We start from the raw sequence: 140,452 nt of genomic DNA on the forward strand, positions 1-140,452 counted from the left end.
TTAAGGGGGAGTGTTGAAATTTATAATGCGAACTTCTAGAAGGTTCTATAAAAATAAGGATAAACCATGGCGTAATTTTGTTCACCATGACAAGGTTCTAGAATGTTCCACAAAAATCATAAGAAGACAAGAAGCTTGGATATTTTCTTGCCATGGTAAAATTTAGAATTTTCTAGAATTAGATATTTGTAGGGAACTTAGATATTTGTAGGGAACCTCCTAAAGTGTGACATGTGTCACTCATCCAAGAGGGTATGAGTGCCTATATAAGGAGGGTGCCACCCCTTGCCATGCCATACTACTCCACTCCATCCCACACACATCCAAGGGCATGGTAGAAGTGAGCATAGGTAGAGTGTGCTAGGTGTGTGTTCCTTTGTTGCTTCAATAAGGTAAGCATCTTATAAGTGTTAGTCTCCCGGTTAAATTTAAGTACTTAGCGTATAAGTTGTGATCCATCGAAGGTTGGCTCTGCCACCCGGGATCACAAAAGGGTCTGGGCTTCATCGAAGGTTGGCTCTGCCACCCGGAAGCCAGCTTCATCTGTTGGTAGGCTCTGCCTCCCGGAAGCAAAAGGCGGCTCTGCCGTCAAAAGGACCCGGTACACTAAGTAACTAGAAGCTGACCGACTCTGAAGTGAGTTGGTGTAGATCCTTAACTTAGTAGGGCCACCTCAAATTCCAACAATCACTAAAATAAAACTTATGTTGCAATTAAACTAGTAACATAAAATAATACTAACGTTATATGAGGTGTTACATAACTACTAGGTAAACTATTTTATACTCTTGCCTTGCATTAGTACATTCGTTCCCTCCAGTAACCAGCATACGCATGCTTGCACCCACGACAAAAATCATCTCGTCTCTTTCCATAAAAGCCTCTCAAGTCACCGTACCATGCCATAATTCCCAGACAATCATGACAGCGCCTACCTCCTTTGCCATAACTTCATCATTCCCTGGAAGCCATAGAGTACCCACACCATTGACCTTGAAAAGACCCGTCATGGCAGCACCCACCTCGCTAAAAAAATCGGGGTCGCCACGAACAGTGCCGGCCGAGATCTTTTTTCCGCCGAACCGCCTCACCCGCTCGCCCTCGCTCGCGCACGCGCGACACGCCGGCCCCACGACGGGACCGCGCACTGCCGCCGGCACCATGCGGTGCCGCCCACCCCCACGTCCCCACCTCGCCCACGCCGCTGCAGCGCCCTTGCCGGCTTTGCCGCCTCGGCGCTCGCGCCTTCAGTGCTGCCACTGTTCGCGTTGACGGCGAGCTACCGCAGCCCACGCCGTCGCCGTCCTTGCGCGACGCCGCTGCTGCTCTCCTCGCCTATAAAAGGAGCAAGGCCGTGACGAGCCCCGCCACCAGCCCAAGCGCACCGAGCCACTTCGCTCCGCTAGCTAAACCACTCTTCCCGAGCCCAGCTCACTCACGAGACGAAGCTCCAACAATTGATCCTCTTCCTCGAGCTGTTCCGCGCCAAGGTGAGATGGCAGGCAGCTCCCCCGACCATTAACTCCACTAATAAAGGCCCAAAACTCCCACCAGGCCGTGAGCACTTAATCCAAATCATTCTACCAATCAATACTGTAAACTCAATATCTCCTTCATATCAACTCCTTTTCACGAAACTCTTTTTCCTAAACTCTCCTCAAATCATATATTATCTATTCCTCCTATTTTCGTCTCCATTTGAGCTTATTGCTTGCTTGTGTTTGTTTGCCGGTTGTGCCGTTTTCGCCCGTAGATCACGGAGTGACCGAGGAGAAGCCTACCAAGGAGCCAGAAGACCCGTACCACGAGCAGGAAGCCACCGCCGACGACGCGTACGCAAGCGAAGGCAAGTTTCATCGACCCCTACGTGAGCGGTTGCATCCATGTGAGGACGTTTAGCTGTAGCCTGGGTCTAGGATCGATTACGTATACCAGTACTTGAGTGATTGAGTGTGCTCATGCATGCATCTGAGTAGTCATGCATATCCAGAGCTGAGAATAGGATAAGAAGGGATCTGGCTGAGACCAGGGCAGCTGGGTATGCTGGAGCCGGCGCTACCGTGGTGGTAGACTGGCAGGTGAGTGCTACCGTGGTGGTAGGCTCGAGTTGACATGTTGAGGGATGGTTGCTGCCCTGGTGAACCATAAGGACCGAGTTGTTTTGACATCTCACCTAGCTTACTTTCAGTACGACCACATGAGTTTGTATGGGCAAACCTTAGCCTAATCCCACTGGCTAACCTAGTAGTCGTCCGAGGTGGATATGTTTTGGGGAGAGACCTGGAATGGTCCAGACCCGAGGGTTTGGGGGCGACTAGTCGGGGTTGAGCCACGGCTGGGTGTCGGCTATGACGGAGCCGTCTCTGGACGGTGAAGTGCGTGTGGGTAAAGCGTACAACCTCTGCAGAGTGTATAATCCATTCGAATGGTCCGTGTCCACGGTATGGACAGGCTACGGTGTGGTCCTGACAACTAGTGAGCTACCTACTGTGTGTTGTGTCGGAAAGAGTTGCATACCATTAGCTGCATTATTAGTAGAATGTGCCTATTATGCGTCGTGCATGTCATTTCCCCTCCCGTAGGGTGAGGTGGAGCTTGCTGAGTACTTTTGTACTCACCCTTGTTGATTTTTCTCCAGAGGATCCTGACTTTGTGCCAGAAGACTACGAGTAGATCGTGTCCGCACCCAAGCTGATCGAGTGGAGCCGTGATGGATGAAGAGCTAGTCCTGCATGTCGCTATGCTAGTTGTTATCCTATGGTTGTTCTGTGTAGCTTTGTGTTGTCACTTTACTCCTCATGTACGTGTTAAATAAAGCTCTGTATGACTCTGGACTCCACTTGATGTAACATGTATTATGCCGGAGACCTTATTCGGTAATTAATACATGGTTTAGCCTTGACCTTCGGGTCGGGGCGCTTCAGGTGGTATCAGAGCCATGCTTGGCTGTAGGACGCGAACCGGTAGTAAACGATGACCGTAGGAGCCCTAGGATGGTCAATCCATGAAAATATATTACCCCTTAAACTTTATCCTTGTTATGCTAACCCTACCCTTGAAAATCAGATGGCGGATGACTGGACCACCACCTACTGCATCAACGAAGATGGATTCCCCAGGATGCTTTATGCTGCCACGGTGCGACTTGGTATTCCAGAACGACCGGAGTACGTGGGTCGCGAGTTCGTGGAGCATGGCACTGAAAGTTGTGAGGTCACTATCCATATTGGTGCCAGTGATAAGTACTTGGAGATGCACCCCTGGAGCGTCACCGCCACTGGAGCCCGTATGCCTGACACCATCCAACTTGCAGCTCGCAAGGCGCTGCGGTACCTGTGCCAGATGTTTGAATGGCACTTGGGTTCCACTCCCATGAAGTACTTTCCACCGCTAGACCGTAGCCGTCCTGCTTGGGCGGCGAGGATCCGCAACCTGGAGAGCCCCGCAGGGACAGAGAAGAACCCCACAGTTGTCGCTATGTCTGGCTATTTGCTTAGCCTCGACGATTTGTGCGACCAACTGCATCAGCGTGTGAGAGATTTAATCCAGCGTGCTGAGGAAGCGGAGTCCCGTTGGCGTAAGGCTAAACTGGCCGTAGCCCAGGCAGAAGCCCGAGCAGCCGAAGCTGAAAGCCGCCTTGCCATGGCCGAAGAGAACCTTAGGGAGCAGGCAGATCGCCACAGTCAGCTCCTTAGGGGTGTCTACCTAGTGGACCGTACCAAGCGCAAGGAACGCCATCCCAGGACTGCCGCGGAGCTGCCAATCCTAGAGGGAATTCCGCTATGTTCCTCGTCCCAACCACGCAGGAGGATTTGTGAATCAGTGCTGCCCACGCCTCCCGCATCTCCCCGAGATCCCGGAAACAGTGACCCCGAAGACCCTGTTGTAGGGTTCAGTAGTCGAGTCGTCCCGGCCGACCCTTAAAAGTCGAGCCGCGTTATTGTAATCTGTCGTGTCATGTATCCCTGCTTGTTTGAATGAATGCTTGTGTGGTGCTTGAATGATTTGTTTGTGTGCATTGTGCGGTACAAAATATTTTATATATACAAATATACCCCAGCATTATACTAGGGGAGTCACCTAATCTTGCCCTCCTTGACCGTAGATGTCTCGCCGTTCGAGCCGAGTCCAGGGACTCCATGCTCAGGAAGACGGTGACGAGATCAACCCGAGAAACCAAGCCCCTCTGAATGTAGCCCCAGAAGCGCCAGAAAATGGACACATACCACCGCTACCTCCCCGTGCCCCGGCACCCATTGATCTGGCAGCCATACTGCAGCAGCAGAACCAACTCCTTCAAGTTCTTGTGACCACTCTCACAGCTCAAGCTCAAGGCAATCTTGGCAACAATAGACCTGCAATGCAACATAATGGCAATGGCAGCAGAATTGCAGATTTCAACCGCCTGCAGCCACCTAAGTTTGGAGGATCTGATAACCCTATTGAGGCAGATGATTGGCTGCGAGAAATTGAAATGAAGCTTGAAGTGGTCCATGCAGATGATAGAGACAAGGTTTTGCTCGCAGTACAGCAGTTAAAGGGACCAGCCCTTGCTTGGTGGCAGAGTTACCGGGAAATAAATGAAAATGCTAACGAGATGGTATGGACTGACTTTGTCAAGATCTTCAGAGAACATCACATTCCCAGCAGTGTTATGAACCTCAAGAGGGATGAGTTCAGAAAGCTTCGTCAAGGTGGTATGACTGTGACAGAGTATCTTCATAAGTTCACAGAGTTGTCTCGTTATGCACCAGAGGATATCAATGATGACGGGAAGAAGCAAGAAGCCTTTCTTGGTGGGCTTAACCCTGAAATCAGGACCTTGGTTGAAGTCACCACCCACAGTGACTTTAATGCTATGGTCAACAGGGCCATCACCATTGAAAGAAACAGGAAGGCAGAGCTCTGTGAGCGCAAACGTCGGTTTGAAAGCAAGAAGCCCCAGCAGTTGGAGAAGTTCCAGAGGACCCAGTATCCGGCTCACTCAGGCCCAAGGAGCCAGGGTGCCTTTTCATTCAAAGCGCAGCCCGGTTCTTTCCAGAAGCCCACTCAGTCAGCTCCTGTTATGAAGACCCAGAATACCCTCCGTAACCAACCGTCTGGTGGAAGTCAAGTGACCGATGCGAAGACCTGTTTCCACTGCCGCGAAGCCGGACACTACAAGGCCAACTGTCCGTATCTTAATCAGCCCGCCCCTTCTGTTTTCTCCAACTCTGTTCAAGGACCAAAGCAGCCGACTGGAGCCAACCGTGCAACACCAGCTAAGAGCCAGCAACAGTCCTTCGGCAAGGCAAAAGTGAATCATGTGAATGCTGAAGAAGCAGAGGATGCACCAGGAGTGATTCTCGGTGAGTTTCTGGTCCAATCAGCTCTAGCCTCAGTGCTTTTTGATTCTGGAGCATCGCATTCCTTTATATCCTCCCACTTTGTGGAAAAGCATGATATACCTACTATAGCCCTTAAGAGGCCACTAATAACCCGTTCCCCTGGAGGTCATATACCTTGCCACTTAGGTGTCTTAGATATCCCGATAAACCTAAGTGGGGTAGTATTCCTTGCCGACCTAGTAGTCCTTACTTCCAAAGGGATAGATGTCATACTCGGTATGGACTGGCTCACCAAGCACCGCGGAAACATAGCCTGTGCTGAGAGAGCAGTGACAGTCACCAACCGCCAAGGGTTAACAGTCACATGCCAAATCCAGCCTAACCTGTCAGACTCCATGGTGAACCACATCCAAGCAGAATCCCCTGAAGATGTGCCAGTAGTTCGGGAGTTCGCAGATGTGTTCCCAGATGAATTACCCGGTATGCCTCCAGAAAGAGATGTAGAGTTCACTATTGACTTAGTCCCTGGAACCAAGCCTATAGCAAAGAATGCCTAACGGTTAGCAGCCCCAGAGCTTGCCGAGTTGAAGAAGCAGCTTGAAGAGCTTCAACAAAAGGGATTTATTAGACCTGCTGCTTCTCCGTGGGGAGCCCCAGTGCTCTTCGTGAAGAAGAAAGATGGAAGCATGAGACTTTGTGTGGACTACCGTGACCTGAATGCAGTCACCATCAAGAACAAGTACCCTTTGCCTCGGATTGATGACCTGTTTGATCAGCTGAAGGGAGCTAAGTTCTTCTCCAAGATAGATCTAAGGTCAGGTTATCATCAGCTCAGAGTGCGACAAGAGGACATCTCCAAGACAGCCTTCGGGACCCGTTATGGCCAGTATGAGTTCACAGTGATGCCTTTTGGTCTGACCAATGCCCCTGCCTTTTTCATGACCCTCATGAATAAGGTGTTTATGGAGGAGTTAGATCGGTTTGTCGTGGTATTCATAGATGACATACTGGTCTACTCTAAGAGTGCTGAGGAGCATGGACAACATCTCAGAGTTGTGCTGGGAAAGCTCAGAAAACACCAGTTGTATGCCAAGTTTAGCAAGTGTGAATTCTGGTTGCAGAGAGTCAGTTTTCTGGGTCATGTCTTAACAGCTGAAGGTGTTGAAGTGGACCCAGAAAAGGTCAAGGCAGTATCAGAATGGAAGCAACCAACATCAGCCTCGGAGATCAGGAGTTTCTTGGGATTAGCCGGCTATTACCGGAGATTCATCGAAGGTTTCTCTAAGATAGCCCGGCCTATGACCGAGTTGCTCCGAAAGGACACGAAGTTTGTCTGGTCTGAAGCTTGCGAGAGAAGCTTTCAAGAGTTGAAGAGGCGACTAACTTCTGCCCCAGTGCTAGTCTTGTCAGATAATCAGAAGAGCTTTGTCGTTTATTGCGACGCTTCCCGACAAGGATTGGGTTGTGTGCTTATGCAAGAAGGAAGAGTTGTAGCTTATGCCTCAAGACAGTTGAGAACACATGAGCAGAACTACCCCACCCATGACTTGGAATTAGCCGCAGTTGTGCATGCCCTCAAGATTTGGAGACATTATCTGATCGGGAACAAGTGTGAAATCTACACGGATCACAAGAGCTTGAAGTACATTTTCACCCAGTCAGACCTCAACCTTAGACAGAGAAGATGGTTGGAGTTGATCAAAGACTATGATTTGGAAATCCATTACCACCCTGGAAAGGCTAATGTGGTGGCTGATGCGCTCAGTCGTAAAGCATATTGCCATCACCTAGTCACACAAGCCCCCAGAGCTGAGTGAAGAAATGAGGAAGTTGAACCTAAGGGTTGTACGCCGCTCTTGCAACTATAACCTTAGTGTCCATCCCGTCCTGGATGACCAGATAAAGGAGGCTCAGATGGAGGATAAAAGATTGGTATGGATTAAAGATCGCAACAGTGAAGGCAAAGCCCCAGATTTCAGAGTAGATAAAGATGGAGTCTTGTGGTTCAAGAAGAGATTATGTGTGCCTAAGCAAGGTCATTTCCGCAGGACCATCTTGGATGAAGCCCATAACTCAGCCTATTCCATTCACCCTGGCACTACAAAAATGTACCTAGACCTTAAGGAGAAGTATTGGTGGAATGGTATGAAGGGAGATATCGCTCGATTCGTCGCTCATTGTGATGTGTGCAAAAGAGTCAAGGCATAGCATCAGAAGCCTAGTGGATTACTCCAGCCGTTGCCGATCCCAGTATGAAAGTGGGATGAAGTTAGTATGGATTTTATCACCGGTCTACCAAGAACCCAGAGCGGTCATGACTCAGTTTGGGTAATTGTTGATCGACTCACTAAAGTGGCTCACTTCATCCCAGTGCGTACCACTTATGGAGGTGATAGATTAGCCAAATTATATATTGAGCGTATTGTGAAGCTGCATGGAGTACCTAAGAGGATTGTGTCAGATAGAGGCACCCAGTTCACTTCGAGATTCTGGAGCAGGTTACATGAAGCACTTGGTACAAAGTTGGACTTCAGTTCAGCCTATCATCCTCAGACTGATGGCCAGACCGAAAGAGTTAATCAGATCCTTGAAGACATGCTAAGAGCCTGTATTCTTACTTATGGCAAAAATTGGGAAGATAGTTTGCCATATGCAGAGTTCTCTTACAACAACAGCTTCCAGTCAAGCTTAAAGATGTCGCCGTTTGAAGCCCTCTACGGGAGGAAGTGTCGCACACCTCTCGTGTGGACCGAAGTCGGTGACCGCATTATTGAGGGCCCAGATTTTATTAAAGAAGCAGAAGACAAGATAGCAGAAATCAGAGAGAATCTAAAGGCAGCTCAATCCCGCCAGAAAAGTTATGCCGATAAAAGAAGACGTACTCTCAGCTTCGAAGTTGGAGACTATGTGTACCTTAAAGTTTCCCCAATTTGCGGCACACGCAGATTCCAGGTACGAGGAAAGTTGGCCCCACGTTACATTGGACCTTTCCCAATTATCAAGAAAGTGGGAGCGGTAGCCTATAAACTTCAGTTGCCAGCAGAGATGTCAGATGTACACGATGTATTCCATGTGTCCCAACTCAGAAAGTGCCTGCGAGTACCAGAAGAACAAGTGGCCCCAGAGACAATCGACCTGCAGGATGATCTCAGATATCAAGAGGTACCAGTAAAAATTCTAGACACTGTGACGCGAAGGACCCGCAACTCAGAAGTCAGGATTTGTCGAGTTCAGTGGAGCAGGCATTCGGAAGCAGAAGCAACCTGGGAGAGAGAAGACGCGCTCCGAGCTGAGTTTCCCAGTCTCTTTAGTGGTGAAGCTGAATCTCGGGGACGAGATTCAACCTAAGTGGGGTAGGTTTGTAACATCCCAGTTTTCATCATGATTAAGGGGGAGTGTTGAAATTTATAATGCGAACTTCTAGAAGGTTCTATAAAAATAAGGATAAACCATGGCGTAATTTTGTTCACCATGACAAGATTCTAGAATGTTCCACAAAAATCATAAGAAGACAAGAAGCTTGGATATTTTCTTGCCATGGTAAAATTTAGAATTTTCTAGAATTAGATATTTGTAGGGAACTTAGATATTTGTAGGGGACCTCCTAGAGTGTGACATGTGTCACTCATCCAAGAGGGTATGAGTGCCTATATAAGGAGGGTGCCACCCCTTGCCATGCCATACTACTCCACTCCATCCCACACACATCCAAGGGCATGGTAGAAGTGAGCATAGGTAGAGTGTGCTAGGTGTGTGTTCCTTTGTTACTTCAATAAGGTAAGCATCTTATAAGTGTTAGTCTCCCGGTTAAATTTAAGTACTTAGCGTATAAGTTGTGATCCATCGAAGGTTGGCTCTGCCACCCGGGATCACAAAAGGGTCTGGGCTTCATCGAAGGTTGGCTCTGCCACCCGGAAGCCAGCTTCATCTGTTGGTAGGCTCTGCCTCCCGGAAGCAAAAGGCGGCTCTGCCGTCAAAAGGACCCGGTACACTAAGTAACTAGAAGCTGACCGACTCTGAAGTGAGTTGGTGTAGATCCTTAACTTAGTAGGGCCACCTCAAATTCCAACAATCACTAAAATAAAACTTATGTTGCAATTAAACTAGTAACGTAAAATAATACTAACGTTATATGAGGTGTTACATAACTACTAGGTAAACTATTTTATACTCTTGCCTTGCATTAGTACATTCGTTCCCTCCAGTAACCAGCATACGCATGCTTGCACCCACGACAAAAATCATCTCGTCTCTTTCCATAAAAGCCTCTCAAGTCACCGTACCATGCCATAATTCCCAGACAATCATGACAGCGCCTACCTCCTTTGCCATAACTTCATCATTCCCTGGAAGCCATAGAGTACCCACACCATTGACCTTGAAAAGACCCGTCATGGCAGCACCCACCTCGCTAAAAAAATCGGGGTCGCCACGAACAGTGCCGGCCGAGATCTTTTTTCCGCCGAACCGCCTCACCCGCTCGCCCTCGCTCGCGCACGCGCGACACGCCGGCCCCACGACGGGACCGCGCACTGCCGCCGGCACCATGCGGTGCCGCCCACCCCCACGTCCCCACCTCGCCCACGCCGCTGCAGCGCCCTTGCCGGCTTTGCCGCCTCGGCGCTCGCGCCTTCAGTGCTGCCACTGTTCGCGTTGACGGCGAGCTACCGCAGCCCACGCCGTCGCCGTCCTTGCGCGACGCCGCTGCTGCTCTCCTCGCCTATAAAAGGAGCAAGGCCGTGACGAGCCCCGCCACCAGCCCAAGCGCACCGAGCCACTTTGCTCCGCTAGCTAAACCACTCTTCCCGAGCCCAGCTCACTCACGAGACGAAGCTCCAACAATTGATCCTCTTCCTCGAGCTGTTCCGCGCCAAGGTGAGATGGCAGGCAGCTCCCCCGACCATTAACTCCACTAATAAAGGCCCAAAACTCCCACCAGGCCGTGAGCACTTAATCCAAATCATTCTACCAATCAATACTGTAAACTCAATATCTCCTTCATATCAACTCCTTTTCACGAAACTCTTTTTCCTAAACTCTCCTCAAATCATATATTATCTATTCCTCCTATTTTCGTCTCCATTTGAGCTTATTGCTTGCTTGTGTTTGTTTGCCGGTTGTGCCGTTTTCGCCCGTAGATCACGGAGTGACCGAGGAGAAGCCTACCAAGGAGCCAGAAGACCCGTACCACGAGCAGGAAGCCACCGCCGACGACGCGTACGCAAGCGAAGGCAAGTTTCATCGACCCCTACGTGAGCGGTTGCATCCATGTGAGGACGTTTAGCTGTAGCCTGGGTCTAGGATCGATTACGTATACCAGTACTTGAGTGATTGAGTGTGCTCATGCATGCATCTGAGTAGTCATGCATATCCAGAGCTGAGAATAGGATAAGAAGGGATCTGGCTGAGACCAGGGCAGCTGGGTATGCTGGAGCCGGCGCTACCGTGGTGGTAGACTGGCAGGTGAGTGCTACCGTGGTGGTAGGCTCGAGTTGACATGTTGAGGGATGGTTGCTGCCCTGGTGAACCATAAGGACCGAGTTGTTTTGACATCTCACCTAGCTTACTTTCAGTACGACCACATGAGTTTGTATGGGCAAACCTTAGCCTAATCCCACTGGCTAACCTGGTAGTCGTCCGAGGTGGATATGTTTTGGGGAGAGACCTGGAATGGTCCAGACCCGAGGGTTTGGGGGCGACTAGTCGGGGTTGAGCCACGGCTGGGTGTCGGCTATGACGGAGCCGTCTCTGGACGGTGAAGTGCGTGTGGGTAAAGCGTACAACCTCTGCAGAGTGTATAATCCATTCGAATGGTCCGTGTCCACGGTATGGACAGGCTACGGTGTGGTCCTGACAACTAGTGAGCTACCTACTGTGTGTTGTGTCGGAAAGAGTTGCATACCATTAGCTGCATTATTAGTAGAATGTGCCTATTATGCGTCGTGCATGTCATTTCCCCTCCCGTAGGGTGAGGTGGAGCTTGCTGAGTACTTTTGTACTCACCCTTGTTGATTTTTCTCCAGAGGATCCTGACTTTGTGCCAGAAGACTACGAGTAGATCGTGTCCGCACCCAAGCTGATCGAGTGGAGCCGTGATGGATGAAGAGCTAGTCCTGCATGTCGCTATGCTAGTTGTTATCCTATGGTTGTTCTGTGTAGCTTTGTGTTGTCACTTTACTCCTCATGTACGTGTTAAATAAAGCTCTGTATGACTCTGGACTCCACTTGATGTAACATGTATTATGCCGGAGACCTTATTCGGTAATTAATACATGGTTTAGCCTTGACCTTCGGGTCGGGGCGCTTTAGTGACATACTATGATGTTGTATAATGATGATTATGATGATATGTTGTGGTTGGCTCCGCCCGAGTCACTTAAACCCCGTCCGTTGGGCGCCTGTTGATCGGCATCTTTTTCTGCTAGTGTGCATAGTCGGTCACGTGGGGGCCGACGGAAGCCTTACCTATTGCTTATCCGAAGAACAGGGGTCCGATCCTACCTCGCTAGGTGGAAGGAGTTGTCCTGGGGGCGCTTGGTCTCACAGGGTCCGACCCGGCAAGGCTGAGGTACCGCCTGTGGGGGCTAATCCCAGGGGCGAGGCGGGAGCGTCTCTAACTTGGGATAAGATGGGTGGAGGTTGATATATGTGGACGTAGAAGCATATACACACGGTATATGGGGACACCGAAGCATATATCGTGCATATTAGGACATTCCCGGGAATTAAAATCGATCATGATCGCTGATGCTTGCCAGTTGCCAAGCATGCCGTGTCTCTGACGTTCAACGTAGTAACAATTTGAACATTGCTTATTACATGTTTTTATATACCACATGCTTGTTCTTATATGATTTACTTTCAGCTTGTACTTACTTTATTTACATTCCTACTTGTACAATATTTAACATTGCTAAAACTTGGCCAATGATCAATTACTAGCAAGCAAAATGCTTAGTGTCAGCTAGTCCACAAAAAGCTTGCATCCATCCTTGAGAGTCGGGCTAATAAGTCCATACCGGGTAAGTCCTACGAGTACGTTTCTTGTACTCAGGGTGTGTTTGACCCATTTTTGCAGGTTTTGAGCATTTCGCGGGAAGCACCAGTGGGCTCGGTGTTCGTCCCTTCGCGCATTAATTTACTTATATGGCTGTCCCAAATATTATATTTCCGCTGCGAGATTATATTGTATTCACTTATAAAAATATTCACATGTTGTATATTACTTGTGACTCATTTTTGTAACAAGCTAAACTATGTTTGTACGAGATGATGTGTTGTTGTAATCTTTGTGGCTCATTCGTGGGCTTAATGTGTTTGATTGTCAGTTTCCTGGGATGAAGGTGACATCGAGCATCTCCTGGGGTGACTCGACGGACTACCGAACTTAGTCTTTTTCAAGTGCTTTGCGAGTCAATGGTGACAGAGGCACTTGAACGGGATTTAAGTTGGGCGGTTCCGCCACATGGGTGTGTTTGCATCCGGGTGTTGTGTAACCGATTTTGATAGTTCGGGGAACTAGTATATCTGCTTTTTGTGGTTTACTAGGTCTATGCCCGTGCGTTGCAATGGGGGACACTTGAGCACGCCCGAGCGATATTTTCAAGTGATGTTACTGAGAATGAACTCAACAAGTTAACTCCATTCAAGTGTATGATGGAGCTTTTGTTGCACCATCATTTAAACACAGATATATATAGATCATTGATGCCATCTTTAAAAGTATTTTGAACCATTTGGCATCGATCAAATAAGTGTGATTATAACGTTGGAATTTGTTCTATTTCACATTAGCAAAAGGTAGTGGACAATACACATGAATCACAAATAGTGAAATATTGACATTGATACTTCTATTGTTGAAAAAGATGAGCTGGCCTTGCACAACAATGTAGTACAATTTTAAGATAGCAAGTGTACTTGCTTGTGAGCTTTGGAACCTAACTAAATACACGCATGTTCACTATCATAACAGCAGCAGAAAAGACAACACTTGCAATTCCTCCCTTAGAAAAAGAAAAGAGGTGTCTTGAGATTAAAAAAAAAACAAATGTCCATATTATCATTCAGTTGGAATCACAAATAAACTATCATACCATTGGCATCAAGTGCTAGTATACCATCGGCAAAAATAGAAGATACTCCTAATGAACCAAAAAAAGTTACTTCAGACTTCAGGATCATCAAACACGAAATGCAACCACTAAACATATCGATCACTTGATAATGCACATTCTCATAACATGCAGTGAAACAACTCATAAAAGTATCCAGGAAACACAACAAAAAAACCTTAAAACAGAGCCACTACTATAAATGTCTTTCTCAGCACTAGCTGCAGGGATCCAAAACTGACGTCCACATGGCTTATCTGAAGACTGAACATTTCAGCAAGCTAGCCGGTCCTACAATTTTCAGGATGCACATCAGCCACCAAGCAGTATATGCTTAGATAAGGGTTGTGGTTCTATGGTTTCATCATAATCGCAATTCATGTGTATTCACAGTAGAACAATGCTAATGAGCTCAAGTTAACTAAGTTAATAAAGGTAGCTTTGACTATCAGAACAAAATGAGTACTATGGTTGCTAAACTCATGCATGGGGGCTAGGGAAAAGGACAGGGCTTACTGTACTGAGATCTCAGCATGATATGTATAGTTGTAGACTGGAAACATGACTCCATTTTACTCTAACTTAAACGGTCTAAGCTGTAATTACAGTTGACAAATAACAACTATCAATCTGACAGTAGTCACATCATTAGTACTAAGTAGAGTATACTGCTGAAACTTATCTGAAACTAAAAGCAATGCGAAATTGACTTCTCTGATTAGAAAATTTGCTGATACATCATTAAACTTCTAAGTTGTGCCTCATCCAAAACCAATATAGAGGCTTTGGTTTATGAATCAGTGCACCAACCACCGCAAAATGAAGGATTTTACTTTTCAGTGCGGAAAAATAATTGGCTGAGTCAGACTCTAAAATTATAATGCTTATCCTAAAATCATTCGCTAGAGAAAAAAAGATTTTGGTATGCTTCAGTTTCCGATTTTTTAATTCAGCAAAGCATATTTGATACAAAGATTACCTTAGGGTTAACTTCAGTTTTCATGTGGCACAAATCAACATATATTCCAGTAATATTAGCCGGGATGGCCCGCAACGCTGGTGATGTCGAGTCATGAGAGCTCATCAAAGGACAATACCAAAATATTAGTGAACGACCACTTAATCACCACCATGCAAGTTTCAAGGCTTGATCGCTCCACCTGCTGCATATGTTCACATCAGTGGACAATAATAGTGATATGAACAATAAAAAACACACTACCACTTATGGAAAACTGAAAATCTGCACAAGATAAATGTAGACATGCTATGCTCGCGATTTGTGCATGGTCTAATGTATACGTACTGAAGCTGTGTTGAATCGTATACGACAGTCCTCTAGACTTGTTCATTCAAATCGTTAGATAAGAATATCAACGAACATTATCTGCACGAGATGGATAGACAGATGAATGACAGTTCAATTGAGGATGGCCTCAACACTGACCGTCCGCAAGCACAGACACATCGGGCACACCAGGTGACGTCCAGCGGTGAAGGCGCAGTGGGAGAGGTGCAGGTTGCGAAGCACCACGGAGGCCGATCTGAGGCAGCAGCTGAGGCACGTATGGTCCAACGACAGCCCTGAGCGGAGAGCGTTCGGTGAGGAGGGCAGGGATCGACGGCTCGATGATGGCGTCCCGGCGGGGAGGCAGCACGACGGCTCGATTGTTCAATGGCACAATTTTCAGTTAATCATGAGGTGAGATTAGAGGCACTGACATTCGTCTACCAATCTAACAGCGCTAGGCAGTCTTATGGTTCACCTTTTTTACTGAAGACATTATTTCATTTTATTTATTTTGGTACCAATATGATCCCACTATTACATAAATATTTATGAAAATAGACCCAATTGGAGTCTTGTCGTCTTACTAACGCTAAATAAGCAAATAAAACCTAGAATGCACAAGAAATAAATTGTTAGCCATTAGCTCTTGATTTATTCAAAAGAATCCTGTGTGCAAGCTTATCAACTTGGGATAATGCTGGTAACAGGTTGCAACTTTGCCACAAGTATGGAAATCAGATCAGAAGTGCATATGAGAAGTGCCTGACCAAATGATATATTTGGACTTGGTCTTTGGCAAAAGTTACCAAGCAGATAATTTTTTATAGATGGTAACTGTGGATTGTAGATGTTTCTCGAATCTAGTGTAATTTTCAACCAACTTTCCATAGAAATATAACAATAGCATCACAAGATACATGGAGAAGACAAGCAATAAAGTTGCCTATGATAGAACAGTCAGTTTAAACAAGAAACACAAGACATGATGCACATACCTTACTCGAATATCCATTGTTACAATATGAAAACAAAAGCCTCAATGGTGCTTAGCAATCTACTTGTCCCTTGATTGTTTGGTTCCTGTCAGAATTGGGCAACAGTTAAGTAAATAATCAAATTCTCACTTTTAGAAGAAGAAAAACAGCCAACTTGAGAAAACTTTAAACGTGCTTAAATACACAAGCAACATAATTTCTATAAGTTTAGCCATATTTAGTCAAGGCATTAATCGCCCTCATTTCAAATTTCTAAAGAAGGAAATGCATAGACGGATATCATTAGACTATGCTGCTTTAGAAATTCAACAGTCTAAACCTTGTGCCCTCCAAATGGATCCAAATCTTGAACGATCGTCGAGTACATAACAATCAACTCATAAATATGTAGAACAATATAATATCAGTCACCTGCATCCCACAATAATTAATTTACCAGGGGAAATTACGAAAAGAACAAGGGATAAGTTATAGGATACAATATACATGAGTACAGTGCAGACATTATACCTTGACAAGCCTGGGAAGAAGACGACTACTTGCAAATTTGCCACCTTGCTTGTACCTGTACTAAAATTTTCAGAGTGTGTACTAAAAATCTACTACACATAATAAAAAATCTTCTCTGAACTTGGAGAACACAATCAGGTACCCGACTATTTACATGAAAACCGGTAGAAGAGCCCATGCAGCTATTATGGCTTTCAGTATTTCTTAAGCCAATGGGCATGCAATTGGGGGAAAAAAAACATAGTTTACAAGCCCTCCAACTTGGACTCTGGTTGTACAGTAGGGCAATGACTGTGAATCAAACGACAGGGAAGGCTCAGTCATACAAGTAATCGATCAAAAGGAATATCTAAATACCTATAATTAGCTAATCAAGGGGTCAGGACTCAGGAGTGAACTAATTTTGAGATTCTAGGAAAGATTGTTTCTGATGATGACAATAAAAAAAAAAGCAACCAACCGAAATTTCTGAAGCAGAATCAGAATTCTACACACGATCTAACAACCCCCCAAGAACTACCAGTAGCAGCACTGAACAAATCTGATCTTAGAGTTCACCCGAGGAATCGATCCGATGGAGCCTGGACACCAAGAGAGCTAGAGATAGCATGTACATACATGCCTCCGGCAAAAACCGATCTACCGCGAGCACAGGATTTGCAATTACCTGCAATGGTGGCATTGTCCCACCCCTGCAGCAGGTTGCCGATGGAGGCGGCGATTGCGACGAGAACTGCCCCCAGACATGTTGGGCTCGCTCCCTCGAACCCTGCAACCGCGAGAGCGAGACCCAACTCGAAGTCTCGAACTGAATGAAAACAGTGAAACAAGCGCAGCAGGGGATGGATACCACAATTCTTTTCTTAACGCCAAGCCTAGGCACACCTTTTTAATTCAAGAACAACCAATTGGAAGAAAAATAATCTGGAGGTTTGACCTCAGGCTAGGAGCGGTTGGGCATGCGGGCGATGGGCAAGGGGATCGGCGAGGAGGCGATTGGGATCGATGAGTCGGCGGTGGGTGAGACTCCTAGAGCGGTGACAGATAGGATGATAGGAGAGGAGGCCGACGGTTTCTGGAGAGAGGACGGGGGCGCGCGGGCCGCCAAGCGGCGTAGGCGGCGTGCGCGGCGAACGAGGACGTGAGCGGCCGTCTGTTTTCTGGGGAGAGGACGTGGACGCCTGGTGGTGGAGAGGAGGCAAAGGAGGCGGTGACGGAGGAGCCCCGAGGCTGTAGCGGAGGAGGCGGCGGCACGCCCAGTCGCGGAGGCGGCGGCGCCCGAGGCGGCAAGGCGGAGGCGTCGGCGCTGGCGTCCGAGGCGGTGGCACAGGAGGAGGCGGTGACTGTGCCCAGCTCAACGCAACCTAGCCCAGCCCAGCCCATGTCGACCGCCCCTGCCCCTCTGCCTCCCAACCGCGCCGCCGCCGCCCCTTCATCCTTGCGTCGTGTCGCTCCTCGTTCCCCCTCCCCCAGATCCGCATCTAGATCTAGGCCGACCCTCCCATCCCATCCCATCCACGGCAGCGGAGCGTTCATGGCTGACAAGCCCCTTCCCCTCCTTCTGAGAGGCTTCGAGGAGCCCCTTGGCCTCGACCTCAAAGCTGACCTCAAACACGGCGACGCCGCCGCCAAGGCCAAGGCAATGAAGCACGCCATCGTGCTCCTAATCGATGGAGACGGAGGTATGGACGACTTCCGGGACCTCCCCGGAATCATATTAAGCTACGTCCTCCCCTGCGAGGACGTTAAAGTGCAGATGCTGGTCCTCCTGTACCTGGAGATCCTCTACAAGAAGGGAGAGGGTGATCTGCTGCTGCTGCTGCGGCTGCCTAGTCTAGACGACGTCGCCACCACCACCACCACCACCGCGACGACCCTCGTCCGCGACCAGCTCCGCAAGAACCTGTATAGTCGCAACAAGCACATCTGCGCCGCCACGCTGCGCCTCATCAGCCGCCTCCAAGACCCGGACCTGCTCCAGCCTCCGCTCGCGGAAATCGTCTTCACCAACCTCTTCAGCCGACGCCGCTTCGTCCGCCGGTACGCGTCTCCCGCCTTCACGGCCTTGTACCTGCTGCGCCCGCCCGACGGCAGGGTTTTCCTTACCGGTAAGGAAAAAAAACCGGAGGTTAGCGAGAAACGTGTTTATCGGATTTCTCGGAAAATTATCGGATTTGCCATTTTGATTTCGGATGAAATTTAGAAAAAAATTCTCAATTTATGCAGGAAGTAACCTAGATTATTTCCAAACAATCTAATAGTATAAACAAGATACAACAATGCATATAAATATGACTTTCTTGCCACAACTAATAGTCTGTTTAATATGGTCACCGCTATCGCCATGGCTTCCTATGAAGTCGTGGAGGGACCGAGAGAGATGGGGAATGGAATATGAATAAGATTTAGTGTTAGGAGGCAGCGAGGTGGCTTGATATTTGGCTGCACCAATTTGGTTTGGGCGGATATTCAAAAGGGCCGAAAATTTCGGGCGATAAGTAAAAAAACCGGACCCCGCCGAGAAACAGGATTTTCGGTTTTCTCGGAAAATTCTCGCCGAGAAATTTTTCCTTGCCCGACGGTCGCCAGATCGTCGACGACCCCGAGGGCGCGATCCGCTGCGTCGTGGAGGTCCTCCTCGACACCGAGCGGGACCCGGAGGCCCTCAGGAACGCCTTCCTCATGCTGTGCGCATGCGCGCCCAGGCGGGCGGTCGACTACCTGCTCGCCAACGCCGACCGCGTCGCCCACAGCTGGCCTGTCATCGTACAGACGGAGGTCATCAACTTCATCCTCGGTCTCTGCGACGATGAGCGAGATTCCAGGTTAATCGGGATCCTCATGTCCCTCCTCTGCTCCGCTTCCTCAAAGTCCCTCCTCAACGAGGGTGCCGCGTGCCGGTGTCGTCGCCTGCCTCTCATCTGATCCAGAAGCAGCACAAATGGTGTGCACCGCAGCGGCCGCCTACGTGGGCCTGCTGCTTTCTCCGCACACTGACGACAACGTCAGGAGCATTGTCCTCGGCCGTCTGCTCGAGCTTACTCTCCGCTTCTGCGTCTCCATGCACCACAACCACAACTCTTCTTCTTCTTCAAACACAAACGGAGAACCTTGTTCCCTAGCCAGCAGCGAACCTTCTTCCCAAGGCAGCAACGAGTAGCATCGGAGACAGTCTCAGCTCGACGGCGACCACATATCATACAAGAAGACTTTATTTTGCTTCAGCAGCGTTGGGTCCTACTTTTTCAGAAATTTAGGACTATGTTCAATATTACTATTACTTACCGTATTCTATAATTCTTTCTTTGGGTAGCATTGCATTGTATTGCATTTTGGACTGACTGGGTTTTGATTGGGAGAAGAGGATATGGCTATGGCCATGGCCTGGGATATATATGATTCTCTTGATGATAGATGCATGGGTTGGTTTTCAGTGAAGTACAACCAAAGCTCGTTCAGGTAAAGAGAGAAAATTTGGGTATGGATTAGTATAGGATTATTATTCTTTTAAGTTAAAGCCTCCTGGAACTGGAATGGAGGAAAACTAGAGGATTCAATCCCTATATATGAATGTTCCCTACGAGAGTCTTTCGAACCAAGGATTGAATCCTAATTTTAGACCTCCTTTGTAACACATGATCCTCAAACACAAGCAGGAATAGGATAAACCTAGGATTGAAGGGCACATGCAGTTAGAATCCTACATGAATTTATAACAAAGGAAAGTTACAAGAATCCAAACTTTCAGCCTGGTTTGAGGCGAGGAATGGGAATCACAGGAATCCAAAGACACGAAGGAACGGAAAACATGAGGTTGGACCTCATGCTTCCCTGCGCTCCTGTCCTGCAGGCTACTCGATCTCATCCACCGTCGTCTACTCTGGCGGCTCCGCTCCGCTGCCAAACAATTGCTATCAGTATTCAGTTGTAAACAAAGCTGCTGTGCTAAGATTCTAAGAAGAAGAAGAAGACGTGCATCAGCAAGCATGCATCTACATATTATAAGCAATGCAAGATCTTGGTCATCAGATGATGCAGGCCTGATTCCAGCGCGAGCTGGCTCCACCCCCACTAGCTGCTCCCTGGTGCCCTGCAGTTCATCAGGTGGTCTTCGTTCGCTCAGCCAGATAGGGGTATCGTTCGTATTCATCGATCCACGCACGCCAGCCCATCCAATCCAATCCATGGCTGGGATCAGCAGCAACTGCACTGCTGCCAACAGTCTGCCATTTGTGGACGCCAGGTGAATGCTGTACGGTCATTAACGAACGATTCAGAGTTCTTCAGTGTTCACTGCATGCAGGGGCAGGCATCCCTCCCACTCTCCCTCCTGTTGCAACTCCAATATTGCCCGTCGCCAAACCCCATGGTTTATTTACAGGGGGCCCACAATGAATGTGATCAAATGAGCGGACTACTGCTAAAAAGCTACGTACCTCTGCTGGATCAAAATCCAAGAGCGACCGTGGCACCTAATCTTAACTGAATTTGTCTGACAACGTATGTATTACTCTACTCATCAGTTTATATGTATAGCATGTCTTTATCAAGGTTCTGATTGACGTCTAACACCAACCTATCAATTGAGTTGCAGAGTTGATGTTCCATGCATGCGCGCACCTGACTAACCTGACCAGACATGAGTGACAAACTGGCTGCTAGCAACAAACAGTAATGTTAATTCTCTCTATCAACGGGCACATATTCTCCATAAAACACACATTTATATGAATTCAGGCAAAAGGTAGTAGTCTTGCAAACAAAGCAGCAATCATCAAGTGCCAAAGCAACTTAACAAGGTTTACTAATACACCAGCTATTTCTTGACACCAGAATTGGCAACCTGAAGGCTGCGGCAAGGTCGGGCTTGGTCACATCAGGCCTGAAGTAGTTGACGCCAACCTGCACAACAAACAAAATGCAAATTAGGAATCAAATCCAGATCATAGCAAATTACCACCCGATTCAGTTCAGCAGGGACCCCCGAACACAAAATGCAACCAATTACCCTCCCACACCACCCCAATTTCGCCGACGCTTTACTCCCGAACCAAATTGCAACCAGTTACCCTATCACAAACAGCAAATTCCCATGTTCCGAAAACCAAAATCCATTCAGCGCATCCCAATTCTGCTGCAACATTCGTACTACTCCAGGATTGGCAAATAACACAGGCACATGCAGTCCCAGGGAAAAGATGACAACTAAAGAACAACGAGAAGGGATAGAACCAGTTGAAAAAAGAAAAAAAAAGGTGCGTGAACTTCAGTTGATACAAGTCCCCAAAAGAGCCCTCAGGCCATAGAAATCTTCAGTCTGCAAACTGTGAACATAAAAAGTGAAATACATCCACATGGGGGCGCCCAAGGCTTGGATACAAAGAGCAGTCCAAGTGACTATACCTCATCATCAGAACTATCCAATGTACTCCTCCCACCAGCCCTTGGGTAGACAATGGGCAAAATAGTAATGGCGGCGGATGTCTGCACAAGTGCGCGCCACGGTAGAGCATACTTCACACTCGTACGGGATGCCATGGTGGGAATGGAATGTCTTCAAATGGTCTTTAATCTGTATTATAAATGGAAATCAAATACAAAGGTAAGTAAATAATATAGCTGAGTTTTTACACGAAAATTACATCTATATGTTCAGGCATCACCCATGGCAAGTAAAAATTTTCTCCACTGAAATTTTACGCTTACATCTTTTATCATCACTGGTCTATCGTGCATGCCTTCAAAGGAGCAAACATGACAGATTGTCCAGTCTTCTTTTTTTTTGTTTCTCCATTCCTTCAGCAGCTTCACAATGGTGTGCAAACAGACAAATCTCACCCAGTGGTACTTGATTTCCCAACACAGTCTGTGACATAGTTCAAGCATGAAACATCAATACATAGCATATATGATGCAGAAGTATGAACCGGTTCTGCAGTATGTATAAAAAGCAATTTAAATAATAAGGAAGAATTATTACATGCTCAGGAGGCAACGATTTCCTTGATCCCATTAATGATGCAGACCTGCATATCCCGCCGGATCCATACATCACCGATGGTTTGATTGTAAAAGATGCAGCTGTTGGTTATGCAAAAACACAGTACTGTTAGAACAATATTTCATATTTCTAACTTCACCCTCATATAGACACATTTAGATAAAACTTTTATTATATTATTCTCAAGATTTCTAATAACATTTAGAAGCGATCCCAATTTCAGACCCATAGTTTACTTGGATTCGTGGAATTGTTGCCATGCATACATCCTTGTTCTATTTTCTTGATGGGACAACCGGTACGCGCAGAAAGCTCATCAATGTGCACGGTGCACCCCATCTGTTGTAAACAAATTACTCCATCGGTATGCCTTAGAGCCCCTATCTCAGATGCAAAAGGAACATGTGGCACGGTTCAGGTTGGAAGAACAGCGTGATATGTACCGGAAACAACGTGCTCACGTGGAGTGGCTTAGGCATGGTGATCGCAACACAAGTTTTTTCCATGCATGAGCAACACAAAGGAGGAAGGCCAACAGAATGAAGAGGCTGCAACAAGAAGATGGGAGTTGGGTTGAGGAGGGAGCGCTCCGGCAATTCATTCAGGCACAATACCATGAACTTTTTAGTTCTCAGGGGGATGTGCCAACTGCCAATGAAAGAGGTCATAGAGCGGGTGCAACCGAAGGTGACTGAAACAATGTATGAAGTTCTGCAAGCCTAGCATACAGAGGAGATTGTGGATGCGCTTAATAGTATTGGTGATCTGAAAGCACCGGGCCCGGATGGTATGCCATCAGTTTTTCACAAGAATTTTTGGAGCTTAGTCGGTGATCAGGTGAAGCAGGAAGTACTAGCGGTGTTAAATGCTGGTCAAATTCCAAGTGGCTGGAACTACACAAATATTGTGCTAATTCCAAAGGTGAAGGAGCCCCAGCGATTGAAGGTCTTGCGCCCAATAAGCCTTTGCAATGTTCTCCACAAGCTGTGTCAAAGGTTATTGCTAACCGGCTGAAATTGCTTCTAGATGAGATCACTTCTCCCGATCAAAGTGCTTTCGTACCCAGGAGATTGATTACGGACAATGTGCTAGTGCTGCTGACTAGATACAGGGCATCAGAATATGTGAAGGTGCACCGAGTGTTTCAGATCTCCTCTTCGCAGATGATTCTCTAGTGCAAATGCTGTGCAACTCAGCAATATTCTTGAAGTTTACGAGCAATGTTCAGGTCAGAGAGTCAACAAGGATAAATCATCTATTCTTTTCAGTAAAAACACAGCTGCTACATGCCGAGAGGAAATTTAAATTATTCTTGACCTGCAACGGGAGACGATAAATGAGAAATTTCTGGGACTCCCTATCTACATCGGCCAATCGAGGATGAAGGCTTTCCAGTACATCAAAGATCGCATTTGGAAGCGGATTCAGAGAAGCTTCTGTCCAAGGTCGGCAGAGAGATTCTAATCAAGGCTGTAGCACAAGCAATCCCAACATATTCTAATCAAGGCTGCGCGAGCTCGTGCTCCGCGTCGGTTGGGGAAAGCCACGGCGAGAGCGTTGATGCGGAAACGACGACGGGAGGCCGAAGAGTTCTTGGGCCAGAACGAGAGAAGGGAAAGGAAGGGGGTTTTGCTTGGGATTTTTTGGAATGTTTGTAGAATATTTGTGGGGTATTTTGCTTGGGAACTTTTGGGAAATGTTTGTAGAATATTTTGGAGATAACTTTGGGGCAAGCTTTTGGATAAATATTTATAGAATATTTTGGTGGAGATTTTTGAGAAAGTTTTTTGAAACATTTTTTTGGAGAATAATTTGGGGAGTTTTTGGAGAGCGTTGACCTTGGAATTTTGTTGAGCACAAACTTTTGAAATCATTTTAAAATTCATTTTGAATTGAATTTGGGGACAAATTTTAGGAAAAATTATTAGAGTGAATTTTGAGGTGATACCTCCCATTAAGCATATCCGGGGGTGAAGCAATCATCCGACACACGTTTTTATATCGGGTAAAATCCTCCGATATCCGTGTATCGGGTACATATTGCCATCTCTAAATGTTGTGCTTCGATTTCCCTCGCCGTCGCTGCTCCCGTACAGGTCGAATGCCTCGGGCACCGTATGGCCCCACCTTGCCCTGGCCGGTTGTCGTCGACTGCCCCAGACTTGGGCCTCGCTCTCGCCTCCGCGCCCGAAAAGAGAGATGGAATAGATGCATGGGAAGAGAAGATGAGCGTGACCCTACTGAACAGTCACCACGTCGGACTTGCACATAGGACGGGTTGTGATACCTCCGGTATCTCAAGGGCTGTCAACAACCTAACACTAGTTAAAGGAGCCAAAAAATGAGGGGAACAAAAACTTTTTGAGCAAAAACCGTTGCAATTGAAATCATGTGATGACTAACTCGAAACTCTATGATGAACCAAACAAAACTTGTGTACGAGGATGGTAGAAGATAATATTAACTTTCGTGTCATGTATAAAACCTTCTCTGGACACGCCTTGGTTTCCAAACAAAAGTGAAGTGATAATGCTAACTTTAATAGACCCTTCGATTTACATGACCGTTACACATGGATACAAAACTTTTCTGGAGAAACATTATATAGCAAAGTCATAGAGTATAAAATTGCCCACCCTTTATGTTTAATACTCCAGATAGAAAAATTTATGGTTGTCAAGCTAAAGGAAGATTTACAAACAATTGCTCACTGGCCAAACCTAGGTCAAACCAGTTTTCTAATATTTTCCAACTCAACTGAAACTAAATGCTTCAGTTCAAACAATTTCCAAACTGATTCATGCAAAATTTTGTATACCAAACCTGTAGATAATATCATGTGCAGTACTCTTTCTGTAGAGTATTTTCTCTAAATATGTTTTGGTTGGGAGCTATAAAATATTTAAGGTGTAGGTATGTTTTTAGGAAAGCTGACCTCTCTCCAGTAAATTTAAATTTCACTATATACGTTTAATCTCCTCTGCTAAAACTTTGTATATAAAGAGTGTGTATAATTTTATAAGGAACAACTTTCGTATACATGGTTTGCTCTGCATGTCAAGGGTTTTCAAACTATAAGTGAATTAAGGCCAAACCTGTAAAACCTGAAATATACTGGCTGTAGCAAATTTTCGAATTTAAGACATTAAATTGAAGTCAACTGAGGAAACTTTATATATAAAAATAATATATCATGAAAAACTAAACAAGCTTACTATTTTGACTTTTTCATGAAAACGCCCAGAAATTAGACTTTAAGAATTTACAATGTTCGAAGGCTGGTTGGTCAAACAGGAGAGGCTGAGAGTAAATTCAAATTTAAGACCAATATTTGATCTAAAACACTGAGAGATGTCTACATTAAAGTTGTAGATAATTTAATTTTGGACGTTTCTTGTATTTTGAGTTTTGTCCAGATCGGCTTTATTCACGCTCAAATACGCAGCTCAAGTGATGGGTTAAATCTGGTCAAAGGGGGGTGTCAGTACCCTGCGACCGGGGTACCCACTCCTACTGTGTCTAGGCAAAGACACGCGTGGTTATCTGTAACTACGCTTTTAAGAGCTGAGCAACTAGGCCCAAGGGTCCAGTCCCAACCGACGGGGCAAACGGCCCCGGACCTGCTCCCCACCTGGGGACGGGTCCGGCGTCGCCACGTGTCCCTAGGGAGAAATGCTCAGCACCAGCAGCCGGAGGCCCGGACCCCCAAGGCGGGTCCGGGACCTCCACATGCCCATCCGGACCACCAAGTGCGCGGAGCCAGCACTCCGCCCAGGAGGGGTCCGGGGCCGCCACGTGTCCCGCAGACGCGGGCGCGGGCACAAGCCTTCCACTGGAAACTTGCCCACCTACCGCATTAAATGCGGTGGTTGAGGCGTGCTCTTCTGCCGCGGAACGCGGGGCAGCTTTTGACAGACCGCACTGTAGGACGCATATTACCGAGGTGAGCTCGAATGACCGCACAATGGATCGCGAGTTACCGAGGTGCACAGTGTAGCCGCAGGCACCGCGCGCGCAGCGCACGTCTGCCGCATTAAATGGAGACGACGGCACGGCTCCTTTCATCATGCCGCCTACACCGCAAACTACGCGGCCAGTTCGGCATGCACGGCGCAGCCTACCCTGCCAGCTACAGGCACCACGCCGACAAGACAGGGCAAGGCCACGTCGGTCGGAAGATCCATGACAGTCAGAGCACCCGCGCAGATGAGGCAGGAAAATCCTGGGATGAGATCCCCGTCGACTGTAGCGCCATAATGCTATTGGTAGTATGTTATTTAATACAACATCACTGGGGCCCACCTATCGGGGACCCAACGGCCATGTATGTGCCTCCCTTGGGATATAAAAGGGAGGCACACGCAAAGTAGAAACTAAGTCTTAGACAATACAAGTCCACACAAGTTGAAACATCCTCCAGCACAGGCAATACAACATACAAGTGGACGTAGGGTATTACGCTCCGGTGGCCCAAACCACTCTAAACCCTCTTGTGTTCTTACTTTCCTCAAGCAAACCTCTAGCTACCCCTGAGTTTCTCACCCTCAGGGTTAGGAGGGTGCATTCCGCCACCCAGCTGGAGTTTACCTCTGACATCTGGCACGCCAGGTAGGGGGCCCTTTAGCTAGGTTTAGTTTGATCTTCTACCTGACTCCATGGTTCACATGGTCGAGCACACCCTCCGCGACGACGACGTGGAGATGAGGGAGGGTGTGGCGTCATCGGCGCCGCACGCCTCTCACCACCCAGCGCCAGGGGCAACAGTGCCCGTTGCGCGGCAACACGCGGCAGTAGTGCCCGCTGCACGTCAGCGTGAGTCGGGGCGCCCATCCAGGGCTCCCTCACAGGCTGCGTCGAGCGGGGTGCTGGTAGTGGCTAGGGAGTTGCTCCGCAACCCTCCGGCCGCTGCAGCCTCGCCCGACACCCTGAGGCAGTGGAGGGACGATGTCGACCGTCTCCTCCACCTGGCTCAGGCCACTCCCTGTTCGGCAAGAACTGGGCCACGGCCTCCGCCCGGCAATGCGGTGGTACCCCACCCCCGGCGCCAGGGCGGCACGTCAGCATCTGTGCACTCCCCACGATGAGGAGTGCACGGACTGAAGACCTGCGGGCAGAGCTTAACCGCAGGCGTGCGGGCAAGGATGCCCGTGTCTCCATGGAGAGGGTGGCAACAGTGGCCCATGCCCTGTCCACCCTAATGCTCGCCATAGCACCGCAGCCGCGAGATCCAGAAGCTCACGAAGCGTGTCAACGGAAGGCATGAGCAGGCCTCCAAGGACGGCTCACCCCATCCTCCTTGTCAGCGGCCTGGCAAGGAGAAGGCCTCTGACAGTGAGGCTGCCGTCGTGGAGAAGGAGTTGGGGTATCAACCCCCCCAATCGGGAGCTAAAGAATGTCTTCAGCCATGCCGACGCTGACTCCGACTCCAGCAATGGCGAGCGCCGCAAGAAGCTGTACGTAATGTACGGCCGAAGTTGAGAGCTCGCCTCCCGGAGGGATGTCAAGACCCTTCATCGAGAGGTTCTCTCGATGAAGCCTGGGGTACCAAAAGCGGCGCCCCACCAACGGTGGAAGAGCACCACCGTCTCCTTCGGGCCATCCGACTACTCGGAGAACATGACGGGGGGCTAGCGTACTGCCAATCATCACCGCACCGGTTGTAGCCAACATAAGGCTAACCACGTGCTGATTGATGGCGGGGCCGGCCTCAACATCATCAGCTATGCAGCATTCAAGTAGCTGCAGATCCCGGAGTCCAAGCTGGCTCCCTCACGCCCATTCTCCGGAGTAGGCCCACAGCCGGTGTTCCCTCTGGGGAGCATCACCTTGCCGGTCACGTTCGGGACTGAGGAAAACTTTTGCACAGAGAATGTCCAGTTCGATGTTGCGGAGGTTAACCTCCTGTTCAATGCCATTATTGGCAAGCCGGCCCTATACCGCTTCATGGCCATTGCCACTACATGTATTTGGTCTTGAAGATGCCCTCCCCCGCGCGGTGTCCTCACTGTGCGGGGTGATCACACCGCTGTCGTTGCTGCAGTCGAAAAGCTGCATGCTCTGGTGGCAGAAGCTACACGCACCGAGGGAGAGGATCCCTCGACCTCGCGAGCTAAGGTGTCTGCAAGGGCACCTAAGGTTCAACCGTCTGATCCGGACGACATTCCCGTGAAGACCATCCAGGGTGGAGCGGAGCCCTCCTAGACTACCCACATCGCGAGGAGCCTGGGAGACAAATAGGAAGACACGCTCGTCGCTTTCCTCCAAGCAAATGTGGATGTGTTCGTCTGGGAACCGTCACAAATGCCCGGGATCCCTAGGGAAGTAATCGAGCACCATCTGAAGATCTACCCTGACGTCAAGCCGGTGCGCTAAAAGCCTCAGAAGTAGTCCGTGGAGCGGTAGAACTTCATCCGTTAAGAGGTCCGCAAGCTGCTGCACGCTGGCTTCATCGAGGAGGTCCACCACCCCGAGTGGTTGGCCAATCCGGTTGTCGTCCACGAGGCCAACGGGAAGCTTCGGATGTGCATCGACTACACCAGCTTCAATAAGGCATGTACTAGAGACCCCTACCCACTACCACGTATCGATCAGATCATGGACTCCACCTCCGGGTGCGATCTTTTGTCTTTCTTAGATGCTTACTCTGGTTTCCATCAGATTCGAATGTCTAGGGAAGATAGCAAACATACTGCTTTTGTAACTGTGGATGGGCTTTATTGTTATGTTGTAATGCCTTATGGTCTGAGGAATGCCTTGCCTATGTTCGTGCGTGCCATGAACAAAACTTTTGGTGATTTAATTAGAAACATAGTAGAGGTTTATGTCGATGACATCGTGGTCAAGACCAAGGAAGGGTCAACCCTAGTAGAAGATTTGACTCTAGTCTTCGACTGACTGCGCACCACGCGCATGAAGCTGAATCTCAAGAAGTGCGTCTTCGGTGTCTCAGCTGGGAAGTTGCTCGGTTTCCTGGTCTCACACCGGGGCATCGAGGCAAACCCAGCCAAGATCAGGGCAATCAAGGCAATGAGGCCTCCTGTCCGCATCAAGGATGTACAGAAGCTCACGGGGTCCTTGGCTACCCTTAGCCGCTTCATTTCGAGGCTGGCAGAGAGGGTACTTCCTTTCTTCAAGCTATTGAGGAGGTCCGGTCCTTTTTCTTGGACTGAAGAGGCTGAGCAAGCCTTCCAGGAGCTAAAGTAGCACCTCACCTCCCTGCAAGTATTGGTGGCTCCAGAGCCAGGTGAGACGTTGTTTTTGTATCTTGCAGCGTCTGCGAAAGCGGTCAGCATGGTGCTGGTGGCCGAGAGGACGGAGCAAGCCCGCCAGGGGGACACCGGGGTCCCCCCGGCGGAGGATGATGGTCCAACCATCATGGAGGCTGCGGGCGATCCTGTGTCTGGAGGTCCGGACCCTGGGCACAGGGGTCCGGAGGAACCTCGACCCTCCGGACCCTCGACCCAGCAGAGAGCCAGAGGCGCTGGGGGCCAAGGGACCTGCAGCTCCGGAACCTGGCATGGTGGAGAAAGGCGAACTGGGCCCAGCTGCTAGGGTCCGGACCATCCAGAAGCCAGTCTACTACGTCAATGAAGTCCTCCACTAGGCAAAGGCCAGGTACCTTGAGACGCATAAGCTTATTTATGCCATTCTTATTGCATCCAGGAAACTGCGCCATTATTTCTAGGCACATAGGGTTGTTGTGGTGATCTCTTACCCATTAAGAGCTATCCTACACAACTCAAACGCCATGGGCAATATTGCCAAGTGGGCAGCCAAACTAGCTGACTTCCAGCTAGACTTTCAACCCCACCATGCGGTCAAGAGCCAGATCCTGGCTGACTTCATAGTGGAGTGGACTCCTTCCCCTAGCAATCCTGGGGGTCCGGATCCTGATGCAGGTCCCCCAGAACCGGAAGCCAGGACTCCAGTCTTCACCGAGCCCCACTGGACACTCTTCTTCAACGGGTCTGTCCGCAAGAAACGGGCCGGAGCTGGAGTGGTCCTCATCGACCCAAGCGGAGATCAAGTGAAGTACGTGGTGCACCTCGAGTTCGAGGCCACCAAACAACATGGCTGAGTACGAGGCTCTGATCTTTAGCCTAGCGGTAGCCCTGTCCCTAGGGGTCCGGCAGCTCTTGGTGAAGGGAGATTCCCAGCTGATCATCAAGCAGGTCCGAGGGGAATGCAGTTGCAACAATCCTCAGCTCGCGGCATACCTCATTCATGTGAGGAAGCTCGAGAAGGACTTCGACGCCTTGAACTGCAACATGTTCCTCGCGAATTCAACTCAGCAGCAGATGATCTCTCCACGAGGGCATCAACTTGGGCACCCGTGCCCGAGGTCGTCTTTGAAAGACGATTGCTGAAACCCACCGCCCAGCCTGCCGAACTGGGCGAAGGGGGTCAGGCTAGCACCTTGAAGCTAGCGGTCCCAGCGGCAATCCATCCGTGGAGCCCGCCAAGGGTTGTGTGCACTACTGAGGATCCTGGAGACCTCATGGAGCCACTCCCAGTTGCTCAGGGAAGTTCCGATGCATGGATCTCCGAGATCCGGGACTACCTGAAGGACAACATCCTTCCCGAAGACCATGTGTCTGCTGAGCGCATAGTGCGATTGGCTAAACGATACGCGGTGGTAGAGGGGGATCTCTACCGCCGTGGCGCCAATGGTATCCTCATGCGGTGCATTTTTTTGGGAAGAGGGCCGCGAGCTGCTCGCGGAGATCCATGGAGGCGAGTGTGGAAGTCATTCCTCATCCCGCACGCTAGTCGGTAAGGCCTTTCGGCATGACTTTTACTGGCCGATAGCACTCTAGGATGCAGCTGAGCTGGTAAAGTCTTGCAAAGCATGCCAGTTCCATGCAAAGAAAATACACACACCGGCTCAGGCTCTGCAGTTGATTCCACCCTCGTGGTCATTCGCTGTATGGGGAGTGGATATCCTGGGCCCGTTCTCCAGGGCCGTCGGCAGGTACCAGTTCATCTACGTCGCCATCGACAAATTCACAAAGTGGCCAGAAGTTACCCCTGTGGTGAACATCACCAAGGGAACTGCAGTAGCATTCCTCAAATCCATTGTGTGCAGGTTTGGTGTCCCAAACCGCATCATCGCGGATAATGGGACCCAGTTCAAAAGCCGGCTCTTTCAGGGGTACTGCGAAGATGTTGGCATCCAGCTTTGCTTCGCGTCTGTAGCGCACCCCGAAGCAATGGTCAAGTTGAGAGAGCGAATGCAGAGATCCTTAGAAGGCTCAAAACTCGCACCTACAACTGCTTAAAGAAGCATGGTGCGAAGTGGGTCGAGGAGCTTCCGAGCGTGCTGTGGGGCAACCGGACCACACCCAGCCGAGCGACCTGGGAGACCCCGTTCTTCCTGATCTACAGGGCAGAAGCATGCCTTCCCCCAGAAATCCACTTGGGCTCTCTGCGAGTCCAAGCCTTTGATGAATCTATGCAGGAACAGCTGCGACGCGAAGATGTGGACCTCGTTGACGAACGAAGGTGGCGAGCGGCGCTACAACCAGGCGCTCAGGCGCTACCACCAACGGTTTGTGCATAGAAGGGAGCTCCGGGCTGGGGACCTTGTCCTACCTTCAAGTGATATTTGTTGAGTGGATCCATGGTGGTGGATCGATTGGTGCCCATCCTTAGAAACAATGTCAGGCTATGCACGCGGGCGCTCGTTGGACCACGAACAAAGTCGTCTAGTCTAATAGCCTACGAATCACCTTTACTTCCTTTCATGTGTCGAGGCTGATGGGTCATCCGAAAAAGGCAAGTCTTCAAACACTAGCATGTATGTATGTGCGATACACACGTATTTTAAAAAAGAATATAGTAAACTTAGTCGGCAGAATAGGGTTGCGGGAGTAAATTTTAATATTTAAGATCAAATTTGCACGTCTTATATCTTTTGACCTCAATTCACAAGCTTTTTAAAATATATTCATCTACTTGCGAATTGTTTCGCTTTGGAAATTTCTTCTCTTTCTCTCGGTTTCTCATTTTTCTCACTTTTCTTTTTCATTTTCAGTTTACAGCCCAAGCGAATGGACTATTTAGCCCTTGACCATATCCATCTGTATTGTTCCTCTTCATCTCCGTCTCTACAACTCAATCTCTTCATCTCCGTCTCCACCTCATTATCTATGGAGTTGCTTCCTCATCGGCTGTAGGTAGAAACATTCTCTAACTCGCGTTTTCTATGTGTCTACCCTTTCTCCCACCTCCTTGCTCCTTATAGGTGGGTCCAGCGTGATGGGTACGATGGACCCGATTTGGGTTAGAAATGTTTCCAATTGTTGATGTTGATGAACCAGAGATTTTCCTCTCTGAAGTCTAGTTCCTGCGTGAAGAATTTTTCACGGAATTGCCTTTCTTGGTGTTCCACGAGATCTTTTGCAAGTAAAATTTAGTATTGAAATTGGGATCCATAAGCACAGCTCTCTGAATCTGCGGAAGCAAGTGCTCGACGAGCGCGACATCGGCGGTCCCTAAGGTCACCGCGATCAGCGAAACGGAGGAGCGCATCATCCCCTCGATAAAAGGCCGTGGCTCGGCTTGATTGTGTTCTGTAACAGCTTGAGTAGCTCAGTGCAATTCAACTCAAGCTGGCCCCTGGCTCAACGACCCCGATCGGGGAGCGGAGGTTGCAGTATGATTTGCCACGCTTCGGTCATCTAGGGCGGTGTTACACAACTTGCTTACCAATAAGAATTTTTCTCCGACCGCGAACGGGCAGAGTCCGAGAGGGCGGGCGGGTAGAACTACCGTAGGTGGGAAAAACAATTCGTTTTTAGCACTAACATCCACTAACTTGCGATTTCTATAGATCTACCCTCCTTTGCGCCGCCGCCGCTCGAGCCCGGGGCTCTTGCGCCGCCGCCGCCTGCGCTCTCCTCCCTTGCACCGCCGCCGCCGTCCGACCCTACAGCCACTCCTGCGCTGCCGCCGCCGCCCGCGCCCGTGCTGGATGCCGCCGCCTCTCTGGGTGCCGCTGCCGCCGCACAGGGCGGGCTCTCTGCCGCCCATGGCCGCAGGCCGCCACCCGCGCCCGCCTTAGGGGCCCTTGCGCCGCCGCCGCTGCCAGCGCTCGTGTTGGATGCCGTCGCAGCCGTCCGTGCCTGCAGGGTTCCCTGGGTGCTCCCCCCTGCCGCTGCCGCACAAGGCGGGCGCTCTGCCGCCCATGGCCTGTGGCCCCTGGACGCCGCCCCTCCCGGTCCCGATCTGGGCCCGTGGTCCTCGGGCTGGGGGTGGGCCCGGGCCAGGGCTTGGGTAGCCCGGCCCTGATTTTCGCCACCTCGACGACCGCCGCGCCCGCGTCCTCCGTGGAGCTGCAGGACGTCGTCCGTGAGGCCGGGGGCACTGCTCGCCTGGCCTGGGTCGCTCTCGAGTCCTAGTTCCGGGGCAACCGAGAGACTCGGGCCCTCCACCTCGACGCCGCCTTCCGCTCCTTCACCCAGGGCGACCTCTCCGTCACCGAGTACTGCCGCTAGCTGAATAAGATGGCGGATGACCTTCGTGCACTCGGCGAGCCGATCAGCGACTGCACGCTCGTCCTGAACCTCCTCCAGGGGCTCAACGAGCGCTTCTCCTACCTACGGCCCCTGATCGTTTGCACTGTACCCTTCCCTACCTTCCAGCAAGTGAAGGATGACCTTCTCTTGGAGGAGATCACCCAGGGTGCCGCGTGCCACTCCACCACCGCCACCGCCTTCTACAGCTCCGGCAACTCCCACCCCCACTGTGGCAGAACCACCTGAATTATCCCGGCTCAAGTGCGCAGGCTATCACCCTAAAGGCAACACCGGCTCAAATGCACTTCAAACGGAACAATTTTTGGTCTGTCGGGTAACGTCCCGATACAACCACCGGTTCTCGGATCGAACAAGCATACCCCGCACGAAGGTGAGTCCAGAGATATTACAACCACAATTTTACAACACATGCAAAGTAGTGATTACAACATGTTTCAAAGTACTTATTATAAAACCAAACTTTGTAAAACAGTTATACAAACCACAACGGTAAGTTCAGAGTTTGAAAAGCAGCGGAAAAAGAACACGACGGCTACAACACGTCGCAAAAGTATACCAAGCTAGCCCAAGCAAGGTATCACTCGCCAGGGTCATTGCCGGCCGAAGACGTATCCCACTCTACGGACCAGCCAGGAGGCAAAGAGCAGGGCCAAGACAAACTAGCGAGTTGGTCCTCGAAACTCATACCTGAAAAAGGGTTTCAACAGCAAGGCTGAGTATTCTAATACTCAGCAAGACTTAACCGTCAACGGGTATACTAAACCCACTTTAGCTAGACTATGCAGGGTTTGTGAGGCTCTGGTTTCCTTTTTGCTGAAAAGCAATAAAGAGTAGGTCCTTACTTCACATTTTAGCTTCCAAGATTCTAGTTGATTAACCATTCTATGTAAGCATCTACTATTCAATCATGGTAGAACTTTAAGCAAACATCAAGATTGATCATAATAATGTTGCTATTATTACTCTGTGTGGTAAAGAGATCAAGCAGTCCCAAACTGTGGGAAGCAGACGATTCGAATCGAATTTGTTAACCTGGCCAGGCAGACCTAACACACACGTTTGGAACACCGTCGGGTCGTCCCCAAACAACAGTTTGCCTTTCTTTCCGGCTTGTGGATAGGAACACTCTCCCCGACTACAGGGCTCCAAGGTCCAACCTTGTCCCTCCTAGTCGTGGTGTTGATCAACATAAACATAAAAACCTATCTCTAAAGAGAGAGTGTCAGTATATCCACTCCCCGGTCCAATCGGTTACTAGGCTTACCGCGTACCATATTTACGGCATGTGGCTAGTACTTTCAAAAACTTAACCACCGCTACCACACACCGCGACCTTAGCAAGTTCATCAACACAGACGGGGTCTCACATAAAGTCATGATATCGAACACAACCCCGCCTGTCGTCCTTATATTGATAACAGAAAGTAAACAAGCAATTCCTATAGAGCTCGCGAGTGACAGGCAATCACTCGACTTTTAACGGTCCTATAAGCTTAGCACTTAATCGAACTCAGGTCTAGTGTTCAGTACATAGGTTCCTAGGATCATGCATCTAGGGTTTCAATTCAAATCCTAAGAACGGTAAATGCACAAATAAGTAATAACAGTAAATGATAATAATTTGAAATATAGGTTATGTCCGGGGCTTGCCTTCTCGGTAGTCACTAACTATTTCAGCCCTGGGCTCTTCCAAACTTTGGTCCGGGGCTTCAGTTAGTATAGTAGTGTTCGCTTGAGCTTCGAGATCACCTCCTTCGGAATCCGGGATCAGCTCGTACGTCCCGTCCGATAAAGCAGTCGTATCTATATGTAATGCAAGAACAGTATTATAAACACGCTCACGATGTAGTGAAGCTAAGCAAACAAAATTAATACACACATAGGCAATCGTTTATAGAGTAGTAACTCAACAAATCTAACTACACAAGGCATCATGATCAACAGCACAAGAAAGCTATACTAACTTCATAAAGTGAGTGGTGGTTGATTCCTATAGCAATTAAATCAAGGTTTGCTAATAGATTAACAACTCAAAGCACAAACAGAAATAAATTTAGCAAAAAATTACCCTAAATAGAATATGAACAGAGTAAGCTATTCTGTAAATTCCATGCCAAAACATGTATCCATTTATTCATAACAATTCAATCGTTCAGACCACATCTAGAACAAGATTGAATTACACAGGTTAATCTAGAGCAAAACAGAAGTTCAGAATTTAACAGTAGGCCTACACAGATATTAATTAGCTACTGTGAATTTTTCATGATTTTATATACACAGAATTAATTCTGAGAAAATAAACAAAACAGACATCAGATTAACAATATTCATTTTTAGCTCCTGTTCTGGTCATGAACTGGGGCTCAAACTTCATGTACAAGCTAAACTTTTCAAAAAGATCACTCAGAAATATTTTCATGATTTAACATCAACACAAACTATTTATCATAATTAAAGTCTACTAAACAAGGATTAAATCAAAGAAATAGCTACACATGAGAACTGATCACGAAATTTTTATAACAACACTAGAGTCTCATGATCAACTCACCATAAAAATTTCACAGCAAGACATGGCTTCAAACAATAGCTAAGAAAAAGATAAAACATCTAGTCTTTATGTACCTAGTGACACAAATTAATTTGTACAGCAACAATTTTCAACAAACAACTATCATATTTTGATTCTACTGCATAGAGCTTTACACAAGGATTCTAGAACAATTGGATTTGCTAATTTACGAATTTTCTACAAATTACTAGTGAATTTCAAAGTTTACAGCTAGAAATCACAAAGAAGTCCCTAAAGCACTATTCAACTGAGTCACTGGCTAAACAGATAGCCCCTGGAGTTTTCCAAATTCTAACAGAGAGTCCTCGGCCGTGGTCAGAGAGGGGCGCGGGGTTTGACCGGCCGAATCCGGCGTCTAGGCTCGCCGGCGGCGAGGAATAGGTGGGGGAAACGCTAGAGGAGACCGAGGCGGAGCACTGGGTACCCTTGGTTCGCGGAGAGATGGCCGGAGATGGGCGGTCCACGGCGGACAGGGAGACGGCGGCGGAGGCAAATGACGACGAGGGTGTTCTAGTGGGGATTGGGCGAGGGGAAGTGGTCTGGGAGCTGCGCGGGCTCAAAGCGGAGCTCGCTAGGGTGTCAGCGCGGGCGGAGGAGCTGCGGAGAGGTGGGTTCGACGGCGGCGTGGAGCTCGCCGGTGTTCTGTGGATGGCGGCGGTGGCGTTCTGTGAGCTTGGGGCAGAGAGCGAGCGAGAAGAGGAGGGGAAACTGATACGGGACTCCTCCCGGTGTTGGGGCGCACGCGAGTTGGCGGTCCGGGGTGCTGCAGCGGGCTCGCCACCACGGCGGAGAGGTGGCGACCGCGCGGATGGGTCTGGGTGGCGTGGCGAAGCGGGGAGGGCACAGCGCGAGGAAAGGAGGGCGGCGAGGAGCTTCTGTGCGACGCGTGGAAGCTAGCAGGCAGGAGGTGGCGCGGGGAGGCGGCCCAGAGCGGCGGCAGAGCGCCGCTTTGCCGGCAGTGAGAGAGAGCAGAGAGGCAGGCAGGGGAAGGAGAAACTGGGTCTATTTGAAATTTCCAAAATTTCTAGGGACTTGAATGTAAAACAAGGATAACTTTTAAACTAAAGCTCAAATGGAAAAGTGCCCAACATGAAAGTTGCTCAATTTTTCAAGATCTACAACTTTGATGTTGTGCAAAAATTTATTTGATCAAAGATTCAAGAGCTATTTTTGAAAACGTAGGAGGGATTTTTAATTCCAAGGAATTTTGTCTTTTTCAAGGTAATTTCACTTTAAATTTAGACTTAAAAGCAAAATTTGCTGCCATGTAATAAATGCATTGAATTTTACAAAAACACCCTCCACAAAATCTATAATTTCACAACCTATACAAATATAATTGCAGAAAGGACCTTGCACAAAATCATAATTACACATATAACCTTTATATTTACAAAAAAGATCCTTTTTCAAGCAATTCAAGCACATGATGCATACAATAGATACACAACTACTGTGCAGACACCTAGGGTGTCACACCCACCCATCAACACCTAGTGCCACCACACCACCTCCTTCCTCCGGTTCCTCTGGTTCCGGGGTGATCATCGTCGCCGCCGCTGGGGTGGTCGCGGTGGTGGTATGGGGGGTAGCCGGGGTGGCGGGGGCGACCACGGAGGTCGAGGTGCTCCGTGGTCGTCTCTCTACAATCCGTGGACCGGCCAGATCACCATGTGTTCTGGTCTGACCCCGGGCGCTCCTCCGACACGCCCGGCTCCGCCTCAACCGGCCCTCCTTGCTCTGGGAGGACCCGGTCTCCTAAAAAGGCCCCTCCTCCCCGGCCTCGTCAGCTCCGCCCCTAGTGCCTCATCGCCCTGCGTCCCCTCACCCGTTGTCGTGGGCCCCGTGGGCTTGGGGATGGGATCAGACATCGCTTGCTGGGTCTTTGAGCACGACGACCCTGACCCCACCCGCTTCCTCCGCTGACTGGATTGCTGACTCCGGAGCCTCCTTCCACACCACTCTGGATGCAGGTATTCTAACCTTTACCCGCCCACCCCCTCCCTCTTGTCCCTCTTCCATCATTGTGGGCGATGGTTCCGCTCTCCCGGTCATCTCAGTAGGTGATTCGGTCCTTCCTGGTTTCTTTCGCTTGCACAATGTCCCTGTCACTCCCAACATCTTCCAGAATCTTCTTTCTGTTCGTCAATTTACTATTGACAACACCTGTTCCATTGAGTTTGATCCTTTTGGTTTATCTGTGAAGGATCTTACTTCCTGCCGGCTTCTCGACCGATGTGATAGCGTCGGGCCTCTCTACACCCTTCGTGTTCCCGCTGCCTCCGCCCCGCCTTCTCCACTACTTCCGTATGCTCTGGCGACTACAGCTTCGTCAGTCACTTGGCATCGCCGCCTCGGCCACCCCGGCGCGGATGCATTGTCCAAGTTGTCTTGTAGTTCTGCCATCTCTTGTACTCGATGCACCCATGAGTTCCTCTATCATGCTTGTCAGTTAGGACATCATGTACGCCTTCCTTTTGCTTCTTCCACCTCCCAGGTTATACACCTTTTTGTCCTGATTCACTATGACTTATGGACCTCTCCTATTCTCAGTGTTTCGGGATATAAATACTACCTGGTGATTGTTGATGATTTTTCTCATTACTCCTGGACTTTTCCTTTGCACTTGAAATCGGACACTTTCAAGACGCTCTCTCACTTCTTTGCCTGGGTGTCCACTCAGTTTGGTCGTACCATTCAGGCCATTCAGTGTGACAACAGACGCGAGTTCGACAACTCTTCCTCTCGCTCTTTCTTCCTCACCCACGACATTCAGCTCCGTATGTCTTGCCCCTACACTTGCAAAGGCTGAGCGTATGATTCGTACCACTAATGACATCATGCGCTCCTTGCTGTTCTAGACCTCAGTCCCTCCTCGCTACTGGGCTGAGGCTCTGCATACCGCCACCTACCTGCCCAATCGCCTTCCTACCAAGGCGATTAGCGCCCATACACCTCACTTTGCTCTCTTTGGCACCCCTCCCACCTACGATCACCTTCGAGTCTTTGGGTGCGCTTGCTACCCCAACCTCTCTGCCACCACACCTCACAAGTTCGCACCTCGTTCGACTCGTTGCGTCTTCCTTGGGTACTCTCCTGACCATAAGGGGTATCAGTCCTATGATCTTTCTTCTCATCGTGTCATTATCTCCCGTCATGTCATTTTCGATGAGTCCACCTTCCCTTTCACCACCACCACACCCACACCAGACTCTGACTTGATGGGACTCTTTGATACTGACCCGGTGGCTCCTCCTGTTTAGCCACCTGTTTTTCTTCCTCTTGCAGGTCCCTTATCTCCCGTGCCGGCCCTAGCGCCGGTGACCCCCCACTCGTGCCTCTCGAGGCGCTTGAGCCCTCGTGGTCACCTCCGGCTCCTCCCGTGCTGCCACGGGTGACCCTGGCTCCTCCAGCTGCGCCACGCGCGGACTCGGCGTCTCCCGTTGTGCCGGCTCCTATCCCAGCCCCTCCTGGCTAGCCGCACGAGACCCCGGGATCTCCTACTCCGTCGGCCGTTCACCCACCCCGCTTCGCCGACCCCGTGCTCGTCTACCAGCGACATGCCCGGGCTGCTCCCGAGGCCGTGCCGACTCCCCCGCTGGCACCGCCTCGCTTCGTCGAGCCGCTACGCGTCTACCAGCGACGCGCCCGTGAGGATGTCCCGACCCGCTCTCTCGACGAGCCGTTTGTGCATCATCCTCAACTTCTCCACCAGAACCCTCGCCACGTCCACTTGATGGTGACCCGCCAGGCCTCTGGGACACTCCGTCCCGTAGACCGCCTGGTGCTCTCGGCCACCGTCCCTACATCCTCCGCGTCCACCTCTATGGCCGTCTCCCCCATACCGTCCTCCGTCCGTAGCGCGCTCGCCGATCCACACTGGCGCCGCGCTATGGAGGAGTAAGCGACTCTCCTCGCCAACCACACTTGGGACATGGTGCCGCGTCCCAAGTGCGGTAACGTCGTCACCGGCAAGTGGGTCTTCACTCACAAGAAGCTTGCTGACGGCTCCCTTGAGCGGTACAAGGTCCGGTGGATTCTTCGTGGTTTCACTCAGCGGCCCGGAGTTGACTATGATGAGACCTTCAGCCCAGTAGTGAAGCCCGCGACTGTTCGTACAGTTTTGACTCTGGCACTGTCCCGTTCTTGGTCGATCCATCAGTTGGATGTCAAGAACGCGTTCCTCCACAGCACTCTGACAGAGACAGTCTACTGCAGTCAGCCCACCGGATTTGTGGATCCAGCTCAGTCGGAGATGGTCAGCCGCTTGAACAAGTCCTTGTATGGGCTTAAGCATGTGCCGCGGGCATGGTACAGCCGGTTTGCTTCCTTCCTGCTCACTTTTGGGGTTTGCTGATTCCAGATCAGACATCTTGTTGTTCATCTATCGCCAGGGCAGTGATGTGGCATATCTGCTCCAGTATGAGGATGACATCATTCTTATAGCCTCCAGCTCCGCCCTCCTTCAGCAGACGATCTTAGCACTTCAGCAAGAGTTTGCCATGAATGATCTCGGTCAGCTTCACTACTTCCTAGGTCTCACAGTTGAGCAGCGGCCTCACAGTATCTTCTTCCAGCAGCAGCACTATATTCTAGACATCTTGGAGCATGCTAGGATGACTGACTGCAAGCCGTGCTCGACTCCTGTTGACACTCAAGCTAAGGTCTCTGCTACTGAGGGTCCTCCAGTTGCTGATCCCACTGCGTTTCAGAGTTTGGCCGGTGCACTTTAGTACCTCACCTTCATCCGGCCGGATATCTCTTACGCCGTGCAGCAGATCTGTCTCCATATGCATGATCCCCCGGAGCCACACCTCACCGCGCTGAAGCGGACTCTCCGCTACCTGTGTGGCACTCTTGACTTCGGTCTTTTGCTCCGGTGCTCTGCTTCGACAGACCTCGCTGTCTACACCGATGCTGACTGGGCTGGCTGCCCGGACACGAGATGCTCCACCTCCGGCTACACTGTCTTCCGGCTACGCTGTCTTCTTGGGTGACAACCTGATCTCCTGGTCATCCAAGAGGCAGCCCGTGGTCTCTCGCTCGAGTGCTGAGGCTAAGTACCGCGCCATGGCTAACGGCGTGGCCGAGGCGTCCTGGCTGCGCCAACTCCTCCTCGAGCTCCACCAGCCTCTTCGTCGGAGCACCCTCGTCTACTGCGACAACGTCAGCGCTATGTACCTCTCCACCAACCCCGTCTAGCACCAGCGCACGAAGCATGTTGAGATCGACCTCCACTTCATCCGTGAGCGGGTTGCCGTTGGAGACGTCCGGGTCCTTCACGTACCGACGACGTCGCAGTTCGCCGATATCTTCACCAAGGGACTTCCTTCCTCGGTATTCGTCGATTTTCTCTCCAGTCTCAACGTCTGCAGTGGCTAGAGTTAAAACTGAGGGGGGTATCTGTATGAGTTTCTTTCTTTCTTGTCCAATCTTGAATTCCGCTGCGCCGGAAGTTCAGACTGCGGGAGGGTGTTGGAGTGTGTATTAGGCCCATGAGTATTAGGCCCATGTATTAGGATCTTCTAGGGTTAGGGTTAATCAATTCAATTCACTCCAATTGTATGCATTTTTAGTTGGCGCAGAGACCGGAAGTTGTGCTTCCAATTGTATGCATTTTTAGTTGGCGCGGAGACCGGAAGTTGTGCTTCATTTAAAAATCCAAAAACTTGACGCCGTCATTCGATAAATTGCAAGAGCTGATAAATTGAAGATACTTTCTAATAACACTCTTCACATAGAAATGGCCCATTTACAATTTGTATTTTGGTAACTACTACAAAACGCACTGGGTAATCTAATACATACAAGAGAACCCTACATACAAAGACTGCTGCAGGGAGTCTGTCTACCCTCTCCACAAACAACTGAAGTGGAGTGCTCCGCCCGCTAACATTGTGTAGGCTGGAGAAGTAAATTAAGTTGCTACGCGTCTACCCTAAAGTCAACTATGGATCTAGTGTCAATCAGTATTCAGCGCATAAGTTTAATGCAGTCAGATTGAGTGCTTAATAAGGGCTATCACCAGCTGAATATCTTGATGTACCCTGAAGTCAACTATGGATCTAGTGCCAATCAGTGTTCAGCACATAAGTTCGATGCATTCAGATTTAGCGCTCAATGGGCATCAGCGGCTGAATATCTTGACAATGCTCATTCCTGAATGTCAGCTTTATGTAGTGATCTTGAAAAGACAGACCTGTGCTTTATTATGTACAGACTACATTGTCGCGACAACAGTTCTATATGCTGGTAATGACCTGCACAGGGTTTCAAGGAGATTCAGCACTTTGCGTTTTCAGGCTCTCCGCACTCGTCACTCTCCAAATTCACTCTCTAAAAAGAATATTCTTGCTTGGTCATCGAGATTCTCTTCTCTATATTCAGTTTCTCCGCGTTCATTCACTCTCTATATCTACTCTCTATACCAACTACCAGCCGTGGGACCCACATGTCAGATTTTTTTATCTCTTTCTTTTTACCTTTTCCATTCTCTCTCCTCCTCCCATTCTCTCTCTCCCCGCATCTGGACCTCGGCGCCCCCGGCAACCTCGCGGCGGAGCAGGAGCCCCTGCCCCCCCCCCCCCGGCGGCGCTCGCCCTGCCCCCCGGCCGGGGCTCTCGCCGCGGGGCGCCCCTCCCCTGGCGAGCAGGCGGGCGGTGCGGCCGGCCGAGCGGGCCCTCCCCTGCGAGCGGCGCCGGGGGGCAGGGGGCCTGCAGCAGGGAGCTCATGGCGCTCGCCATGGCCCTGCCCCATCCTTCTCCATCCCTCTCCCATGGCGCCATGGCAGCCTCGGCGCGCCGGCGTGGCCACAGCACGGCGAGCGGCCCGGGCAGGCGGCGGCCGAGACGGGGGCGGCCCGCGCGAGACGGCGAGCGTGATGGCGGGCCCCTGGTGAACCCAGCCGGCGGTGGAGCAGGCCCCTGCCGCGCGGCGTCCCTCCCCTCCTGGCCTCCTCCCTCCTTCCCCATCTCTCCACGGCGCCTCCCCTGCTCGGCGCCGGGTCGTTGCGTCCACGGCGGGGCGGCTTGCCGTGGACGCGCCCGGTGGCGCCCGCGTCCTCTCCCTCCCCGCCGGCAGACGCGCCCGCGGCACGGCGGCGCCCGTGTCCGCCCCCTCCCCGACGGCATCCCCTTCCTCCCCCTCCCTCGCCAGCTCTTCTCCCTCCTCCCTCGTGGTGGCCATGGCGGCGCGGCGGCAGTGCCCCGCGTGTTGGCCATGGAGGCGGCGGGCGATGGAGCTCGCGCGCGCGGTGGCCGGAGCGGGTGGCGAGCTGGGTGGCGACGGCCATGGCGGGTGGCGCAGGTGCTCAGGGCTCGGCAGAGCTCGGTTGCCATGGCGGACCGCGTACACCTCTGCCGCGAGCTCGGCGGCGTCGAGCTCGCCGACCTCGACCTCCGGCCGCGCCATGGTGGAGCTCCTCGCGCTCCGGCGACGGGCCTCCTCGCCGCGCCGGCCCTCCTCACAGAGCCCCCTCGCCGCGGCGGCCCTCCTCGCGGTGCTCCTCGAGCTCGCCTCGCCGCGGCCCTGCTGCTCCTCGAGCTCGCCGGGGCGGCAGGTGCGGCCTCCCTCCCCACCGGCGCCCTTCCTCCCCGGTGGTGGCGGCGGCCCAGCGAGGCGAAGGCGAGGCGAGGCCGCGCGCAACCCCTCCCGCCCCCTTCCCTACGCGCTGCTCCCTGCTCGAGCTGGCGCGAGCGCACGTGCGGGCCGGACCAGCGGAGCGAGCGTCGGGCCCTCCTCCCTTTCTTCCATGGCGGGCGGGCCAGGTGGTGACGGGCGCGAGGCCATGGCGAGGCAGGGCGGCCCTGCTCCCTCCGCCGAGCCTCCTCGCCGGCTCCGGCGGCGGAGCCTCGCGCGGCCGCGCGGTCCCGCCTCCGCGTCTTCCTCGCGGGCGGCGCGGCTGTGCGGGCCTCCTCTTCCTCGACGCCGCGCTGGCGCCCCTCGTCCCCCCTCTTCCCTCTGTGCGGGTCGCTGGGATGGCGCGCCGGTGCGTGGGCCCCGCGCCACGTCGATGCGTGGCGTTGGTTCTCCACCTGCGTCAGAATTGGCGCAAAACAGGGCCCTCGCTAAGTTACCGCAGCCTTTACAGAGTGCCGCTGCGGGGATTTTTTCTCCAAACTCCAACTCTAAAACGTGTAGAGAGCGGGATGCAGAGCCCGCTGCGGAGAGCCTCAGCCAAGAAGAGTAGTTTGCTAAAGCCAAAAATCAGTCTATAAGATGAAACTAGGCATTTTATGACTACTCAGGAATTCAGCACTAAACAATGTTTTACAGAAGTCTAGAACTAAACCTGACATGAAGTTTTTGGATCTGATAAGTTAAAGACCTTATTGAATTACCAAACATAACATAGATTCAGTTAATTATATGATATTAAAGCATCACTAACTGTAATCAACTGCATTCTTGTTGCTTTTCTTGTTCAATGTTTTTTTCTAAGAGTTTACAGTCTTAACTCTTAATTGTTCCAGATAAAACAGACAGTAACAGTGAGTCAGTTCATCTCGCAGGTATATGAGTATGGTGTAAGGAATATATAGCGTCAAAGAAAAAGCATGAAAAGGGCCCTTTGGTTCAAAAAGAAAAAAAAAACAGAGAAGCAACTCTCGGCGCACCTTACATGAAGCTATAATTTTTCATCTGGTGGATTTCTTGCTGCTTACATGAAACTTAACCAGTTGTGGAGGTCTTTATTCTATTTCGTTGCATGCTCCCCCTTCGAAGGAGAGGGTTTTCTATTGAGAACACTAGCAAGCTACCATCCTTGGTTCCTGCTAGGATGCACTCCTCAGGGGTCACAGCTAGAGAAGTAATTGTCTTCCCAGATCCATCATACCTCCAAACAACATCTAGAGAATGCATAGATCGTAACGCTATCTGTCCCTTCTCACCAGCACAAGCAATGAACTCACCACAACAACTAAGTTCCATGCAATTGAGACGTCCACTGGTTGCTGAAGAAGCAATATGTCTTCCATTGATGGAGTACATGCGCAACGAGAGGTCATTCTCAGAATATAATACCACTCTCCCATGCTGTGATGCAACCAATTTCGAAAAACCAACACCAGAAGGATGCTGAATGGACCGAACGTATCTCCCTTCACGCAGTGTATGAAAAATACAAGCCCCATCTTTTGAACCACTAATTACAATGTCCAGTTCCGTGCTAACAAATAAGCAGGTTATGATGTCATCATGACCACAAAAGATATGAACAGGCCTTTCCACTATAACATGTTCCTTTTCTAAAACTTCAAAATTGGCAGTCCTCAATTTCTTATCAACTGGTCTTCCTCGAAATGCATGCCAGATCATAACACTTGTGTCCGACCGGGTGAAGGTGAGGTACTGGAGTGCACCAGCTAGACTCCGAAACGTAGTGGGATCAGCAACTGGAGGACCCTCAGTAGCAGAGACCTTGGCCTGAGTGTCAACAGGAGTGGAGCACGGCTTGCAGTCAGTCACCCCAGCACGCTTCAAGATATCCAGAATATAGTACCGCTGCTGGAAGAAGATACTGTCAGGCCGCTGCTCAACTGTGAAATCCAGAAAGTGGTGAAGCTGACCGAGATCCTTCATGGCAAACTCTCGCTGAAGTGTGGAGATCGTCTGCTGAAGGAGGACAGAGCTGGAGGCTGTAAGAACGATGTCATCCACATACAGGAGCAGATATGCCACATCACTGCCCTGGCGAAAGATGAACAACGAGGTGTCTGATCTGGCCTCAGCAAACCCAAAGTGAGCAGGAAGGAAGCAAACCGGTTGTACCATGCCCGCGGCACCTGTTTAAGCCCATACAAGGACTTGTTCAGGCGGCAGACCATCTCCGGCTGAGCTGGATCCACAAATCCGGTGGGCTGACTGCAGTAGACTGTCTCTGTCAGAGTGCCATGGAGGAACGCGTTCTTGACATCCAACTGATGGATCGACCAAGAACGGGACAGTGCCAGAGTCAGAACTATACGAACAGTCGCGGGCTTCACCACTGGGCTGAAGGTCTCATCATAATCAACTCCGGACCGCTGAGTGAAACCCCGAAGAACCCACCGGGCCTTGTACCGCTCAAGCGAACTGTCAGAGCGCTTCTTGTGAGTGAAGATCCACTTGCCGGTGACGACGTCACCGCACTTGGGACGCGGCACCAGGTCCCAAGTGTGGTTGGCGAGGAGAGCCGCGTACTCCTCCATAGCGTGGCGCCAGCGTGGATCGGCGAGCGCGCTACGGATGGAGGACGATACGGGGGAGACGACCGTAGAGGTGGACGCGGAGGACGCGGGGACGGCGGCTGAGAGCACCGGGCGGTCGACGGGACGGAGTGTCCCGGAGGCCTGGCGGGTCACCATCGAGTGGACGTGGCGAGGGTCCCGGTGGAGAAACTGAGGATGATGCACCGACGGCTCGTCGAGAGAGCGGGTCGGGGCATCCTCACGGTCGTGTCGCTGGTAGACGCGTACCGGCTTGGCGAAGCGAGGCGGTGCCGGCGGGGGAGTCGGCACGGCCTCGGGAGCAGCCTGGGCACGTCGCTGGTAGACGCGCACGAGGCCGACGAAGCGGGGTGGGTGAACGGCCAACAGAGTAAGAGATCCCGGGGCCGCGGCGAGGCAGGAGGAGACGGGACAGGAGCCGGCACAACGGGAGACGCCAAGTCTGCACGTGGAGCGGCGGGTGGAGCCGGGGCGGCGCGTGGCGCGGCTGAAGGAGCCGGGATCACCCGTGGCAGCACGGGAGGAGCCGGGGGTGACCACGAGGGCTCAAACGCCTCGGGAGGCACGAGCGGGGTGATCACCGGCGCCAGGGCCGGCATGGGAGACAAGGGACCCGTAGGAGGAAGAAAAACAGGTAGCTCGACAGGAGGAGCCACCGGGTCAGTATCAAAGAGTCCCGTCAAGTCAGAATCCGGTGTGGGTGTGGTGGTGGTGAAAGGTAAGGTGGACTCAACGAAAATGACATGACGGGAGATAATGACACGACGAGAAGAAAGATCATAACACCGATACCTGTTATGGTCAGGAGAGTACCCAAGGAAGACGCAACGAGTCGAACGAGGTGCGAGCTTGTGAGGTGTGGTCGCAGAGAGGTTGGGGTAGCAAGCACACCTAAAGACTCGAAGGTGATCATAGGAGGAAGGGGTGCCAAAGAGAGCAAAGTGAGGTGTAGGAGCACTAATCGCCTTGGTAGGAAGACGGTTGAGGAGGTAGGTGGCGATGTGCAGGGCGCCTACCCAGAAGCGAGGAGGGACTGAGGTCTGGAATACCAAGGAGCGCATAATGTCGTTAGTGGTACGAATCATACGCTCAGCCTTGCTGTTCTGAGCGGAAGTATATGGGCAAAACATACAGAGCTGAACGCCGTGGGTGAGGAAGAGTTGTCGAACTCGCGTCCGTTGTCACACTGAATGGCCTGAATGGTACGACCAAACTGAGTGGACACCCAGGCGAAGAAGTGAGACAGCGTCTTGAAAGTGTCCGATTTTAAGCGCAAAGGAAAAGTCCAGGAGTAATGAGAAAAATCATTAACAATCATCAGGTAGTATTTATATCCTGAAACACTGAGAATAGGAGAGGTCCATAAGTCACAGTGAATCAAAGCAAAAGGGTGTACAACCTGAGAAGTGGAGGAAGCAAAAGGAAGGCGTACATGACGTTCTAACTGACAAGTATGATAGAGGAACTCATAGGTGCCTCGAGTACAAGAGAAGGCATAACTACAAGACAACTTGGACAATGCATCCGCGCCGGGGTGGCCGAGGTGGCGATGCCAAGTGACGGACGAAGCTGTAGTCGCCAGGGCATGCGGAAGCGGTGGAGAAGGCGAGGCGGAGACAGCGGGAAGACGAAGGGTGTAGAGAGGCCCGACGTTGTCACATCGGGCGAGAAGCCGGCGGGAAGTAAGATCATTCACAGATAAACCAAAAGGATCAAACTCAATGGAACAAAAGTTGTCAATAGTAAATTGACGGACAGAAAGAAGATTCTGAATGATGTTGGGGGCGACAAGGACATTGTGCAAGCGAAAGAAATCAGGAATGACCGAATCACCTACTGAGGTGACTGGGAGAGCGGAACCATCGCCCACAATGATGGAAGAGGGACAAGAATGAGGGGGTGGGTGGGTAGAGGTTAGAATACCAGCGTCCGGAGTGGTGTGGAAGGAGGCTCCGGAGTCGGCGATCCAGTCAGCGGAGGCGGCGGGTGGGGTCAGGGTCGTCGTGATGAAAGACCCAGCAAGCGACGCCTGATCCCATCCCCCAGCCTACGGGGCCCACGGCGACGGCGGAGGGAACGTAGGATGAGCGGCACCAGGGGCGGAGCTGACGAGGTCGGGAAGGAGGGGTCGGTCAGGAGACCGCAGCCTCCCAGAGCGAGGAGGGCCGGCTGGGGCGGAGCCGGGCATGTCGGAGGAGCGCCCGGAGTCGGACCAGGCCACATAGTGATCTGGCCGGTCCACGGGTTGTAGAGAGACGACCACGAAGCACCTCGGCCTCCGCGGTAGCCCCCACCACCCCGGCCACCCCCCGCACCACCAGCGCGACCACCCCGACGGCGGCGACGACGATCCCCCCCGGAACCAGAGGTAGTAGGTGGTGTGGTGGCAACAGGTGTCGACGACTGGGGGTGAAAGTGCCGGAGCTGTAGAAGGCGGTGGCGGTGGTGGAGTGGCGCGCAGCTTCCTGGGTGATCTCCTCCAAGAGAAGGTCATCATTCACCTGTTGTAAGGCAGGGAAGGGCACGGTGCGGACGATCAAGGGCCGCAGGTGGGAGAAATGCTCGTTGAGCCCCCGGAGGAGGTTCAGGACGAGCGTGCGGTCGCTGATCGACTCGCCGAGGGCACAAAGGTCATCCGCCATCTTCTTCAGCTGGCGGCAGTACTCGGTGACGGAAAGGTCGCCCTGGGCGAAGGAGCGGAAGGCGGCGTCGAGGTGGAGGGCCCGAGTCTCTCGGTTGCCCCTGAACTAGGACTCGAGAGCGACCCAGGCCTGGCGAGCAGTGCCCCCAGCCTCGCGGACGACGTCCTGCAGCTCCACGATGAGCGTCCCGAGGATCTAGGACAGGACGACGCTGTCCATTCGGAACCAGGACGGCGCAATGGAGGAGCGATCGGTGAGGACGTGGTCGTCGAGGGTGTAGCGCTGGAGGGTGAGTAGGACGAGGTCCCTCCAGCGAGCGTAGGCGGAGGAGGTGGCATCCAGGACGACCGGCACCAGGGACCGGATGTTCTGGACACCGGCGGCTTGGGCATGGAGATTGGCGACGATGGAGGCCTCGTAGTCGGAAGGAGCGTCGGCGTCAACGACCGCAGACGAGGAAATCCCAAGAAGAAGCTCGGCTTCCGTCAACTGGCGAGCGAGAGCATCAGCGGAGGCGCGCTCGCGCTCCTAGGCGAGTGCACGTCTACCAGCGACGCGCCCGGGCTGCTCCCGAGGTCATGCCGACTCCCCCACCGGCTCCGCCTCGCTTCGCCGAGCCGGTGCGCGTCTACCAGCGACGCGCCCGTAAGGATGCCCCGACCCGCTCTCTCAATGAGCCGTCGGTGCATCATCCTCCGCTCCTCCACCGGGATCCTCGCCACGTCCACCCGATGGTGACCCGCCAGGCCTCCGGGACGCTCCGTCCCGTCGACCGCCTCGTGCTCTCGGCCGCCGTCCCCGAGCCGTCCACCTCTACGGCCGTCTCCCCTGTGTCGTCCTCCGTTCGTAGCGCGCTCGCCGATTCACACTGGCGCCGCGCTATGGAGGAGTACGCGACTCTCCTCGCCAACCGCACCTGGGACCTGGTGCCGCGTCCCAAGTGCGGTAACGTCGTCACCGGCAAGTGGGTCTTCGCTCACAAGAGGCGAGCGGACGGCTCCCTTGAGCGGTACAAGACCCGGTGGGTTCTTCGGGGTTTCACTCAGCGGTCTGGAGTTGACTACGATGAGACCTTCAGCCCCGTGGTGAAGCCCGCGACTGTTCGCATAGTTCTGACTCTGGCACTGTCCCGTTCTTGGTCGATCCATCAATTGGATGTCAAGAACGCGTTCCTTTATGGCACCTTGACAGAGACAGTATACTGCAGTCAGCCCACCGGATTTCTGGATCCCGCTCAGCCGGAGATGGTCTGCCGCCTGAACAAGTCCTTGTATGGGCTTAAGCAGGCGCCTCGGGCGTGGTACAGCCGATTTGCCTCCTTCCTGCTCACCTTGGGGTTTGCTGAGGCCCGATCAGACACCTCGTTGTTCATCTACCGCCAGGACAGTGATGTGGCGTACCTGCTCCTGTATGTGGATGACATCGTTCTTACGGCCTCCAGCCCCGCCCTCCTTCAGCAGACGATCTCAGCTCTTCGGGGGGAGTTTGCCATGAAGAATCTCGATCAGCTTCACCACTTCCTGGGTATCACAATTGAGCAGCGGCTTGACAGTATCTTTCTCTAGCAGCGGCACTATATTCTGGACATCTTGGAGTGTGCTGGGATGTCTAACTGCAAGCCGTGCTCCACTCCTGTTGACACTCAGGCCAAGGTCTCTGCTACTGAGGGTGCTCCAGTTGCTGATCCCACTGCATTTCGAAGTCTGGCCGGTGCACTTCAGTACCTCACTTTCATCCGGCCGGACATCTCTTACGCCGTGCAGCAGGTCTGTCTCCATATGCATAATCCCCGGGAGCCACACCTTACTGCGCTGAAGCGCACTCTCCGCTACCTGCATGGCACTCTGGACTTCGGTCTTCTACTCCGGCGCTCCGCCTCGACGGACCTGACTGTCTACACCGACGCTGACTGGACTGGCTGCTTGGACACGAGGCGCTCTACCTCCGGCTACGCTGTCTTATTGGGTGACAACCTGATCTCCTGGTCATCCAAAAGGCAGCCCGTGGTCTCTCGCTCGAGTGCTGAGGCTGAGTATCGTGTCGTGGCTAACGGCGTGGCTGAGGCGTCCTGGCTGCGCCAGCCTATGTTACACGGATACTGGTACGGGTATCGGATGCGATACGTATCGGATACGCGGATACGCACTTTCCCAAAAAACACTGATACGGGGATACTGGCCGCCAGCTCCACCTCGAGCTCCACCAGCCTCTCTGTCGGAGCACCCTCGTCTACTGCGACAACGTCAGCGCAGTGTACCTCTCCACCAACCCCGTCCAGCACCAACGCACGAAGCATGTTGAGATTGACCTCCACTTCGTCCATGAGCGGGTTGCCGTTGGAGACGTCCGGGTCCTTCACGTACCGACGACGTCGCAGTTCGCGGACATCTTCACCAAGGGGCTTCCTTCCTCGGTGTTCATCGACTTTCGCTCCAGTCTCAACATCTACAGTGGCTAGAGTTGGGACTGCAGGGGGTGTTATCTGTACGAGTTTCTTTCTTGTCCAGTCTTGAACTCCACTGTGCCGGAAGTTCAGACAGCGAGTTTCTTTCTTGTCCAGTCTTGAACTCCACTGCGCCGGAAGTTCAGACAGTGAGTTTCTTTCTTGTCCAGTCTTGAACTTCGCTGCGCCGGAAGTTCAGACTGCGGAGAGGTGTTGGAGTGTATTAGGCCCATTAGTGGCCCATGTATCAGTTATATTTATACCCACCCTTCTAGGGTTAGGGTTAATATGAATCATTCTCTATTCAGCACTTACTCCTTTCTTCTTAATATATTGATGCGCAGCTCTCCTGCGCTCTCGAGGAAAAAAATGATGATTTCTAATAATTTATAGGCAAAGAAGCTAAAATACTATCTACGCACTAGATAATTAACGGCACAAATCCCTGTAGCAAATAGTAAAACGTGCGGATCCAATAAATTATTTCTAAACTTTTAAAGAACTTGATTTGATTCAAAATGTGGTAGAAAACCACAATTACCTCATATACTAAAGCACTTCTGTTAAGCACAGCTGAGCACTCCTTTCCGTCTTCTGTGAAAAAGGAGAAAAGGCCCATCATACCGTTGTCTGGGAAGTTTTCAACCCTTAACCAGCAAGAAAAAGATAGACCTCTATTGTAAGGCCATAGGAAGGGTGATTTTATTTCTATACCCTGTCAAGGAAAATAGAGATAATGCCAATCAGTCAACAAATCACATATACAGAATTACCGAAGTGTATAAAATATCAAAGGAACCCATGAAGTACCCAAAAAAGGATTTAATGGCAGAACATCAGTATCAAAAGCCTTCAAAGGTTCATTTTCTTTCTCCAATATCAAGGAGAGCTGTGTATCATTTCTTAAAAAGAAAAGAACAAGTTCAAAACCAACACCCCACCAATTAAAAAGGTTCATATTGAAATTGAATGAAAAATAAAACATTAGGGGTCCTTCAACAGAAGGAATCTGTGCTACTACCAAGGAACTTGCAAAAAATAACAAAAAAATATGGGATCAAAGGAAAAAGCCAATACTTGTTGAAGTATAAATGAATTGCCCACCACTTCCCATCAGCTTAAGATTTTGGGTTGAACTGGTTGGTGCATGCAACTTAATATGGTATAAGTGAATTGCCCACCTCTTCCCATCTGATGGGAAGAAGTGAGCAATTCACTTATACATCAACAATACTGTCTAAGAAGAGGATATATACATAGTCGTACAAGTTTGGGGCATACTCCAACAACAATATAACAGCTTTAATTATAAAAAAACCATTAGCATTGAATAACTGCCCAATTTTGACAGAATAAATCAGTGGCAGTTCAGGATTTGCAACTGCATAGCTCAACGACATGGGGTTCAGGGGCAACATGTCAATGAAACCAAGTCACAAATCCTGAAATACTGTTGAACTGAATGTCCTATCTTGAATTGCTCCAGTTTTGTGTATGAAGACACCATAATATTCTAAGGTACCAATATATTTCTACTTAAACTATGAATCACAATAGATGAAATTTAAATTGCTTAATAAATAGGGCAAGACGCACAGAATCATGGCCAGTGAACTCAAAGAAAGCTTCTAGGCCCTTTTCCTTGAGCATGTGACTCAGACTTGTCAGAAGCGAAGAAGCGCGCTCCTGTTTGGCACCAATCTTCTCACAGCGCAAGAGGGCAAAGATTTTCCGAATGTCCTTGCCACATATACTGTGTGCACCAAGTATCTGTATTATCTGTGCAATTTCAATAACTGTATCATCCTTTTCCTCTATTGAAAACCAATCAAGAAGAAAACTTAGCAATCCGGCTCTGAAACAAGAGGTTCTATTTGTAATGGATTGCTTGAGCAACTGCTGTAAGATCACAAGCCCATAGTGCTGAAGCGATGCGCTGCTCTGCCAATTAGAAATTGGTAGATGTCACAAAAAAGCATAAAATGGAAATTATCAGAGATCGTACTGTCATCTATGTGTGTGAAAGAGACCTTCTGTAAAATATTCAGAAGCAATACAGCAGCGTCTTCATTCTGGGGAAATAATTTGGCGAAACATTACATTAGTTAAGACAGAATTAAAGAACGAAGCATGCCATAATTAAATGAACCCAGAATCGGTAAAGATGCGTTAAGTATTCTAAAGATTTAATAACTACTAACCTTTATAGTCGTTTTCTCATTTAACTCGAACTTGCAATCAACCAGCATGCTAAGCAATGCATCAAAGAGTCTCTCGCTTGGTGACCATTTGTAGAAATCCAGTATCAAGCTCTGTAAGGTTTGATAGCCTGCACCAACGAGCAATCTAAAGGCACCCTACAAAACAAACCAAGATATCAACATGCAGACAGAGTTATGGCATGAGCCAGATGTGCCAATATGATTACCTTGGATGCATTATTTCCTTTAAGTAATAAAGTTAATGTCTCAAGGACATTAAGGATAAGCTGGTCATCCGTCACCTCATTGATATTTCCATTCAACAAAGAGACAATATGCAGAAAGCACTCTCCATTGCGAAACAGATTTTGATAGTACTAAGCAAAATGAAGTATAGAAGTACATTTGTCAACACATTATGTATTACTAGTAGGAGGCAAAAACTATCTAATAATTACATACAAGGCCATATATGTAAACCTACCATGTGATCCATCATTATGATCACTCTCATGCTGATGAGAAGATCAATCAACAACTCTGAGTCAACCTTTTCTTTTTCATTTGCTCGTGCAAAGTTCTCTAAATATTTGGAGCATAAATGCAACTTTGCTGTATGATCTTGTGCTGACAATGAAGGCAACTGGTTACAGCGAACCATGTTTTAGGTCCCAACATTAATAACAAAACTGAGGGAGAATTTAGGTAAGCAAAATCTTTTTTAGAATAGGAGGTAAACATAACCTTACCCTAAATAAGGCAAGAACCTGTTCCAGCACATGTTTTCGAAGGTTCTGTTCTTGGAACAAGTCAAATAAACACTCAATACAGTCACCATTGTGTAAAACAAGAATTCTTCCATCTATCGATATAGTGACATATTCCGTAAAGAGGCTCAAAGCTAACTCTGTACACATAAGAGCGTTCTCAGTTCTGTCTTCAATACTTTTACACTGGGAAACATCTTCAGTGATCATGACATAAGAACAAAGAAAATTGCTAAAGTTCCGTAGTTCTTGAGCCTGATGGCAAGCAGCCTTAAGGACTCTTGTAATCACATCCAATGATTCAAATGAAGCTAAAGTTTGTTCTGTGGCGAGTTGTAGAATTACACGGAAGCTTTTGAGAAGAGTGCTGACCGTCGAAGGATCAGAAATGCAATGTTCAAGTGCATCCAGCAGTGCCGAGCATTCTGGCTACAATGAAAAAAAAAAGAAAATAAAGTACAAGAGTTTCATAAAGAGATTCAGAACACAAAAACTGGTGATTAGACGATTAGCCTAAAAATTATATTATACAAGACAAAAGATTCTACCGTGTTATATGTGTTTTCATTGAGTGTTGCAGCAAACTCCAAGAAGGAAATAGCTTCCACTTGAAGAATGTTAACATCAGTACAGTACAAACTTTCGGAATCAATAGATATTTGAGTACTGTTAATATCACCATTTTGAATATTCGTAACAATATGAAAATGGATGCCTTCTACAGATGAACCAAAGTAAAAGAAATTCCCTGAGAAAATCAGGTCCCATACCCCTTCCTCTCGAAAAGCTGAGAGTAGAGCTGGTGTTGAAATAAGAACCCTTTTGAACATGCGAATGATGTAGTGTTGAAGGGTCTTTGCAAAAATCCTGCAGAATTAACTCAGGAAATGATCATACTTTGTACACTAGTAGTAGTAGCTGCTATCTGGTAATCTGGTAACCTACTAATCAGAAAGCAGTCACCTAATAAATATAACTAATTAACATGTTCGAGTTGCCATTGATTGAAAGACTGGCTATTGCATTTGATATTTCAACAAGGAGTTATGATGGGAATGAGTTAAATTCAAAAGGCATATCTTCTGTGTGTGAACGTGAAACAAAGCATCTTAATACCACTGAACAAAGAAATGACACACGATAGTTAACCATTCTGGTTAAAAGGGAGATTCATGAGTACACTAAAAACTCACTTTATGTGGTTCGGTAGGGCAGATTCACTGGTACAAGCTCTGATACATAGAAAGACAGTCATAAGAATCCTAATGATCCATCTCACAGATGGCTCCAGGTATGCCGACGGGATAGATATTGCAATTTGGCTGACAGCTATTTCATCGGACCAGTAATCGATATCCTTTGAAGGAAGAATAAAAGAACAAAGGGCGTTGCTCAACTTGACAGAGTAGTCATTCCATTCAGTTATATCAAGAAAACAAATTGGACCAGAGACAGAATCTAGTGCATGTGAAGCCATGGTGTTATCCTTTTGCTGCTGGAACTTCTTAAACATAAATGCAGGCCAACAAATGCAGTTTGCAAATTTGTGTACCCGTCCATTTTCACATAAAAAATGCAAATTGTTGACATTGGCAAATCTAAATAGATGTCAAGGACCCAATAAGGGGAAATTAAATATCTGTATAAGATAAATAAATACAGTGAATTGTTAAAAATTTTAAATCGTTCTAAGCCATCGTCAGTTAGCTTACATTATTATGCCTCCTATGATATGAATATATGATGAAGACTTTTACCTAAACTACATATTAGCAGAGAATATTGATATTCTGGAAGTTGTAAAGCTGATGCTAAGTGCCAGTTAAAAGTAATTTAAGAAAAAGGATACACCGCCTCACATAGAATTTGCAAATATTGTATCTGGAGCAGAAGTATTTCACCCCTATAAAAGTGCAGAAATGTCAGAACATAAAAGTGGCAATACAAAAAAGTAGGTAAAACCTGTCGCATTAAATTAGTTGAAAAATAACTCCATAAAGATTACGATTTTCATACATCACTGTGGCCTTTTGTATTAGATAGAGGTAAAATGTTCATTACAAAATTAACATTTTGCAAACAATTAGTTTGCAATGATGTCCAAAGTCGAGAAAAACAAATTGGAGGGATAGACTCCTCAGCAACTAAATAAATACCAACATAAACAGTAAGACCAATGTAAAAAGACTCGGACAGTAGGGAAGGACCGACCCATAATATTGCACTAAGAAGAAGCTCCCCAAACCCCAGCTTCGCTCCTATAGGGCCGCATCGTTACCTGGACCGTCGACCACTACCACTACCCTGTAGGGCCGCATCGTTACCTGGACCGTCAACCAGTACACTACCACTACCCTGTAGGGCCGCACCTTACCACAGACCGGCGCCCTTTCACTTATTTTTTTTTGGGGTTGGGGGGAGGGATGCTAGCTGTTAGATGTATATACACCTCCCGTTATTACTCACTAGTGTAGGGTTCTTGTACATCATCTTTTCTACCGCCTTTGGGTATGGTAATAGAGGAGTTGCTCATTTGTAACATGGTATCACAGCCTAGGGTTTAGAATCCCACCGTCTCCGAGTCGCTGATGAGCCTCCACCGCCAACTGGTAAAGGCAGCTCCATCCTCTTCCCCCCCCCCCCTCCCTTCTCCTCCTGCGCCCCCCCCCCCCCCCCCGCGCCCTCTGCACGGCCGAGCACTTTCTGGTCCGCGCAGCCCCGTGGCTAGCGTGCCGCCCTCGCGTTGCCTTCCGTGCCTGCGCGGCCCTCCGCCTGGCCCCGCGTGCCGCCATTGCCGCGCTACAGGTGTCCTCTCGTGAGATCACTCATGTCTACACTCGTCGTCCGAGGCCTCCCCCTCCACCTGAGTCCTCTCCGTCGCTCCTTGGGCCTACACCAGTGGAGGTGCCTCCTCGTGAGATCATTCGCGTCTACACTCGTCGTCCGAGGCCTCCCCCTCCATCTGAGTCTTCTCCGTCACTCCTTGGACTTCCTCCAGAGCTGTCCTCTCGGTATGCTCTTCGTGATTGTAGTACTCTCCATCCTCCGGATCGCTATGGCTTCATTGCTGCTGTGCTTGTTGAGCCAGCCACTTATTGTGAGGCTGCTATCCACCCAGATTGGCAGTGCGCCATGGCTGAGGAGATTGCTGCCTTGGAGTGCACCGGTACATGGGACCTCGTACCTTTGCCGCCTCAGCTGACTCCTATTACTTGCAAGTGGGTCTACAAGATCAAAACTCGCTCTGATGGCTCCCTTGAGCGCTACAAGGCTCATCTTGTACCTCGTGGTTTTCAGCAGGAGTAAGGTCGTGATTATGATGAGACCTTTGCTCCCGTTGCCCATATGACCATAGTCCGGACTCTTCTCTCTGTTGCTTCTATCCGACAGTGGTCCATCTCCCAGCTTAATGTCAAGAAAGCCTTTCTCAATGGCGAGCTGCGTGAGGAGGTATACATGCAGCCACCTCCGGGATACTCTATCCCGGATGGAATGGTTTGCCGGCTACGTCGCTCTCTCTATGGCCTCAAGCAGTGGTTTGAGCGCTTCGCCTCTATTGTCACTGATGCTGGTTTTAAGCCTAGCGACCATGACCTCGCTCTCTTTGTCCACACTTCCCCTCGTGGTCGCACGCTTCTTCTTCTCGATGTCGATGATATGATCATTACTGATGATGATTCTCAATTCATTGACTTTGTGAAGAAGCGTCTTAGTGAAAAATTCTTGATGTCTGATTTGGGTCCTCTTTGTTACTTCCTTGGTCTCGAGGTCTCTTCCACGCCTGATAGCATCTACCTCTCCCGGGAGAAGTACATTCAGGATCTCTCTCGTGCTGCTCTCACTGATCAGCGCACTGTCGATACACCTATGGAGCTAGGTGTTCACTTGCAGTCTACTGATGGTGCTCCCCTTGATGATATCACCCACTATCGTCACCTCGTTGGGAGCCTTGTTTACCTTGGGATTACTCGTCCTGACATTTCTTATATTGTTCGTATTCTGAGTCAGTTCGTTTCTGCTCCCACACAGCTCCACTATGCTCACCCTTCTTTGTGTTCTTCGATACCTTCGTGGCACCATCTCACGCCGCTTGTTCTTCCCTCGCTCTAGGTGTCTTCAGCTTCAGGCGTACTCTGATGCGAAATAGGCTAGTGATCACTCTGATCGTTGTTCTCTTTCGGCTTATTGTGTTTTTCTTGGGTCCTCCTTGATTGCCTAGAAAAATAAGAAGCAAACGGCTGTTTCCCGGTCCAGTGCTGAGGCTGAGTTGCGGGCTATGGCGACCGTGAAGGCTAAGGTCACATGGCTCAGGTGTCTACTTGAGGATTTCAGTGTGACAACTTCCACACCGACTCCTCTATCCTCTGATAGCATGGTACGATCAGTATTGCTCGTGATCCTGTCAAGCATGAACTTACCAAGCACATTGGTGTTGATGCTTCCTGCATGCGCTCGCAAGTACATGATGAGGTGGTGGCTCTTTACTATGTGCCCTCAGAGTTTCAGTTGGCGGATTTCTTCACGAAGGCTCAAACTAGGGTTTCTTTCCAAATTTAGTGTTGTTGATCCACCATGAGTTTGGAAGGGGGGGGGGTAGATGTATATACATCTCTTGTAATTACTCACTAGTGTAGGGTGCTATCTGCACTTTGTACATCACCTTTTCTGCCCCATTTGGGTATGGTAATAGAGGAGTTGCTCATTTGTAACACCACCAAGGTTTTGAACCCTGCCAGCTGCTCCCTGACCCGGGAAGCTAACTGTTATGCTGTGAAAGCACTGGCAGCAGTAAGACCAATGTACGAAAGAGCGAAAACTATATGAGCAGTATCAAAAGAGTATTATCTAGATTTTCAGCCATTTGGCACCATACTAGATAGCAATTGTGCAATTCAAAGATAAAGCTAGTGTTTTCAAATTTTAATTCGAAAATAGGAATGTTGCATTCAAAATTCAAATGAAGTTATGATGCACACACCAAATTCCAAGTTAATACTATCAGGGTTTTGACGTTTGGGTATAAAATTCAAATTTAATACTATTAGACTTTTCGCTTCAAAGTATATATCAGAAAAAATGTTTTCTGCTCAATATAGAATATCACGGGTCAATAACTAACTTTCAGCTTATCCAGCACATTTAATTCTATGCATAAGAAGAAAGAAGAGGGGAAAGAAAGAACAAAAGTAATAATAAAAGCAATCAATGACGCTAAAATATACACCTTTCATTTCTTGAGATAGATGAATGCTTCAAAACTGAAAATTTACTAGAAGGAAGTCCTAGTCCATCCAATAGAATTTCCAGCCCACCAATGCTTCTGAGATGATTCTGAGCACGAGTGCCAGAAACAGTTGATTGCAGAGTGCACAAAGTGATAAAATGAAGCGAGAGATCATTCCACTGCTCTTTCAAATTCAGCCTTTGAATGACACGTAAGAGTTCTGCAGAACCATTTAGATATTTATTAAATAATAAGAACGTATAAATTAGCACACATGATTTTTTCATAAAAAGGAATTGGCAATATGGTGGCCTCATTTAATCACACAACCTCTTGTTCAGTACTTTTCATAATATTTAGGATAGAAATTAAACAAAAAGGAACAGATAAATGGTGTTGATTTAACCACACCCATAGTGAATCTTTTTCAGTAAACACGCCTATACGGTAATCCAGTAAGTACTATACTACTATAGCATCAACACAATGTACCCAACAGATGAGTGTTCCAGTGATGATTTGAAACAAATACTCAGAACCATAGTATGTAAGTCCAAAAGAAAACTAAAAGATATCTTTACCTACTAACCAATTGACACCACTGGCTTCCATCACAAGAACAATTGCCTTCTGCTGCCAATGTCGAACTGTATCGGAAATGGTGCTATCTGGAGAACTAGAAGTAACTGCAGCCAAGTGGCTTTTTGATGGGGTATGCTTAGTGGTCTCGACAATATGGGGTATCCTTGCGGTGGTTGTTTCCAACTTCATGAAGTTTGAAATTATTGTGATTATGCATACAAGTATACTTAGCATCAGCCTAGTATTTCCCATTTCTTCATCTAAAGATTGGTCATCTGCAGCCAGCAAACTGTTCAAGTTTCTGAGCTGAGCAACTGCAGCTGAATGTGCCAAACAAGGAAATTAATGAGATATACTCCACCAAAAAAAGACTCGTGGATGTTAGTTCAGAGTGATGAGAAGCGGTGTATAATGATGTACACTTTACTGAAAAGTTAGTTATATATGCAATGAGGTCGTGAGCCCTGCAGCTTAAATCCCAACTAAAATAAAACAAAAGAAAACCAAAGTCATGGTGGATCTGAAACATGGAGTTGGGGCCTGGGGGCCTCCGAAGAGGTGGTGGAAAAGTTTCTCTCAAGTGTACACATTGGTGAAGAAATCAGCACATTAATGTTCTAAGAGTGTGCTTGACAGGATTTTGGGTTAATCAACTGCTCAATGCGAGGTAGCAAATATATGATGCATCTAATCAATGTGATTGGTCAGCTCATGCATCCCTGGATCATTGGGAATTTGTAAAGAACCAGTTTTGTCGCAGAGGAGGCATGGGATCATCACACAAAACACCAACATGAGTGTTGGAGTATATTGAGCCCATGTGCATAGAGGCCCATCTAGAGGCCCATGTATAGCTATTATATATACCCACCCTTCTAGGGTTGGAGGAATACAAGCATTATTCTCTCCAATATGGTACCAGAGCCGAGGTCCTGGGTTCGAACCCACCCGGCCACGCATTTCCGCTGCGCGATTTCCCCCGCGCCTCTCGTGTGCTGAGACCTGCTGCGGGCTACGCCGGGCACTAGAACCTGCTGCGGGCTACGCCGGGCTCGCACGCCGTAAGGGGAATGATGGACTATGATGAGACCTTCAGCCCAGTGGTGAAGCTCGCTACGGTGGGCACGGTCCTCTCGCTTGCGCTCTCGCGCTCTTGGCCTGTGCACCAGCTGGACGTGAAGAATGCATTTCTTCACGGCACTCTCTCGGAGACTGTCTACTACTCTCAGCCAGCGGGATTTGTGGACTCGAGTCGTCCGGATATGGTCTGCCGGCTCAACAAGTCTCTCTATGGTCTGAAGCAGGCTCCTCGGACTTGGTACTCTCGGTTCGCCACGTTCTTGCTGACATTGGGGTTCACCGAGGCCAAGTCTGACACGTCTCTCTTCGTCTACCGCCGTGGGGATGAGACTTCCTATTTGCTGCTCTACGTTGATGACATTGTGCTCACAGGCTCTAGTCAGCGGTTGCTTCAGAGTGTCATCTCCTCTCTGCAGCAGGAGTTTGCTATGAAGGATCTCGGTCAGCTCCACCACTTCTTGGGCGTCACTGTTGAGCCTCGCCCATCTGGTCTTCTCCTGCACCAGCGGCTGTACGCACTCGATATCCTGGAGCGGGCTGGGATGACTGATTGCAAGCCCTGCTCCACTCCTGTCGACACTCTGGCGAAGCTGTCCGCTGATCTGGGTGATCCGGTGGCGGATCCTACTGCCTACCGGAGTCTGGCTGGTGCTTTGCAGTACCTCACCTTCACCAGGCCGGACCTCACCTACGCTGTCCAGCAAGTCTGTCTCCATATGCATGATCCCCGGGAGACACACCTTGCTGCGCTGAAGCGTCTCCTCCGCTACGTCCGTGGCACTGTGGACCTCGGCCTGGTGCTTCACCGCTCGTCCTCTGCTGAGTTGGTGGTCTACACCGACGCTGACTGGGCTGGCTGCCCGGACACTCGTCGCTCCACTTCCGGCTACGCCGTCTTTCTGGGCGGCAACCTGGTCTCCTGGTCGTCCAAGCGGCAGCCGGTTGTCTCCCGCTCCAGTGCCGAGGCGAAGTACTGGGCTGTCGCTAACGGCGTAGCGGAGGCGTCCTGGCTACGACAGCTCTTGGCGGAGCTCCACAGCCCGCTCGCCAAGAGCACGCTCGTCTACTGCGACAACGTCAGCGCCGTGTATCTCTCCACCAACCCCGTCCAGCATCAGCGGACGAAGCACGTGGAGATCGACCTACACTTCGTGCGCGACAGAGTCGCAATCGGCGATGTTCGGGTACTCCATGTCCCGACTACCTCCCAGTTTGCTGACATCTTCACCAAGGGGCTGCCCTCCTCTACCTTCTCGGAGTTTCGATCCAGCCTCAACGTAGCCGGTGGCTAGTTGTGGCTGCGGGGGGGGGGGGGGTATTTGCCCCATAGTCACAGAATTCGGGGTCGATGCCTCGTCCCACGACTCGGGAATGCCGTTCCGATTAGAGGGTCGGGGTCAAAGAGGATCAGTGTCCCATTCCAGGTTGGATCGCGTCCCGGTTTGAGAGGGGTCGTAGCCCCATTGCTAGCAGATTTAATTAGGATAAGAAGGTTATTGATAGCGGATTGATGTGGTTTTTGTTAGATAATAAGCTGAGTACGTGTAGTATGATCTAGATGTACTATTTTGTATGTTTTTTATATGCTTGTGCAGATTAGTTTCTTCATTAGTAGCACATATGTATATAGTTTTTGTCTTTTTAAAGACGCATCGACCCGAAGATATCGACCCGGATAAGTCAGAGTCGCATTCCACATAATAATTTATCGTTCCATAGAAGTATACCCCCTTCGTACCACAATTTTATAAAGTGACGACCCTCGACCCTCGATCCCGTTCCTCGACCCGGTCGACCCAGGAACTTTGTGACTATGATTTGCCCTTTGTACTCTATTTGTACTCTCTTCTTATCCAGTCTTGAACACCGCTGCGTCGGTAGTTCAGACTGCGGGGGGTGTTAGCTTTCTTGTTGTCCAGTCTTGAACACCGCTGCGCCGGTAGTTCAGACTGCAGGGGGTGTTGGAGTATATTGAGCCCATGTGTATAGAGGCCCATCTAGAGGCCTATGTATAGGTATTATATATACTCACCCTTCTAGGATTGGAGGAATACAAGCATTATTCTCTCCAATAATGAGCAATTAACAACCAAAGACTAGCAGCAACTAGCAAATGCGTGCAGTTGTAGCTCTGCTACAGCACTGTAGCATCACACAAAAGTCAATACCTGACATAACTCCTACCTTTTAGTAGAGAAGTACTCTTCTGCACACCACCATAGTAGCTAAATACTCTACAGTTATGCAAGGAGCGAGTCAGAATTGCCAAGCACTCCAGAATTTGTAGTATTTGTGTGCTTAATCCCAGGTTGGTTGGTTGCCCTGAATGAAGGTTTGCAGGAGATTGCAGACTGTTGCCACCTAATAATGCAATAACAAGAACAAATATGATTTAAATTATAAGAGCAGCTGCCAAAACCAAAGTCCATGTAATGACAAAACCAGCAATAGTCTATTTATCGATCACAATTGAGCAATCGTCAGAATTTGTTCATTCAGAAAATAACCTTAATGTCCTTTTGTATGAAGTCACATTGATTAATTCTCAACAGGCTTTTCAGGACAATATTAACTACATGAAAGCACCTTTTCAGAGATATAAAAGCATAATGTATTTTGGAACCAGTAAAGGTTATTAATGAACTAAATTCCACAATGCGACACCAACACACTACCGCGCAGCTGAAAAATGGCCTCCAAGTGCATAGACTCAACAAGATTAAACCAAAAGAGCAAAACAAATAGAGCAAAAGTATAACATTTCCAGCAGTATCCTTGGATTACCTCCTCCTAATTCAACTACTTTAAGCTGTAAATGCATATGAAGAAAAATAAGTAAACTTGACTCTACTTCTTCCATCAAGCAAAGGTCTACTCATTGTTATGCCACTGAAAGTTCCACTTTCCTTTGTTTCTCAACTTTACGATTGTCGGTACCCTACAGCTGGGGTACCCACTCCTACTGTGCCAAGACTCGCGTAGTTATCCGTAACTACGCCCTAAGGAGCTGAGCAGCCGGACCCTTGGGGTCCGACTCCATCTCACCGGACCAACGGTCCCGGACCCGCTTCCCGCTCGGGGACGGGTCCGGTGTCACCACGTATCCCAGAGGTGAAAATGCTCGGCACTTGTGACCGAGGATCCGGACCCCCGCAGGTGGGTCCGGAACCTCCACGTGCCTATTCGGACCCCCGTGAGCTCTCGGCTCAGCTAGCTGCTCGGGAGGGGTCCGGAGCCGCCTCGTGTCACGCAGACGCGGACGCGGGCGCAAGCCTTTCTCTGGAAGCTCCCTCGCCCACCCGCATTAAGTGCGAGTGGTTGAGGCAGGCTCTGCTGCCGCTGGGCACGGGGCAGCTTTTGTCAGTCCACACTGTGGATCGCCAGTTACCGAGGCGGCTCGTCAGTTACCAAGGCAAGCATTAAAGACGCAGCGCCGCGCCCATGGGCGACGAGCCATGATGACCAGCTACTGACTGGAGCAACAGTGCACGCTGTTACAGTGGACTGAGTCAGTAGTTCGGCGCTTCATCATGACCTCGACGCGCGGCTGTAGAGGCTAGACTCTACTCTGACAGGACAACTCAAGACCATCCCTGGTCAGAAGCTACGCACGGAAGCCGACGACAAGATCTCCGGATCTGAGGCATTGAAGGCCAAAGTGTAGTTTATAATACATCGCCGGGTCCACATGTCGGGGCCCCGCTCAGTGTACGTGCTCCCCTTGGACATATAAAAGGGAGAGCACGCCCGCTAGGAGACAGATACAAGCTCTCGCAACCTTCTCACTCTCGTGGGAAGGCAATACAACACACAGTGGACGTAGGGTATTACGCTCCGGCGGCCCGAACCACTCTAAATCCTGCTGTGTTCATCGTGTTCTTGAGTGAGGTCGATCTAAAACTAGCTAACCCCCGAGTACACACCCTCTGGGCTTAGGCGGGTGCCTTCCGCCACCCGGCTGTGGTTTGCAGCACCACGACATTTGGCGCGCCAGGTAGGGGCGCTTTAGCTAGTTTTAGCTCATCTCTTGCCCATCTCCATGGCTCGGGTGGTTGAGCACTCCCACCACGATGACGACGTGGAGATGATGGAGGGTGTGGTGTCATCCGGGCCACACGCCTCTCGCCTTCCTGCGCCAGGGGCAACCGTGCCCGTGGAGCAGCCACCGTCGGCAGCGGCGCGCGCTGCACGTCGGCAAGAGTCAGGGCGCCCGTCAAGGGCCCCCTCACAAGCTGCGAGCGGCGGAGCGACAAATCCCAGCTCGCAGCATACCTCACTCATGTGAGGAAGCCCGCTCCGGCGGAAAGCCGACTCCGGTCGCGCCAAGCCCGCTCCGGCGGAAAGCCGACCCCGGTCGCACCAAGTCCGCTCCGGCGGAAAGCCGACTCCGGTCGCGTCAAGCCCGCTCCGGCGGAAAGCCGACCCCGGTCGCACCAAGTCCGCTCCGGCGGAAAGCCGACTCCGGTCGCACCAAGCCCGCTCCGGCGAAAAGCCCACTCCGGTCGCACTAAGCCGACTCTGGTGGCTCTCTCCGGCGGAAAGCCGACTCCGGTCGCACCCCCGACTCTACATCTCTGTAAGTCCTAACCTTAGAGGCCCAGCAGGGAATAAAACATTTTTCCTTTGAAACTAGGTAGTACTTCCGTGTGGTTCAGTCCGGTGAGCCTCCCCCGTGGAGGGGTCCGGACCTCTGCGAACCAGGTTCAGGGAAGCGTACTCACCCTCCGGGGAGGTCCGGAGCCGTGTAGCCGCTTAGCATGGTTCCGTACCCTAAGCCTGCATGCTCTACCTCCCTAGGGCGAGTACCGTAGTACCTAAGACTGGGGCCCGGAGGTCCGGACAGCTCCGGCCTCATAAACCCGTGTTCTAGTTTACATCGCACATCTCATGTACATCTAGTTATAAAGGAAAAGTTTATTCTCAGTTCGCCTCTAAGGTTGTTACATTCCAATTTCAATCTACGCATTCTATTTGCGCTAACCCCCACGTGGCTTCTTACTCTTGTGCGGTGATTGTGGTCCGAATTGAGTTGGCTAGTTAGTGACTTAGCTCGAGACCCCTCATGGAAGAGAGGGGTTCAGGCCCCTGGGAACCTGCAGGTTCAGGGAAGCGCACTCATTCTCCGGGGAGGTCCGGAGCCGTGTAGCCGCTTAGCCTGGTTCCGTACCCTAAGCCTGCACGCACCACCTCCTGTGAATGAGTGCCGTAGTACCTAGGACTGGGAACCTGGAGGTCCGGACTTTCTCTTAACCTAAAGGCCGGCCCCTTGAGCTCCGTTCACTGAACCTAGCTGTCTATCTCAAAGGATTACCGCCAACAAGATTTGGGACCCGTGGGCACGCTACTAAGCATCAACCTTGAGTCATGTGCAGGTCCAAACGTGATGATGCAGCATGTGACCCAAAGGATGGACGACGCAGGACAAGACCCTTGCGGCGCGCACCGCTGGGCGTCAGAAGCAGCCAAGTTGCTCACAGTAGTGGCCCCACCTGCGGGTTCGTTGCCTCTCCCGAGGCGGGCCCGGGGGCCTCTGTCGGTACCCTACAGCTGGGGTACCCACTCCTACTGTGCCAAGACTCGCGTAGTTATCCGTAACTACGCCCTAAGGAGCTGAGCAGCCGGACCCTTGGGGTCCGACTCCATCTCACCGGACCAACGGTCCCGGACCCGCTTTCCGCTCGGGGACGGATCCGGTGTCACCACGTGTCCCAGAGGTGAAAATGCTCGGCACTTGTGACCGAGGATCCGGACCCCCGCAGGTGGGTCCGGAACCTCCACGTGCCTATCCGGACCCCCGTGAGCTCTCGGCTCAGCTAGCTGCTCGGGAGGGGTCCGGAGCCGCCTCGTGTCACGCAGACGCGGACGCGGGCGCAAGCCTTCCTCTGGAAGCTCCCTCGCCCACCCGCATTAAGTGCGAGTGGTTGCGGCAGGCTCTGCTGCCGCTGGGCACGGGGCAGCTTTTGTCAGTCCACACTGTGGATCGCCAGTTACCGAGGCGGCTCGTCAGTTACCAAGGCAAGCATTAAAGACGCAGCGCCGCGCCCATGGGCGACGAGCCATGATGACCAGCTACTGACTGGAGCAACAGTGCACGCTGTTACAGTGGACTGAGTCAGTAGTTCGGCGCTTCATCATGACCTCGACGCGCGGCTGCAGAGGCTAGACTCTACTCTGACAGGACAACTCAAGACCATCCCTGGTCAGAAGCTACGCACGGAAGCCGACGACAAGATCTCCGGATCTGAGGCATTGAAGGCCAAAGTGTAGTTTATAATACATCGCCGGGTCCACATGTCGGGGCCCCGCTCAGTGTACGTGCTCCCCTTGGACATATAAAAGGGAGAGCACGCCCGCTAGGAGACAGATACAAGCTCTCGCAACCTTCTCACTCTCGTGGGAAGGCAATACAACACACAGTGGACGTAGGGTATTACGCTCCGGCGGCCCGAACCACTCTAAATCCTGTTGTGTTCATCGTGTTCTTGAGTGAGGTCGATCTAAAACTAGCTAACCCCCGAGTACACACCCTCTGGGCTTAGGCGGGTGCCTTCCGCCACCCGGCTGTGGTTTGCAGCACCACGACAACGATTATGTCTTTAAGGCCTGCTAGGCAGAAAAGCAGGAAAATCCGGGCTAAGGGCATTCAACTTTTGTGGTGTTTGCTGTGGGATGGGCATGGGTTAAGGGCATTCAACTTTTGTGGTGTTTGCTGTGGGGTGGGCACCCTGAAAGCATGGTTTCCCTCTCGGACACAGCAATACTGCCCAACTTCCAGTTGGATGAGCATTAAAGTAATGTATCCAACTCAGGTGTTTGTAGCCCTTAAGCTGACGGCAACAGTTCAAGCATAAGGGATAGTTTAGCCATTTTTCACTAGGCTTGTCACAACTCTATGAGCAGTATATATTACTCCAAACTTTCAGCATCTATAATGTCCACTAGAAAATTGGCATGACTTTGCCAGAGTTCATCTCCAAAAACATGTTTTCAGGGAATCCCACAGAGAATTTGACAAAAAATTGATTTTAAGAAGCCAAATTTGTCAAAGAAGAACATTCATTCTACCCATGCTTAAGAAAATATTGGAGATGTTTCATGAACATAGAATAGAAGGCAGGAAACTTACCACGTGCAAAGTAGAACTCACAGACATCAAAATTATGAATTAAAATCACAAGGAAGATTGAAGGCGTATCACATGATATATAGTCATAGAATAAAGCCACTTACTTTCAACAATAGTTGACGTAATTAGAGAAATCTCCTGAATCAGAATAAGAATGACCTCAGAAGGATGCCCACAAGAGCATCCGGCAATTGTTGCGTCGGATCCTAATTCTTGACCAACCAATTGCTCGATCGTATGTGGTCCCCAATCTCTGAATGTCTCTACAAATTGTAAGATAAAAATTTGAAGGGATTTCTCCTTTTCAACCTGTAAGAACACAAGATGTAATACAACATATGCCATGAAAAAAGATGTAATACAGCATAACTATAGAAAGTTGTTGCATAAAATTCTGAACAAGTTGCCAGCAGAATAGTTATATAAACAACAGGTTAGGTTACCACAAAACACAATACAATGTTATTTACTATTAAGCATATGCTTGGTTATTGCATTTAAGATGTCTACTTTTACATTTTTTGATGAATAAAATAGTATAAGGAATAAAGAAAGGTGCAGAATTTCCTCATAATATTAAGGCTAGTTTTAGTTCATAGTTGAACCAAACTTGAAATTTGGGATAAACATATATTGCTTTGTAAAGATTTCACATTATTTATCACAATCAAACTCTAATCACGGTGCAAAAAATGTTTGTGAAGCGCTAATGCAGACCATTTTAATCATTAAACTTAGCGTATGACTTTGAAAGATAGTTTGTCTGTTCATATAATTTACGTGCCTGGCATCTCCTAAATTATGCTTGGATGACACAATACTAAGTCATATCATGGATAAGATGACACAGAACAGTAGAATATATAGCTATTCCTCTTACATACATCAAAGAATGGAAACATCTAGTAGATTTTTAGGCTGGAAATGTGTAGTTTAGGATCTTAACTGTAAACAGAACTATAAGGAAACTACGAGGCTTCCAGAAAAGTACCTTATCAAATGCATTCTCATACTTCTTCCAAAGTACACTTAGGACTCCCTCCTCTGGGCTATCACTGAAACCAGATAACAAATAATGAGGAGAAACATTCACATAATCAAACCAAGCACCAAGTAAAAAAAGGTCAAAGGATCCATGGCAGATTTCTTATAGAAATTAAAACAATCGCAGAAGCAAAAGTGTAGAACCAAGAGGAATATCTTCAATCCATTTAGTCAATCGCCAATAATATCAAATCCAAGATGCTACACTTTTACCTAGTTAACCAGAAAAAATTGCTTATGCCCATCTTACTCATCAGATAAGAGGAAGAGTTGAAACCGCAGTCCACCACAACCATACAGTTTTTTGTGTTATTTGGTAGGAAATACTCATGGGACAGCTTAGCAGCTTACCTTGAAGCTAGGCTTGGTTTAATTTTATCGAATCATGACTTCACATCAGTATTTGCTCACAACAAACAGGATTTTGCTACCATCAAGGATGAAAAGTGCACTTGGGTTGCCGAGAAGCCAACAAGCTTTAGGCATACCAAAAAATGACCTTGCTACCGCAAACTAAAAATAATCAACAGGCCTCTGGTTAGGCATTACGGTTAACTGAGGTGGTGCTGTACTTTTCACATTTTCTCAATCTCAGCTGTACATGAACTCACAGTTTTGTTTCTTTCCTTCTGCTATTTACTAAAAAGAACAACAATACTTCTCCAAGACAGCCGCGGTTGCACCCATCAATATAAATAGTTTGTACAACCATTCTTTACGAATAGGAGCAGTGGAGTGATTTCCAGGTATTGGCCACGCAAAAACATGTTAAACAACCCGGAATAACTCATTGGACAGTCAAGCAAAGCCCCGGTGGCCCACTACTGCTCTATTCGAACCACTAGACCCCGGTGGCCTACTACTGCTCTATTCGAACCGCTAGTGCCTAGTGGTGAGTTTAATTGAACACAACAGAGCGTTCTCCAACATACAGCTGCAGCTGCAGTGTCCGGAATCCGAAAGCACGGGCCCCGCGACGAGCGTTGGGGATTACGGCACGGGCGCTACGCTAGTGGGCCACACCACCCTCTCGCCACACAGACAAGCCGCATCTCATTTGGGTGTACGAGTGTTTGCGATCGTTCAGGCACGCATACCTGAAGACAACGCGGGGTGTGGGCGCGTCGTCGAGGCCGCCGGCGGGCGCCGAGCCGGCGCCGCCACCGGGCGCGGGGGGAGGGGGCGCCTTGCGGAGGAGATCGGCGACGCCCCACACGATGTTCATCGCCTCCGACCCAGGCCTAGCAGGGCATCGTCACCCCCGCCTCGCCGATCGCGGAAGAGAAAAACCTAGGCGATCCGAATCGGACCCCGAGATGCGCACTCAGATTTGAGGGAGCTCAGAGGAACGCGATCGAGCTCGCGCAGGGCAGATTCGTGAGGAGGAATAGGGAATTCTGTGTGGGATCGGCGCGCGCGCGCGCGTCGAGCTCGCCTATGTTTAGAGCGCGAGACGTGGGGAGGAGCGTGCGATTTGTGAGGGGAGAGGAAGAGGTTTAGGGGGGCCCTTGCAAAATGATCCATCTAATCCGGCCGTTAGCTATTTTTGAAACCGTTTGCTTCCCTGGGAAGGTTGCGCCTTCTCGCTTTCTACGCTACACGACTACGAAGGCGTATTCTTCGTGTACGTATTGTTCATTTCTACTAGCCCTTCTTCAGATTTTGGCACGCATTCCAGTTCCAGTGAAGATGCTACGTATTGTTGACACCGGCAGATTTTGTACGTATTCTTCGTGTACGTATTGTTGACACCGGCAGCTTTGAAGCCACCGTCTTCTCTTCAGAAAAGATGAGAAATCTGACTGTGTTCAAAATCTTTCAGGTAATTATGAATAAATATCGTGGATTAGTAAATATCAGTAAGGAAGCGAGAATGCTTCCAGTACAATAAATTCACCGCAAAATGCTTTAACTACAATTGCTAAGAAAAAATAATATGGGTGGAAGTGGAACAACGCCACAGTGGAACTCTGCTCAGCAATCTGAGCATCCCGATGCATCGCAACCCTCAACTGACCCTCGGAAGTTTCGGTCACCGTTTCGTGACAAGAAACTGGGCCCTTCAGTTCAGAGCTTCAGATTCAGAGAGGCCTGGTTCGGCGGCCAGAAGCCCGGCCGCAGAGCAGCGCGTTCTTTGGGATCGGGTTCTCGTCCCGCCACGAGTTCGCCGGCGAGTACACCCGGAGGTAGAACTGCTGGCCGAGGTACTGCCGGGCCCAGCTCTCCGACCTCACGTTCCACATCCCCACGTTGTCCAGCGGCATGTAGATGGCGGTCCATGACTGAGGGTACACCTGAAAAGGTAAGAACATGTAAGAGAAGTGAACTGATGGTGTTGTTCAGCCATCAGAACAACTTTGGGGGAACAGTTATTCCTTGTTATGGAACGGTAACGATGACGCGAATCATGATGGTAATTGCATTTTTCAGTAGATCAAGGAGAATTACAGCAAGTGACACCATACCTGCAAGGTGTACCGAGCAATGGCATCTCTAAGGTTGTAACCCTGACGACTGGCCGGTGTCCATTGCCCTCCATCCATCCTGATCATCAGGAAACAGATCACCTCTTCTTCAGTCATTCAGTTACCAGTGATATTAAAAATGTCAGGATTGTATGAACAGAATTAGGAAACGCACCCGACGACCCAGAACGCATAACCGTCAATGTGCCATGACTGCACAAAGTTCTCGGCGTTCTGAAAGATGATCTCAACATATTCCCGCATGTTGGCTGCCATGACAGATGTCTGGAGGTAGGCGCCGCCACCGGTAGGGTTGTCGGGCATGCTGCCCAGCGTGAACACTCCCGAAATGTTGTAGAAATCGGCAACCTTGAGAGGAGTGTCAGCCGGGATGAAGGAGATACTGTTAACTGCATATCTCAGCTTGCCATTGATGGTTGCCCGTGAGTTGGCGAGTCTGATGGTTCGTGTGGTGTTGACAAGACCGTAGTGGTAAGAACCTTGAGGGTTTGGCCTTGGTCCACTCGCTGTCAGATTCCACCTGTTCAGAGGTAGGCAACAAAAGTTAGGAAATGCTTGCATCTTCCACTCTTGTAAGTGATGTATGTGACTTCAGTATTTGGGAATGTTGTTAGGTGTGACATCCAAAACAAAGTTGTTTGGGCAAGCTAAGATTATATTTGAGAATCATGACATGCTTACCGAATTGATCTAGCCTGATTGAGAGAAAAATCGATCTCGGTTGTAGGGGCTAGGGGAGGCAGTACTGTTGCAGCCCCATTTGCATTGCTGTAGTGGAGGATGGCAGTGGTGGTGAGCACAGGGGTGGTAAAACGTGTCGACACAATTATGGAGTAGTCTGCCGGTGGCTGATCAGCAGTAACAAGGAACGAGTAGGATTGGCCTAGATGGATATCAATGGATGTGAATGTGGCCTGCATGGTGTGAGATCCCTCCACCTCAACCAGGAGCATGGAATGGCCTTGAATCCTAATAATCACTGATGTTGCAATGCCCACATTCGATACCCGAAAACGGTATGTTTTCCCTGGCAAGATCGCATCAAGCAAGTTTAGTGCAACTGTCCAAATAAAGATGGACTTATCAGACATTTAGTTCATATTTACTCAATGAGTTTACCTTGGCCCACTGTAAATCTATTGCCATTCGAGCCTTGTCCATTAATAAGAAGCCCATCAGGGAATGGCAGGTCATTTCCACTGTCTAAAATGCCTTTCAAGTCCTGCAGGAGAGGACAATTTCAGTTTACTCATGCACCAAAGTGAGCAGTAAGATGCAATCTGAGATAGTACATCAGAATATAAACATACAGTGTGATTGAGTTTGAACCAGTCACCAGCCATTATGGTGAAATCACTGGCAGGGGGGTCAAATGGAACTGGGATCCTTGGTCTGCTAAGAACCCTGATGCCACCATAACCACCGGCTGCCTTGTGGAATAAAAGGGAAGGGAAGTAGTAGTAGCTCCCAATTTGGTCCTTGAATTGCATGTTGTAAGTGAAATTGCCACCCGGAGGGATTGGGCAGTTTGTACCATACACACCGTCTTGCCATGAGCTCCTCCTCTGCTGAATTCCTTGCCTACAATAAAAGAAGAACAGTTATAAACGTTATCACTCTTTTGCAGGGTCCAAATCTTCACACCCAAAATTAACATCGGCCGGTGATGTCACACAACAGTTCACAATCAAGTAGCCATGAGACTGACTGATGCATTTAACATTCAACACAGTCATTCCATAGGTAATATGGACAGTGTGCATTATTTTTTTTTTCTTATACAGGTTTCTTGCTACGCAAATGACTGGCTCAATATGGTGAACCGGAGTCTCTCTTGCCACTCTCTTAAGGCAAATGAAGCCATGGATCACAATAATCTGCACATGCTTAATGCTAAGCCACTTTAGTCCCCACTGATCTGTACAAGTATTAGTTGTACTTGTACATCAGTACATGTGCTCTTTTCGTCATGGATCTGGAAGGAAAGCGAAAGCACGAGTAAAAGACAGGAGGGGACATATTAATAAAAGGGACAAAGATCAAGTAGACATATTACAGTATCAGATTCCTCTAGCTACTAGAAAAAGGAGGAAGTGAAATTTTACCCTCTGACAGTTCACTCTCGATCAGATGACACACAGTAACAACAAAACAAGCTCTGCAAGCTAGGCACCTACCAGACCAAGATTCACAGCTGAGCCTACTCTACTGAAGGAAATATTTTAACTGCCAATGTTTTGACAGCCAATCCCACTCCCAGCTCAATGTAGCATGCGTGAAGAAAGTGGCATTCAGAACTCCAAAAGAAAATGGCATGTTAACCGGGAGTATCAGGAACCAACAGTTCAGTGAGAAACAGACAGGAAAGGGAACACATCAAGACTCCCAGCATGATCTGCATTGCATCCACAAATCTAGAGCATCAACCCATGCTCGGAAAACAAAGCTTGTCAGTCCCAACCCGCAACCAAAGGAAGCCACATTCAGAGAGAAACATGCCAAGCCTGAACAGGCAAGTCTGCTAGTGGGGACAGTAAAGGAAAACAGAGTAGCAGCAGCAACAGAGGGGGAAAAAAGCTACTGGTAGCGGATTACCATGAGAGGAGGAAGGGGACGGGCAGGTTGTTGAAGACATTGACGATGATGTTGTCGTTGGTGACGGCGTCGATCTGCGGCCCCGGGAACTGGCCGTTGATCAGTATCCCCTGCATCACAGCAGTCACATTCAGCTGACGGCCATTAGCAAATGCAGGTGAATAATCGATCGCCTCCTCTCGCGGGAACAGAGCGTCAACAAGAGCAGCAACGCAGCAGCAAAGGGCACAAGGCGGCAGTGCGCGTACCTCCTGCTTGACGCCGAGCGGGTAGATGTCGCCGAAGGTGACGTTCCAGGTGTAGAACCTGTAGGGGTCGTCAGCGCGCGCCGCGAGGAGGTGCGAGGAGGCGAGGAGGAGGGCGGCAGCGGCGGCGGCGAGGAGGAGGCGGCGGTTGGGGCGAGCGGATGAGGAGGAGGGGGCCTCCATTCTCCCCGTCTCACGCACGCACGGTACCACACTGCCACAGTGACACTGTCCGGTCCTCACTACTCTATCACCTCTGAACCTTATTAGCTGGATGACACGATTGGCGGCAGGCGGCAGGGGTCAAACAGTGTCAGCGAGGGAAGGAGGGACGAAGGCGGAGGAGGGGGGTCGATCTTGGATTCGTGGGGAGCGGGGTAGAAGAGAGAGAATGTAAATGAATGAGGCGCAGGAGGCGGTGATTGATGGGAGGGAAGAGCGGCAGCGCGCGTGGAAGTGGAATGGATGGATTGGATGCGGCCGGGTTGATGGATTCGAAGCGTATGTATGTCCTGGCGCTCGTGATCTCAGGAGGCGGGGGTGGGGGTAGTGGAGTGAGCTGTACGCGGGGCGTGGGCGCGTGGGGGGAGCGAGAGACGGCGGGGGGATTTAAATCCTACGCGTACGCGATGGGTTCTCTTGTTTTTGTTTGACCTGTAGACTGTAGCACTGCTTGGCCAGTACTCATGTCGTTTCTGGTCCTCCCGTCAGGTCTTAATTTCAAGCGTTTCGGCTCCGTTCACACGGTGAGCGACAAGCGCCGTGAGACTATGAAACCCGTCCGTCCAAAAAATAATTCATTCTAAAATTCAAAAATTATTCAAAAAACAAGTCCTCTTACTCTATTTAAAAAGTAGATATGCATGCAAAAATCAATCAATGCTAATATAGATAATAAATAGTGACAAACATAGTCATTTTATCTTCTTATTAATTTATTTTAGAATTCCTAGAATCACTTGCTATTGGGGACGGGGGAGCAGCGGCCATAGTGTTGTACACGCTTTGGTTTTAGTTTTTATTATAAGATATCGTCTCTGATTTTTTAACATGTTACATTTATTTTGTTCTAATCAAATGCATTTTAACTAAGTTTATAGAAAAAATAACAACATATATACTTTACTAAATATAAATATATGCACTATCACAATATATGTCACAGTGCATCGGATCGAACCAAAATTCGCGGCAGATCCTACCGAAATTAAGGTTCTGTGTGGCAGAGCTCCAGAGGCCAGAACATCCACAAGAAGCTCTGTCGGACATTTTTTCTGAGAAAAGTGATTTCATGCCAATTCTATGAAATGATTCTCTAAAATAAACAAAGGAGCTGGGAGTTGAAAAAAAAATAAATTCTCCTGATTCACTGTTTCGTATTGGATTTGCTTTTATAAAGTCAATTACTGAGCTAATATAGCACTCCGCTCGGAGGATCATCCTCACGGAGAATCAGAATTGGATGAAGGTCTATTCAACTAGCACTAAGACCAGTCTCAGTGGAAATTTCATGGACACAGATACCTAGACTGAGAACTAGATATTCGTACTAGAGGAGTTTAATGGTGATAAAACTCTCCACACATTTCATAAAACTCCATCATTCTCTCTCTGTCGGTGTCCAAACCTCGCGATCTAGCACCAATCAGTGATGATGCTGCGTGTCTTAGTTCTTAGATGGTTGATGCAAGAGAAAACACAATGACACCGAATTTATCCTGATTCTGGCCGATGAGGCCATACGTCCAGCAGCGAGGGAAGAACTGTATTCTCTTTGCACCGAGGTGCTTGTAGTAGGGGGTACAAACTTGAGCGAGAGAGGGAGAGAGCTCCCAAGTCTCTAGATGTGTTAGAGTTGATTGGGAATACGTGAGTGCGAGTGTCCGTGTGCTCCTCTCTTCTTTTATAGACTCAAGAAGGGATGGGTTACATGTATGGGTGATCTCTGGAGTCGTCTCTTTCTCCCCGAATCGGGGGAGAACAGTTGATGGTTCCTGTTGCCGAGCACTGTAGGGCATGGCGACGGGTGTGGTCGTCGCCCTTGGGAGCCCTTTGACCATATCCGGGATGTGTCCCTGTCTTGTGGCGCCAGTCGACGGCGTGGCAGTGGCTGTAGGGCGCGCTGTGCTCCGCGTTTGACGAGGCGGGGGCGCCGAGGGTGCTACTGACAGCGTTCGAGGGTTGCTGCCCATGTCTGCCGAAGGTCCTGCAGAGGAGAAAGTACAAAGATTTGGTAGCACAGTGGTGGTGCAGTGTCAGACATGTCCGCACAGCGCGCCGCAGGTCCACACAGCGCCGGGAATAGCGGCACAGTGACAAGAGCAGGCGGACGGAACTCCAGTCATGTCCGCTGTGCGACGTGGCTGATGACATCGTCTGACTCCCGCTTCATGCCGTGGAGTGATTAGCAATAAATGTGCCAATCCCGTCGGGTGGTTGGGATACAATCCCAGTCTGCCGAGGTCTCGAACGAGGCGGAGTTCCCCAGCGCCGAGGCCCCACAGAGGGCTCGGCCGAGGGGGCCTCGAGCGAGGCGGAGTTCACCTGCGCTCCGAGGGTGACCCCTCACCCTTGGGCGAGGCGGAGATGTGGCGCGCTGCCAGGGGCCTCGGCGGGGAGACCTCGAGCGAGGCGAAGGTTGCTCTGCGGCCTGTGAGGCCTCGGAAGAGCCGCACCGTGGCGTCGGGCCGTGGGGCGAGCGTGTATTTGGGCTTTTTACACCTGGAGAGGATTTGGGCATCCAAGCATAGATGATGGCACTGCTCGAGGGGAGGAGTGGGCCCGAGTGCCTGATTGCGTCTTGCATATTTGGGGGTGTTTTAGTCCCTAGGTTAGGGTGCCCCTTATTACGGTACCCGACAGTCCTTGCCATGTCTGCAAAATTGAGGATATTTAATGCCATGAAACTTTTTATAAAATCTCCAGACTGGCGTAAGTATTTACGTCTGAACGTGTGTTAAAAAAAACTCTGAAAGCAAGACGGCTAGCGGGCTGACCACTTTAACCAAGCCGCGGCATTAGGCTGTTGGCACTGGATCCCTTAAAGGGTCCTAGAGGACGCCCATAAGAAAAAATCTCCCTGCAGTGGTGTCCTCTAGCTCCCCAATCATCCAGCATCCTCCACTCGTAGGGAAATAGAGGAGGTTCCCTATCGGCGGGCCCCACTCCACCTGGCGTCTGGGCTCCCACGCCGGAGCAGAGAGAGGGAGGGAGAGGCGGATAACGATGAAAACAGACGGAAACGGGATCGGATTCGGAAAATACGGGTACGGAAACGGAATCGGGTTACGCAGAAGTACGGAAACGAACTAATACGGACGTTGAGCCTGAAATAATAACGCGATCAAATATTCTCGAGTATACATTAACAAAATCACAAAATAATATACACGTACGAAGTTATTAATCCAATATTCACTAGTATGCCATGTGTTAACATGTTAACATGCATATTTAGTGATTGGTATGTTTTTGAACATATCAATTTTTAGACATATCTTATATAGATTAAAAACGGGATGAAAACGGAATAAATACGGATCAATTCCATGTAAAAACGGGATTTGTCGGAAATGGACGGAGAAACCTCATTTCTACTTCCATAAAAACGGAAATGGGATCCCACAAATACGAAAACGGACGGACAAAAATAGAAAAACAGAACGGGTCGGAACGGAAATATTTCCGTCCGTTTTGAACCCTAGAGGCGGAGGTCGACGCGGCCCGCCATGGCCGCGCGCGAGCAGGGCCAGGGAGCAGTGGCCGCCTGCTCGCCGCTGCCGCCGCCGCCGCCCGCCCCTCGTGCCCCGCCACGGAGCAGGGGCCGCCTGGGCGGAGCCCCGCCATGGCCGCCGCCGCCGTGGCCCCGCAGAGGCCTTCTCCAACGCCGCAGCCATGGGAGAGGGAGGGAGGAGGGGGCGGCCGTCGCCGTCGCAGATCCGGCGAGGAAATGGGGGTTGGGCCACTCAATCCGCCGCGCCAGGCCATCTCCGGCGCGCGGGTCCGCTCCGCCGCGCCGGGCCGCCGACGGCGCGCGAGCCCGCTCCGCTGCTGAGGGATGCGCTCTCGGTAGGAGGGAGGCGCCGCTGGCCACCTCCGCCCCGCCGCGCGCTCGCCGGCCACCTCCACTCGCAGCGAGCTCGCCCCTGCTCCTCCACCCGAGCTCGCAGCTGAGGAGAGCAGCAGCTCGAGGCCGCGCGCGCGCTCCGTCCTCGCCGCACTCGCGCCGTGCCCGCGCTCCGCCCTCACCGCGCGCTCGCCGGCCACCTCCGCGCGTAGCGAGCTCGCCCCTGCTCCTCCACCCGAGCTCGCAGCTGAGGAGAGCAGCAGCTCGAGGCCGCGCCCACGCTCGCGCCGCCGCGCCCGCTCTCCGCCCTCGCCGGCGCAGCGCTCGCGTGCCTGCCCGCTGCCGCGCGATGGAGGACGAGCGCGTGGCTGGGCGGGGTGGTGGCGAGCGGCGTGGTGGAGGGGGAGAGAGAAAGTGGTGGGGATCGATGGGAGAGATAGAAAGAGGTGGGGATGGATAAAAAAATCTAAATTGCGGGCTCCACAATGGGTAGTTGGCATAGAAGATGGAATATGGAGGACGATGGATATGGATGAGGTGAAACTAAGTATAGAAGATTAAGATAGAAATATTTTTTTATGGGATAAATTTAGAGAATGATGAGTGTGGATAGTCTCAGCTCGAATCAGCTGCTGCCTTCTAAGTGTGAACTCACGTGGCTGACGCCTCACACGCCTGGCAAGCAAGCAGATCGAGCGGAGCGGCGCGCTCTTTCCAGTGGGGCCACACAACGCAACTCGAGCACAGAGGAGGGCACGGCCGCCGCACGTCGTCGGCGTCGTCGCGCCGTGTGCATGTGCTCCACCCGACCACCCGCAGCTCCTCGTGGCCGCCGCAGTAGCCTCGCACGTGGTATACCTCTTGTTGGTCAGGATACGCGTGGGATGCCGATTTGGCGGTTTGGCTCGGGCTGCTTCTAGAGCGGCAACGGCTGGGGCTAGGAGCCGGTCGCACCGACAAAGGCCCTGTTTGGTTTGCCCTAGCACAAATAGCACAAAAACTTTGACCAATAATTAGGGGTGCTAAATAAAGGTAATTGACAAAACTAACTCCACAGCGCTGTACTACTTCGCGAGACGAACCTAATGAGGTCTTTGACCGCACGATTAGAGGATAGTTACTGTAGCATCACTGTAGCCAATCATCGATTAATTACTATCATTAGATTCGTCGTGAAAAGTTATACCCATCCGTGAAAAGGTTTTGCAAATAAATTTCGTTTAGTACTCCATGCATCGAAGATTCTTTTCTCGGGAAATGTGTGCTAGTAGTACTACATGTAAACCAAACAGGGCCAAAAATGGTGGTGGAGCACCCTTCACCGACAGAGGACTCTGCCTGGACTGCTTTGATGGCTCCTCCTATCCCAGAGTGGCATCATCAGCACGGACAGCGCGGTTGAATGAAGCGGTGTCCTATCACGCTGTAGCGTCTGTGGCATGGCAGTGGAAGTGGACCTTGGCGATATTCTTTTGGGGGAAAAATAATTTGAAGGAAATACTGGGTACAATGTAGAGCCGCTAAATGTTAAGAGTCACATGCACGGGTGCGAGCGGATCGGTAGCAGAAGCGCGCGCGTAACTCTTCTTCTCCTTGAGCTTGCCGCTGGCATTCAAAGAGAAGGGTTGCTGGGGTCCTGTAGTCTCGGAGCTTATAAAGAGAGGAGGGGTGGTAGGAACTTGGGTGGCCGCCAGGCGCCAGGCACCGGGTGGAGGAGCGTGAGAAGCCGTCGGAGGTGGTTGCTAAGCGGTAGAGGCGAGATGCTTATGGGCCAGGCGGGTCTTCTGCAACGCGCTCGCTCGCAATCACACCTGCGACTTTAAGCAGACTATGTAAAGCCCCGTATGGCCATATAAAAACACCGCGCTACAGCTTTGGGGAGCTCCTGTATATATATCTTGTGAAAGTTACAGTAGTTAACTTATGAAACGTTAAACCCAGTAGGCCCAAGTTAAAAGTAGTTGCAACTTATGTCCAACGGTACGCCGGTTCAGTTTTAATTTGATGCTAAGCAAACGATCCTGCTATGGATCTACTTTTTTTATCCAACATTTGGTAAAAATAGATGCAAAATTATAAGCACCTTGATCAACATTTCAAATGACCACATTCAACCTTTTTTAAAACATAAATCGACATTTTAAAGGACTAGATTCGACATTTTCTGAAGCAGCCTATCCACATTTTGAAAAGAGTGGGAGAAGAAGATGAGAGCGGAATCTAACGGACGACTTTGCTCACTCAAAGTTACATCGATTCCATCTTCCCGAACATTATCGACATTTTCTTCAAAAAAAAAACAAACATTATCGACAACTTTGGCCCATAAATCTCACTATTTTTGGCGTAGCACAGACGGCCCAGAACGCCGTTCAATTACTTAAGACCAAATCCTTCATGAATTCCCTTCAGCCCAACATGCATCTGAGCATCTCTACATGCTTTTTTTTTAAAAAAAGCATCTCTAAATGCTCAAGCCCAGTTTGTGGATAATAGATGAGTTTGTAGAGGCCCAAAGGCCCACGGCTTCTAGGTTTTCTCCGTTTCTACGCTCGCGAGGTTTCGTTTCCTCCCCGTCGCCGCCAGGGAGAACTATAAATTCACCACAAAGCCCCTGCCCTCCTCGTCAACTAGGGTTCCAGGCACCAGCCGCCGCCGCCGCCGCGGAGCAGCTCGCGTTCGTCGTCGTTGCCGCCGTTTGCCCCTTTTCTCCTTCTCGTAGTTGTTTCGCATCGTTTCGATCTGCACCTTTATTTTTCTGTTTTTCCTCTCTTGCTCATCGATGGCGGGGGCACGCACACCTTCCGTGCTCCGCCGCCTTCTCAAGTAGGGGATAGATCGACGCGTCAAGAAATCGTTTCAGTTGCCATGGCTCCAGTAGGCAATATGATTGTTGCTTGACCACAGTTTAGTACCCCTCCTCCTCCTCTATCTTCTCTCTTGATTTTTTCCGTTTGATTTAGCTTGCGATTTAAGGATCTAATAAATATATGTGTCTGCACGGTGCTAACCCCGGGCTTGTCGGATTACTAACCATTGAAGAAGGAAGCCCCAATGCCTGTGCTAGATCCAGCACGCCATTCAGTGTTGCAGGCCATGACAATCTTGTGAGTGGTCTGTGTCAAAGTAATGGATACAGATATTCGTAACATCTCTTTTTTTTTGGCTGTTGCGTTTGGTTGTTGGCAGTGATTTGACATTACCCGCGCTTCTGATCTAACCCGTGAAGCAAAGGGAAAAATAATGGTTGAATTTCTTAATATGAGCCATTTGTTCATCAACGCATCACCTTTCTTTGATTGTTTAATAGGCACCATCTTCCTTATTGAGCGATCTTTTTGGCAGTGACGATACAACTATTCAGCTTAAAACGCCAGTTCTGCTTCTGAGAATTCATGACAGATAGAGCTGATTAAAAATCTGAGCCTTTTTTGTCTCATTTTTAATAAACAGTTGTATTCTTTTTTCTTCGACCAAAATGCATCCCGTTGGCCACTGATGAAATCGCCCAATGTTTGGACGCTGCAATCGGCTCCAAGTTCCTGCCTGTCAGGAAGAACCTACTTGGAGCCCTGCACTCGAATGACAACAATGGGCAATGCTGAGGTCCTAGATGCTATGTCTGAATGTTTTTGGTTTATTCTTTTAGTTTCTTCTGTCTGCTGTCCAAGCTATGGTGCTGGTTTACGTGCCGAGTTAACTATCCTCGCGCAAGTGCTTTCTGATTTGCCTGGAGGCTGAGAAACTCGGATAGTGTGTGTTGTCATCAGCTTCGTCTCTTATTTACGGTGAGATGGGAGTTAAATAACATCACTATATTATTGTCAACTCCTGTGTCATCCGTGTACTAATTTTATTTGCTTTCTGGTGTGATAGTTGACCCGAGATTTGAGTGATGATGAACAATTGTGTTTTGGACTAGAGTTTCTGATACTGCTAGATCGTGGTGGTAGTTGAAGACCAAACCCTTGGCTGTCTGAACTCAAATCTCGCAAATCAGCTGTAGGGTTGTCATCTTTAGAGTTTGGATTAGGTTTGTGTTTATAATTCTTTTAGTTAGATGCGTCCATTACCAATTCTGGAGGATTATTTCGTTTCTCTTGGTATAATGGCTCGGACGCGACATGCTATCCTTGTGGTTATATCCTGATTGGTTGCGTTTTTTGTGCCAATCCGATCCTGGAAAGGCCACGAAAATTTAATCACTTTTGAATTTGAATTTGATTTTTATTATTTGTTGAGTTTGTGGGATCTAAAGGATGTGAAAATTTGAAAGGGACAACGCCTTATCTGTTAGATTGTGGCGTCCATGACAATTCTTTCATATTAAATAGGAAGATCAGATAGATCCCTGAAACTTTTTTTTTGTTTCTCCAGAATTTGAGGTGTGCATGATGATAACAGAAGTAAAATACAGTTATCCCTGTCTGATTCCTTCAAAAGGGTGCTGAGAATACTTTAATCTGACATGTTGTGTTTTCCCTTTTATTCCGTTCTTGATATTAGTATTAGTATACGAAGTTTGTTTGATCTTGGCCTTTGATGACCTGATGGTTACAGAACAGGTGAATATTGCTTGATACTGTTGATATTTCTCATGAACTAGGACGGTCTGAGGTTGTTTGGTCATGCATATACTTTGCTGCACATATTTGCTTGTTGGTATCCATATTGTTACTTCTCTGTTTTGACGAACAGATTTGAATGAGATGGATGTGATGACTCGGAAATGTTAAAGCTACAGATCAAATCACATATCCATCTCTGTAAATCGAGATTAATTTTTTATTAAGTTTATTTGTCAGATTAGATACATCTTGTTTGTATTGGATTGAGGAGTTTGCGATGAGGACAAACAATCTCCCTCTTCTGAAGAAATTGAGAACGCTTGCTGGCAGAATCGAACCAATAAACCTATTGCCACCACTGAGTAACTAGATATCACATCCATTGTATTTTTGTTTGATTTGAGTTAGTGTCGTGGCCTGTGGCCGCCGACGAACTCGCCGGCGACGTGAGTTCCAGCCAGTTGACAGAGAGATATAACTTGGGGAAGGAGGAAATCCAACCCGAGGAGTTCTAATTCCAATTTGTTTCCGAAGACGAGTCTGCTCTGTTTGTTACATGGCCCCAGTGGGCCCCACGCACACCAACGTGCTAGCTGTATAAAAGTAGTAGATAACTAAGTACACGGCTCCGTAGTTCACACTCTCGTGGATGTAGGCGCATGTGTGACCACCCCCCTCCCGCCGAAGAACTTGCTTGTCCCAAGCAAGCGCCGTAGGAAAACGTTGCTGCAGAACGTAGAAGTCCTCCTAGTTGGCTGAGTCTTCCGGAAGATGAGACTACTTGACGTGCATCTGAGACATTGCCGTGTTCCCTTTCTTCACCAGGCGATGTTCCAGAATGGCTTCCGGTTAGAGGTCAGCAGTATCCAACGTAATAATCCTAGAAATATCAGAGTACACTGGTGAATAGTCCTCGGTGAAAGGCTTCAGTTGAGAAACATGAAAAACATTGTGAATGCGACTGTCTGCAGGGAGCTCCAGACGATAGGCAGCTGTTCCCACACGATCCAGCACGCGATAGGGACCAAAATATTTAAAAGCAAGTTTAGGGAATGGTTGGTTCACTATCGACGATTGAGCATAGGGTTGAAGTTTCAGAAGTACTAGATCACCCACTTGATACTGACGGTCAGAACGATTTTGGTCAGCATAGAGTTTCATTCGATTTTGTGCTTTGGCCAATTGGTCACGCAGAGCTTGCAAATGTAACTGTCAGTCATGAAGTATTTCCTGGACGGGCTGCTGAACATCTAATGGAATTGCAGGCAAAGCTGGGAAACGGGCCTCATGTCCATAGAGAGCCTGGAAAGGGGAGCAACCAAGAGCATAATGAAAACTGGAGTTATACTATAACTCAGCTAGAGACAACCAGCTCTTCACTCTGTAGTAGGTGGCATGGACCCCCGAATGATCACCAATGGGGCTGGAGTGCATAGCTGAAATAATTTTAGTCTGAAGAGCAGAATTACCAGCAACCTAGACTCGGCCCTTGTACTTGATCAGTCCTTGAGACAGAGAATAAGCCCCCCGATGAGAATCAGTGACAGCCAACTTGGCTAGTAATTGTTGTGCCACTGAATCAGTCATGTAGGAATTGAGAATCTCTTGCAACCAAACTGGTCGGGAAGAAGATACTGATTGGGTGGCCATCAAATGGCCCACTTGGGAAAGGGCATCAGCCACAACATTCTCCTTGCCTTGCTTGTAAATCACTTTGAATTGTAATCCCATAAGTCGTGTCATAGCTTTGCGTTGTAGTTCAGAGTGGAGATTCTATTCAGTCAAGTATGCTAGACTTTTGTGGTCCGTATGAATGATAAACTCTTGAAATTGTAAGTAGGAACGCCACCTTTCCACTGCCATGATGAAAGCCAAAAACTCCTCATAGATGGATAGATGGCGATGGGAAGGACCTAAAGCTTTGCTCAAGAATGAAATAGGTTGGCTGTGTTGGATGAGTACAGCTCCAATGCCACTATCACAAGCATCTGTTTCCACAATGAAGGGTGCAGAGAAATCTGGTAAACCCAATATAGGTGTGGTTGTCATGGCCTGTTTCAAGGCAGTGAAGGCTGACTGGGCTGCATCAGTCCAAGTAAAATGCTTGTGAGTGAGTAACTGAGTGAGAGGTTTAGCCAGGATACCATGGTTCTTCACAAATCTCCTATAGTAACCTGTAAGACCCAATAATCCTCTGAGTTCAGTGGCTGTAGTGGGAACTGGCCATGCCAATATTGCTTGTGTCTTGGTTGGGTCAGTAGATACTCCTGCAGCTGAGATAATATGACCCAAATAGTCTAATTGACTTTGAGCAAAGGAACATTTACTAAGCTTCAGAAAGAGCTGATGCTATCTAAGCTGATCAAAGACTTTCCTGACATGCTGTACATGCTCTTCCAGATCAGTGCTATAGATGAGTATTTCATCAAGAAAGACAATCACAAATTTTCTCAAGAAGGGAGAGAGAATATCATTCATGAGACATTGAAATGTGGCAGGAGCATTAGTTAACCCAAAAGGCATCACCTTAAACTGATAGTGGCCATGGTGTGTCTTAAATGTAGTTTTACTTTCATCTTCAGGCAACATTCTAATTTGATGATAACCAGATTTCATATCCAATTTAGTAAAGAATTTGGCCCCATATAGTTCCTCTAGCAGTTCTTCTATAACTGGCATGGGAAATCTGTTCTTGATGGTCATGGAGTTGAGTTTTCTGTAGTCAACACAAAATCTCCAGGAACCATCCTTCTTTTGGACAAGCAAGACAGGGCTGGCAAAAGGGCTGGCGCTGTGGGTGATGAATCCAGCTGCCAATAAGTCCTTGACCTGCTGCTCAATTTCAGTTTTATGGACAGGAGAGTACTTGTAAGGTCTACAGTTAACTGGAACTGCATCAGGCATAAGAGGTATAGCATGATCATGGTTTCTTGATGGAGGTAGTGTTTGTGGAAGCTGGAACAAATCACTATACTCTGTCAATAGGGCTTGGACAGGAGCAGGAGGTAGGTCAGCAGGAGGAATTTGAGATTGCTCCACAATAGCATAAGCCCAAACCTCATTGCCTTTACACCACTTCTGAAATTGGGAATAGGTTAACTCAGAAACTCCCAGAGTTGGGGACTGCACACCTTGTAGCAGAACATGGTGACCATCATTAGAGAATTCCAGAGTTTTTGTCTCCCAGTTACACTGCATGGGACTATGCTTTATCAACCAATCAAATCCCAGAATACCATCATAAACCTCCAGATCCAAAACTCTCATATCAGTATTAATGGTGTGCCCTTGACACCACCAACTCAGTTGAGGAACCACTTGATCAGAGAGCAGGACCTATCCATTTGGCAGTTTCACTTGCTTAGGGGATGCAGGGACAGCAGTTAACCCAGTTAACTTCAGAAATTTGGAACTAACAAAGCTGTGACTGCTGCCACTATCAACCAATAACAACATGACTTCATTTTGCACCAATGCTCTGAGTTTAATACAGTCTGAATGATCAGCAGCTGATAAAGTATGCAGAGATAACTGACCAAATTCTTCTTGCAAGGAATCTTCCATTGCTAATTGGTTCAAGACTTCCTCAGTCAGATTCACATCCAAGTCATTAACCACCAAAGCATTCAACTGTTGTTTGGGTCTCTTGGAGCATTTCTCAGCATGACCAGGTTCATATTTTTCAACACAAAAAATAGCACAAACCATGAGCCTTTCTATAATCCCTCTCTTGTCTTTCTCTCCACAAGTTGTTGGAAGGAGTTGATTGTTTGGTGTCCAGTCTCCCACCAGTAGACTGAGACCTGAACTGAGAAGGAGGTCGCTGGGCTTTGTACTTGCCCCTTTCTAACATTTTCTGCTGAATTTTAGCCAGAAGAATAGCCTTAGTCACTTTGTCAGGAAGTTGTAATTGAACAGTTGGTTGAATTTCTGGTTTCAGACCCTTGATGAACTGGGCTACAAAGAACACCTCCCCATAACCAGAATTATGCATGCAAATCTGGAACTCCAGTGATTCAAACTCAACAGCACACTCTTCAACAGTACCTCTCTGCTTAAGCAATAACAAATCATTGAGTGCTGATCTGTAATCATCCGGCCCAAATTGTTCCTCCACAGCCTGTATGAAATCAACCCAGCTACCCAGACCATGCTGCAACTTGTACATTTGTAGCCACTGGGCTGCATTATCATCAAGGTGCAGAGAAGCAGTGGTAACCCACAGATTTTCAGGCACATTGCAAACATGAAAGTAATTGAAACACTTGTCCTTTCAGATTTTAGGGTGGTGACCATCGAAATGGGGAAATTAGAGCTTAGGAGTATAGCTACGACCACCAGCATGATTGTCCTGATAACCACGGCCAGAATGGAAAGGAGGGTGGGATTGACTGCTCTCACCGTGATAGCCCTGACGAGGGGACGGGGGTGGTGGTGGTGGATGCTGCTCACCAGTACATAGGAAATCGGCTGTCAATTTGGCCACCGCCTGACCCGTTGCTTCCACCTTCCTAGTGAGGATCTCCTGAGCAGTGCTGTACCCTGCCATCACCTTGGAATTGTGTTCGAGATGAGCACGGATCTGTTGCTGGTCGCGGCCGATGTCAGTAACGCGCGCGAACAACAGGTCCAGACTCTCCATCATTTGCTCCCAATGACGATCACCCTGTCGTTCGAACTCCTCCATCGCATCCAGCACGAAGCGGGTCTGAACGGATGGTTTGGGCGGCGCCGTGGTTGCTCACACCACAAGCCGATCCGAATTGGGGGGGGAATTACGGGCGCGACCTCACTGCGATGTGCAAGCGAAGTCAAGCAATCCCAACCGAACTCGTTATCCAGATCGAGGCCGACGGAACACAGCAAGCCAACCACACGCAGAATTGGTGAAATCGGCAGCGATGGACAACAATTCTGCACGGAAGGCTTAGGAAATCTCGTAGCAATCGCACCTCAAACTCGAAGAAAATGCCCGAATTGATGAGACCTCTGAAGGGGAGGCTCGAGCAATGTTGATTCGAGTCGAAGGAATACAACAATTGCACACGAAATCTCGAACAACAGCGAATCGCTCACCGTCGCGCCTGTGATGCAGAATTCGGAATAACTCGGTGGAAATCGAATCCCCAAACTAGAACCCTAAGCGGCGCGAACAATGAAGTGGACGACGGCGCCGGAACGGCTAACCGGCGGTCTGTGGTGGCCGTCGGCGACGGGAAGTCAACGACGGGGCGGGGGCGGCGAGATCGGAGTGATGCTCGTCGATGCGGCTGCGTGTCGAGGAGACGAAGCGAGCCGGGGATTCACAGGCCAAGGATAGATGTCTCTAATACCAATTGTCGTGGCATGTGGCCGCCGACGAACTCGCCGGCGACGTGAGTTCCGGCCAGTTGACACACAGAGAGAGATAACTTGGGGAAGGAGGAAATCCCACCCGAGGAGTTCTAATTCCAACTTGTTTCTGAAGACAAGTCTGCTCTATTCGTTACATGGCTTGAGTTAAATACTCAGAGGCCGACGCTGCCCAGTGGGCCCCACGCACACCAACGTGCTAGCTGTATAAAAGTAGTAGATAACTAAGTACATGACTCCGTAGTTCACACTCCCGTAGATGTAGGCGCATGCGTGACAGTTAGGCTTCTGCTGCGTGAGTGAAGCCGCCATCTTTGCATCTGAACCCTATATATCTTTTATTGAAATGTTTCTACTTGTTCCGGGGTATTGGAGGATTAAAGTCATGAATCATCGAACTAGTCTCAATGGTCGGAACTATGCACGGTTTTCATAACGGCCGCATCACTCCAGCCTAGAACGGCAGTCGGACCGAGCCAAACACGGCCACGGGCTAAACGAGGCTGGGAAAGCTGCCCAGCTGGTGTTCCCATCATTCGCATCCAACGACTTCACGTGCAATGCGGGGCTGGTGGTTGGTGAACAGGTTCGCTCGCTCGCCGTGCAGGCGGGCTTCATCGCGGACGCCTGGATCGGAAGCTGCCTCATCGAGCTTACTCTAGGTGTGGCTCCCAGCAGATGGCCGAGGAGGTCTTTCGCCGGATGGAGGCGCCGGACGTCGTGGGATACACTTCGCTCGTCTCGGCACTCCACCGCAATAGAGAGCTTGAACGGGCCGTGGAGGTGCGGCTCGGGCTGGTTGTGACGCAGGGGTTGCTTCCCAACGAGCACACGATGACGAGCAGATAGTTCAAGGTAATCTGTTCGCGTAAACTAAGTCGGGCGTCAAATTCATTGCTCGGCAATCAAGCATCACTGACTGATATCCGAGTGTCATGCTTTACTCTGATACTCTCTATGTATAGTAGGAGCGAGTTTCTTTCAAAAACTAAGTCTGTGCTTGACAAGATTGAAAATTCTGATCCTGTTAGCTGGACATCTACTATTTTTACGAAACTAATGAGGTTCTGGTTTGTTGCATTTAAATCTATTTGGATTTGGTTTGTTGCGGTTAATGCAATGTGTGAAATTAATATGTTGTGTGATATTAAATTCTGTTTATATGGATTGTCAGTTGAAATGCTGTTGGATTCTTTTTTTGAAAGTTTGGATACAAAATGTCAACTTGCTGATCTAAAATAAAGGTAAAAACACAAATATCATAATAAAATAGGGGTAAAAGTATATAGGCAAAGTAGTCCATTTGTTCAAAAGTTAACATCATTAGAGGGATTTCACATAGCAGGGGCAAAGTCTTCCTTCGTGTTGAAATCACTGGGGTAAAATCACAAAGTTCAAAAAATGAAAGCAAATTCACCATTTCACTTCAAAACGGGTGTAGAAACGCTAAAACCCCCGCAAAAAAAAACCATGAATCAGAGAAATTATTGTGCATATCTCAAACCAAGCAGACAATAGTAAAAGCTGAGGAGGTGGAGAGTGACTCTCACAAGTCAGGTCTAGTACATCAATCTCAAATTATCCATAATTTCTTTTGTAGTGTATCATATAAAAATATTCAAGTTATTGATCAATATGTGACAGGACCTTAAGAATATAGTGATGCCACGTTCTATTGCGAATCATTCATATTCTGATAAACGTAGGCTCCATTGGAGCTCTACATAATCACCAATACAATAGACATATAGGAACATATCAGATGCAAACCAATTTCTTTGTGCAAATCGTACAAACTTCATTATGTGCCACCGGATCAACATTCAAGGGACGAAGGAATTGATTTGCACTTGATATGTTTTCTAGATATAAACATGTTCATATTTCGTCAGGCAAATAGCTAAGTCAACACCCCTATATAGCAATTTGACTTTTCATCCAAAAACAAAGTGTGTACCACTCCGATTGACACTTTTATTACGTAAGAATGACACGGAAAGTAAGCCATGTACCCACTGCTCCTTCCCCGGTAGAACAGCTATACGACTGGAAGGCCTCAAATTCTCTTCTTTATTGCTCTGTTTGGATCCCTTGCTAAATTTTATAGTTGCTAAAGTTTAGCAACTTTTGATCCAAACAGTCCAACTAAAGTTAGCTAAACTTTAGCAAGCCAAACTTTTGTTGGAGCCGCAAAAGTGCTTTAGCCTTTAGCAAGCCAAGGGTTGCTAAAACCTACTAAAAGTGACAAAAGTCCAAATTACCCTCACAATTAATGGTATTGGGTGGGGGGGGGGGGGGGACAAAACACAAGTGGGAGGTCAAGCAGAGAATTAAAAGAAGGTAGCGTAGGAGGTGGAGCAGAGAATCAAAAGAAGGCATGGTCACTTGGAAGAGTTTAGCAAGGGGATCCAAACAACGCCTACTAAGATTAGCAATCTAACATGGGAACGTATCCGGTGCAAACCAACCTCTCCGTGCAAATTATAAAAACTTCAATCTAAGTCATTGGATCAACATCAAAGGGGCATGGATGATTGAGTATTTTTCCAATCTGGACCTGCACTTGAATTGGGTAATCACACTTTTGCAAATCCCCCCTCTCACCCGCCTGTGCCCCTCCCCTTGGATGTTGATCCGATGGTCCAGATTGATGTTTCCATAGTTTGCACGAAAAAAGTTGGTTTGCATCTAATATGTTCCCATCTAACATTTAGTTTGCTAAATAAAAACTCCAAACTTTAGCAAGCTAAACTTTAGTTGGAGTGGATCAAACAGACCCATAGTCACTATTTTATGAATAATCTAATATGGGGGAAAATATGGAACAAAAAAATATCCGAATATTTTTGGCTCAACACCTCATGGGAGGGGACTCAGGGGAGACCTGCATTGTTCGAGATTGTATCGACTAGAGATTTCGGGTACTCAGAGCAAAATAAGGTGACCCCTAAAACTATAAGGGCGTCCACAACGGGAGGTAAGACCTTGCTAGTAGTAGGATACATTGTGAAGGGTAGGAGAAGAGCAGGCTATAATTGATGTCGGCAACAGCGTTGCTACCTGGTAAGATGAATTAAAAATTATTTCTCTGGCACTGAACAGACGGAGAACTGGAGGAATAGAAGGCATGTTAGTTCCTACCCCATAAACCCCGTAAACACAAAAAACCGTCACATCGAATATTTCGACACATGCATAGAGTACTAAATGAAGTCTATTTATAAAACTTTTTGCATAGATGGGCTGTAAATCGCGAGACGAGTCTAACGAGCCTACTTAATTCATGATCTGCAACAGTGATGCTACAGTAACCATCCGCTAATTATTTATTAATCATGGATTAATTAGCATCATTAGATTCGTCTCGCGATTTACAACCCATTTGTGCAAAAAAGTTTTATAAATAGACTTCATTTAGTACTTCAAATTGGTAAGATTCCAACACAAAAAATTTTTGCGCTAGAACTAAACAGGGCCAGAGTTTGGATTGCTGATTTTTCTATTACAGGGCCCACTTTCTTACCGAATGCACATTGTGGGAGTTGAGAAATCACTGCTACCTCTATTCTTTGGCCGCACCTTCCTACCGAGGTCGGTAAGATACGTATTTTGCTACGTATATAATCGCCAGAAATTCCCAGTTATGGAAGTGCTTTTATTTAAAAATAAACAAGTCACTTGCTGCCACATTATGGAAGCGCTCTGTGCAAAAATAAAGTAAGTCATGTGCTATGTTTTGACCATGCTGAATGGTATGTCTATTCCACATTCCAAATATCTAAAGTTGGAACTTGAGCCCTGCGATTTTAGATATTTATACTGACCAAATCACTGTACGATACAAAAAAAAAACTTTTTGAGTTGTACCTACACAACACGAACACGAGAGTTGTGCATTGTAACAGTGCCTCAATTACAAATACTATGGTCGTGCTGTTCCATGCTTAGATCTCACAACGTGCCATGGGCCATGCCGTAGCTACTAGAGTATTCTTTTTAACAAATTTTCACCCTTTTGATCAGTTATTAGTTGTAGTTATTAGTTGTAATAGAGAGCGAAGATTTTTATCATTGATATGCACTGGGTGCAAGGTTAAGTTCCATAGGATGTGATCTTGAAGCGCATTAGAACCATCGTGGAGATATCGGCATGTTTGAAATTCGAGGTCTAGAACAGGGAAGGATCCAGTAATAGGCTCATTACAAAAACAATGCGTACACTGTTCTCGCAAAAGCAAATACATGCTCTACATTTTTCCGGCTTCCATTTTATCCAGGTCACGCGTTCCAGCTGTGCTCGTCAATTGACAGTGGTAGCAATGACATGAACTGCTGCATCTCCAGGCTGAACTCATCGTCGGTGACGGCCGACGACGGCCCCGGCGACGGCGCCGTCGACCCGCCGCAGGCGCCGAACCACTCCCCAGGGACCGACCCCGGGGCGGCGACGCCGAACATGTCGGCGATCCCCGCCTCGCTCGGCGTCCTCCTCTTCATCGGCTTCACGTCCTCTGAAACGCATCGGTTTCCCAAATGCAACAACATGTGAGACGACGGCGTGATCGCTTTCGCACTTCGCCCTAATCTACATTTGGTACCACACGATTATTGGCGTCAGTTTCTTCGTCGATCGTGATGATTTGCATTTCTGCGATCGTTTATTTGTTTGGATGAAAGAAGAAGAAGAAGAAGAAGAAAAAGAAGAAGAAGAAGAAGAAGAAGAAAAAGAAGAAGAAGAAGAAGAAGCTGAGCAAGAACTTGACTGACCGAAGGTGAAGTTCCATGTCGCGCCATGGTGCATGTCCTCTCCCGGCAGGCAGTGCGAGGTGCCGTCGCTGTCGCTCCCGGCGGCGCCGTGGACGGGCAGCCTGCTGGAGACGGGCTCGCGGTACGAGAGCGCGGGCATGGAGCTGACCTTGACCATGGTCGGGTGGTGCCGCGGCAGGCGGTCGTCGCCGAGCAGCAGCGACTCGAGCAGCCCGCCGCCGCTGCAGCTGCTGGAGGTGTCGAATTGGTTCGAAGGGAGCTCCGCCGCCTGCGGCTGTCTGGTGGGCAGCGGCGGCTGGCCCGAGGAGACGAAGCCGACGTGGCCGAGCGCGGCGGCGCCGCCGTCTGCCTGGTGGAACACCGGCTGCGGCGACTGCTGGCTGGCGAGGTGGTGGTGGAACGCCTGCTGCATCCCCTGCATCTGGTTCAGGAGCGGGTAGTTCTGGTTGATCATCAGCGGCGAGTACGAGCCCGAGGGCGACGGCGACGGCGACGGCACGGTCGGCGGCAGCGCGAACGGGTTGCTCGCGTCGTAGAGGAGCGGCGGCGGGAAGCTGCCGCTGGCGCTGGCGCTGGCGTTACCGTCGGCGTCGGCGAGCGGGTTCACGTTCTGCGCGCGCAGCAGCGCGATCTCCTGCTCGATGTCCGGCGGGTAGAGCGGGAGGCCCGCGCGCTGCCGGCGCTTGAGCCGCGTGTTCCAGTAGTTCTTGATCTCGTTGTCCGTCCTCCCGGGCAGCTGCCAAAAGCAAAACACCATGGAGTGTGAATTTCCGCGGCTCGATCGATCGATCGATCGGATTTTGCAAGAACATTTGTGGCGGCGGCGGCTTACGTGCGAGGAGATGCGCGCCCACTTGTTGCCGATGAGGCCGTGGAGGCGGAGGATCTGGCGCTCCTCCTCGGGGGAGAAGGGGCCCTTACGGAGGTTGGGGCGGAGGTGGTTGGCCCACCGGAGGCGGCAGCTCTTGCCGCAGCGCTGGAGCCCCGTCTCGCGGCGCACGGCGTTCCAGTTGCCCTCCCCGTGCCGGCGCACGTGGTCGACCAGCAGCTTGTCCTCCGCCTGCGTCCACGGCCCCTTCTTCAACCCGCCGCCTGCCTCCACCCCACCGCCGCTCCTCGCCATCGTTCCGTCCGCCAGCTTAATCGGCCTCTCTGTCCCTCCGGCCGGCTCCCGACGTGGCCTCCTCTCCGCCCCTCTCGGCCCCGGGAGCAGGGCGGAGAGAGAGCGACAAGACGGCGATCAGCTTCTTCAATTCTCCGCGAATGGGCCGCCGGGAGATGGAGAGCTCTCCTCTCCGATCCTCCCGTAAGCGCGCGCAAAAACGGTTGCCTGTGCACCTAGGCCGGCCGGCCGACCAACTAATTACCTAGTCGAGGCACCCAACCTTGCGGGGAGCCTGCTGAGGAGCAACGCGAACAGCAGCCATGCAACCACGCGCGCCGGCGGGCTGCTAGCTGGAACGGGGGGGTGGTCGCGCGGCGACGGCCTTCCGCCCCTAGCGCGGAGGGAGGAAGACGAAGGGGGGAGGCGGGGGAGGAGGAAGCCGTGGTAATGGCGGCGGGGCGCGGGGGTGCAGATAGAGGCGGGTGGTGAGGTGGGCGGTGCAGCTCCCGGATCGCCCCCGCCAAACGCTCGCCGCCGCGCGCGCCGCCCGACTTGCGCGCCGCCTATTCCTGCGGCCCTGCGGTTACCGACGCGCCGCGTGCATGGCGTGGCAATTGGCATTTGCGTGCGGAGGCGGAAGAAGCAGAGAGCTTGGGGGGAGCTCTGGTTTTCTAAGTTTAGGCGGTTGCGGACGTTGCGCACCTGCTTGGCGAGCGCTGGCATCATCGTCGAGATCGCCGGAGCCGTGTCCGGCTGAGTAGCTAACGCACTCGATCGATCACTCTCTTTAGGCACCTGCGCCTTCTAGATTTGCCACTTGGTTCCATGAGTATACAATGACGCGGCGCATGGCCGAGAGTCTTTAGACGATGCCGAAATAATGGATGATCCGTTATAGGGAAGTCGAGTGAACCTTGAACGTGCTTGGACCCCCCCCCCCCCCCCCCCCCCCCCCCCGTGTTGGCACTCAGCTCGACTTTGATCTAGAACGAGCACCAGGGTTCCTAGCGCGGTTGCAAAATGTTAAAGGTACTCCTTCTGTTCTAAATTAGAGGCTGTTTGACTTTTTTAGCTCCAAGTTTGACCACTCATCTTATTTAAGAATTTGTGTAAATATAATTCAATTTTAAGTTATTTTCAAAAAACTTGTATATCCACAACAAAAGAAGTGATATCTGGCACTGTGAGTGTCCTTAACTACATTTAAGTTCGGGAGAGATGACAAAAACAGTAGGTTGTGTATATCATTATTGCAAGCCACAAAGAACCCAGTACTGAAAAATGTCGATTTTGAATCGGCTAAGGTTATGTGTACTTAGAGTTTTTTTATCCTAATTAACCGATGCTAAATCTTTCTAGACTTTTAATGACACAATTCATGTCTCGCTCATGCAACTAAAATCATTTTTTTAGTTGAAAATTATGATACAACAAATAGAAACCAAGTGTAACTTCTTAATTTCATATCTTTTGAAAAAACTTATGAAATTCATGAAGAAACAAAGTCGGTGTGAAAGTTTTGATACTTAGGTGGTGTTTGGATTTAAGAAAAATGGAGGGAGGAAATGGGATATGAAGGGTGGGATAGATTTTATCCCATATTTGGATATAAGGTATGTGAAAAAAATTGAAGGTTTGGGAAAGGGAAATGAGGCCTTCTTATCCCACCAATCAATTCCCAAAGGAGGGGGTGTATTATAGTTGGGTTATGATGCACTATAGTTGGAAATTACAAAAATATCATCGGAGTATAAATGAAGCTCCATTTTAAATCAGGATACCACATGGGAACATATCAGGTGCAAACCAACATCTTCGTGCAAACTATGGAAACTTCAATCTGAACCATCAGATCAACATCCAAGGGGAGGGGTGCAGAGAGGTGGGAGGGAGGATTTGCAAAAGTGTGATTACTCAATCCAAGGGCGGGTCCAGATTGTAAAATTACTCAATCCCCTATACCCCTTAGATGATGATCCAATAACTCAGATTGAAGTTTTCATAGTTTGCATGAAGAGGTTGGTTTGCACCCGATACGTTGCCATCATGATAATAGAACAATAGATCTCTAACCAAAGCCCACTCAATACCAAATAAAGGATAGTGAAAACAATCTCCATACCCTATCTCTAACGAGCATGAGCATGTGTTCGGGGAACAATTGTTGTTTCGAAAACCCTCCGATTATTATTATTGACTAAAGTCAACATCTAACATTCTAACTGCAGCTCCCGTCCCCACTTGGATGGAGTCAACAGTCAACCTCTGACATGACATCAATCACCGGCCGACGAGCAGAAGCGAAGCGCCATGAACGCGGTCGAGGAGACGAGAGGATCCGCGCGGCCGCGCGGGGACGGCGCGACGCGCACACGGACTTGGTACTGGCCACCGCCGCCCGCGCCCGCGCCCGCGCCCGAACAGTGGAAGGGGTGGAGGCCCCGGCAGACAGGGGACTCACGGGGCAGGTTCTTGCTACCGCACGCGGCACGTTCCTCTGCTCCCCGGGCGCCACGGCACCGCATTGCAGGTCCCCCACGCGACGGAGCTCGGAGGGCGGAAGGCGGCGGCGGCGTACGGGGAAGCGAGATCCATCCGCCCGCTCGATCCGTCTCGTGAACGGGAACGGCCTGGCATTCTGTACTGCGCCCCTGCTGCTACGCCGTCCGAATTCTGAATCCGACACGCGGCCTCTCCTCCACCAGCAAGCGAGCGCGAGCCTTCCATTAATTTAGGTGTTTGTTTAGTTGTCTCGTGTAAAGTTTTTTTAAAAATACTTTTTATATTTGAAATATCAAATATAAACTGATTATAAAACAAATTACAAAACTCATCTGTAAATCGCGAGACGAATTTAATTAATCCGTCATTAGATGTTATTTACTGTAGTATTAATGTAGCAATTTAGCATTTAATTATGGCCTAGTTAGATTCATTAGATTCATCTTGCGATTTACAAACAAACTGTGTAATGTGTTTTTTATTTCATTTAGATTTAAGTTTTCATGTAGGTGTCGATTTTTTTTTAAAAATTTTGAACTTTGCAAATTTACTCGCGGCAGTGCAGCCGGGCTGTACTGTGCCCTACAGTGTCGGTGGCCGCCCCCGCCCGCGCACATGCGCCTCATGGGGAGGGTGGACTGTGGCGCGCTTCCGGATTAAAGAATCCAGGACACGGATGGCTTCTTGCCCCGCCTCCCCCTCCTTCCTGGCCGTCGTCCTGCTGCGGGAGCTGAGCGGAGGACGAGGACGAGGAGACGGCGGCGGCGGCGGCGGCCGTCGCTGCTGCTGCTGGTGGTGGCGCGGCGGCGGCGGCCATGAGCTGGAGGAGGGGAGGCGGCGCGGATGGCGTGGCCAGGAGGTGGGTGCTGCTGCTCTGCGTCGGGAGCTTCTGCCTCGGTCTGCTCTTCACCAACAGGTAACCCGTTGCTCCATGAGATTCGACCGGCTCCCGAGTGTTCAGGATGCATCATGTGGGGGAAGATCTGTGGATTTTTGGTCACCTTGCCTCTGCAATTCGGGGGAGGGAATGTTTGGTTGGTTGGATCACATTGTTTACCTCAACTCTTGAGTAGCAGCATGCCTGAATTCCGTGAGGGCGTTGCTAATTCGTGGATTGGGCGGGCTCATGGCTTTGAGCCTTCAAGAATTCAGACTCTGCCAGCGCTACTGTGTTGGCTCGTTCGTTGACCTATTGAGCCTGAGCCCTGTGCGTCAGCGACCCTGCACATTTGGATTTTGCAATCGAACTGTGTTGAGTGTTGACGCGTACACCAGAAATGGGTTTAGGCAATCGAATTTTTTTTTGAGGGAAAACTACGGCGGGCCAGGAGGCAGCCTGAACAATTTTATTGATGCGAGGTTTTGCATACAATCATTTTGGAAGGGGGGGGGGGGGGAGTGTGTTTACAGCAAAACTAGGTTACATGTCCCCACACATTCGCCCAGCAATGTAAGGAGAGAGAGAGAGTCTTCCAGCTTCGCCCGATGAGCCCATAGTTGGAGATCAGCAACAACCGCCTTCAGGACCTGGTTTAGGTAATCGAATTGTTCGGTGCAATTGAATTGTTGTAACTCAGTCACGTTTTGCTTCAATCTGATCGTATTAATCATCGCTAATCAGCTTGATTTCACTCTGGTTGCAGCATGTGAATTCCTCTGAACTATTTTTTGTTTGAATATTGATTTCTCCAAATGTATGCGCTACTTGATTGTGATTGTTTTCTCCAGGATGTGGACATTGCCTGAAGCAAGTGAGGTAGCTGTACCAAATGAAAGAAGAGGGAAAGAGTCCGAGCTTAAGGCGGGAGACTGTAGTATACGAAAAGTAATTAACTCTCTTGACTCGGTTCTTGAAAGTATTTCAACGTTAAAATGTAACTTGATGCCTCTTAACTCAAATGTGCTACCTGCTATCAACATTCGAGACCCTGATGTCATGTGGCTGATTGATCCTGATGCAAATTTATGCACTTATGTTACCAGGTTCAAGGAAAACACGATTACAGCGACATGTTACATATCTCAGACACTCACCATAATGCACAGTATGTGTGATCATAGATGCTTTCTTTCCCTTTGATTTGAGGAAGCTTCAATTGTTTCTAATTGGTGTTAAACTGGCTTCTTGTAGGACTTTAGATAAGACCATAGCAAACTTGGAGACAGAACTCTCTGCCGCAAGGACTCTACAAGATTCTTTTCTCAATGGATCTCCAGTGTCAGAAGAGTATAAGGCTTCTGAGTCTACCGTTAGGCGCAAGTACCTTATGGTGATAGGTATCAACACTGCTTTTAGCAGCCGCAAGAGAAGGGATTCTATCCGCAACACATGGATGCCTCAAGGTTTTTTCACAATGATTTCCCCTGAGTGCCCCATTCGTTCTTGATGCATTTGATGGTATAAAATATTGACAGCGAATTAATACTTAAAACCAGGAGAAATGAGGAAAAAGCTGGAGGAAGAGAAAGGGATCATAATTCGTTTTGTTATTGGTCACAGGTGTGTAACATCTCTCTTTTCAGTATAGATTCCATTGAATTTCTTCATTAACTTGCATAGTTTGTTGATTGCATGCATGACGCTTTCACTTTGGCATACAAAATTTTGTTGAACACATCATCACAATTGATAGTGGTGGTCCCTATCATGCACTATAGATATAACACTACAGTATGAAGAAATCCAATTTACACATTGTACCTTCCAAAAACCTCTTTATTTGAATCACATGATCCTTTTTTACTATCTTTCAAGTCACTCAGTTTTGATAGCATATAAACTCAAAAAACTTCAACCATATATGCCAAATCAGCAAAATATGATATACTATAAGGAACATGATTGATAACAAATTAATCTCTCACTCGGGAAACGTCCTCTTTCCTTTTGTGACCAGCCTAAAATTTTGTTCAATTTTGTTTTTCTTTATTTCACTCAAAAAATGTTTCCAATTTTATGTTGTTGTCAGCACATGCAATGCAAGTGATGCTTATCTATGCTTTTCTTTCAGTGCTATTTCTGGTGGAATTGTCGATAGAGCAATTGAGGCAGAGGATAAGAAACACGGAGACTTCATGAGGCTTGTAAGATATCACTTTATCTGGTTCACTTACAGATACTTGATGCCTCATTCCCTTCTAGATCCACATGTAGTTTTGAAGCCATTATTACTTCCTATATGTTTTTTGCTCTAATTTTATCCATTTGCCCTTGAATTATAGGATCATGTAGAGGGATACCTTGAACTATCGGGCAAAACAAGGACATACTTTGCAACAGCTGTTGCTTTATGGGATGCTGACTTCTATGTGAAGGTTGACGACGACGTGCATGTTAATATAGGTATTGAATTTTGGTCCAATGCTTTTTATCATTCTTAAGGTTGGGGCAGTGTGGTTACTATCAGTTGGTATCAAGGTTCAATGCGGCCATTATTGTTGTCCTTTTGCTACCTGAAAATATTTCCTATGGTAGGATACTTAAATGTATTTTTATGCTGATCTGAACTTTAAATTTGATGTTGCCTAATCTGTTAATTCCAAGGGAACAAAGAAAAGTTTGCCAAGTTTTAAGACTGTTAGCATATCGAGCTTGCTTGCTCCCACCAATTGTCTTTGTATGTTCAGCAACACTATGTTCCTACTTCCTAACATGAAAATTTTATGTTTGTAGCAATGCTTGGAAATATCTTATCCAAACATATTTTGAAGCCCAGGGTATATATTGGATGCATGAAGTCTGGCCCTGTCCTATCTGACAAGTAAGTAAATGAAAAATAGTCTCTTTAATTTGTTACTTGTTCAACATGTTTTCACCAACTTGTTATATGTGATTGCTGCTGTCCAGGGATGTCAGATACTATGAACCTGAGCACTGGAAGTTCGGGGAAGTGGGTAACAAATATTTTCGACATGCCACCGGCCAACTATATGCCATTTCAAAAGATTTGGCAACCTACATATCAATAAACAAGTGAGATACTACCTAACCTAGTTTTCTGGAAGATAGCACCGCTTAATCCAATTTCATGACTGTTAGTACTAACCCCATGTCTGCTAATTCAATAATGGCAGGCATGTTTTGCACAAGTACATCAATGAAGATGTTTCCTTGGGATCTTGGTTGATAGGGTTAGATGTTGAGCATATTGATGACCGCAGACTATGCTGTGGCACTCCACCTGGTGAGTTTCTGTTACTCTGTCATCAGAATGAGTTCAGATTGACAGTCGGATTTACTCGAGGATTTACGTTACTTGCTCAAAAAAGACAGAAGAAGTTGCTAGGAAAAGTAATAATATCCTTTCTCATGCCAAATTTTCATCATGAATTGATTGCTTGTTATCACAGATTGCGAATGGAAAGCTCAGGCAGGGAACACCTGCGCAGCCTCGTTCGATTGGAAGTGCAGCGGTATCTGCAACTCCGTGCAGAACATCTGGGGTGTTCATAAGAAGTGTTCAGAAGGTGAAAAGGCACTGTTAACCGCCTCTTTCTAATCAAAGCAAGTAATCTCCGATCGAACTGAGATCTAGAGGTGGACCATCGGCAAGACTGGAACGCGCTCTGTTGTGTGCTTAGGTGTACATTGTGCAGAAAATGTCTCTGATTGATTTGTAGGCCTGTAACTAGCTAGATGCAGTTTACGATTGGGCAACACCGCTGGAGCGGACCGGGATTTTACACCGTGTCTGCTGGTGCCAATCGAGGATTCTGAGGGGTGTAGAGCTGATTGATTCTTTTGACACATTCCTATTTGGGCGTCCATTTTTGTAGACCTGACAAAGAGAAGTACTATATATAGTGCAGAGCAGTGGTTCCCAGTTCTTCTTCAGTGTTCTTCTTCAGTTCAGTTGCATCTGATTTTCGTGTCCCGGCTGGTTATTATCACATAATACAATACAAAAAAAAATCCGCTTAAAGTAAACATGTCAAGTTGGGCGTCCTCGAACTCGATCTGGGCCCTAAACAATTACGATTCCAGTAGCACCATTTCATCTCCGCAAGGTCGGATCGGCCTGCACGCCTGGAGCCTTTTCCTGGCCGGCTGGCCCACACGCTGACACATGAAGTCTAGTCAACCCCTCCGCTCACCACCCCCGTCGTCCGTCGTGTCATGCCCAGGGTTAAAAAAACCGGCCGGAACCGGTCCGGTAACCGCGGTTACCGGTCTAACCGGCCCGGACCGGTTCCGGTTCCGGCCGGTTTCAAACCGGCCCAAATTCAAATTTGAATTTCAAAATATGGAAAAATCCCAAAAAATTCTTAAAAATACTTCAAGTTGCGACGAATCTAATGGTGTCAAATTTTTTCAAATATTCGTTCATTTAGTATACTTTGCGAGCATTTGAAGTTAAACAAAAAAAACATGCATACAAAAGTATACAAATACAATGTAAAAGTAGTACAAAAGAGAGTTGGAGGGTTCATTTAGGCTAAAACATATTATACAAACATTCATTTAGTATACTTTGCGGGCATTTGAATTTAAACTAAAAAAGAAAAAAATTTGAATTTAACCTAAACCGACCGGTAACCGGTCAAACCGACCGGTAACCGGTCAAATCGGACCGGTAAACCGGTCTAACCGGCCGGTTAGATGTTCGAAACCGATATAACTGTGGGTTTTGAATTCAAATTTGAGTTTGACCGGTTTTAACCGGTAACCGGTCCAACCGGTCCGGTAAACCGGAACCGGTGGCCGGCGGTTCGGTCCCGGCGGTCGGATAAAAAAACCCTGGTCATGCCTTCCTTGCCGCGTTGCCGGCGTGGCGCCTACGCCTCCCTCCCATTTTCGATTTTCCAATCGCCCTCCGATTCATCACCCTCTTCCCGCCCGGCCTCGTTTTCGTTTCCCTCCACCCCTCCTCCCGCCCACCACCATAAAACCCCCCTACTTCTCCCTCCCCGCCTACTCCCCACCACTTGCCAAATCCGCGCTCAATTCCAAATCTCCCTCCCACTTCTCCCCCCGCTCCACATCCCGATCCACTCTTCACTCTCCTCCGCCCATGGACCGCCGCCTCCGCTCCCCGGCGCGCCGCCCGCCAGCCCCGCGCGCGGACGAGCGCCAGCGCGGCGGCGGCGGCGCCAGCCCGCACCGGTTCCTCCGCCCGGGCGCCCTCGCGCGGCTCCGCGACTCCAAGGTCCTGGCCCGCTCCCTCCGCTGCGCCGCGCGGGCGCCGCTCCCGCCGCCGTCCTCCTCGCCTCCCCGCTCGCCCGCGCCGGCGGGGGCTGCCGCGGGGGACGGCGTCCCGTGCTTCCTGGGCCCCGCCGCGCGCGGGATGCGGTACCCGCTGCGGAAGAAGCTCGCCGCGGCGCGGGGCGTGGTGTTCCTGCCCCCGCCGGACGCCGCCGAGGCCTTCTTCACGGACGCCTTCGCGCCGCCGCCGCAGTCGGACCTCGTCGCCGCGCGCTGACGGGTGCTCGGCGCTCGGTGCGCTCTCGTAGCTTGTGTAGGCGTTCATTAGACGGTGTGCAGACGGATCGGGTCGTGTTTCTAGCTTCTTGTAGGAATCTGGACAAGTAATACCTAAAGATCTGATGCTCTGGTGTGTACAATACAACTTTGCAACTCCCCGTGCGTTGATTTCGTTCTTGGCAGCAATTCACAGGAATCACGTCATCTGTGTTCAAGAAATTTGCGTGCTGGCACTTCACATGAATCGGGTCGTTCATATTCAACAAATCAAATTAGGCTATTTACAAGTAATAATCGCTTCATTCAGATTCAATAGAAAACCAATCAACATGATCACATATCAGGAGGCTAGTGGCAGTTCACTCATATGACCATAAATGTCCTTAACAAGTTAAACTTTACTTCCATTTTGGTGTATTCACATTTTCGTACATGACAGGGTAAAGGCCACCCGTACTTGCTGATACAAAATTGTGTTCATATATACCTTGTTTGACAAGATCGAATCTCTCCACATCTGCCTTGTTTGACAAAACTATTGAGATACATACAACACCAAAAACATGCAAAGGAAAGCAAAGTTGGGCATCAGCTCTTGCGCAGATTTCTGCTTGCTTGAGCAGCAAGTGCGATCGATCTGGCATCTATATCATTCATCATGTAGTCCCTTTCAGCACGGCGCCTCTGCTGCCGTTCTCGCTTGGCTCTCTTGGGCGCCAGCCTTGCTTCCCTCTCCACATAGGCGAGTCGGAACCTCTCTGCTATCGGTATTTCAGGTGGAGCATTAGGATTTGGTGGAGCAACAGGTCTTCGAGGGGCAGCAGAAACTGCCCATGTTTTGGGATCAATATCCTCAACTATGGAATGGTCAAGTGGTACGCTTGCCAATGCTTCAACTGGGACTCTGGATCCAGAGAGGTCATAAGGCGATGGCTGTGGGTTGATCGTAACACGAGGGCATTCGGCAGCTAGAGTTTCCTTTGAGTTATCATCTATCCTTGGCTGCAAGCGAAAAGATTAAGCACAAGACATGCATTAGTGAATTGTGAATACACAACATAACATTGCTAGAGATGAAGTGAACTTTGCAAGCATACCCAAACAAGCCATCTTAAAGACTCTGCACCGCCTCCTATATCTAGTGTATCAAGTTCCTCCCACGAGTCCTCTTCAAGAGTATTTAATTTGGGTTTCAAGATATTCAAGCACCTCCTAGCAGTGAACTCACTCCTTGGACAGCCTCTGCAATCATGGGATTTAAACTCTTTAGTATCCGATACAACACATAGTAAACAATGGAAGGCCATAAGATTTGCCAAAGTAAAAGAAAATTTCCACACAAGGATACTAGCTATTCACTAGCATAATCTCGAATGCTCAAATAGACTTGTGCACACATGATCAAATATGCAATATTTGTAACCACAATTTTCAGTATCATAAATTGATGATTTACAAGATGAGTTCACAAAAGGAAACCATTTATTGTAGTTGTCTATAAAGAGCCACCAAATTTTCAGTACCAGGCATCACATGTCCAGATGTCATGATTTCATCAAATATCAATCACTGCAGGTCTTACCATACTAGGTAAATCAAGATGCTGATATTGGAAAAGTTGTGCCTAAACATGAATAATCTAACACAAAAAGGTATAGGCCTAAGGTGAATTTAATCTCAACCATGTTAATAGCAAGGGCTCACACCAAGATCTTCATACTTGACCTATTCACAACAAAATTGGAGGAAAAATCATGAAGGCACAAATTTGAGATTGATCGACACTAGGGTTGCACATGCAATTTGTTGGAAGTCATACCCACATCTCAATATCTCCAAGGATGGGCAGTGGCACACAATTTCAGAAACACCAGCAGCAGTAATTTTTTCGCAGCGACTGCATGAGAAGATAACCATAAATGAGATGGATTCACTCATTGAAGTGTTTGTTCAACCTCTACTAAGTAATAACTCATGCAGCAACAAAACCTTACCTAATATCAATAGCGCGTAAATTACTACAAACATTTGCCACAGTAGCCAAACCAACATCAGTTACATCAGAACCAGATATATCTAGGATCTCCCAGGAGCATTCAGCAAGAGAAGTCAAAACTTCATCATTCAGTAGTCTTCTTCTCCTCGCAATAGACAGAATTGCCAACTGTATCATACAAGAAACTCAATTATCACTGTAACAGTAGATATCAGTATACTGCATGTCAATATGTGAACTCAATCAAACAATAATTGTTACTGAACTAGGCGTCTTCAAAGCCTTAAAAATACATTGCATAATTCAGATTGATTTACTACTAGCTGTTGTTACAAGGTCATAAAACTAAGAGCCTCGAAGCAGGTCACATCACGTCAAGTCGTCAACCTTATAATCAACAGTTTCTTCCATCTACTGGTCCTAGCAAAATTCCTATCTGGATTTTGCAAGTGTTTCCAATACTAAGTTACATTTGTGTCTTCTATCTATTATATGCTATTTGCATAAGAATATTCAAATTCACCAGCAAGAAAAAAGAAAGAAAGAAAAAAATGTAGATTTCTCAATTTTAGTTGTTTAAGCAAGAGTTACAACATACAAGTAAACTGCAAGGAGGAGGAAAATCCTGTAAACTAAACTAGTCAGCGTCGCGAGCCATCAGATCAACTAGAAGTAACTACAAGAACATGTACTTTCTTTTTGTCAGACAAAGAACTCTGCCACATCAATGAATTGGGCTTCATTGTACAAACTAAAAGGTGTACTCTGTCTAATGACAGAAAAGCTTGCATACACATTTTAATCTGGCAGCAAGGCAAGGATGCATCAATAGAAAACCTACCTTAATATGGGGTGGAAAGTATGCAGCGAATTCAGAAATATCAGTGATGATATCTTCAAGATGCTGACCCAGGGTGCCAAGGCACAAGCTCACCAATTTCCGAGGTTTAGCCTTCTTTGAGAGAGAATCTGAAGTAGTTAAAATTTGCACATGAACATTGGAGATAGTGTATGCATTTATAAGGACAATTGGAAACCTATAGACTAAAGTATGGAAGATTCAAATATTCCAGTCTGCACAACAGTTTGATAGCAAGCGCATCAGTCAATCATTTCAGAAACAAACTTCATTCTCTGTTCAATAGAAATTAACTGTGGTATGTAATCTTCTTGGCAGTATACTGCAGAATGATCAAAGTGAAGCACACAACACAAATTCCGCAGACTAAAGCCAATCAAACCCTTCACAGAGAATATTTCCACCACTGTTTTACACACCGGAAAGCTCTCAACTCATTCTTTACATCTTTCGCTTTGCAGGAGATACTAGCTCACTAAATCGATCACGGCAGCTGTAATCTTCCCTGACCAACACAGAAGTCAGCTGAATTCATTTTTTTTTCTAAAATCACTTAAAAGACAGGATGGATTAGCTTGAATCAGGAACAAGAACCGGGAGCTTACAGAAGGAGGCCGACGGCACGAAGCTCTTGGGCTTCGGGTTCTGGCGCGGCGTGACTCGGACATCGCTGAGCGACGCAGCCAGCTCGGCGACCACCGATTTCCCCTTGTCCATCCAGCCCCGTGGGGTCAGATCAAGGGCAGCCGGCGGGTCCTCCAGGCGGGCGCGGGAGCGTACGGGACCGGGCGCCGCGGCAGCAAGGTGGGCGCCGGCGAAGATGGCGGTGGCGCGCGAGCCGGTTGGGATGGGGGGCAGCCGGGCAGGATAGCGAGGGACTTGGGAGGTCGGCGACGGCGAGAGGGCGGGAGGTAGACGGTCGCGAGGGGAGGCGGCTAGAGGGCAACAGGGGGTTGCAGGGACGGTCGGGCACGGTCGGCCGCCGGAATGGGGGAGGTGGTCAATTTCCGTCGGTCCCCTAACTCTTTATTATTTTGCTTTTCCAAACAAAAAAAACTCTTTATTATTTATTATTTTTTTGCTTTATTTATTTTTAGATTATTTTATTTATTTTTTTGATTGGACTAATGGGCTCGGATTATCTAATTTTCGGCCTTCTCACATAAAAAGGTTGAACTTTCAATTCCAAGTGTGAAGCCCCACCTTTGAAATTGGAAAGCCCTAAAAAAGTTTACAAAATCCATGTCATTCTAGAGTCTATATCCTACTGTGATTTTTTTTAGTTTAACTAGAATTCATTTCCTCTCATCTCAACGTGTTAATATTGTTCTAACAACCATATACACTTGATCACTATGTATTTCTAATAACAATATAAATCTCATGCAGTCCATGTTCGTTAATTAAGCTAAGGTAGCAATATTCTGATAACCATACATGCGCCCAACCAACTTTACTTTCGTCGGAATTAGAAACACATTTTTCACGATTTCAATCATCATGTAATGTCACAAACTTGTTATTGCCTTTCGTAATTTTTTGTGGAGATAATTGAGATAAAAAGACGGTACGTCATAACTTTTCAAGATTACCTAACGAATAATACTAATACTAGTAATCTAGTATTGTACTGCCTGATCACAGTAAAAGAGTTTGGCTCATGAGGATGATTAGCAGCTCGAAATTACTCAATTAGTAGGACAAAAAAGAAAGAGACCGGAAGCTTTTGCGGCAGCAAGTCCCCACAGGCAAAAGGCAGCGGCCCCACCTGTCGGCGACAGGCGAGTAACCACGCCCCGGCCCTCCACCTCGTCGCCCCACCGCGGCGTGCGCGGCCCGGACCCTCCGGCGCACCGCTCCATCTCCATCTTCCATCGCATCGCGCCCCGAATCCAACCGCCCCGCCCCCATTCCCACCGATCGGACCCCGAATCGGCGGAGCCCGGCGGCGATGAGCGTGGTCGGGTTCGACGTCGGCAACGACACCCTGGTGGCGGCGGCCGCGCGGCAGCGGGGCATCGACGTGCTCCTCAACGCCGAGTCCAAGCGCGAGTCCCCCGCCGCCGTCGCCTTCTCCCACAACGCGCGCCTCATCGGCTCCCACGCGGCCTCCGCCTCCGCCTCCCACGCCCCCTTCTCCAGCGTCAAGCGCCTCCTCCTCGGCGCCACCGGCCGGGACCCGGCCTCCTCGCTCCTCCGCGACCTCCCGCGCCTCCCCTTCCCCGTCTCCCGCGCCGCCGATGGCGCCGCCGTCGTCCACGCCGACCACATCGGCCGCCGCATCGCGCTCTCCCCGACCCACCTCCTCTCCATGCTGCTCGCCTACCTCAAGCAGCTAGCCGAGGCCGACCTCGGCGGCGCGCCCGTCGCCGACTGCGTGATCTCCGTGCCCTGCTACTTCACGCAGGCGCAGCGCCGCGCCTACCTCGACGCCGCAGCCGTCGCGGGGCTCAGGCCGCTCCGCCTCATGCACGACCTCGCCGCCACCGCGCTCGGCTACGGCCTCTACCGCAACGACCTCGGCAGCGCCGGGGGCCCCACCCACGTCGCGTTCGTGGACGTCGGGCAGTGCGATACGCAGGTCGCCGTGGTCGCCTTCGACGCGTCGGGGATGAAGGTGCTGTCGCACGGGTTCGATGCGGACCTGGGGGGCAGGGACTTCGACGAGGTGCTGTTCGAGCATTTCGCCGAGGAGTTCAGGGACAGGTATAAGATCGATGTCGTGGGGCATGTAAAGGCGAGTATGAGGTTGAGGGCAGCGTGCGAGAAGGCGAAGAAGGTTCTGAGCGCGAATGCGGAGGCTGTGGTGAACATCGAGTGCTTGATGGAGGAGAAGGATGTCAGGGGGGTGATTCGGAGGGATGAATTCGAGAAGCTATGTGCTGGACTGCTGGAGAGGGTTGTTGAACCTTGCAAGAGGGCGGTGGCAGATTCAAGGATTGGATTGGAGAAGCTGCATTCTGTGGAACTCGTTGGGTCTGGTTCTCGGGTACCTTCCATTGCCAAGGTGCTTGCAGGATTCTTCAGAAGGGAACCTAGTCGCACACTCAATGCTAGTGAGTGTGTGGCTCGGGGGTGTGCCTTGCAGTGTGCGATGCTTAGTCCTGCATTCCGTGTTCGGGAGTATGAGGTATGATTGCACTTTATATTGTTGAGTATAACATGTATGCTCTATGTGCTAATTGAAGCAGGTGAGACTGCTGGTTGTATAGTGAGAATTGCCACATTCATTGCATTTCAGGTGCAAGATGCTATTCCTGCTTCGATAGGATTTAGCACAAGAGAAGGCCCAATTTCGACATTGTCAAGTAATGCATTATTCCGGAGAGGACTGCCATTTCCCAGTGTCAAAACAATTACTCTGCATAAGAACAGCAGTTTTAATTTGGATGCATATTATGTGGATGAGAATGAATTGCCTCCTGGTACCTCAGCAAACATTGGTAGTTTCCAGGTATGCTGTCAGCTCATTTGAACTATAAAAGATGATCATACTGTAATCCTTTTTTGCTCCAGATGTATGTTCCATTAGATTCTTACGATGTTAATATTGTTTTACTTCTGTATCGACACTATATCCTTACAACTCGCGAGACAGGTATACTTCATTTCATCACCAATGTTTCTGTATAAATGTTAGTGAATGCCTACCTCCTTACTTATAATGCCAAAAATTAACTTGGGCACCTGTGCTCAACTTTTTCATGTGTGCTGCTGGTTGGTCATCTAATGAATGCTATAGCCTATAGATCTTCTGCTGAGGACTTTGAGGGGCGTGTGCCTACTTAGTTCTCCTTGGTAGTTTAATGAATTAAACTTCTAGAGTGATCAAATAACTGCACACCATGATTTACAAATGACCCTTTTGGGGTTGATATTAATGCATAGCTTGCCTCTTCACAAATGTTTGTCTTCAATATGAGCATTTTCTTATAAAAAACATGACCATTGGAACTGTAGGGTTCCTAGAAAATGTGGTGTCTCATGTCTGGGTAGGTAGTTTTGCCACTCCATTCTGTAAGATCCATGTGTGTTAGCAGAAAAACGAGTACTGTGATGTACGGGAATAAAGGACTGTTATGAAATGTGATAATGTAATCTAATACCAGTGTTGTGGAAATTGGCTTGTTGCCAGATGGCTACTGCTGTGGGTGTACGACCAGCCCACCAGGGTTTGAGTTCGATTCCAACTCTGTGTTGGTGTTCACTGATTCTTACTCATGTCTCGCTTCATTCTTCAATGTACTAAAAACATGTGTTCGTACTGTCAAAATTTCTTTCACTCTGAACTCTAGGTTCTCAGGCCATAACTTTTCGTTTATGCTAACTCCACATGATTCTTGGCATCATCTTTAAGACTTCTTATATTCTCTTGGTTAGTGCTAGTCACGTATGTCACATGACTCTGGCTACAATTCACTAGCTTTTCGTTCAATGATGTTGCACTGTTTTAATCTTTGAATAATCTAAACCTTGATTTGTTGTAATATTATTTATAATTCATTTAAGTTGTCTTGTTACAGATTGGCCCATTCCAAGCACATACCGAAGCTTCTAAAGTCAAAGTAAAAGTCCGTTTGAATCTACATGGTCTCATTTCAGTCGAATCTGCTGCTGTAAGGGTCAATTTTCTTATTCATAGCTAGCTTAGTTATGTCTTGCAGTTGATATGTTCAACTCCTAACTTTTCAAACTTCCTCAGTTGATAGATGATTATCAAAGGAATGCGAATTCTGCTGACCATACACAGGTGGATTCCAGTGGTGATGATATGGTAATGGGTTATTTATCATATACGGAGCATAGATCTGTGTGTGTTCCTCTGATTACCACAATAGGTTCTTATGTAGATTCCACCATCACCATCAGCAGCTGGCAATCTTGTAATGTTGCTTGCAATAAGAAGTAAATGTGGTGTAAGTGTAGTAACTAGCAAGCATGTAATATTTTGCTTGCATTGTTTCCGTACCAATTGGGTTGACTATAAATGTGCAAGAACCTTATTAAATCTGCTTGAAGAAGGCATCATATGATTAATTATGTTGGGAAACTGAAAGTAATATAAAAAGTTCTGCCCACAGTTTTCTCTTGGGTTTCGTCTTCCTTTGAGTGGCTGGCCTTTTTACATTGGCTCTGCAACCCTATCGCAACTCTCTCCCTTTTGCGAAGGCCGAAGGAGCCCTTCCACCTTTATCCAGGCTTGGGGCTCAATATGTAGAAACACGACATAACATAACTATAGGTGTAACATGTCTCAAATTATGGCCAGTTATTGAGGTGCCTCAACTGCCATTATATGCAGGGTGACAAGTCAAGAAGTGAAAGGTCTATCCACCGGCAGGATTTGCCAGTCGCTGAGTACATTTATGGTGCAATGAGCAAGCAGGAATTGCTGGAGGCTCAGGAGCAAGAGCAACAACTGGCTTATCAGGATAAACTTATGGAACGGACAAAAGACAGTAAGAATGCATTGGAATCTTATGTATATGACACCCGCAATAAGGTAATGATCTGTAACCCTTTTTTATTTCTTTTCCATACCTAAAGTTTGTTGGCTTATAAGTTGTTTTCTAGCTTTCTGAGAGGTACCGGAGTTTTGCTACTGATTCAGAAAGGGAAGAAATATCAGTTAATCTACAACAGACTGAAGAATGGCTTTACGAAGAAGGTGATAATGAGACAGAAGCGGTTTATTGTAGTAAACTTGAGGAACTGAGAAAGGTAAATGGAAATTCTTGTTGATCTTTCTGTCTTGATGCATTAGACCTTTTTTTCTTCAATTCACGCAAATATATTTTCTTGTTCTTTCCTCTAGTCTTTTGTGGTTTTCTCAGTCAATGTTCTGAAATCTGACTGTTCTATCAGCTGTACATCTTTGTACAGTCTGGGGTATTCTGTAATCTGTCTTGGTATATGTCATGCTATACATTGCTATATAAGATGTCTTATCTGCTTCCATCCATGAAGATTGTCATTATTTCCTGTTGTTGCATGGAAATTTTCTATGTTTCTTTATGTATACCATATTGATAGCCATTCTACTCTACACCAAGTTCCTGTTGATCATCTGCTTCTGGTCTTTTAACTTATTCTTTTCTTGCACCTCTCCATGGAACTTTTCTTTATGTCTGTTTTTATATTTAAAGCTTGTAGATCCTATTGAATATCGTTGTAAAGACGATGAAGTGAGAGCTGAAGCCACGAGGGAGCTTTTGAAGTGCATCGTTGACCACAGGATGGCTGCCAAGTCATTATCCACATCTGAAAGAGAAGCTGTAAGTTATTTAAGATTCAGCTTTTATCTACTGTTCTATCTAATTTCAGCAAAGTGATAATATGCAAGACCACATAGGATAATGTTTTCCATTTTTCCCAACCTTTCAATATGGTGGATGTACAGAGAAATTCATTTAAGATCTCGCCATATGTTGAATATGTTGAATTTATCTTTGCTGAATTACAACACTGAGCTTTTAAAACGCCCTACATCACTGAATAAATATTAAATGTTGACGCTTAACAATAATTCAGTTTAATTGCTTCCTGTCTTTCATGTATGCTACCATAATATTGCGCTGCCGCTAACTTGTGATTCTGTTGATGGCTTTACTGTTACTATCAGGTTGACAACGAGTGCAATAAAGCTGAGCAGTGGCTAAGGGAGGGGTTGCAACTTCAAGAATCGTTGCCCAAGAATGTCGACCCTATACTTTGTTCCTATGAAATTAAGAGAAGGGGAGAAGAGTTGGATATGTATGTTTCCTTCCCTCCCTATGGCCACTTAACAGCTGTTTGAGCTCTTTGGCAGTTTTTTTTGTTCCATACAAGGTTTTTCTTACCGATCGGTCGGTCCAAACCGCCGGCCACCAGTTTCGGTAAACCGGACCGGTTTGACCGGTTACCGGTAAAAACCGGTCAAATTCAAATTCAAATTGGGCAGTTCAAACGGTTTGGACCGGTTAGCCGGCCGGTTTGACACTCCCGGTCGGTTTGAGTGGTAACCGGCCAAATTCAATTTTTTTTCTTTTTTGGTTTAAATTCAAATGCCCGCAAAGTATACTAAATGAATGTTTGTATAACATGTTTTAGCCTAAATGAACCCTCCAACCCTCTTTTGTACTACTTTTACATTAATACAATGTATAACATGTTTTACATTGTATTTGTATACTTTTGTATGCACGCTTTTTTTGTTTAACTTCAAATGCTCGCAAAGTATACTAAATGAATGAATATTTGAAAAAAATTGACACCATTAGATTCGTCGCAACTTGAAGTATTTTTAGATTTTTTTGGGAATTTTCATTTTTTTGAATTCAAATTCAAATTTTAAATTTGGGTCAGTTTGAAACCGACCCAAACCGGAACCTGTCCGGACCGGTTTGACCGGTAACCGCGGTTTCCGGTCGGTTTTTTTAACCCTGGTTCCATATGGTCTAAGAAGTTTTGCCTGATTCCACTTGTAGGTTCTGTCAAAACATAGCAAGGCACATGGGCTCTCCAGCAAGAAGGGATGGCAGCAGGGGTTCAGATCACATGCATACACCAGATAGAGATTAGATGTTCATGAGGTTTCTTCACTGTAGGACCACGATTGTCTTACATTCTGGTAGCAATATATGAATGAATGAGTTTTTGCTAACACCATCATATAATCCACCCTGTACTATACTGGGCCCGCCATTGGGCAACTGCGTCTTGGTTCTCAAGGTTCAGGGTGCAGTTTTCACTTGAGAGCCTACTAATCATGATTATTGGTATTTGTGAATTCTTTTCCTGTACTCGGAGCAATGTTGCTGCCTGCCTCAGTTTGTGCTGAATGAAAAGAACCAAAAGATAATTCGTACGCAAGCCACACGAGGACAAGTGACTTTTTAGCTTGGGAGATTTATTGTTTGTTGATCCAAGGAAGTTTCCCTGAACGGTTTTTATTTCTTATTTTTAAAGACCTTGCACAGTACATTTCTCATAGTTCATTCGAAATTTGAATATTGTATGGGCGTGCCTTTCCTGGTGGAGGTGATCTTGTATGTGTACATTAATCATAGTTCATCTTACTATTAGGAACTAGGATGGCTTCTACTTCAGAATAATTTTTCTTGTTCTTTGTGATTGATGTGCAAATGCTTGTAAGTAATGGATTTTGTGATCAATCTTACTCGTGACTGCTGCGAGGTCAAACAACTGCTAAGTGCTGCACTGACGAGCAGGGTCCAATCGTCCAAGCCGAGATGCAGCAGATTGTGGGAGATGAAAAATATTTTTTAATGTAGGAACCGGATACAAATTTGGGCAGAGGTGCTGGGATAGCGCCCAATACAAGATCCTCTCTAGTGCTTTGCACTCTCTGCATTGCTTTCTCTCTCTTCCTAGCACTCTCAAAAAACATACACTTGAGCTGCCCTCAGTGGAACATGTGCCAATCTCAATCCTTGAGCTCTTGCGCCTTCCAATTTCATCCTGCCACCTCCTATTCTCAACCACTGCTGGGAAAAATCATAAAATGAATAAGAGGAATACTCCCAACATCCTCCATACTATGGTTCTATCCTTCCATGCTTCATGGATATATACGCATTATATTTCTTTGTGGCTTCGGAATTGGTCAGGCTGGGCTCACAACTAAATACCCAGAGCACCCTTTAGCGAAGGGAGAGGAAGGAAGCGTGGCTGATATATGTAGGGATGGAGATGCTGAGAGGGCTAGTAAATGAGGAGTAAAGAGTGGTCATTCAAACCATGGAAGAATAGATGAGCCCTACTCCCATCTTAATTCAAAGAGGGGAGACTGGCTGCTTCTTCCTGTCAAGTTCTCTCTCTCTCGATCGAGGGAGGGTAAAAATCAATGTTTAGTGAGACAACACAATGTATTAAATCTTGAGCAAAGCAGAGGCCAAATGAAGGTCTTATTCAAAAGGGTTAATTGGATCCATGTCATTACAATTTCTTATGTTCACCGATCTACCATTACTATTCACCTATTCGGAGATATGCCATTACAATTTGTTCTGTGCTTGAGATGTGCCATTTTGTACGTATTTGATGCTCTTAGGTCCACTCGCAAATCTCCATATTTTCGTATGGTCCGAACTGCCCTGCTGCCTCTCTTCTATCCACTTGACGTCATCTTCTTCCTCCTTCCTTTCTTCTTCCTTTCATCCTCTCTCTCTCCACGCGTTGCATCTGCATTGCGTCGCCCGGCCGGAGCTCGACGCCGCCCGCCCCGCGAGGCATGACAAGCTCTCGCGCCCATCCGCCCTAGCTCGCAGCCGGCGTCGCTCCTCCACCCAAGCTCACCCACGCCGCTCCTCCGACCTCCGCCCTAGCTCACCGCTCGGCGCGGGCACGGGTACGAGGGCGGCGGCGCTCGGCCCGCCGGCGCCGGTGACGGGGAGGAGAGGGAGGGCGGGACGAACTCCTCGGCTATGGAGTTGAGCTTGGAGAGGAGCTCCTCCAGATCCCGCATCTCGCTCTCCTCGGCGTCGGAGCTGGAGCTCGACGTCTCCTCCGGGCATGGCGCGGCGTGATTGGCGGTGGCGGCCATCAGAGCCGGGAGGGGAGGGTGCGGGGGAAGTAGCTCGGGAGGATGGGAGGGGCAGGAGTTGTGGAAGGTTCCGGGGCAGGGTCGGAGGCTTCCAGCCATGGGCGGCGCGCTCCGGGCGGCCATGAAGAGAGAGGGGAAGGAGAAAGGGGATGAAGGAGGAAGAAGATGATGTGGGTCCTACATGTTAGCAAGTGGATAGAAGAGAGGCAACAGAGGCAGTTTGGACCATATGAAAATACGGAGACCCGCGAGTAGCCCAAGAGCATCAAATACGTACAAAATGGCACATCTCAAACACAGAACAAATTGTAATGGCATATCTCCGAATAGGTGAATTGTAATGATAGATCGGTGAACTCGAGAAATTATAATGGTATGGATCCAATTAATCCTATTCAAAATGGAACTTTAATACATTCCCAGACGAAGCCTAGTAATTATAAAATATCTTCCATATTCTAGGTGACTGAAATCTCACGAAGTTCAGGTCGATATTGAATTGAAGGTTCTAGCAACACATAGTAGCAAGGATGAGATCCCATTATTAGAGCTCACGATCCAATCCATCAGTCCATGCATGAGCTGACTATGAGATGATATGGACCAAGGGCATTTTGTTTTAGCAGTACACGTACTGTAAATTAAAGGGTCAGTTGGATCCATGCCACTACAATTTCACGATTTTTGATTTCATGTTGAAATCGATGCCATTGAGTGGCATGATTTTCAACGTGAAACCCAATTTCACGGAGTTGTGGTGGCATGAATCGAATTTTCCCTAAATTAAATACGCTGATTGCTACAATTTGGAGGGAGTGTGTATCTATTAGCAAATGCTTTGGAATGGCTTCCGTTTTCAACAGGGATTACATTGGGATTTCCAGTCGTGCTTCCACAGTTGAGCACGGGCTCGTTCCCCTAGAGCTTGAGTCCCATCATGGTGTCGTCGCCCGAGTATGAGATGGATATCTCCTACCACAAGCAGCTAGTCTAATATCTCCTTACAATTCGTCGACATCCTGGAGCATCAGCTTCGAATTTCCTGCCGCCTCCCATTCTCAATCACTGGTAGACAATCATACAATCAAAGATAGAGGAATCGCCTCAACATCTCCTCCAAACTACTCCTCTGACCTTCTAGCTAGGCTTATCTCTCTTGCGACTACAGCGCGGGGCGAAGCCAGGAATTTATTTTTTTCATTATTAGGGGGCCAACCATAATAATTTATATAAAAATTTAATTAAAATTCAAATTTTCAATGTAAATTTAGGAGCCATAGGGGGCCAGGCCCCTGCCCGCCCCCCTGTCTACGCCCCTGCTACAGCGGCTGCAGTGCATTGGATGATCAAGTGAAGGGGCAGGAAGGAAGAGTGCCTGATATATATAGGAGACGAACAACATAAACTCCCCAGCTACCCTCTTAGTACCTGGTGGGTGGCATGCCAAAAGGCTAAACCAATGCTTTATTTGAGATAATAGGAGTTTAGTATAAATTCACTAAAAGCAATGAATCCCTACTAACGACAATAGGCAGGTTGGAGGCTCGCCAAATTCATCCAGGGTTGATGCGATCCATCGCTGTTATCCTAGACATTTCATTTAATAAGTTTGTTACTCTATATTTTGGTAAGAAGCGCACAACGCTGCATGCAGCGAAGATTTCTTCGAAAACGTTCGTTATCTTAGGGATTAAGTCAATGTTCTATTCATGTCATACTCATATAGTACATGCCAATGTGTCAAGATGATTTGAGTTTTTTTTTTGAAATGAAGATGATTTGAGTTTAGTAGGATAAGACACTAATTTTTGGCAGCTTAATTTGCATCTTGAGACTTGGTTTCCTCGAGAATCTATCTTTTCCAACATCATCCCAGATAGATCGACGACCCTCGAGAAATTAAAACCTGTGTGCGTTCCAGCAGCAAGGTTTGCATTATCAGTATGATTGAGCACTTGATCTTGTACCAGCCACAGGGAGGTGGAATCGAAATAACGATTTCATCATGTAGGTCTCCACGGCATTATGCCTGCCGCACCTTTGCGTGTCCCAATGCCTGCCATGCCGAGCTATCGATCTGTGCAATCATAAGTTGTTTTGTTTTTCTCTCTCTCCAAATTTCTTTGGTTGATGGATCATTGGGACTACATAAGAAACGACCTATAGCTACGTGCACAAAAGTGATCCGCCGTTGTTGCCCGTCACCCCACAAGTAGAGGTGACTGGCTTTATCTCTGTGTGTCACCCTCGGACCAGTTTGGGCCTCGCGAGGCCTCGGCAGAAACGTGGCCCGTCACCTTTGAGACAGGATAGGCGACAGGTCTTAACAACGCCCGTCACCTATACTGGAGGTGACGGTCCACATTCTTCGACCGTCACCTAGTTTACATTCAATGGTGACGGGTCATGACTGAAGCTGGGAAGGTGACGGTCCACATTCTTTGACCGTCAGCTAGATTACATCCAATGGTGACGGGCCATTGCTGAAGCTTTGAAGGTGACGGCGTTTACTTAGCCCGTCACCGCGTCTTGTGATGCGTATAACCTATGCTACTTGAAAGGTGACAAACTACGCGTATAGTTCGTCACTTATGTATATGCGTTATCTTATTAGGGGCCACGAACTTAGTCATTTTTTGTTGGACACGCACGTCGTCGCAGTTCTAACAAAACGATGAAAATTGCCAGGTAACAATGCTGAGAATAGCGCGAGATAAGAAAAACTTGGAAATTAATTGCGAGATTGTTGCGAGATAACAATGCAAGCAGCCAGAAGTTCATTATATATATATATATATATACACACACACACACACACACACACACACACACACACACACACACACACACATTTAACACGCTGACCACCCATCCAAGTTGAAACCGGAAAAATGTAAACCTGAAAACGGAAAATTCTTTTTTAAACTGGAAAACTAGCATCCATCATGCAACCGGAAAATTAGGAGGTCCAAACCGGAAATTAGGTTGCGTGACCGGAAAATTTATCTGAGTCATGGCCATCCATCCTGCAATGGGAAAATTAAAAAATCACAACCAGAAATCGAGCTATGTGACAAGAAAATTAATGTAACTGGAAAGGTATAGAAAGCCCTAACTGAAAAATTAAAGTTCAAACCGGAAATTGGGTCAACGTGACCGAGTTAAAATTGGTTCAACATGACCGATCACGGCTGATACTCTTCCCAAGTAAAATAGATTTCTTATGTACTCCAACATGCTTGATATATTCATAATTTTCTTGATATAAATTCTAATTTTTCGGCTACAATAACACGTTTCCGGTTATGGAATCTTTGTTTTCCTATTTCAGCCTAGTTAGGGGCAATTTTCCGGTTAAAGCGCAATTTTCCGGTTTGAGGAATACCTTTTCCGGTTTTAGATATCTGTTCAGAGGCCTGTCATGTTCTTTTTCGGTTCAGATAACAATTTTCCGGTTTCATAAATAACTTTTCCGGTTGAGATAACAATTTTCCGGTTCCAGGAATATATTTTCCGGTTTCATATCACTGTTCATGGTATTTTTTCGGTTACACAAAGAATTTTCCGGTTTCGGGTTCCTTTTTTCCGGTCTCGGGTTGATCCCGTGGTCTGCCATTGGGGGGGGGGGGGGGGCGGCTGGCGCACTGGATAACAATCCAGCACCCAGCGTGCTAAATAGCGCCCCCATATATATATATATATATATATATATATATATATATATATATATATATATATATATATATATATATATATATATATATATATATATATATATATATATATATAAAGGGAGCGGCTACATACAAACTACGATATACATAGTTTATGACAGCCCCCTCATAGCTTCCGCCACCATGAAGATGGCGTAAACGTATCCGGCGACGCTCGGCACGATTGGCGTGTTCACCGGAGGTCTCCCAAGGCGGTGGAGGGTCTCGTTCAACGAGTTGAACGAGTCCCTCAGGACGCCGATTGCCCAGTTGTCGCCTGGGCCGAAGGGGTTGGGGTTGAAGACGTCCTCCACCGGCGTAGGGGGCGTAGCTGGAGGTGACGGAGGGCGAAGGCGAGGGCGACGAGGGGAGGAGGGGGCGGAAGACGGCGACGAGGATGACGCTTGAACGAAGCGGCGGCGGCGGCGGGAGGGAGAGCCACCCGACATCTTGGCGTGCGGCGGCGGCTGCGCGCGCCAGAGCAGTTGTGTGATCTGAGGCGCGCGAGAGCAACCGTGGCGAGTGGAGAAGAAGAAGAGGCCGGGAGGCAGTAGTTATAGGGCTGGCAGAATGCGAAAGGGCTGGCAGAATTCGAACGGGCGCACGGCTGCGGAGAGGGCAACGGGCGGCGGTTGCGATTCCCGAGAGAAGAAGATAGGTGACGGGCGGTATGTGGAGCCCGTCACCTGTAACCATTTGAAGGTGACATGGGCAATAGGCGGCGGTTGCGATTCCCTAGAGAGAAGATAGGTGACGGGCGGTATGTGGAGCCCGTCACCTGTAATGATTTTAAGGTGACGTGAGCGCTTTATCATAAGTGACGGACCTCTATGACGTCCATCACTTGTAAACATTGCCCGTCACCTATAACCATTTCAAGGTGACGTGAGCTCTTCATCATAAGTAACCGACTACAACGACGTCCGTCACCTTTTGATCTTAATCTAGTATTTTCCCATCACCTGTTGATCTTAACCTAGTATTTGCCTTCGATTCGCCGCCGCTCGGGCAGCCAGCCGCTGCTCGTTGTGGCGCAGAGGTGGCGGGAGGCAGTGATTTTTGGCGGCGACGCATTTGGGCGAGTGCTCCAAATTATCCCGCTTGATCTCCCATTCCATCCTCCCGATAACCTCGTCCTCGATGTTGAATTAACTGTTAAAAAATCTTGTGTTTTGCGAGTAGATGAAGGATATAAGTTGGATGAGCCTTTCTAGCCATTGTTGTCCGCAGTACTTGAGGGGGTAGAAGTCTTTCATACAGATTGCCAGGGCCGACATGGAAGCGAGGTCTGAAACAACAATGTATTGTCCGTGCCTCGATTGCAGAAATGACAAGAAGTACTCTGATTTTGAAGTGGTTTATGCGCATTTAATTGTTCGTGGATTTGTACCAAATTACACTTATTGGAATAAGCATGGAGAGAAAGGGCCTATGGAAAGGGGGGAATGTGTCGCCGATACCCAAGAAGCAGGGTGCAGGGATGATGATCAAGATGGGCAAGGCAACTGTGATCAAGAAGGATGAAGGGATGACATCAATGAGGAGTGCATTCTGGAGTTTAGTGACGCCCAGTTTGATGCCTTGGTCGACAATGTTGAGGAGATAATCCATGATGTCAGGGGAGAAGATAAGATGACTGAAGCTGAGCTGCGTAAATATAAGCAATTTGTTGAAGATTCCAAAAAACCTCTTTATCCCCATTGCGAGAAGTACTCGAGGGTAACCAGGGATCTGAAGCTTCTGCAACTAAAGGCTGCTCATGGTTGGATAGACAAGTGTTTCAAAGCATTGTTTCTTCTCCTGAAGGATATGCTGCCAGAGGGAAACTTGCTACTGGATACTGTGTACGAGGCCAAGTAGATTGTGTGTCCCGTGGGATTGAAAATTGAAAAAAAAATCATGCATGCTGGAATAATTGTGTCTTGTTTCGTGGAGAGAATGAAGATCTGGACAATTGTCCTGAATGTGGAATGTCGAGGTACAAGCGTCGAAAGGATGGTGGTGATGATGGAGAGGACATCATGGATGAGAGGAAGAAGAAGGGGACTCCTAGAAAAGTTGCATGGTACTTTCCTTTGGTTTCCAGACTGCAGCGGATGTTTGCAAATAAGAAGGAAGCGAAGTTGTTGCGTTTGCATGAGGAGGGCCGCAATAAATACGGAATGCTACGTCACCCTGCAGATTGTGCTCAATGACGACATTTTGATAACACCTATGGCTGGTTCAGTGATGATCCTAGGAATATCAGGTTTGCTCTAAGCATAGATGGAATGAATCCATATGGAAACATGAGTACATCACATAGCACGTGTCCTGTTCTATTGTCAATCATGAATCTCCCCCATGGCTTTGCAATAAACGCAAGTATATAATGCTGTCAACATTGGTCTCCGGACTGAAACAACCTGGTGATAGAATTAATGTGTTCCTCCAGCCCCTCGTCGAAGATCTTCAGCTCCTTTGGGATGGTGTGGAGGTTAGGGATGCTGTCATCAATAAGCACTTCACTTTGCATGCTATGCTGATGACCACCATCAGTGACAATCTGGCTCATCGTAATTTGTCTGGGCAGAGCAAAAGGAAGGGTCAAGGTTGCTCCCACTGCTTGTCAGAGACATGTTCCTTGAGGCTAAAGAACTCGAACAAATTTGCATATATGGGCCACAGACGATGGCTTTCGAAGAATCACCCATATCGAAGTATGGACAAACAGTTTGATGGTACAAGGGAGACAAGAAATCCTCCACCACATTTGTCAGGGAGTGATGTGTAAAAGCAGGTTAAGGATGTCAGAACAGTTCTTGGCAAACGAAAACATGAAGTTGATCATGAAGGTGATGATGATGGTCATGAAGGGATTTGAAATAAGAAATTCATTCTATGGGAGTTAGAGTATTGGCACATCTTAGCAGTCCGACATTCAATTGATACCATGCTTTTAAAGAAAAATATTTGTGAGATCCTTGTCGGCACAATCATGAACACAAAGGGTAAAGAAAAGGACCATGAGAATGCCAGAGCTGATCTTGAAGAGATGGGCATTCGTCCTGAGCTTTATGTCGAAGAAGCGGAAAATGGAAAAGTCCTTCCTGTAGCCGTCACCACAATGTACAGAAAGGAGAAGAAAGAATTATGCCAATTCTTGTATAGTGTAAAATTTCCCTCAGGATATAGTTCCAACTTTGACAGGCTAGTCAGCATGAAAGAACTGAAGTTGAATTTCACCATGATGAAGTCTCATGACTGTCACGTGCTTATGACGTCAGTACTGCCTGTAGCAATCAGGAATGTGCTCCCTGTGAAGGTTCGTGAGACAGTCATGAGCCTCTGCTTCTTCTTCAATGCTATAGAGCAAAAGGTCATTGATGACAAGTTGCTGACAGCTCTAGACAGACGGATACATGAGACACTTTGTCTGATGGAGGCCTTCTTTCCTCCGACATTTTTTGATATTATGGTTCACCTCACGGTTCATCTTGTACAGGAGATACACTACCTTGGCCCCTCTTACCTCCACCAGATGTTTCCTTATGAGAGATACATGGGTATCCTGAAGTCATTTGTAAATAATCAAAAATATCCGGAGGGAAACATCATCAGCCGATACGGGACCGAGGAGGCTATTGAGTGATCGATGAGTTATTTAGATCCAGATAACCCAATTGGAGTGCCTCATTCAAGACACGATGGGAGGTTGGATGGGGTTGGAACTCTGGGCAAGAAGTCTATGAATTCGAAACGGAAAACGTACGATCAAACCCATTTTCTTGTCCTAGAACACATGGAGCTGGTGGAGCCATATGTACTCAAGTACAAACAGCTTATCTTGCAGCAAAATTTTAGGAGAGGTGAAGATTGGGTTGCCAAAAAGCACATGAAAGAGTTCAACAATTGGTTCAAAGATCATGTGGCAGAAAGCAATGTACCGAATGATGACATTAAGAAACTAGCTGCAGACCCATATTCACTGTGATGACATATCAGGCCTATGATATCAATGGATACATATTTTACACAGTACAGCAGGACAAAAAGAGCATATACTAGAACAGTAGAGTCCGCATTGATGCTTATGATAACAACATGCAAAAGGCCCCATACTATGGTCAAATAGAGGAGATATGGGAGCTCAACTACCTGCAATTCAAGGTTGCCCTATTCAAATGTTAATGGATTCTAGGGTCACAGGGAGTGACACGTGACAAGAATGGATTTGTCAGCGTTGATCTTCGCAATGTTGGGTACAAAACAAAACCCTTTGTTTTGGCAAAATATGTGCTGCAAGTGTTTTATGTGCCTGACACAGTTAGGATGACGCGACATATTGTCCTTCCTGACAAGATAAGGATCGTTGGAGTGCATAATGCGGTGTGGATGAGGAGGAGTTTTATCAATTTGATGAAATCCCTCCTTTTGCAACTTGTGAGCTCCCCCGCCTAAATGCCAATGACAAGACCCCGTACCTGCGGACCGACCACAACAAAAAAAATTCGTGTGAGGTCAAATTCAGGCCGTGAACATGGGCGTGGGCGTGGACATGGACGTGGACGTGGATGTAAAGAAACCTAGTGTAACATGGTTAAATTCTGAATTTTGATGTAATGTAAGTGCAACTGCAATGTACAGCAGTCTGAATTTTCTTTTTGGAAGTGTAAGTGCAATTGCAATGTGTACAACAGTCTGAATTTTCTTTCTGAAAGTGTAAGTGCAACTGTAAATTCTGAATTTTGATGTCCGAAATAATTATACTGCAATGTACATGACTTGTTGTCTGAATTTTGATGTAATATGACTTAATTTGTATTCTGGAATTGTAAGTGCAACTGCAATGTACAACAGTCTGAATTTTCTTTCTGAAAGTGTAAGTGCAATTGCAATGTATACAACAGTGTGAATTTTCTTTCTGTAAGTTTAAGTGTAAGTGCATTACCCGTGACCTATCAGTCATAGATGACGGGTGACATTTGTGTGGCCCATCACCCATGCGTGAAAGGTGACGGGTCCAAAACATAGCCCGTCACCTAAGACATAGGTGACGGGCCACACTGGAAATAATTTTCAGGTGCTGCACGGTAAAGCTAATAAAAAGGTGATGGGCTACATTCTTTGCCCGTCACCCATGAGTGAAAGGTGACGGTCTACATTTCTTACCCGTAACCTGGGTAAAATTCCAACTGGACTTAAAGCCATCCGCCTTAGCTGTAGTTCTTTACGGCTCCCATTTCAAATCCTAGGGCGCGTCCGCCTCCTCGCCTCCTACGGTAGTGCCGCCCTCTTCACCATCGCGCAGGCCCTCCTCCTCGCCTCCTCTGGTCCTCGCGCCGCCCTTTTCGCCGTCGTGCAGGCCCACCTCCTCGCCTCCTCCAGTCGCGCCTCCCTCTTCGCCATCGCGCCTCCTCGTCGCGGCCCCCGACGCCCGCCCTCGCCCTCGCCCAGGCAAGAGCCAGAGGCCAGTCACTGCCAGCAGTCAAGATCCAGAGCTGGCCACGCCGTCGCGCAGACAAGATCTAGAGCCCAGCCGCCGCCAGCGGGCAAGATCCAGAGCCAGTCAAGCCGTCGCGCCCGTCGTCGTCTTCAGGCAAAATTGTTCTTGCTATCATATATTTGTTTGGATTTGTTGTCTATTTTTGGTGTTCGAAACATCAGTCTGAATTGCTTAGATTTGCTATCTATTTTTACAATTAGAGGCAAATAATGATATGGGAATAGTGAATATCTTATTGCCACCTTTGCCATACAAAATTGAAAGATTGAGAGATTCATACTTGCTATGAACATGTCAGCCTCGAAGGGCATGAAGCATATGCCATGAACACTTGCTGGTGTGTGACATCTGTTTCTGCCCTTTGAGGCTGTGCTCTTCATGGATTTTGGAGAGTGAATCAGTCATTGCCACCTCTGCCAAATAAAATTGAGAGATTGAGTTGTTGCCATGAATAGGTCCTCGAAAGGCATGAAGCATATGTCATGTACACTTGCTGGAGTACTGTGGCATGTGCTTCTGCCTTTCGAGGCTAAGGTCTTCATGGATAGTTAGTTAATGCAAACATATCTCTCCTACTTCTGATGCCTTTCTATCTTATATTTTTTATAATTGACATGCAAGTGCTGCTGATCTTTTATGTCTAAAGTCACAGGGAGTGACACTTTAATGTATTATTGGATCACTTTGGTTTTATTGAATCTTTCTGCAAATGATAATGTGGTAGATTTGCTGACTATTTAATTGGATAATCATAGTATATTTTGCTGCCTATTTTTGCAGGATCAGTGAAAGCAGCCATGTCGAAAACTGGATCCTCCGATTCAAATGCACAACTTGACCAAGTACTGAATCTTCAACCCGAAGTGTCTGTACAAACAGGTGCATGTAGCACCTCCCAGTGTAGGAAGCCAAGAGCACAAACCAAGTGGCCTAGTGATATCATCAAAGTCGCAGGCTTCGACAGTGAGGGGTTCCCAGCAAATTATGATGGAATGAAACGCTGGCGACTGATCTGTGGATTAATCGCACAGCAAAGGATTGGAATCAATGTCCACTTTGAGGATTTGGATGAGCCCGCGCGGCAGGGCTTGTTCGATATCATGAAGCAATACTTGCAGTTTCCTGAGGGCACATCCGAGGCAGAGCTGAATCGTGTCAGAGGGGTGGCATGCAAGTCAATCGCCAAGCTCCACAGGAGCTTCAAGTCCAATCTAGTATGAAATTATGTCAATGAAGGTAAAGAGTCCTTCGAGCTGCACAAGCACTTGGATCCCCAAGACTGAGATTTGTTTGTGGAGAATGCCACCTCAGAGTTGTTCAAAGAGAAGAGTGAGCACTTCAACAACCTTCGTGCTATGATCACAGACAACCACCGACTCGGTCCAGAGGGCTATGCTGGGAAAGAGACGGGAAAGTGGAGCAAAGAGGACAAGGCAATGGAGGAGGCGGGGTCAGAGAACCCTTGGAAACAGTATCTTGGGGCGATCAGAGCCATATTTAAGGGCCAGGGCTGGTCCAACACCATCCACCGGGGAAATCACCTGGAGTAGCGATGGTACCAAGAGGCTGGCCGACCGGGTGATCGAGCTGAAGGATCATGAGAGTGGTGTAAGAGAACATGGCATCCTCTCCACTGCCATTGATACGCTAGAGCACATCGGTCGCGTGCGTGGAGTCTCCAGTTCAAGGGATTGGAAGGAAGCCTTCGGCAAAAAACATGTGGAAGAAAAAAAAACGGTCTTCTGCTGTGGATCCCGACCGCCTGAAATAGGAGATAAAGGATGATATATTTACTACACTCAGGATAGCAGGGATTGATGTTGAAGCAGCATTATTAGCTGCGGCCCGTGGCAAGAGCAGTTGCGCCTCCAAGGAGGTGGAACAACGAGTACCAGAAGAAGCAGCAGCAGCCGCCTTACCTAACCCTCCTCCCTCGGTCAGCGCAGCGTGCCAAACCCAGGACCCCCCTCCCCCAGCATTGCTCCTATGTTTGATGAGCCGGACACAATTGAAAGGCTCAATAATGTTTCAACCCCTTGCAGCATTATAACTGAAAGCTACTCAACTTTGTTGATTGAGCTAGCACAGGGGATTGTGCAACCCGGGGACAAGGAATGCCACACGGTGCTAGTGCATGATGGGTATGTCGTGGTCAAGATTGATTTTGTCCACCAAAACGCCAAGGATATCACTCTGCCCATCCCGCTGCTAGAAGCTGATATTTATACTTTGGGGGGATGCCCTTACCATGCGGATCCAATGGAAGAAAAGTGGTATTCTCATCCCCCTATTGGTCGGTCGTCAACTAGTGGTGCCCCAAAGCGGCCATGCACCCCAACACCTGATCCTGAAAATGTGAAGAAGGATGCCGCGGCATGCGACGACCCTCCCACAGCACCAAAGAAAAAGAGACCAGCCACCCCAAAGAAAAAGGGAAGGGGTAAGGCAGAACCCAAGGAACCAGCACAGAAAGCAACAGAATCAAAGGGTAAGGCGGTACCCAAGGAACCAGCTGCAAAGAATATATGGACTTCTGCTCACTCCAAGTTTGTGATGGGCAATCCAATATTGTCAGAGCTGTATCTGGCCACTGCAGGGGTGAATACCAAGGGACTCTACAAGCACTACATGAACCATGCCAACGGTGAAGATACGTCAATCGTGGGTCATTACAAGGCTGAGGACTTGCACAGTGGGCCTGGTTATTTCTCCGTTTATTGGTCTGATCTGAACGATGTCTTCAACCTCGATGCCTTGGACATCTCCCTCATCCGTTGCTTGACACTGTGAGTATATATATCACAAAAGATTGTTCACGGTCATTCTTAATTACTTCGTAATGCTAAACCCTATGTCAGCTTTCTGAAAACTAATGTATTTGTATGTAGACAATTGGCCAGAGAATCAAAGAACCATCAGCTTGGTGTTGAATTCATTGACCCCCAAGATTTCTCTGCCAGAGTGATCAATAAAGATCCGCAGCACGTAGAGTCTGCCATCACAAAGGTCTTGGGCTCTTCACCATGTTGTGTGTTTGCCGCGCACCACACAGGCTCCCACTATTTTCTAGTCGTCATCTGTTCGAAGTGGGAAATAGTGTGGTACATAGACTCCCTAAGACCACGCGGCGACGATGGCATCATCTGGGACAACGAGACTTCACCAACACCAAGACGGTTATTGATAGGTATATCTCTGAGTTACCACATTTGCAATCTTCTCACTTGGAGCCTGTCACCTATTTAATTTATAGCTAACAACATCCATAACGCCTAATGCAGTGCTTTCTCCACCTTTCGAGCCGACCACTGTCTTCCAAAAACCAAGTTGACGCACGTGGCCGATTTTCTGGTATATCTCTGACCTCCTGCATACTAAGTTTTCATGATTTCACTAAATAATATATTTGTGCTAACAGTATATATCATCTTGAGCAGTGCATGCAGCAAGGACCTGGAAATGTATGCGGGTTTTATGTTGCGTACCACACGATCTGCCTTGTTACAAGTTTCAAAATCCTTAAACAAGCAAAAGTAAACCTTTGTCAAATATATCTCTGTCCGCTTGCTGCATCAATATATATATATATATATATATATATATATATATATATATATATATATATATATATATATATATATATATTTGTCGCACAAGCACTCATCATTTGACTGTCACTTTTTACTAGGACGTGCGGGGTCATCCGGACAAGCAATTGGACGACAAGCAGCTCTTGGGTATTAGAGAAAAGCTTGCCTCCTTCTTGCTTCTAGATGTCATAAGCGACAAAGATGACTTCCACTATCACAACTGATGAACTGATAATTGTATATGTGTCCTATTAATTCTTTCATGGACCTACTCTCGATTCATGTGATTATTGTATATGTGTACTATTAATTTGTAGTGCAGAGATACAATATATAGTTTGTCATGTACAGTTGGTGGTTGTTTCTTATGTAAGCTTTGTGAGATATCAATTGAGTTCTATTCTGTGTGTTTGCTGGATGAATAAGAAGGTTGCCAAATCTTAACTGTGCTCTAGGATGCAGCCAGAAAACAAATTTCAGCTTGCGGGGGTCAGGTTCTAGGGTGACGGGCAACAATCAAACCCGTCCCTTCTGTATACTTACCAGGTGACGTCGCAGTAAAGCACAACCCGTCGCTTATCTAGAATCGTAGGTGACGGGCGTCGTGACCTAACCGTCACATGTGTTGAACGAAGGTGACGCTCGTAGTCCCCATACGGGGGGTCTGGTCACCAAGAAAGGTGACGGTGCTAAACTTAAGCCCGTCACCTTGTAAACACTGATAAATGACGGGTCTTGTTGTAGGCCCGTCACCTGTAGTAGACATAGGTGATGGTCGAAGACCTCACACGGGGGGCTTGGTCACCAAGAAAGGTGACGGTTGTCTACTGATACCCGTCACCTTACTTTCACATAGGTGATGGGCAAATGCCCGTCACCCTTCTGTTCTAAACAGTGACGATGTAGAAGTGACGGGTGCGATCCTGTCTCTATAGGAAGATGACGCCTGTCACTATAGACATTTTCCTACATAAGCAGTTCTTTGCTGGTGACGGGTAGACCCCAACTTTTGCATTCCACAATTCTTACGTCCATGTGATATTGACTCTTAAATCGAGAAAACATGTTCACTAATTAGTGCATGTCAAAACCTAACTCATGAATATTTTGCAGGGAGGTGACGGTAGGTATAGAGAGAGAGATAGAATAACGCAGTGTCAGGTCACAGTCAAACTTGTAATTGACAATTTTCTTGACGTATCTAGTCTAGCTCATACTAGCTGCAATATTAATAGGAGGTTCTACCGGCCAATAGTAATGGTTTCGGTAGACCATCTTGCAGGTGCCACACGGGCTTTCCTAGTTTACTGTCGCCCGCTCGGATAGAAGCGTACGGTCGATTCCGACAACTGTTGGTGGGTTTACCATTTTATCTCTTTTCCAGTAATTTTTTGTCGTTTTCTAATAACAATTTTAGAAAAACTTTTCATGAGAAATTTTCGAGAGACAGAAAAAATTGAAAGAGAAAAATTTAAGAAACAAATTGAAAAATTGAAGAGAAAACTTTTACATCCAAACAAAAAAAGCATAGGTAAAAAATTTTCAAAGAAAAATCTGAAGAAAATGGAAAAATTTTGACGAGAAATTTTTTTAAAGAAAAGATTGTAAAACAACTTAAAGAAGAATCAAGTATTAAAGTTTGAAAAGTGAAAAAACTGAAGAAAATTTTTTTGCATCAAAAAACCAAAGGAGAATCCGGGTGGGAAAAAATTATAAAAAATAGCTAAAATAAAACTTGCTGTGCATCCCCACCGCCGGCGGGCCGCACCACACGGCCGCCGCCGCGCCTCCTGGTTGCGCCGCACCACCTCGCCGGCTGCGCGCCCCCGGGCCCGCGTAGCGCCTCCCCGCCGGCGGCGCCCCTCCCCGCCCCGCCGCGCCACTTCGCCGGCGGCGCGCCCCGGGCCCGTGCAGCGCCTCCCTACCGGCGACGCCACCCCCTCCGCTGCTGCGCCTCCTCCGCCCAACTCGGACTGGTCGGGTCCCCCTGCGCTGGATCTGGGGAGGACGAAGGAAGAGGAAGAAAGGGGAAGGGAAAGGAGACGGGAGCGCTTGAGAAAAAGAAGGGGAAGGAGGAGTGGTGGGGCCCACCATGTTGTGGAGTAGGTGGAGTCAACCGTGAGTTTCTAAACATCAGGGCGACAATAGATTTAGCATTGGGGTGCCACACGCCCGCTCCCTTGGAGCAAAGCCCGATGGCCAGAGTGGGATGGTGAGCACTGAGCAAGCACGCACATCTGATGATACTGTTCCATTTGTGTGTATGGCTCACCTTCAGGGACTATGACACTCCTGCATCATTCCGAGCAATAATCCCCTATGTCCATGAATTTCTGATCTTTCATCATCCAAAAGATGATACAATGGAAGCAAAGCAAACGACGACTTCTCTCCGTGCTGTTCCACAGTATAATGTCTGCCGCGCCTTTGCATATCCAGATGCCTGCCATCCCCAAACTATCTTTCAGGGCAATTACAAGCTAAATTTTTGTCTAAACCTATGGTCCATGGATCATCGTGCTCTGCAACAGCAAGCAGTCGGAAGATGAGAGCCTCCCAACTTCGGTTCTACAGTCCTATTGTGTATGTGAGCTCCACGAGCGAGGAAACTTCACAGTTGAAGCTGAGTTCCGGCCTTGGCTTAGAAAATGATGATGGGACTGAAACGGAGAACGAAGAGAACTAGAGAAGTGAGAGAACAACCCCAAGTAAATGGAGCAGCTAAGACAGTAACGATGGCACAATAATTTCTGCAAGGGTGCAGATAATAATGCAGACTTAAGTGGAGGTGAAGCTCATGATTATCGATCTCCTTGTGTTTTTCTCGTCCTCATCCCTGCTAGCTTAGCTAGTTTATCTATTATCTTATTATTTGGCCAACCAATGGAGTCCCCACGTTCGCTCTCAAGGCCTAGAAATTTTCACGTTAATCGGTGAAAAATAAAAAAATTACTCACCACTGCCATTATAATAAAGGTTAGCCTAAAATACCCCTGTGCCTAATTAAAAATCACCCACCAATACCATTATGAAAAATTAAATATAAAATACCATTTAGCTATGTATCAGTTACAAATATATACTATTAATAAAAACTACAGCTAACAACAATCAATCAAAATCAAATGAAAATAAAAATAATTATCTGCATAATATTATTAAAGCTCAACAAATCAAATTGTTATTATAGGTAGATCATAGTTGAATTGTTTTAATCAACAATAAGACATAATTTACGATAATGAACAGAATGATGTATAGTAAAAAAAATAGTATAACCTTTAAGTAAGGATACAACGCCATGCAAATTTTTGAATTTTCAATACTAGCCGCGCAAATACGCGAGCTATACACCTAGTTAGTCTTGGTTCTTTTTCTTGACTGAAGTAGTGAAGTATCCAGATTTTAGCTCCCTAACTTTATTCTTAATAATCGCTATAGTAATAGAAACATATATCATTATACATTAAAAAAATAGTACAATCCACATGACTGTTGTGCCGTTTTCTCGTATAATGATATGCATTCTCATATGCATGGGCCAATTATCCTGCTAATGATGTAGGATTCTGTTCATATGCATTCTACTACTATAGTGATTATTAAGAGTAAAGTTAGGGATCTGTCCTGTTGCTCATAGTACATATCCACATGACATTGCATGGGTCATCAATTGTCCTGCTGCTCATATGCATTCTGTTCGTGTGCCAGCCAGGTCAGCCCATGCAATGTCCACCCGTTCTTCCTATGTGTCTCAGGCAGGCGTGCAGCACCGCAGGCGCGTCTTCTAGAGCTGCCGTTCCTCCGGTAGCCTAGGGGTTGGACCTAGGGATGAAAACGAATAGAAACGGACGGAAAAACCTCATTTTTACTTCCGTTTCTATATTTTTTTTGTGGAAACGAGATCGGGTTCGGAAAATACGGGTACGGAAACGGGATCGGGTTACGCGGAAGTACGGAAACGAATCAATACGGATGTTGAGCCGGAAAGAATAACGCGATCAAATATTCTCGAGTATACATTAACATAGTCACAAAATAATATAAACGTACGAAGTTATTAGTCCAATATTCACTAGTATGCCATGTGTTAACATGTTAACATGCATACTTAGTGATTGGTATATTTTTTACATATCAATTTTTAGACATATCTTATGTAGATTAAAAACGGGATGAAAAACAGAATAAATACGGGTCAATTTCATGTAAAAATGGGATTCTTCGGAAACGGACGGAAAAACCTCATTTCTACTTCCGTAAATACGGAAACGGGATCCCACAAATACGAAAATGGACGGACAAAAACAGAAAACGGAATGGGTCGGAACGAAAATATTTCCGTCCGTTTTCAACCCTAGTTGGACCTCAAGGAGGGGGCCGGAGGTTCTCGCCGCCGGCGTTTGGTAGGGTGGCCACTCTGCCTAGTGATGCCGGAAGGTCTGCGTGTAGGCTTCCACAGCATCACGTCACTTGCATCTTTGCACATCACAATACCTTCCATGCCAATCTATTTTGACCAAGGCAATAAGCTAAAATTTCTCAACTCTTTTGTGGTTGATGGATCATGCGGCATGCATCGCGCCAAAGGGATCAGCCTCACAAGTCACAACTACAGGCAGGTCGCTGGTGAAGTGGTGATGCGGAGAAGGCAGCCGGTGAGTGAGAGGTAGCCTCACAACTTGGACTCCACAAATCTTATATAGCGAGGACTCGACCGTAAAATGTTTTGGGATTGAATGCTGGAACGAAGGGAAGATACAATAGCAATAAAGAAGAAACATTATTGCACACAAACCACGCACCAACTTTTCAAATAAAGTTCAAATAAAGGGTGCAGATAATAATGGTGGAACCAAGTGAGGGCTAGTTTACTTTTGAGAATATAACAGTGAAGGATGATTTTGGACGGATGGAAATGCGCAACGACGGTGGTGACAAGTATAAAGGAAGGAAATTTGAAGAACATGCAGAAAAGACAATGCAAAACTTCGTCTTTCCAACACGAATAAACAACCGAACAAGAGCACGCATATCGTTTAAACAGACAGCATCTGTAATCGCACATGCAGACAGCTTACACGACTACACATTTGCCGATCGCCAAGGCTCCTTGGTAGTTGCACATCATCTTTAGATGTTGCATGGAAGAAACATTGTGTGTGTTTGACGCAGATGCTCAAGGAAGACGTGCCCGCATCCTCCGATCCATGTGGGCCACAATTCAGTGGTCACACGCAGGACGCATCACCATACGCTGCATGTCCCGATGCCTCCCATGCCGAGCCGATCAATTAGGCCAACAAAATGACGATCAGAAAGAAGACCGGAAATGAGCGATAGATCTCCCAATAATCTCGTTATGCGCATGGTCCATGTCATTATCCTGATCAAGAATCAAAGCATCCGCGATGCCTTAGCTACTTACGACGATATGAAGAAGATGAGAAAGACCTCTGTAGAATGAACGTCCAGATCTGGAGTCCACTTGGGTTGACACTGCCGCTCTAGTGATATGAGATCGAGCTAGACGCCTACTAAATTTATACCTAGCACTTGTACTACTAGCAACGACCGCGAGGGGATGCGGCAGGGCCAAAAGGAAGTGATAGATGGCATGTAAACAAGAGAATTGAATGAAGTATGTAAGACATGAAGATGGCCTACAAGGTAACGCTGGAGATTTGTGCGTGTGTTTGCCTTGTTACCCATAGCTCCATTCATCCATTGCAATATGGAGGAGGCGCGGACGTACCCGTGATCGGGTGTGGCAGATGGGATGTAAGGATCCCACCGCCATCATCCCGGTGAGCATGGTGTGGGCGGTGCTCACTGGGCCACAACGCAGACGTTAGGATTTAATTTTGAGGTCAAATAGATTGACCCATTGAAGCGCATCTCGGCCGATAGATGCTAATGGTAAGTTTCGGTGATTAATGACAACCGTATGCGACTAACATGTGTTTTGAAGGAAAAATCAATGATTAGATTAGTCTCATATGAAATATGAAATAAGACTCCTCAATTCGAAACAATCATGCGTGCCAAGGACTCAATTTTAAAAATTAAGGACATTTCTAGTCTCATGTGTCACAAGGAGGTGAAGGACACTTGATTTAGCTAGGTTCTATAGTTTCTAGTTGTTGACCGTACTATTAAGAGGTGTTCGTGAGTTAGTAGCTTGACCAAAATTGAGTTGGCCTTAAAAATCTTGCACACTCGCTCAAAAAACAGCCCAAGATAGTCAAAAGAAGTCGACACGACACTTGGAAGAAGAAACAATCGAAGTTACATTCAACTTCAAATCAATTCAGCTGAAAATCAAGAAAAATTGCAGCACCGGTTTAACCGATGCCTTAGCATCGGTGCATCCGACGCTTGGCGGAAGTTCCGACGCCCCTGTCGGTCTATCTTTTCCGGATACAAGGGGAAATCAAGTCAACAATCTCTATAGCACCGGTTGAACCGATGGTCCCAAGCAAAGCACCGGTGCATTAGATGTATTTTGTTCCAGAGAGCATGTTTTGGTGGAGCTCAACTCGTCTTCAGCACCGATTGAACCGACGCTTAAGAATCAACCATCGGTGCATTGGATGTAATATGTTCCAGAAAGCTTGTTTGAGTTGATCAGTGAATCTCTTCAGCACCGGTTGAACCGATGCCCCTACGGAGCATGCACCGGTGCAATTACGCAAGTCTGGATACTGTGCCAGAACCCCCAACGGCTACTATTTGAACACAGAGAGGCCGGTTGAACCGACACCTTCAATTTCTCACCCGTCAGTTCTTCCGATGGTCACGATTTTTCTGCAGTGGACTTCCAACGGCTATGTGACCCTCTCCACTCTATATAAGGGCATCCCCTGGCTCATTTGAACTGCCTTTGACGCATTGAATACCTGAGGCCACCCTTGAGAAGAAGAGAGAGTGCTTTGAGCAAAAAAGTGAAGATCTAGTGCATTGATTGTGCTTCAACCTTGAAGAATTCAACCTTTACAAGTTTAGCAAGTGTGCTTGAGCTAGGGCCAACTGAGTGTAGGTCAAGTGAAGGTTTAGGAGCTTGTTACTCTTGGTGTTTGACAGCACCTATCCGGTCTCGGTGATCGGGAGGTTCTTGGTGAGCTCTTGGAGTTTGTGGGAGCTCCAAGACAAGAAGCTTGTACACGGTGTGAAGCTCGCCGTTCCGGAAATAGAGAAGGAGCATTCTCAGTGATCACTTGCTCCTTGGTGAAGCAATGGAGCGATACCCTTGTGTGGGTGCTCCAACGTGGATTAGGGGGAAGCGTCAACTCCTCGATACCACGGGAAAAAATCCGGTTGTCTCGTGTCCTTCGCATTTACATTCAAGCATTAAATTTCCTTTATTGTGATCTTGCTCTTCTTTGCTTGTTTGTTTGACTAGGACAATGGCATGATAGTTTGATCTCTTGACTAGAACTTATTCTTGCTAGTGTGGTTCTTCCTATAAAAGATGTTCATGTTAGTAGAAAAGATGATCATGTTAGTATGTTCTCCTACCTAAGGACCCTTTGCTAGTGTGCTCTAGTTAGTAGGTTTAAAATTTGTAAATTGAGCAATACTAGTCTAGGTTAAGGACTATCTAGAAATTTTAAAAAATCTCAATTTAACCCCGCTTTCTTGGGTCTCGATCCTTTCACCCATCCTTGGGGGGGGGGGGGGGGGGGGGGTCTCTCCAGCCAGCGCAACCGTGCCGTGGCATTGTCGGGATTGTGACGCAAAGCATAGAACGAACGCGCATCCAACATGGAAACCTTGTCGAGGGACTTCTGCAGCATCGATCTTTGACGGCTTGCAAGTCGGAGCTAGGTTTCGATTTGGGGAAAAATATTTGATAGGTCTGAGGGAACTCGGCACTGCTAACCAATTGTCGATGGTCGAGAGATAGCAGATCGAGAGGGGAAAAGGCTAGTAGAAATGGGGAATTGGGGAAAGAACAAAGGTACGAGGAATGCATGTTTGTTCTCTTCGTTCGTACTGTTTTCCACAGCAGCTTGGAGATTTGTACATCGTCTGTGGCGGTTGCAGCAAGCATTAGCTGCGTGACAACAGGCCAAGCCAAGCCCAGATACATCGCGGCCCAATACACGGTCTGCTTACGGAGTTCAAAATACTCACACTCGTTGTACTCTTGCGCTGCTCCGGCACACAATGTCGTGACACACATGGTTCTGCTTGCCATAATTTATCACGGAGGAAAATTGCTTCATGTGGATTTCCACCGACACCCTGGGGCATCAGCTTCAATTTCCTGCCGCCTCCCATTCATACAATCAAAAATAGAGGAACTGCCTCAGCATCTCCTCCAAACTATTGCTCTAACCTTCTAGCTAGGGTTATCTCTCTCTCTCTCTCTCTCTCTCTCTCTCTCTCTCTCTCTCTCTCTCTCTCTTGCGACTGCAGCGGCTGCAATGCATTGGATGGTCAAGTGGCATATGCTTGCAACTCCCACGTTTCTTCTAGTGAAGGGACATGAAGGAAGAGTACCTGATATATAAGAGGCGAACAGCATCAATTCCCTAGCTACTACCCTCTAGTACCTACCTGATGGGCATGCCAAAAGGCTAAACCAATGCTTTATTTGAGATAGGAATTTAGTATTAAATTCCCTTAAACAATGGATGTGTCACATGTGTGGACTTAAAGAGCCCGGTGTAACGTTTCTGCAGTCCGATCGATACGTATGTTATCCTAGATGCTAGTATTTCACTTGATAATTAAGCTAGTAATTAAGAAAGTACACTAAACAGTGCACTACGAGGAGCCAAATTGTAGCGAATCACTAGTTAAGAAGTACACTAGCTTGTAATCCTAGACATTTCATTTAGTAAGTTTGTTGCTCTCTATATATTTTTGGTAAGAAGCATACAACGCTGCACAGTGAAGATTTCTTCAAGAACGTCCGTTATCTTAGGGATTAATCCATATTTTATTCATGGCATACTCATAAAATGCCTGTGTCAAGCTAGTTTCAGTATAGTCTAGGATAAGACACTAATTTTTTTGCAGCTTAATTTGCATCTTGAGACTTCGTTTCCTGGAGAATCTTTTCCAACACCAACCCAGTTGACCCTCACGAAAAAGCCATGGCTTTGGAGTATTTCCGCGGACTCCAAAGGCATGGCGTCCTCTGCAACCCAGATGACCTCCGCGGCCGATCTCTTCGTGTTGTTCTCTGGCTCTCTACAGTATAATGTCTGCCGCGCCTTTGCATATCCCGATGCCTGCCATGCCGAACTATCTATCAGGGCAATAATTAACAAGTACTCTATCCTGCTTGTGATGAGTGAATTGTCAACCGTGCGGTGTGATCGTGCGCTTGGTCTTTGGATTGCAGGTACACGGGCGTCGAGTGTCGACGGGGAGCTGCCGTGGAAGTGCTGTGGCCGATGGACCGTGCGGTGGACGGCGGTGAAGGGCAGCCGGGACCGGAGCTCAGACCGGGCGACAGCTGTGGCGTCCACTCCTGGATCGAGGGCGCAAGCGGCGACGGAAGGCGGGTTTCTTGGTTTGCGCCACAAAACCAAGGAGGCGGACGGTGGTTGAAGACGCCAAGTCATGGAGGCACGGGCATCGGTTTGGGACTGACGGAGGCGACGGGCGTCGACGGCGTCTAGGGCCTCGCTGCGGGCGAGGAGGTGATGGGCGTCGGGCAGCGTCTAGGGCCGTTAGAAGGCCGAGACGGGAATGGCGTCTAGGGTCACGGCGTGGAGGCGGGAATCTTCCCGCGTGTGAGGTTTTGGCGGTTTTCTCAAAACCGGCCATCTACCCGGGTTTCGCGGACCCTCCAAAACCGCGGACTGGATCTTCATCAAGACGGCGGCATCGCGGAGAAGACTTCGTTTCGAAGAAAGAACCTCGGCCGTCGGATGAGATCGTGTACAGGGGGTGCTGCAGGCCAACCGGTCTGACCGGTCCAGCGTACCGGTCTGACCGGTCCCGCGGGTATAAATACCCCTTCACTTGTGTTAGGTTAAGGGCGGCTTTTGTAATCCGTTCGTTGACTCTCTATTTCTCCAGGCCGCCGCCCCTGCGTCTCCCTCCCTCTGTTCCTCTCGTTTGAGTTGATTTTGACCATGGATTGTTGAAACCTTGAAAGGGATTTGATTGGGAAAGGAGGCCCTATCTTCCTCGTGCCCTCTGGGCTTTTGATTTGATTCAATCCCCTGGTTTTGTGCCTTGTGCAATGGATTTTCGATTTCGTTTTTGGCACACTTGATTGAGAGGAGACCTCGAGTTCTTTGCTGTGATTCCCATGCTCCCAACTCTGACCTAAACCCTCTGGAATCACTGGCGTGTTCGAATTCGAGTTATTGAGTGTTTGAGAAAACCCCAATCCCTTTTGATCTCCCCCATAATTCTCACGATTCGTTGATCATTGGGATGAGATCTTTTGGGGATATGCTCCCGGGGTAGGGGCGAAGCAATCCCCCAAGTTTCGTCGGTTTTCGTGGTCGTTTGCTCGGGATTCACCGTTTGAATCCAATTTCTCGGGGGTTTTCTGGGTGCTACCGGTCAGACCGGTAGGCACGACCGGTCAGACCGGTCCAGCGCACCGGTCAGACCGGTCCAGGCAGATCAGTTCTGCAGTTTTCCCAATTCGTTTCCGATTTACTTCGTGGTTTCGTTCGCTCGTTCGAGGCCTTTTGTGTTGGTTTAGCTTTTCCATAGCTATTCCAAACTTTGGCCAGAACGCTTGAGGGCTTGGGTAATTTTTGGGATATAGGCCGACGGTTTGAATTTCGGAAGAAATTTTGATCGGCTCCCATTCACCCCCCCTCTGGTCGCCGGCTTCGGTCCCACAATTGGTATCAGAGCTTGGTTGAGGTTTTCAGTACCTTAACCGGTTCGAAAATCACTCGGCGACCATGGCGAGTCTTGGTAAGATCCCGGTGTTTTCCGGCGAGGACTATGCCTACTGGAAGGTTCGCATGAGAGCCTTCCTGCAGAGCATGGGAGCCGATGTCTGGGAGATTACCACGAACCAGCTCTACGAGGTGATGGCCGTTCGGACCACGCCTCTTCAGGTGACCCAGCACGAAGCTAACGCCAAGGCCGTCAATGCCTTATTCGCTGGCGTTTCTCGTGCGGAGTTCTCACGCGTCCAGGGTTTTCAGGAAGCCCACAAAATTTGGACGTGCCTTGAGAACTACCACGAGGGTACACCTCAGGTGAAGGCCAGACTGTTCGAGACTCACCGGCGTGAGTACGAGAACTTCACACAGGAGCCGGGTGAGAGCATTGACCTGATGTTCAGTCGTTTTCAGTCGATTGTGAACAAGATCAATGCGAACAGATCTGCTGGTGCCCTTGAGTACACAGAGCACGAGAAGGCCCTTAAGTTGCTTTACGCACTTGATCGCTCTGTGTGGGATCTCAAGGTGAACACCATCATTGAGTCTGCTGGCTATGAGACTCTGACGGTGAACGAGCTTTTCAGCAAGCTCAAGGCCACGGAGGTGGATAACCAGAC

The 140,452-nt window shown here is 48.3% G+C and overlaps 7 protein-coding genes, 1 long non-coding RNA gene and 11 other non-coding genes across 23 annotated transcripts; 15 read left to right on the top strand and 4 right to left on the bottom strand.

Moving 5' to 3' along the window:
* Positions 1-52,054: 52,054 nt before the first annotated feature.
* Positions 52,055-71,162, bottom strand: LOC120704225. Of its 3 annotated transcripts, none has more exons than XM_039988533.1 (16): positions 70,765-71,162; positions 69,615-69,678; positions 68,728-68,932; positions 63,682-63,858; positions 60,417-60,737; positions 59,836-60,055; positions 56,461-56,514; positions 55,805-56,209; positions 55,382-55,478; positions 54,594-55,040; positions 54,329-54,487; positions 54,072-54,221; positions 53,845-54,000; positions 53,674-53,715; positions 53,240-53,584; positions 52,055-52,358 (listed from the first exon to the last, which is right to left on the bottom strand). In XM_039988533.1, the coding sequence occupies exons 1-16, from the start codon at positions 70,890-70,892 to the stop codon at positions 52,065-52,067; spliced, it is 3,264 nt and encodes a 1,087-aa protein (XP_039844467.1). In that variant the 5' UTR covers positions 70,893-71,162; the 3' UTR covers positions 52,055-52,064. The 3 variants fall into 3 exon arrangements, with proteins under 3 accessions (XP_039844467.1, XP_039844466.1, XP_039844468.1); XM_039988532.1 differs by having other exon boundaries at positions 55,160-55,478; XM_039988534.1 differs by lacking the exon at positions 60,417-60,737 and having other exon boundaries at positions 55,160-55,478.
* Positions 71,163-71,483: 321 nt separating this feature from the next.
* On the bottom strand, positions 71,484-75,228 carry LOC120704226 (L-ascorbate oxidase homolog). Its single transcript, XM_039988535.1, has 8 exons — positions 74,997-75,228; positions 74,749-74,858; positions 73,464-73,734; positions 73,273-73,375; positions 72,835-73,180; positions 72,308-72,673; positions 72,133-72,211; positions 71,484-71,961 (listed from the first exon to the last, which is right to left on the bottom strand). The coding sequence occupies exons 1-8, from the start codon at positions 75,174-75,176 to the stop codon at positions 71,749-71,751; spliced, it is 1,668 nt and encodes a 555-aa protein (XP_039844469.1). The 5' UTR covers positions 75,177-75,228; the 3' UTR covers positions 71,484-71,748.
* A 6,412-nt stretch (positions 75,229-81,640) lies between these two features.
* LOC120704228 lies at positions 81,641-84,156 on the top strand. Its single transcript, XR_005687505.1, has 2 exons — positions 81,641-81,965; positions 82,102-84,156. It is a non-coding gene; the product is annotated as an uncharacterized LOC120704228 (long non-coding RNA).
* On the top strand, positions 81,839-81,966 carry LOC120705344. The gene has a single exon (XR_005687927.1). It is a non-coding gene; the product is annotated as a small nucleolar RNA snoR111 (small nucleolar RNA).
* On the top strand, positions 82,056-82,200 carry LOC120705350. Its single transcript, XR_005687932.1, has one exon. It is a non-coding gene; the product is annotated as a small nucleolar RNA snoR134 (small nucleolar RNA).
* Positions 82,243-82,328, top strand: LOC120705347. The gene has a single exon (XR_005687929.1). It is a non-coding gene; the product is annotated as a small nucleolar RNA U36a (small nucleolar RNA).
* LOC120705302 lies at positions 82,396-82,490 on the top strand. The gene has a single exon (XR_005687889.1). It is a non-coding gene; the product is annotated as a small nucleolar RNA Z223 (small nucleolar RNA).
* Positions 82,551-82,667, top strand: LOC120705306. Its single transcript, XR_005687893.1, has one exon. It is a non-coding gene; the product is annotated as a small nucleolar RNA Z278 (small nucleolar RNA).
* On the top strand, positions 82,776-82,880 carry LOC120705338. Its single transcript, XR_005687921.1, has one exon. It is a non-coding gene; the product is annotated as a small nucleolar RNA snoR97 (small nucleolar RNA).
* On the top strand, positions 82,946-83,047 carry LOC120705321. The gene has a single exon (XR_005687907.1). It is a non-coding gene; the product is annotated as a small nucleolar RNA Z157/R69/R10 (small nucleolar RNA).
* On the top strand, positions 83,131-83,259 carry LOC120705341. The gene has a single exon (XR_005687924.1). It is a non-coding gene; the product is annotated as a small nucleolar RNA snoR80 (small nucleolar RNA).
* Positions 83,443-83,533, top strand: LOC120705309. The gene has a single exon (XR_005687896.1). It is a non-coding gene; the product is annotated as a small nucleolar RNA R38 (small nucleolar RNA).
* LOC120705337 lies at positions 83,595-83,678 on the top strand. The gene has a single exon (XR_005687920.1). It is a non-coding gene; the product is annotated as a small nucleolar RNA snoR20a (small nucleolar RNA).
* On the top strand, positions 83,895-83,993 carry LOC120705355. Its single transcript, XR_005687936.1, has one exon. It is a non-coding gene; the product is annotated as a small nucleolar RNA R30/Z108 (small nucleolar RNA).
* Positions 84,157-93,173: 9,017 nt separating the features above from the next.
* Positions 93,174-95,224, bottom strand: LOC120704229 (transcription factor MYB36-like). The gene is made up of 3 exons (XM_039988536.1): positions 94,579-95,224; positions 93,747-94,482; positions 93,174-93,490 (listed from the first exon to the last, which is right to left on the bottom strand). Exons 1-3 carry the CDS (start codon positions 94,867-94,869, stop codon positions 93,258-93,260), a joined length of 1,260 nt encoding a protein of 419 aa, XP_039844470.1. The 5' UTR covers positions 94,870-95,224; the 3' UTR covers positions 93,174-93,257.
* Positions 95,225-98,004: 2,780 nt separating this feature from the next.
* LOC120704230 (probable beta-1,3-galactosyltransferase 2) lies at positions 98,005-102,187 on the top strand. 2 transcript variants are annotated; one of them, XM_039988537.1, is made up of 11 exons: positions 98,005-98,269; positions 99,082-99,178; positions 99,337-99,398; positions 99,485-99,696; positions 99,790-99,853; positions 100,365-100,437; positions 100,576-100,696; positions 101,027-101,114; positions 101,201-101,326; positions 101,428-101,537; positions 101,704-102,187. In XM_039988537.1, exons 1-11 carry the CDS (start codon positions 98,169-98,171, stop codon positions 101,850-101,852), a joined length of 1,203 nt encoding a protein of 400 aa, XP_039844471.1. In that variant the 5' UTR covers positions 98,005-98,168; the 3' UTR covers positions 101,853-102,187. The 2 variants fall into 2 exon arrangements, with proteins under 2 accessions (XP_039844471.1, XP_039844473.1); XM_039988539.1 differs by lacking the exon at positions 98,005-98,269 and adding an exon at positions 98,746-98,889.
* Positions 102,188-103,267: 1,080 nt separating this feature from the next.
* LOC120704232 lies at positions 103,268-103,978 on the top strand. The gene has a single exon (XM_039988541.1). It carries the CDS (start codon positions 103,365-103,367, stop codon positions 103,770-103,772), a length of 408 nt encoding a protein of 135 aa, XP_039844475.1. The 5' UTR covers positions 103,268-103,364; the 3' UTR covers positions 103,773-103,978.
* A 164-nt stretch (positions 103,979-104,142) lies between these two features.
* LOC120704231 lies at positions 104,143-107,628 on the bottom strand. The gene is made up of 6 exons (XM_039988540.1): positions 107,235-107,628; positions 106,612-106,739; positions 105,769-105,938; positions 105,594-105,671; positions 104,872-105,016; positions 104,143-104,776 (listed from the first exon to the last, which is right to left on the bottom strand). Exons 1-6 carry the CDS (start codon positions 107,344-107,346, stop codon positions 104,363-104,365), a joined length of 1,047 nt encoding a protein of 348 aa, XP_039844474.1. The 5' UTR covers positions 107,347-107,628; the 3' UTR covers positions 104,143-104,362.
* Positions 107,629-108,399: 771 nt separating this feature from the next.
* LOC120704233 (heat shock 70 kDa protein 16-like) lies at positions 108,400-114,625 on the top strand. 2 transcript variants are annotated; one of them, XM_039988543.1, is made up of 9 exons: positions 108,400-109,759; positions 109,871-110,083; positions 111,153-111,245; positions 111,332-111,403; positions 111,932-112,132; positions 112,204-112,350; positions 112,776-112,904; positions 113,252-113,382; positions 114,096-114,625. In XM_039988543.1, the coding sequence occupies exons 1-9, from the start codon at positions 108,581-108,583 to the stop codon at positions 114,187-114,189; spliced, it is 2,259 nt and encodes a 752-aa protein (XP_039844477.1). In that variant the 5' UTR covers positions 108,400-108,580; the 3' UTR covers positions 114,190-114,625. The 2 variants fall into 2 exon arrangements, with proteins under 2 accessions (XP_039844477.1, XP_039844476.1); XM_039988542.1 differs by having other exon boundaries at positions 108,512-109,759; positions 111,923-112,132.
* The last annotated feature ends 25,827 nt before the right edge of the window (positions 114,626-140,452 follow it).

This window comes from Panicum virgatum, chromosome 4K, assembly GCF_016808335.1.
Source record: "Panicum virgatum strain AP13 chromosome 4K, P.virgatum_v5, whole genome shotgun sequence".
In the NCBI taxonomy this organism is placed as follows: Eukaryota; Viridiplantae; Streptophyta; class Magnoliopsida; order Poales; family Poaceae; genus Panicum; species Panicum virgatum.

What these genes read in the sequence shown, in the direction of transcription:
- LOC120704225 (XM_039988532.1), bottom strand. Translation starts at nt 70,892, where the DNA reads ATGAACATCGTGTGGGGCGTCGCCGATCTCCTCCGCAAGGCGCCCCCT. An exon ending in ATGAGAATGCATTTGATAAG is followed by an intron (nt 68,933 to 69,614) that starts GTACTTTTCTGG and finishes GTGTTCTTACAG; the next exon opens with GTTGAAAAGGAGAAATCCCT. An exon ending in CAAATTCTATGTGAGGCGGT is followed by an intron (nt 56,210 to 56,460) that starts GTATCCTTTTTC and finishes ACATCTATTTAG; the next exon opens with ATTTGCCAATGTCAACAATT.
- LOC120704232 (XM_039988541.1), top strand. Translation starts at nt 103,365, where the DNA reads ATGGACCGCCGCCTCCGCTCCCCGGCGCGCCGCCCGCCAGCCCCGCGC.
- LOC120704226 (XM_039988535.1), bottom strand. Translation starts at nt 75,176, where the DNA reads ATGGAGGCCCCCTCCTCCTCATCCGCTCGCCCCAACCGCCGCCTCCTC. An exon ending in TAGATTTACAGTGGGCCAAG is followed by an intron (nt 73,181 to 73,272) that starts GTAAACTCATTG and finishes CGATCTTGCCAG; the next exon opens with GGAAAACATACCGTTTTCGG. An exon ending in TTGCTCGGTACACCTTGCAG is followed by an intron (nt 71,962 to 72,132) that starts GTATGGTGTCAC and finishes TTACCTTTTCAG; the next exon opens with GTGTACCCTCAGTCATGGAC.
- LOC120704231 (XM_039988540.1), bottom strand. Translation starts at nt 107,346, where the DNA reads ATGGACAAGGGGAAATCGGTGGTCGCCGAGCTGGCTGCGTCGCTCAGC. An exon ending in ACTTTCCACCCCATATTAAG is followed by an intron (nt 105,939 to 106,611) that starts GTAGGTTTTCTA and finishes TGTATGATACAG; the next exon opens with TTGGCAATTCTGTCTATTGC. An exon ending in TTGGAGATATTGAGATGTGG is followed by an intron (nt 105,017 to 105,593) that starts GTATGACTTCCA and finishes CCATGATTGCAG; the next exon opens with AGGCTGTCCAAGGAGTGAGT.
- LOC120704230 (XM_039988537.1), top strand. Translation starts at nt 98,169, where the DNA reads ATGAGCTGGAGGAGGGGAGGCGGCGCGGATGGCGTGGCCAGGAGGTGG. An exon ending in ACCTACATATCAATAAACAA is followed by an intron (nt 101,327 to 101,427) that starts GTGAGATACTAC and finishes CAATAATGGCAG; the next exon opens with GCATGTTTTGCACAAGTACA. An exon ending in ATGCTGTGGCACTCCACCTG is followed by an intron (nt 101,538 to 101,703) that starts GTGAGTTTCTGT and finishes TTGTTATCACAG; the next exon opens with ATTGCGAATGGAAAGCTCAG.
- LOC120704229 (XM_039988536.1), bottom strand. Translation starts at nt 94,869, where the DNA reads ATGGCGAGGAGCGGCGGTGGGGTGGAGGCAGGCGGCGGGTTGAAGAAG. An exon ending in GGGCGCGCATCTCCTCGCAC is followed by an intron (nt 94,483 to 94,578) that starts GTAAGCCGCCGC and finishes TGCTTTTGGCAG; the next exon opens with CTGCCCGGGAGGACGGACAA. An exon ending in GACATGGAACTTCACCTTCG is followed by an intron (nt 93,491 to 93,746) that starts GTCAGTCAAGTT and finishes GATGCGTTTCAG; the next exon opens with AGGACGTGAAGCCGATGAAG.
- LOC120704233 (XM_039988542.1), top strand. Translation starts at nt 108,581, where the DNA reads ATGAGCGTGGTCGGGTTCGACGTCGGCAACGACACCCTGGTGGCGGCG. An exon ending in TCCGTGTTCGGGAGTATGAG is followed by an intron (nt 109,760 to 109,870) that starts GTATGATTGCAC and finishes ATTGCATTTCAG; the next exon opens with GTGCAAGATGCTATTCCTGC. An exon ending in TATATGACACCCGCAATAAG is followed by an intron (nt 112,133 to 112,203) that starts GTAATGATCTGT and finishes GTTGTTTTCTAG; the next exon opens with CTTTCTGAGAGGTACCGGAG.